A 129,821-nucleotide genomic window follows, 5' to 3' on the forward strand; every position below is an offset into this window, starting at 1 on the left:
AGCTCCAAAAGAATTCATCCGACGGGGACTTGTCTTATTACAGTACAATAGAAGGTCTGTGGGCGCTATCAACAATTAACACTTGTGTTTAGTAGAAGTAGCTTTAGTCTTCTTTTTTTATGATTGAAATATTAACTTTTGCAAAATTTTAACTTTTGCAAAGTTTACTCAACGAGAAAAAAACTTGCTTTAAATAAAATTTCATTTCATTAAAAATAAAACATTTGCGCAAAAAAAAAACAAGTATTTTTTTTATTTTTTTTTTATTTATTGCTTAGATGGTTGGACGAGCCCACAGCCCACCTGGTGTTGAGTGGTTACTGGAGCCCATAGACATCTACAACGTAAATGCGCCACCCACCTTGAGATATAAGTTGTAAGGTCTCAGTATAGTTACAACGGCTGCCCCACCCTTCAAACCGAAACGCATTACTGCTTCACGGCAGAAATAGGCAGGGCGGTGGTACCTACCCGCGCGGACTCACAACAGGTCCTACCACCAGTACCAGTAAGTAATCTTACTGACTCTCTTGTAACTTTATAGTATCGCTTTTTAATTTTTCATTCATCATTATCAACATTCATTTGGATTTAATCATGTTTCAAATTACAGTAGTGGTATATATATATAATGTATACTCGTAGTATCTATAGAGATAACTTAAGTTGTTGAGTTCAATAAAAAATACCTAAAGCGTTTATGTTTTATTTATTATCACTCTTTTCTTAGCTCACACCATGTACGCTTGGGTGAAACGGAATCTTTGAACGTCATTTTTACCAATATCAATTCGTCCGATTTACTTGAAATTTTCAGGTGCTTCAATAATCGACTACAGTACAATGATTTTATAATTTCGCTCTAATAATGCTGATCAGTATCAACAGAATCAAAAAGAAAAGAAAATTAATAGCTAGCTCCGTATGCTACGAGTATTTAAGCGTTTTATTTTAGTTTTTAAACTATATATTTATTAATTTTTATTTTTTTATTGCCTAGTGGGGTGGAAGAGCTCACAGCCCACCTGGTGTCAAGTGGTTACTGGAATCCATACACATCTACAACGTAAATGCACCAACCAACTTGAGATATAAGTTCTAAGGTCTCAATATAGTTATAATGTCTGCCCCACCCTTCACACCGAAACGCATTACTGCTTCACGGCAGAAATAGGCAGGGTGGTGGTACCTACCCGTGCGGACTCACAAAAGGTCCCACCACCAGTAAATACTATAACATTCTAATCATACTTTATTGTTCTCGCTGTTTAGACGCACTAAGGGTTCAACAAGTTTTTATTTATTTTTTTATTGCTTAGCTGTGTGGACGAGCTCACAGCCCACCTGATGTTAAGTGGTTACTGGAGCCCATAGACATCTACAACGTAAGTGCGCCACACACCTTGAGATATAGTTCTAAGGTCTCAGTATAGTCACAACGGCTGCCCCACCCTTCAAACCGAAACGCATTACTGCGTCACGGCAGAAATAGGCGGGGCGGTGGTACCTACCCGTGCGGACTCACAAGAGGTCCTACCACCAGTAATTACGCAAATTATTATTTTGCGGGTTTCATTTTTATTACACGATGTTATTCCTTCACCGTGGAAGTCAATCGTGAACATTTGTTGAGTACGTATTTCATTAGAAAAATTGGTACCCGCCTGCGGGATTCGAACACCGGTGCATCGCTTCAACACGAATGCACCGGACGTCTTATCCGTTAGGCCACGACGAAAGTCCACAAGTGATAAATTGATGTTGAATTTCATGGACATCACAGTGTAAATGCCAATACAAATTGTCACACAATGTCAAAGCCCCAAAACTATATTCTAGGCCCTTTCATAAATGAACACATGATTGCTGTGCGGTAGAAATAGGCAGGATTTTCGGTGGGAACTCACAACATACCATCGGTAATAATTGAAAGGATTTTGATTAAATAGCAGAATCTTAGTTGGGCGTACCAGTCATTTCAATAAATGGCTGCGCTCATTACAAAACCCAATAAAAATGACAATTTCATTTTTCGAATTTACTCATATTTGAAGCAAATCATAACTTTACCGTTAACAGAACTCACTGCAGAGGAAAGGTAGAGGAAGAGGTAGAACTAAGAAGAAATGGATGGATTGCCTGAAAGACGATATGTGTAAGAGGGGAGTGAGCGCAGAAATAGTATAATTGGTTGGGGAATAAGTTTCTTCGCATTTTTTAAGAAAATTCATAACATTACCATGATAGAGGAGTATGGAAGGAGAAAACATGTTGCGCCGACCCCAGGTGACTGGGAGAAGGGCAGGAGAATGATGATGAGGACTCACTGCACACCCACAGGATACATACTAACAACTTACCTATTTCTGCCGCGAAGCAATGGTCTATTTTATTAGCACAGGGCAGCCATTACCTGATTTATTTCTTATAACTCGAGCTAAGCGTTTCGATTAAATCTAAGAGCATGAATTGTCCAGATCGTGTGTATTGAACTTTATTCCAATATATCAATCAAATCCCAATGACAATGTGACCCGGCCGCGATACAGATACGGGGCGGTATGAATGAACTTATGTGGCTATTACAATGACATTTCAATCAATACATTTTATATCCGGTATATGTTAAAAGACAGTAATAAAGATAAAAAGGGGATATCTAAAGAAAAGTAATAATATAACGTAAGCCACGGGTTTTAAGAGTCATTTTCTGTGTACCCTGAACATTATCATACAAAGATTGGCTAATGTAAAAAAACGTTTTGTAACTGTACTAAAAAACAAAACTGGGTTGATACAATAAAAGATAACAATTTTATTTAAAAAAATTCTTGATACGATAATGGTTCGGTCCCAAAAATCGGAATCAATAGGATCGATACTTGATTACAGTGTATTACGACGTATTGTGATCCAGAATATCGATAAAAAGCACTTAGATCGAAAAATCCCTATTTTCGCTTATTTTTCCGAAACTGCTAAATTGGGATTAATTTGGAACAGAAGCTATGTTATCGTCATTTAAATATTTAAACGTCAATTGTTAGAAGTTAAATGATAAAAAAAAGATTGCTTATTTATTACGGCTACCTTTCATCTCACTGCTGAGCATGAGTCTACGCCCACGCGATCATGTGGGTGTAGGCGGAAACTCAGTTAACGGAATCATATTTTTAACTACTTCACGGCAGAAATAAGCAGCGTGGTAGTATCTACCCATGCGGACTCCAAGACGTCCAGACGTACCAGTCGATAATTACGCAAATTATAATTTTGCAAGTTTGATTTTTCTTACACGACGTTATTTCTTCACCGTGACATTTGTCAAGTATGTTTTTCATTAGAAAAATTGGTACTTGTCTTAGGGATTCGAACACTGGCGCATCGCAAAATACGAATGCATAGGAAGCCTTATCCGTTAGGCCATTGAAGCATTACTGGTGGCCCGGAGGCCTTTCCAGTTTCACCAGGACGGGTGGGCGAGCAAAGGCTCAGCCAGGAGAGGTGAGATTTGCTAACAGCTGCCCGAGCGCCTTCGAAGGAGACCTAACAACTCAGGAGCAACTGCTTCGAGAATAAATCTACTACCGGATCGGAATGGCGACCCACTGAGAAGATCTGGTGAGAAACTCAGCGGGCTGATGCATGGGTTAGGTTGCACGTCGAGCTCTTTACCGAGTTCGACGAGTACGGCTACCGGGGCCCTGGCCCTAAGCCTGCTCCTAGTGTTAGAGCTGAAGGCATCTAATGCAAGAGTTATTGGATCTGATGGATTCGCAAGGACGTATCTAGGGCAACTACGGTGACTGGCTCCTACGTGATCAGGATCCGAGGAGTAGTTAGCGGCGACAACGACAAGGCGACTATCATGATACATAGCCTTATCGAAGTAACGTTCCGACGCTGACTTCATGTGTTTGCGGATCGATTCGAGGCCCAGGTCGTCGTGCAGATCGACGTCCCTTACGAACCACGGAGCCCCGACGGCTAACCTACAAAAGCGGGACTGTAGGGATTGGAGGGTGTCCATGTGTGTGCGGGCCGCGTAAGCGAACATCACACTCGCGTAAATCATGACGGGTCTTATGCACACCTTGTTCCGAAGGGACATTTTACTCCGCTTACATATCATGGGGTAAAGAGAATAAACGCGGCACGCTCGCGAATTGATTTTACATGCGGGCGGAATGTCATCGATGCATCCAGGGTAACGCCCAGGTACTTGACCTTCCTGGCCCAGGGTATGGATTGACTAAAGAGAGTAATCGGGGGTGTGAGATTCCTCCTCCTAATACGGGAGGAAATCCGTGTGGAGCTTCCCCTCTGAAATAGCACCGCAGTACTTTTCGCTGGGTTGATGTCTATGCGCCATTTTCGGAACCACTGTCCTAGGGCTACGGCTGCGCTCTGAAGCTTCTTTGCGATTAGGGACTTGTTTCTACTCGAATAGTAAACAGTCGTGTCGTCGGCGAATAAAGCTAACTGGGTCGGCGGCGACCGGGGAATATCGTTGACGAATAAGCTAAATAGGAGGGGCGAGAGGACAGAGCCTTGCGGGACTCCAGCCGTGAGAGGTCGCGGGGAGGAGCGGGTTCCCTCGACTCGATATCGAAAAGAGTGGTTCGACAAGAAGTCCCGTATGATGAGCACGAGACTATCCGGCACGCCCATGTTGAATAGTTTGAAAATCAAACCGTTGTGCCAGACTTTGTCGAACGCTTTTGCGACGTCGAAGAATAGAGCTCCCGTGTATAACGGTTTTGGTTGATTAAGCCCCACAAGAATGTGCTCCGTGAGGCGGTGCACCTGTTAAACGCATGAGTGATTTGTACGGAATCCGAATTGTTCATCGATGAGAATGCCCTTGGATGAGACGAAGTCTCTGAGGCGTTTGTAGAGCAGACGCTCATACAGTGATGGTGATCGGGGGTGTGAGATTTCTCCTCCTAACGCGGGAGGTAAATTCGTGGTATTCCCCTTTGAAATAGCACCGCTGTGCTTTTCACTGGGTTAATGTCTAACGATGTCCTAATGTTGCTCGAAGCGAACACCTCAATCCCACATCCTCGCAAAGAAAAGAATTGATATTATCGACTTTACGTAACACTTGTGACCAAATTTTCTGCTGTAAAAAAGTATTTGTTTTTTGTATGCTTGCGTCATCGCTTTGCAACTACGACGCTGATAAAACGTTACTTTTTATCTAACGCACGCTTAACACATGAATGATATTAGAATAACAAATTTGAAACCACTTTGTAGAAGTGATTTGAGCGTGACAGTATTAACACGGCAGTGATAGAGAAGTAGGCTATCTGTGAACTATTTTATTTGGACTATTTTTTAAATTCGTTTTTAAGTTTGCTACGTTTTGTAGAATACGTTTATTGAGTAATTGTTAAACTTACATTTATAACTGTAGCAAAAATGCTTACGGCACAGCTTAATGTGTATTAGTGTTTACATCATCATCATAAATAATGTATTGATGCAATAAGAGAATTATATCTTAAAATTGGTTAAATAGATTACGATGTATAAGAACTAATTGTATTTTAAATTACTCGATTCGATTTGTCTAAATTATAAATATCCCCTGTGCTTTCATGCCGACTATGTAAGGTAATGTTTCTTAGAAAACTTTCAGGAAATGGCGTTTATTCCGTACATACATTCTACGTACAACGTCAATGGGTTTGCTGATGATCTGTCCTCGCGAATCGTCGCTCAGACCGGTATCCCGACTGATCGATATCACCTCGGCAAATTGATATTGCAGGGCTTAAAAGATGACCCGGATTTCGTTTTGCAGGCAAGTAATTTCATGTTTATATTTCACGGGTAGCATTGACAATTGACGAGATGTCTTTACTGTGGTACAGTAGGCTGAAATGAGCGACCGTCCTGCCCGTTTCTGTTGCGGGTAAGTTGTACGTTCCAGTTAGACCAGCGGTTGGGGAACCGGGGTAAATTACCCTAAGTGGGGTAAAATGCAATTTTGGGGGGTAAAAATGAAACTTTTGTGAGTAAAAAGCATATATTGAAGTGAAACTTCTTTAGAATCGCTAAATTTTTTGTTATTGTTTTCTTTTCAAAATTATCATGGGGGCTATAATACGAAAGATGCTAAAAAGAAGCGATTTCGTTTTTTTTTTGTTCTTCGCCATGGGGTAATATCAACTTACACAAAAATATTTTGGGGTAATAATTAAAAATGTTCCCCGACCGCTGACTTAGACTGTTACATAAATTCATTCGCGAAGCCGCTGCCTTTGAGTTGTTAGGACTCCTTTGGAGTCGATCGGGCAGCTGTTAACAAATCCCATCCCTCCTGGCTGAACTTTTGCTCGCCCATCTGCCCTGGTGAAATTAGAAAGGCCTTCGGGCTACCAGTAAGTGCTTCTACCCTAAAAAAAAAAGAATGTTACGACTGTACATAATGTAATGCAATCGAGGTCTCAAACTGAAGTCGGCGTGCAGCATTTCTGTCCATTAACAACCAGTGTGCTTAGTTCGAGTTTTTTAACGTTCTCGATAGCGTAAAAGTTAGCTCATATTTGTATGGAATGAAATAGTTTGCCTACGTTTGCCGCTAGAGGCGCTGTTCCAACTGCATACAAAACTGTGTTAACTTTTACGCTATCGAGAACGTTAAAAAACTTGCACTGAGCACATTAAGAGAGCTCATTAAAAAATCTTTAAGCTCTTACGCTATTCAATATGAAAGGATGGAGTGATATGCAAACCCATGATTTGTGATGATTGGGCGACCGTCGGTCTAACGATCCGAGACACGGCGTTATATCAATAGGAGGAAATCTAAGCATTTAAAAGATAAAAAAAGTATGTACGCAATAGTTAGTTATACCTTATACTTATTTAGGGGACAATTATTAGGAAACATCTTGCTTCTTGCATCTTGAAGGCGTATTATCGTTTATAGTGGCGTTATCATTCGAAATTTTGTTTGTTTGTTTCGTATATTATAGTAGTTTGTTTATCTTAAATAGCCGTGTCCATTCTTGACAAAAGTTCTTGACGTAAAAATGTATTATTACACATTGAGCCGAAAGTACAACATCGAATTATTAAACTACACATTTTTGTTTAATTATTACTGGTGGTAGGACCTCTTGTGAGTCCGCACGGGTAGGTACCACCACCCTGCTTTATATCTCAAGGTGGGTGGCGCATTTACGTTGTAGATGTCTATGGGTTACATTAATAACTTAACACCAGGTGGGCTGTGAGCTCGTCCATCCTACTAAGCAATAAAAAAAAATTCTATCGTATTATTTTTCTTAGGAATAGTTTGAATGATGAGCAATATACCTAGTCTTGCCATAAATACTGAGACAAAGGAAAAAAATCATTCTATTGCAAATAACATTTATTACTTTTACAGTGTGTTTGTTAGTTTAATACATAAATATAAAACAATTTAAAGTATAAAAAGCTTATTCGAAGTGGTCTCCATTGTCTGCAATACAGTCCTTTAAACGTTGAGGCCAGTTATCAATAGAAGCACGCACTCTTTCCATGGGAAAATTTTTCACTGCCAATCGTACGAATTGTTTTAGGGACTCCAAATTATCAAGGCGTTTAGAGCAAGCCGTACTCTCTAAAACTGACCATAAATCATAATGCAGCGGATTAAGATCGGGACTAGACGACGGCCAGTCTTCAGCTCTGATGAGGTCCGAAACGTTTCCAACCAAGACTGCGTAGACCGAGCTTTATGACCTGGCGCCGAGTCTTGCTGGAAGGACCATTCTTGGTTATTGAACATGGTGTTGTTAAGGGGCTTCACTACCTTCTCAAGAATGGTATCTTGATACACTTGCGTCGATGTTTTGATACCTTTTTCACAAAAGTATGGCTCAGTCACTCCTTCATAGCTAATACCCCACCAAACCATCATTGAAGTCGGATAGTGCCCAACGTTGCACTCTGTCGACTAATTGGGAAGCTTCCTTAGAGCTTTGAGCATAAATACGGTAATTTTGTTTGTTAAAATGTTGCTCAATTGTAAAAATGTTCTCATCCGTAAACAAAAATTTTCTATGACCTCCCTTTGCGTACCGCTTCAGTAGTTGTTTCGATTTTACCACCCTATTCTCTTTTAAATTATCAGTTAAGAAATGACCAGTACGTCTCTTATAGGCTGCAAGTCCTAAGTCATCTTTTAAAATACACGACATGGTTCTAGGTGCTATCTTCATCTCCCGAGATAAAATCTTTTGCTTTCGGACAGGATTTCTTCGAATTTTTTCTCTTACTGCTTCGACCACCTTTTTCCTACGAACACTACGTGGACTGCCAGATCTTTTTCTGTCACAAATAGAGGAGGTCTCATTGCACCTATTAATAGCCCGGTACACAAACACTTTACTAATACCAAGCGTATGGAGAGTTTTAAAAATTGCATTTGGCTCCATACCTACTTTGTTGTAATGATATCACAGCGATTCGGTTCTCTTTATCACCCCACTCCATTATAATATCGCAAAATATTGTAAAATGTATTGGCGCCAAAATGAGAAAACTCAATGAGAAATCATACAAAAATGACAGATTCCTAATTCAAATGTAATATTTTGTTTATTTTTAATTGTAACAGTAGGTTTTATGGCCAGACTAAGTAGACCAGAAAACGACTAGACTGATTTGTTTTTAGGTTGTATTCGTAAATCTTGCTCGATTGGTCTTTAGACCTTGTAGCATTTAGGTTTTGTTATTTGAAATCTTTTAAGGTTCCCTTGGAAAGTCCACAGGAAAATAATCTACTCATATCGAATGACGCGACTGCGACAACATAACATTGTGTAATAAACCCGAAAATATTATTATTTGTATAAATACCGGGCATCTTGTGAACTCGTCCGGGTGGTTATTATCGCCCAGCCTATTTCTGCCGCGTAGCAGTATTGCGTTCCGGTTTGGAGGATGGGGCGGCAGTTGTATTATAGAACTGAGACTTAGAACTCACGCCTCAAGGTGGCATTTACGTTGTTGATGTTTATCTAACAACCTTGCACTCATCTAAGCAATAAAAAAGGCCGAATTAAAAAGTATTTTCTTATCCTGGCGACCCTGTTTCGGGTACTTATCGTTCAGTCAATAGGGGCTTGACCTCGGAAAATTGACATACCCAGTATAATAAATACCACATAATAACTTGTACTGTGGCATCCTAAAACTATTCTCAAAATTCACAATAATTGGAATTTCACAAGTTTTAAAGTCAGGAGTCAAAAGTCACAAAATCGATCTTTTTTTTTGCAAATATCTCGTTTTCTATGAGTTTTACGCTATTTGTATTTATTGTCAATAGTGTAGAGAATTAAATTCTCTACAACTCTTATATTTAATATCCTCTCTACCTTGAACTGTTTTCGAGATAGAGGGCGGAGAGCGCGCGGTCAGAGAATTATCTGAGGTCAACTGGTAATCCCTATCAAAAACTCGTAATATGAAGTTTATTTATTGCTAAATATACAATTGTCGTTTTTTATTAACTTTTAATTTAAATTCAATCTTTCTGCAGCATTTGAAGGAGAAAACTGTCCGGTTCAGAGTTTATTTGAGAGTGGAATTCACCTAATTTAGCCTAAAATGACTGACTGGACTATAAGCCAAATTTATAATATGATTGTTTTGTCATACGAGTGGCAAATACTCAAGTTAATCGGACGTCTTGAAGTTGGTTAGAAATGAAGTTAAACCCGTTCCGTAACAAAGACATACACAAGCCAGGTTAACAAAAGCGTGTTATAAGACTGTGATTTTGCTGTTTGATTCAAAAAAATGAATTCATTTTCAGATCGATGGCGCGACAGGTCAATCGGAAACAAAGAAGTCAGCGTTGGAAAGGTCAATACAGTGTGCCGTTTCCTTGACCGAGCTGGGACTAAAGAAAGGAGACGTCATCGTCCTTATGGGATACAATCATTTGGACTTGGCAATACCACTATACGCTGCCTTGTATTTAGGAATTATAGTTTTTAATGTCAGTATGGAGATGACAGACAGTAAGTACCTACTATAAACGTATTTTTCGTACACGTACATACATTTTGACTAAAGCACACGATTTTGTATGTACCGACTGCACGAAAAGTAATGATGCGTTATTTTTTAAATAGTCAGTTACATTTCGACTTAAGTCAAGCACCTGCTCGTTTGGGTTCCACGATCCTGCATTCCGCAGCCAAGCAAACAACTAGTTCCGGTTTGAAAAGGATCAATTGGATCAATTCGGTGCATCTATGACACACTGATAAACGTTTACTGCAGCAATCTCCGCCACACGCACATTTAAAAGGCATCGATCTTTTTGCCATCGCGGCTTTTCATGCATCATGTCTCCGCCTCGTAGAGGAATATGGGAAAGTCCAGTGCCCGCACCAAGCGCACTTTGCTTTTATAGCGAATGAACAATTTGAATGTAGGCAAGTTCAAATTATGTTTTTTTTTATCTCTAGATGCACTTGCACAAATTTTCGCTTCAAACCAACCAAAAGCTATATTTTGTCAGAACAGAAATCTTGCTAACGTAAAAAATGCACTGGAGTTTTATGAGCATGATATAAAATTACTTACCTTCGATGATAATGATCAAAAGGACGTTTTAACTTTTTCTGAATTGATGACTGGTTTTGGTAGTGATGCATCGATTGGAAGCTTCAAGTGAGTAGATTTTATGTTTCTATTCCTGGCCTTTTGCGACCATAAGGCTCGGGCCACTTCAATTTCAGTTATAGTAATGATAAAGGAGCCTTTACCGCTTTATTTGTTCTAATTATTTATTGTCCAAAAGTAACCGGGAGTCGAAAATAAACGCCACCTGCTACAAGGTAAAAACAGTTAAACCAATTTAAATAAACCTACTGATGTAAAGGTTATCTGTCTAACCACCCCTTCAAACTTGTAAGAATCAGAATACGTGCTTGCCTAACTCACAGAATTTTCCTAATTTGGCATCATTTTTAGGCCAACAGATTTTGATCCCGAAGAAACAATTGCTTTGATAACTGAAACAAGTGGAACTACTGGAGCGCCAAAGGGCGTTGCTCTTACGCACAAAAATTTAGTCATATCAATTACTTTTAATCGGTAAGTATGATTTGACCGGTCAAGTAATTAATAATTGTATCTAAAAGAGCAGAATTTTCAGAACAAGAAGTTATTTACATAGCAGTTTTCCGTTTTTTTATTCACTGTATAATTTTCGAAAAGCAGCTCATACTGGAGTAAGCAATTAGTACTCGTCACGTAGGTAATTAATTAAAAAGCGTTAGTTTAGTTTATATATGTCTCTTTCTATTGTTTGCCAAAGTGTGAGAGTGTGTTTGTCCTAACATAGAGATTCGAGCAGACCAGAATTATGTTCGGCCTATTGTCTAACTTCAATACATATTTTAGATTTACTTTATAATTTACTATTACTCGCATATTATATCTCATTTTTTTTAATTCCATATGATTACTAAAGCCGTAATTAAAAATAGTTGATAAACAATACCATTTTATTACATCGTTCTTTACGGGGTTCCGGACCGCTTTTTTTTTCTTGGTAAGGCAGAAGCGTTTACGCCTCACCTACTGTTAAGTATTTGTCGGAGCTCATAGATATCTATAAAATAAATGGTGAGACTTTATCGACTTTAATACATAAGGTCGAAATCACAATTGCTGTATAGGTAACGATTACCCCACCCTTAAAATCGGAAATCCCAATTAATTTTTAACTTAAACTGACTCATACTAGTAAAGGAATGCTGCGATTTCAATTCCAGATAAGTCCGCACTATCGTTCTGCCTATTTCTGTTACGGAACAAACCATGAGTTCCGATTCAAATTCTTTTAAAGCTGTTATGCAAATAGTTCTCTGCCGAGCTGATGAAGATTTTTCCCTTATAGAGAAGTCTCTCGTTTTTACGCTACAGGGAATCCAAATTAGGGGCCCCTGTGTGACTTACTAGTCTCCTGTTATTATTGTTCATTGAAATTGCGAATTCGTTTTTTAGCATTTATAACCGCAATTGCGTTTTAATGTCTACGGAGTTCATGCCGGGTGAAACTTGAGTTCGTCTTCGGACCAGAAAAAGAGCACAATAAGCTCCTAAATCATCCGGAAGTTTCATAGATAGCATTTTGTAAATTAACATACTATTCCAGGAGAAACTTTGGAAGGTTCTCCACGCCTATAAAGTCGTTGTTAATAGTAACACCGCTGAATTGGATTTCAACTACCTTATATGTTTTGTCTTCATCGATACTGAGATACAAAAGAATTCAATCATCAAAACCAACAACTATAGAACACATTTGTGACCTTATTAATAAATATAAGGTACTTAGTCTATAAATCACCTCTACTTTTGCTTTTTTTTATTATCAGTTTTGAACATATTTTAAATACAGTTAATTGCCAGACCTGATAACGGAATTTTATTATTTGTAGATCAACATTTACATTTGATTATTAATGAAATTAAGAAATAAAAATCGATAAAAAAAATTTTTTTTTATTGCTTAGTTGGGTAGACGAGCTCACAGCCCACCTGGTGTTAAGTGCTTACTGGAGCCCATGGACATCCACAACGTAAATGCGCCACCCATCTTGAGACATAAGTTCTAAGGTCTCAAGTATAGTTACAACGGCTGCCCTACCCTTCAAACCGAAATGCATTACTGCTTCACGGCAGAAATAGGCAGGGTGATGGTACCCACCCGCGCGGACTCACGAGAGGTCCTAACACCAGTGGTCACAGTTGTTCATGGACATCAGCGATACCAGAGGCACAGTTAAGCCGCTCCCTAAAATTAGGAGTTCGTTTGGTCGTTATTTATATTTTCACATTTACAGCCATCGTCTTTAACCACAACGCCGCCCTTCATGTTAACGCTTTTGGAAAATAAAGAGAGATGTGACTTCAACAGCTTTAAACATATCCGTCTCGGTGGTTGTGCTATAACAACAAACATTTTAGAGTATTTAATGGTAAGTAAAGTACATATTTTTGTTAAAACTTTAACATAAAATGACTCCTTAACGCCTGGTAGTAGATATTTCTAGATACGGTTTCTTGGTCCGTTTAACGTTTGAAAGTTACACGAGCACTTAAGTACGCTACAAAGATGACACCAACACCCGATCTTCCAAATCAATTCAAATCAAATCAAAATATTCCTTGAGGCAGGCGTTTTTAGAAAATCAAGTCTTCGACCGATTGGGATCTTCTGAAGGTTCGCTATTAACAAGAATCATCAAGAAACTATTTTCTACATGCTTGTACAACCCAGAAAATTTACAAAAAACTTTATTATATAAGAATTATATAATAAAATTATATTTAATTAATTTAATTAAATTATAAAATAAAGTTAATATAATAAAGTTATATAATATATTATATAACTTTATTATATTAACTTTATTCCCAACTTTTTCCACCTCTTGTGGAAAAAGTTGGAAAATATTAAACTACCCACGGAAATAAATAACATTCTAAAGTTTTGGTATGGGAACCAGATCAACAATGTGCGATGGGCTGGGGCTTTGTCTCATTCATATAGGTTGGAGTGCGGGGTGAGACAAGGCGGGTTGAGTTCGCCTACGCTCTTCAACCTGTATATGAACGAGCTGATCGGCGAGCTCAGTAGGACCAGGATTGGTTGTTTCATAGACGGGGTGTGCGTAAACAACATCAGCTACGCAGACGATATGGTGCTGCTGAGCGCGTCTATCTGTGGCCTAAGGCAACTTGTTTCTTTGTGTGAGGGATACGCCAAATCACACGGTTTGGTGTACAACTGTAAAAAGTCGGAGATCATGGTCTTTGAGACCAGGGGTGGGACGCATGATAAAATACCTCCCGTAGTACTCAACGGAACGCCATTGACAAGAGTTTATAAATTTAAATATCTCGGCCATGTGTTGACCCCTGATCTCAAAGATGATGAAGATATTGAACGAGAGCGGAGAGCGTTGTCGGTTAGAGCAAACATGATAGCTCACAGGTTTGCACGGTGTTCACTTAAAGTCAAGGTCACCCTCTTTAGGGCCTACTGTACTAACTTTTACACGTGCAGCTTGTGGGCTGGATATACTCAAAGATCGTACAATGCTCTCCGTGTTCAATACAATAACGCGTTTAGGGTGCTGGTGGTGCTGCCCCGCTTTTGTAGCGCATCAGGGATGTTTGCAGACGCGCACATAGATTGTTTTTACGCTACCATGCGTAAGAGGTGTGCATCTCTGGTAAACAGAGTGAGGGCCAGCTCCAACAGTATCCTGAGCATGATCGCAAGCAGGCTGGACTGTATATACATGGGTCGCTGTGGTGCCATCTCCCATGGGATGTTACCACAGTAATTCATTGTGATGTAAATATAACTACTAACATAGGTCTAAGTCTTATTAACAATTTATATGAGTCATGGATACTTGAAATAAAAACATTATTATTATTATTATTATTATTATAATAACAATTACGTTTAGATCTTCAAGAAAACTCTGTTTTTTTCCTCTATCTAATCATTGGGGAGCCTAAGGGGCTATTCCCTCACGAAGCGGTAGGTGAGATCACGGGCTCAACCTGAAAGAATTGCTAACACTGACCTTAGCGAGATCAGGGCTTTGCTGAACATACCACCGAATCAGTGAAGATCCTGAGAAAGATCCAGAAACTGAGAAGATCAGGCGAGAAACTCAATGGGTTGTGTCTAATGGACAAGTCTCCATTACCAGGCAATGGCAAACGATCTGCTCAGTACTGTGTTCATACGGACAACAGATCCAAACGAATCTCAATATAGTAGAATAAATATATCGGTCTAAAAACTGTCACAGGTGAATCTTTCGCTACAGAAATATATCGAACATTGGTGAAACTCGAGAAGACTGAGATTACCCTGAGAAATACCGTGTCGAAGATTTTCGCTTAGAGCGATCTACATAAAATTTTCACCTATTTATGTTTTATTTTTCACTCACAGAAATCCTTGCCACACGCAGAAATATCGATTGGTTACGGACTGAGTGAGGCTGGAGGAGGCCGTGTCTTTATGAATCGTTCGCATCCTCTTGGATCTATTGGACAACCCGTTGGAACATTTAACTATCGCGTAAGTTCCTAGCGTATAACTTTAAACTTTGTAATGAAATTTCAGCTTCATCAGAAACTTAGTGATGCGTTATCTATCTATCTATCTCTTAGGTTTATGGCGTTTCCTTTTAGATTTCGCCAATGTCAAGTGTATTTAATACTCTGCTAGTGATGCGTTATTATATTAAATGAAATCTATCAATGTCATAATAAAAATAATAAAAACGTTCGGAAAACCGGTGAATAAATGTCTAATGCTGGTAATAAAAGATTTAGGGTTTTATTAACACTGTAGACATAATAACTTTCCTTTAACTTTCCATAAACAAGTCCAAAACCAAAGTCATGGTGGTGGATAGGTCTAGAAAATTGGAACTCACTGGCGCATTAGACCTAGAAATAGTGGACAATTTTAACTACCTGGGTTCCAACATCAGTAACAATGGCTCGTGCGAGAAGGAAGTGCACCGGAGAATTGGTATGGCTAGGAGTGCCATGACTCAGCTCGGAAAAATCTGGAGAGATCGCAATATATCCGTAAAGACCAAAACCAAACTGGTACGGACTCTAGTCTTCTCGATTTTTTCGTATGGCGCTGAGACCTGGTCACTGAAATCTGCAGACCGCAGACGCATTGACGCCTTTGAGATGTGGTGCTGGAGAAAGATGCTGCGTATTCCGTGGACAGCATTTCGGACCAACGTATCAATCTTGCAAGAACTCAGAATCTCCTCGCGGCTTTCATCCGAGTGTCTTCGCAGAGTCCTTGAATACTTTGGTCACATTGCACGGAAGGATGGTAGCAATCTCGAGAGGCTCATCGTGACTGGTAAGGTAGATGGGATAAGACCTCGGGGGCCACCGCTCTTGATTCCACGTTTGACAACGCCCTCCACACCGCCAGAGACAAGAATGGATGGAGAAATATCGTGCGTGCAAAGGTGATACAAAAGGGTGGTCACGACCCTCAGTAATGGGAAATACGACGCAAGGAGAAATTGAGAACGTTAAAAAACTCACACTAAGCACACAGATCGAAGTCTTAATAATTATATAGTAAAACAACTGATACATGGAGAATAATGTCATACATGCTAATATCTATTTTGGTCATTGGTGGTTATTGAGGTGTTTAACATTTCCTAAATTATTCATATTTTAATACTGCCATTTTTGTATTTACCAGTTGATTGACATCGAAATGCAAAAAGACATATTAGAGCCCAACGTACAGGGTGAACTATGGTTGAAGGGACCCGCCATATTTAAGGTAATGTAAGAATGTCCAGCATCTTAAAAGATAAAAAACAAGCCTGGCAATAGTAGAATTAGTTTTCTCTAAGCAGACAGAAAAATCCGTGGAGTTTTTTTTTATTGCTTGGTTGGGTAACTGAGCTCGCAGCCCGTTGCTCTGTGGTCACCTGAGCCCAAAGTCATCAACAAGATAAGTGCCACCATCCAAGTTCGGATATGAGTTCTAAGTCTCAGTTTTACAGTACAGCGGTTGCCCCACCCTGCACAGCAATTCATTCAACAATTCATTCGCGGCAGAAATAGGCAGGGTAGTGGCGACTACCCATGCGGGCCCACAAGACCCCCTGGTGGTAGGGTAGTAACGTAATTACTCACTCAAATTGTAGCGATCTTACGTGAACGTGCCTTAAATACGTACTTCTTTACAATAATTATTAACTGGTTGCGAGATTTGAACACCGACAGACATACGAGTTTTTTTTCCCTACCTAATTGTGGGTAGCCTAAGGGCTATTCCAACTTCACCCGGACCAGTAAGTGAGCTCACGGGCTCAACCTGAGAGAATTGCTAACACTAGCCCTAGCAAGAGCAGTGCTACACTGAGTATAATACCGGATCGGAGTCGGGACCCACTGAGAAAATCCGGCGAGATACTTAGGTCTATGGGGTAATAACACCAGTACGCCGAACACAGAGGACAATAATTTTTATTTTAATACACAAAGATAGTGAGATTACTATGATTTGAGAAATAAGATATTGCGAACTTGCTTTTTATCCTGTTCCTTTAAAAAAATTACAGGAATATTACAACGACCCTGAGAGCACAAAGGAAGCATTTTCAGAAGATGGCTGGTTCAAAACTGGCGATATTATGTACCGGGATGAGCACTTTAATTTTTACTTTGTAGATCGACTAAAGCTGTTGATTCATTACAAGAATCATCAGGTAAGAAATTCAGTTATTGTTTTGCAGATTCTTCAGTACCTACTTCGAAAAAAGTAGTCGTGGGATTTTATAGAACACTAGCGGCTCGCTCCGGTTCCGCTCGGATCTTAAACAAAAATTTCAATGATATTTAACGTTGTTTTATTTATTTTTTAACAAAAGAACACTTATTGCGGCATAACTATAATAGTTAGACATATGCTGTCGCGACACTTTTTGTAAATAATAATGTGTTCTACAAAGTCCTAGTACATTATTTTATTCTCTCATCAATAGTTTTCGCAGGGCACGCGATGTAAATAATAGTTTAGGTAATTTTTTTACACCTAGGGTTACATTATTGGAGTTTTAGTAAAGATCCCTAAATTTTTTCAAAAAATATTATAGCCTATGTCATTCGGGAATAGTGTAGCTTCCAAACAGTGAAAGAATTTTTCAAATGGGTCAGTAGTTTCGGAGCCTATTCAATACAAACAAACAAACAAATCTTTCCTCTTTATAGGTAACTAGCGACCCGCCCTCGCTTCGCTTCGGAAACATTAAAACACACATGAAACCAAAAAATAAAAAATAAAATAAAAATTAAAAAAAGTAGCCTATGTTCATCAGGGACAATGTCGGCTTCTAATGGAAAAAGAATTTTTCAAATCGGTCCAGTAGTTTCGGAGCCTATTCGAAACAAACAAACAAACAAATCTTTCCTCTTTATAATATTAGTATACATATAGGTATTAGTATAGATAAGACAATGTGCTTGCCCACTTGTCCTGGTGAAACTGGAAAGGCCTGCGGGCCATCAGTAATTCTAAAAAATAATATATATATAACTGCACAGACACAAACCGATTTAAAAAATTGAGTTGTATTAATTGAATATTTAGTTTTTGTATTCTTACATTGTTATTACTACAGTAAACACATAGGGGTATCACTATCCCACCTATATTTGCTACAAAGCAATCGTGCCTTCCGGTAATCATAGATAGACTCGTGAATGATCATTCCGATTCAATCCATACTTAAAACATACAAACACTTCATGCACCATACAAACACTAGCTTTGCGGGAATGGATCATAGCTTTATATTCTCAACACAACTACGAAGCACTCGTATCTTAGAAATGTAGCCATTTTAATTATATATTTGTATGACATACACTTACAGCCAGCTTTAAGTTACCGGTGATTTTCGTTGTAATAAAAAAAACTTATCAACTACTTATTAGATATCACCGCTTGAAATAGAGAAGGTCATTCGCCAACATCCAGGTGTGTTGGACGTCATAGTCACCAGCGTCACGGACGTCCAGCGCGAGGAGCTGCCGTGCGCTTGTGTCGTGCTTAAGGATGGTTGTCGCGTCACCGAACAGGAAATCAAGGACTTGGTTAAAGGTATCATACGATTGCAGTATGACCGTAGTAATGTTCGTATACTCGTAGTGTGTGTAATATAATGATAAAACTGATAGTGGTGAATATAAATCGCACGAGGATTAGTTTAGTACCAACAGATTAGTAGTCGAAGTCGTCGTGGCCTAAAGGATAAGACGTCCGGTGCATTCGTATCGAGCGATGCAACAGTGTTCGAATCCCGCAGGCGGGAACCAATTTTTCTAATGAAATACGTACTTAATTGACGTTCAGTTCACGATTGACTTCCACGGTGAAGGAATAACATCGTATCATAAAAATCAAACTCGCAAAATTATAATTTGCGTAATCACTGGTGGTAGGACATCTTGTGAGTCCACACGGGTAGGTACCACCGCCCCGCCTATTTCTGCCGTGAAGCAGTAATGCGTTTCGGTTTGAAGGGTGGGGCAGCTGTTGTAGCTATACTGAGACCTTAGAACTTATATCTCAAGGTGGGTGGCGCAGTTACGTTGTAGATGTCTATGGGCTCCAGTAACCACTTAACACCGGGAGCAATGCTTATGCAATAAAAAAAAACAAAAATAGTTTAGTGCGACTGACCCACGAGCAAACAGAAAAAGATCAAATAGATTCAGAAGCGACTCACAACGTATTCCGGAGGTTTCGCAGATGACACTTTTTAGCCAATAATAATGTGATGTTAAATAAAATTGAAGGCGCGCTGTGAATTGCTTGACACAAATCATTACGGATCCTCCCGATCCTTTTAGGTAGCACAAGCACCGGTCACTGTTCTCGTGGAACCCGTCGCTTGCGACGAAGAGCACGACGAATGAATTAACTCATAGACACAGCCCACTGAGTTTCTCGCTGAATCTTCTCAGTGGGTCGCGTTTCCGATCCGGTGCTAGATTTTGCGAAGCACTGCTCTTGTTAAGGTCAGTGTTAACATCACTCCGGTTTGAGCCCCGTGAGCTCACCTACTAGTTAAGGTTACGCTGAAATAGCCTCTCAAGACTATCTATCAGCTTAGGAAGAAAAAAAAAAGAAATTGACACAAATTAAGTAGGTACCACCTACTCGTTTTAAGTTTGTCCCCTAGGCAGATTAACATAAATGTTTGATGCAAATTTCCATACTCATTCTTTTATTCTGTGAAAACGTTGCCGCTTTACCTAAAACACTTTTGTAGATTGTCATGTACAACGTGTGTCATTTTATAAATTTGCAGATTCGCTTTCGGATCCAAAACAATTGAGAGGCGGAGTTATTTTCCTAAAAGAAATGCCGACGACTCCTCAACTTAAAATTGACAGAAGGAAAATAAAGGAATTAGTGATTAACACTGTGAGGGAAGCATAAAAAAATTACATATTTTACCTTTATCATTTTTATTTTAAAGCCGGAGCGGATTACTAGTATTTTATTGATTTATTTTGTGTTACAATTTAAAAAATTTAAAAGAATCAACCTTTAGATGGAAATATCAATGATAAAACAAAAGATGAAAGGGTATAAATAAAGCATAGTGTATCAGTTATTACAGATGGATTTCGATCATTAGTAATTTTAAAATTTTATTATCCAATCCGGATGTTCTTGGATGTGTAACCAGGATTCAAAAGTGAAAAGACAAGAATAAACACAATCTTAGCGCCCTTTTAACTTTTGCAAAATTTACTTAATGAAAAAAGGATTGCTTTAAGCAAAATTTCATTTCATTAAAAATAAATCATTTGTGCAAAAAAAAAACAAGTATTCTTACTGATTCTCTAGTAACTTTACATAAACTTTTGAGTTTTCATTCAACATTCATTTGGGTTTAATCGTGTTTCAAATTACAGTAGTGGTATATATATATATAATGAATACTATCGATAACATTAAGTTGTTGAGTTTAATAAAAAATACCCAAAGCTTTGATGTTTTATTTATTATCACGCTTTTTTTACCTCGCCACGTACCCTTATGCCGGCCACTCATGTGAAGGGCCGTCAAACATTCATTCGCAAACTTAGCGGCTGTGCAAATGGGTTCGGTACTCAATTTGCGAACCCGTTTGCGCTTCCTCCTACACTTGTTTACGAATGTCTTGAGGTCTTGTCTATCTCAAGGTGGGTGGCGCATTTACGTTGTGGATGTCTATGGGCTCCAGTAACCACCTAACACCAGGTGGGTTGTGAGCTCGTCTACCCATCTAAGCACTAAAATAAATATATATATATGAGATCACACCGAAGTCGTTGAAGTATATTAAGAAATGTGATTCCGTTAACTGAGATTTATAAAGATGTTGTAATAAAAGATTTATCTTATTATACCTAATATAAATATTATTCTATACGTTAGTGAACTCCTCCTAACGGCTCGATCGATTTTGATGATCTTTTGTGTTATGTACCAGCAGGCTCTAGAATGCTTGAGATTCAAAATTTAATATTGTAAAAACTTTTTTTTTTTTGTTATTCATCAAAACAGTCCAGATTATTATTACAAACTCGACCAAGCTAAGTTTGCACCTCGCTGGAATATGGCGGACCGCCCGCTTCCCCAATCACTTTCCCGCGATCGCCCTGTCGCGTCGCGTCAGTACGGTTAGCATATTTGTCGCCAACACGCATCATACGAGTTTTCGTCTCCCTATACGTTAAATTTTAAATTTTTTAACTGTTCTTGTTAGGTTTTTTGTTGAAGTTTAGTTATATTATTGGGCTATTTTTGTTAAGTTTTTGTTGAACGCTTGACGTTAATTTTTTTTTACTTCGAGATGATTGTTGTGGGCAACAAAATGAAAGGAAAGGTGATACACAGTGAAGGGAGAAACACAATCCTGAAAAAGAAACATAAAGGAAAATGATTACTCAGCAATTGGGATACAAATTTAAAAAGTGCAAGAACGCCCGGGTGGGTGGTCCTAATACAAAAACCCGATATCGCTATATTGTAATGTACCTATACATAACACATGGTTAAAAAAATGCAAAGTAAAATCTAACAAACGTTTGTTTAAATTTTTAAAGTCATAGCGAATCCTTTTTCAGACCGTACACCTAAGCGGCAGTGTGACGTAATCGATGCGAGGTGCAAACTTAGCTTGGTCGAGCTGTACTATTTATAACTTATTCAAAAAAGTTTAAAAATCTGCAGATTTAATACGAGTGTAAAGAACAACGTCTGTCGGGTCTGTTAGTGTAGGTTTTTTCTACCACCAGATCGGAAACATGACCCACTGAGAAGATCCGGCGAGAAACTCAGTGGGCTGTGTCTGTGGGTTAGTATACTCGCCGAGCCCTTCGTCGTAAGCGACGAGTTCGACGACAGCAATAACCGATGCTTGGGGTACCTGAAAGCACAGTTAGTGGGTCGGGAGGATCCGAAATGACGTGTTTTTGGCGATGTCGACTATTTACCATTCTGTCCGCAGGATCGGGAATGTAGTCACCGGTGGCCACGATGAGAGAGTTCTCGTGGCGTGCCGCTTTCACGAAATGGCGCACTGATGTCGACTGCATATACTTACTGATGGACCCTAGGTCCAGGTCGTCGTGAAGGTCGATGTTCCTGACGAACCACGGGGCTCCGACGGCTATCCTGCAAAAACGGGATTGAATGATTTGATGGGGTTTCAAGTTAGTGCGGGCCCGCGTGAGCGAAAAGTGTACTTGCATAAGCCATGACGGGGCGTATGCAAGTTTAGTGGAGTGTCACCATAGTTCTAAGAGACAATTTACTTCGCTTGCAAATCATCGGATAGTTGTTATTTTATTCCCAGATTCGAACACTACAGTTTTTGGTCGTCATGGAAGTTTCCCGACAATCATTGTTACTCCTGAAAACCTAAAAAAAAATTTAATATTTGTGAATTAGAGCGATTATCCAACTGATATTTTTTTTTAATTTAAATAAAGAAACGAATCTACATAGGCGGCACTGAAAATTTCGGGAATTAACGAAGTGACACAACATTACTATTTAAAAATGTATTTATTGCTTTTCGAAGTATTCTCCGCGAAATTTGACACATTTTTCCATACGATGGAACCAATCATTGAAGCAACCATTCCATTCGGAAGTTGGGGTCTCCAAAATGGCCGTTTTATAGGCGTCCACAGCTTCTTCAGGTAATGAAAATCTCTGTCCACGCAATTTATTCTTTATTTTAGGGAAAGTATAGAAATCATTAGGGCTTAGGTCGGGGCTGTACGGCGGATGGTCTAATAATTCTATGTTTCCTTGCTATTAAAATTATTTTGTTCTGTGCGCGGTGTGAGAACTCGCATTGTCGTGATGGAGGATGATGCGGCGGTTGCAGTTCTCTTTACGGAGTTCAGAAACGATCTGTGGCAAACAAATGCTAGCATACCATTCTGCATTAACCGTTCTTTGTCCCTCAAGAAGAATAGTCGTAACATGGCCGGTTTTGGAGACAAACGTGGCCACCATTTTTTTGCAACACTCCGTGAACGAACAATTTTTGTTGGCTTTAACTCATTTTCGAACACCCAAACTCGAGACTGGTTTTTTGTTTCGGGTTCGTACGCGTATATCCAGGATTCGTCACCTGATACAATGTTGTATACAGCATTTGAGGATCCTGCGTGGAATCTTTCGAGAGTTCTGACGCACCAAGTAACGCGAGCCGCTTTTTGCTCTTCACAGAGCGAATGCGGTATCCATCGGGAAAACAACTTTTTTACACCTAATTGTTCATGCAAGATTATTTGTATTTGACTCATGCTAATGTCTAAAGTTGCCTGAATTTCGCGGTATGTCACATGTCGATCTTCCTCAATCACCTTACGCACAGCATCAACGTTTTCTTGGGTGACTGCAGTTTTTGGACGACCTTGACGGGGATCATCACTGAGCTTGACACGTCCACGTTGAAACTCAGCAAACCAGCGATAAATTGTGGTTTTGGATGGGGCTTCATCACCAAATGCAGAAATCATCCGGTCAACACACTGTTTTTGCGTTAAACCACTTCGAAAGTCATAATAAATCATCGCTCTTGAATTTTCTCGAGTCAATTCCATTTTCTCAACGACTAAACAAATTTGACAAAACCTCGTGACAAGACCGATAATATTTTTTTAAATAAATAAATGGTATTCGATTTTTAAAAACCAAGGAGTTTTCAATTAAAAAGATTTTAATATGACAGGAACAGTGGAAATATTCCATTCCCGATACTTTTAGTGCAACCCTCGTAAAGGCTTCGTCAAACAGAACGCGTACTTAGCGCTGCGTTTTAACGTCGCGCTCTTTTCATGTCACACAAATTGACTATAGTAGAATTATTTTGTCCGTGCAGTTTGGGTCATAAAAAATCGGAGCGGTGAAGCGAGTATTTCGCTCTCTCTTCCACTCACGAGCCTTATGACCGGGCATAGTGATGCGCATTATTGTCGATAAGCGTTATCGATAGTGTATTTAGTTTTGTCATTTTGTGGGTTAGTGATAAAAATGAAAGAAAAACTCACTAATCGAACACTTACACTACATATAGCCGCAGCAAGTTAACGAGAACGGCAGAAATTAACACTTTGTAATTTTTCGGGATCTATTCTTATTTCAGTGAAAACTTTTAACACATTGTTGATAACAACACGTGCAAATATTGTTTTGAATAAATTCTACCATTTTGGTACAAAACAAAGGAGTAGCCATTGTGTCACTAAAGAAATTCACAGAACGAATGCATAAAAACACATTTCTCTTCGACATAATGTACTATAATTTGCAGGTAAGTACAAATGACTCTTAATATAACAATGTCTCACCACCCTTCGTATACCACCCCGCCGCCGTGTACCTGCCTTCGATGACTCATTTGTTTTTCTCGGTAATGATTTTGCGCCCGCGCAACATGCTCACCGCCCTAGCCGGGCTATGTTTTATGACCCAAGCTGCACGGACAAAATAATTATACTATAAATGAGTCCAACGCTCCTTGATGCAACGCATTCGCCAAATCATAGTGCCTTTCGATAGCAGTGTGAAAATTTAAAAGTATCAAGATGTCGAGTGATTCAGATGTGGTATTGTATAAGCATAGGTATTTTCTAACTATTTCTATCAATTTTCGGGCATTATCCAGTAATTTAATACACATCCACTCGGACGCTAAAATAAATTTTGTAAAAAATTACAACGCCTGACGTCAAAAGACAGAGCGTTGCGTACTATAGCGCTGGCGCTCTGATTGACGGTATATTACCATAGTAGTACAACACATCTCGGCGTCATAGCGCGCCTTCAGCTTAGCGCTCTGACGCACGCTAATTACCCGTTCTGTTTGACGAAGCCTTAAAATGGCGGCGATGATCACGCACTCTCACTCTAAGCTATTGCTGTCTTTAGTCGCACAGGCGCGTACTGCACGCAAAAAAAATATCAGTTCTGAGTTGTTGTTGAGTTCGAGTTTTTTTTCATTTTCGAGCTGTGCGACTTAAATGACTGGCAGCAAAAGTGTCTACGCAAGTTGTATCCCAGATGAGACACCTCCCCCTCTGCTACGGCATAAAGTAAAGTAAAGTAAAGTAGGTACATTCTCATTTGTTTTTTTATTTTTCTATAATAAACAACTTTTTCTTTCTATATTTATTTTCATTTGTTGAACCTACCGTTTGTCAGTGCAGGTACATAGGGGCCATTTTCGATTCGTTTCTTTATTGGCGCGACTTATAGAAACATATTGTACCGAAAAGTTAAAAAGCCCAAAACTACGCTTAATACCATTGCTATTTTTTTTTTTTTATTGCTTAGGTGGGTGGACGAGCTCACAGCCCACCTGGTGTTAAGTGGTTACTGGAGCCCATAGACATCTACAACGTAAATGCGCCACCCATCTTTGAGATATAAGTTCTAAGGTCTCAGTATAGTTACAGCGGCTACCCCACCCTTCAAACCGAAACGCATTAACTGCTTCACCGCAGAAATAGGCAGGGCGGTGGTACCTACCCGTGCGGACTCACAAGAGGTCCTACCACCAGTGATTTTGAATTTTGCCACAACTATACTGAGAACTTAGAACTTATATCTCAAGGTGGGTGGCGCATTTACTTGAGGAGGTGTCTATGGGCTCCAGAAACCATTTAACAGCAGGTGGGCTGTGAGCTCGTCCAACCATCTAAGCAATACAAAAAAAAACAACATAACATCGTCATCAGTAACCCAGAGAAAGTATTCAGTATTCAGTAAGCGTCAGAACAATAATTTGAAAACAAAAAAACGCGGGAACAAAGATCTTTCATTGTGATGAAAATACTAAGAGATTAATTATATTATTACTAAGAGATTTAACGGTAGGTAGCGGCTTGGCTCTGCTCCTGGCATTGCTGAAGTCCATGGGCGACGGTAACCACTTACCATCAGGTGGGCCGTATGCTCGTTTGCCTACAAAGGCAATAAAAAAAAGGTCAAAATGGAATATAATAATGGGGTACAGTATAAATGTGACAATCTGGATTATCCTAGCGAAGAATTTACATTAACGACTTTACGTAACACTTTTCCCTTTCCCAAGACCAATTTTCATACTGTATACCTAATATATATTGGATGCGTCATCGCGTTGCAACTACGGCCCTGGTAAAACATTACTATTTATCGTACGCATGCCTAAACAAATGAATGATATTAGAATAACAAATTTGAAGCCACTTTGAAGAAGTGATTTGAGCGCGATAGTAATAAAACGATAGTGATAGAGAAGTAAGTTATCTGTGAACTATTTTATTTGGAATATATATTTTTTTTTAAATCATTTTTAAGTTTGATACCTTTTGTAGAACATGTTTATTGAGTAATTGTTACAAAGTCCGCCACGGACGTGAATTATATAGTAACACAGAGTGATAAAATTAGAAATCGGAATTTTCCATTATTTTTTTCTTCATATTAATTGTTGTTCATATTACGTTAATTTTTATTATAAAAACTAATTGTATTTTAATCTGCTTTTCGTGCCGACTGTTTATGCTTATATTTGTTATAAACTTTCAGAAAATGGGGCTTATTCCGTACATGCATTCTACGGACAACGTCAGTTGGTTCGTTAATGATCTGTGTTCGCGAATCATCGCTCAGACCGGTATCCCGACTGACCGATATCATTTCGGCAAATTGCTATTGCAGAGTTTAAAAGATGACCCGGATTTCGTTTTGCTGGTAAAACAATTTATGTTATATTTCACGGATAACACTGCCAGTTGACGAGATGTCTTTACTGGTACAGTAGGCTGAAATGAGCGACCATCCTCTCTGTTTCTCCTCGGCAAGTAACTTAACCCATAGACACAGCCCACTAAGTTTCTCAGTAAATCGCGTTTCCGATCTGATCGTAGATTCTGCGAAGCACTACTCTTGCTAAGGCCAGTATTAGTAACACTCTCGATTTGTGCCCGTGAGCTCACCTACACGCCAGGGTAAAGCTGATATAGCCTCTCAAGGCTATCAGCATAGGTAAGGGAAAAAAACGCTGTTTCTGTTGCGAGGAAGTTATACGCTCCGTTTGGAATGTTACGCAGATTCATTCGCGAAGCAGCGGCTCTCGAGTCGTTAGGTCTCCTTTGGAGTCGATCGGGCTGTTAACAAATCCCATCTCTCCTGGCTGAGCTTTTGCTCGCCCACCTATCCTGGTGAAACTGGAAAGGCCTTCGGGCCACTAGTAAGTGTTTCTACCCTTAAAAAAAAGAATGTACGACAGTACATAATATAATGCAATTGAGGCTTCAAACACAAGTCGGCGTGCAACATTTCTGTCCATTAACTACGACAACCAGAGCTCATTAAAAAATCTCTAAGCTCTTCATCATCATCATCATCATAATCGGTTGCTCTTGGCAGAGCAGTCGTGGTCATGTGGAATTCTTGCTCATTAAAGCCTTGACAGATTTTTTCCACAGTTTGAGAACCGAAGCCCGGCGCACACACTCGTTAAGTGGGGTTTCAGTAAGGTCTTTCACCTGATCAGTCCAACGCATGGGGAAGCTCTTACACTATTCAATATGAAAGGACAGAGTGATATGCAAGCCCATGATTTGTCGATGATTGGGCGACCGTCGGTCTAACGATGCAAGACATTATATCAATAGGAGGCAATCTAAGTATTTCAAAGATATAAAAAGTATGTGCGCAATAGTTAATTATACCTTACACTTATTTAGGGGACAATTATTAGGAAATATCTTGCTCTTGCGTAACCCGTATTGTTGTTTATAGTGGCGTTATCATTCAAAATGTTGTCTGTTTGTTTCGTTATTATGGCAGTTTGCTTATCTTAATTAGTTTGAGATTGTCGTGTCCATTCTTAACAAAAGTGTATTATTAAGCATTGAGCCGAAAGTACAACGTCTAATTAAGCTACACATTTTTATTTCATTATATTATTACTGATGGTAGGACCTCTTGTGAGCCCGTACGTGTAGGCACCACCACCCTGCTTATATCTCAAGGTGGGTGGCGCATTTACTTGAGGAGGTGTCTATGGGCTCCAAAAAAAATTACAATCGTATTATTTTTCTTATGAATAGTTTGAATGATAAGCAATATAGAAACGAAAGCAGCTAGACTGATTTGTTTTTGGGTTGTATTCGTAAATCTTGCTCGATTGGTCTTTAGACCTTGTAGCATTTAGGTGTTGTGATTTGAAATCTTTTAAGCTTTCTTTGGAAAGTCTACGGGAAAATAATCTACTCATATCGAATGATGCGACAACATAACATTGTGTAATAAACCCGAAAATAATATTATCATTTGTATAAATGCCGGGCATCTTGTGAACTCGCCCGGGTGGTTATTACCGCCAAGCCTATTTCTGCCGCGTAGCAGTAATGCGTTCCGGTTTGAAGGATGGGGCGGCAGTAGTATTAAAGAACTGAGACTTAGAACTCATGTCTCAAGATGGCATTTACGTTGTTGATGTCTATCTAACAACCTAACGCTCATCTAAGCAATAAAAAAGGCCGAATTAAAAAGTATTTTCTTAGCCTGGCGACCCTGTTTCGGTTACTAATAGTTCAGTAATTATAGGGGGTTGACCTCGGAAAATTGACCACCACTTAATAACTTGTATTTTGGCATCCTAAAACTATTCTCAAAATTCACATACAATTGGATGGTCGCAAGTTTTAAACTGTCTTGGCTGAGCCTTTGCTCGCCCACCTGTCCTGGTGAAACTGGAAAGGCCTTCGGGCCACCAGTAAACTTTCAATCATAAAAAAAAAAAAAAAAAAAAAGTTTTAAACTCAGGGCTCAAAAATCACAAAATCGTTTTTTTTTTTTATAATTTTTTTGCAAATATCTCCTTTTCTATGGATTTTACGCTATTTGCATTTATTATAAATAAAGAATTTAATTATCTACACTAGCTTTTCTATTTAACATTCTCTATAACTTGAACTGTTTTCGAGATAGTGGGCGTAGAGCGCGCGGTCGGAGAATTACATATTTGAAGTCAACTGGTATTCCCGATCAAAACCTCGTAATATTAAGTTTATTTATTGCTAAATATATAATTAGGTTTTTGAAAAATGATTTTTTTTTTTGTGATAAATGGAAAGATCATAAGTATTAGTTTTATAACAAAACTATATTTTTTTTTCGCAATAATTCAAAAGTTATTTCAAAATAAAAAGTAATTTTTGAATCTAGTACCGAAGACACGCCGACAGCTCCCGTACAAACCCGAGCGCGTGTGACGTCATCATTTAGAGCCCATAGACATCTACGACGTAAATGCGTCACCCACCTCGTTCTTGTTTTGTACCATTATGCATGAATACTACAAAAACATTTTTTTTATTTTTATTGCTTAGACGGGTGGACGAGATCACAGCCCACCTGGTGTTATGTGGTTACTGGAGCCCATAGACATCTACAACGTAAATGCGCCACCCACCTTGAGATATAAGTTCTAAGATCTCAGTACAGTTACAACGGCTGCCCTACCCTTCAAACCAAAACGCATTACTGCTTCACGGCAGAAATAGGCAGGGTGGTGGTACCTACCCGTGCGGACTCAAAAGAGGTCCTACCACCAGTAAAAATTTATATTGAAAATGTCGAACCTCAAAAGTTATCGTATTTTTTTTATTTTTTTTATTGCTTAGACGAGTGGATGAGCTCCCAGCCCACCCGGTGGTAAGTGGTTACTAGAGCCCATAGACATCTACGACGTAAGTGAGCCGCCCACCTCGTATTGTTTTGTACCATTATGCATGAATACTACAAAAACAATTCCTGAAAAAATGTTTTTAAATGTTTCCCAACATGACAATAGTCGACATAAATGATTTCAAGCTGTGCACCGTGATAATCCCAAAACAAAATCGATTTTTTTTTTGTTGTGAAGATAATTTCTACGTAAGTATTTCTTAACCGCTATTAATTATTATTTATCTAAGTATACAAATCAAATAATTATTATGTACTCAGATAGAGGTTCAGGGAATATTTTTTTTAACTGGACTCCAAATCATTACCTATAAAACTATAAATAAAAAATAAAAATTATTGCTTATGTAATAAATTCATGTATCTTTATCTAATGATTGGAATTCAATTTGATATATTCATAATTTTATAACGTTCGAGGTTATGTATTTGACTAGATTTTTTTTTTTAAACTTTATGTCATAGTGGCTGTTCTGTTGTTATAATAACATGGAAAATTATATTTATTACTAGCTGACCCGGCAGACTTCGTAGTGCCTCAATCGATAAATAAAAGACCTAAGCTTTTGTATAAAATAAACTTAAAACAAACAAAAGGAATCCGTCCGACGGGGAACACATCAAAGGATAAAACAAAATTGTTATTTTTATTTAATTCCGTATCTACCTTTTAAACCTTCTCTGGACTTCCACAAATAATTCAAGTCCAAAATTAGCCAAATCGCTCCAGCCGTTCTCGACCCGCTTGGGACGTGCAGCGCCGTGTCCTGGTCGCAAAGATAGGACCTGACTTGTCGCTGCCTGGCGTCGTGGCATCGATGCTTGGCGGCGATGAGTCCTGGAAAAAGCTATGCTCGACTTCTGCGAGTGCACCATCTCGCAGAAGGAGGCGGCGGGGCGACTGAGGCAAAGCTCTCCTCACTACGCAGAAACCCGCCGCCGCCGAGCAGGGGGTCGGGACCGGGGTCGTATCCGTGACCTGGCCCCCTAAGAGCTAGGGGTCCCACCCGTTTTGTGCGGGGAGAGACCCAGACGTGGGGTGGCGTGCTTTGCACGCTCACCCGCAGTAGGAAGCCGGGTGATGGTAGACCGCGTTCCCCCGACCGCTCTGGGGGAAGGTGTAACGCGGTGCCATCAAAGCGGGCTCTCGGCCCGCTGAATGAGGCAACCGGTGGTCGTGTCGCTGGCGGCCGCCGGTCCGGCGTCCGTGGGACGGTGGGATGGATGTAATGTGCTCTGCGTCAACCCTGTCCCGCCATCTCAATAGCCCCGACTGGGCTCCGGCCCGGTCCGAGGTAGGGCGCCGGTTGTGAGCGGCAGGAGTTTTTAGTGAGGTTCAACTCCCACATACTCCACCTGCCGCGCGGGTGGAGATCCGGCGATTTTCTACTGTGGAAAAAAAAAAAAAAATGCCGTTCTCGAGTTTTAGCGAGACTAACGAACAGCAATTCATTTTTATATATACCTAGATAGAAGATACAAAGATGGGAGGTAAAGCGGAGATTAAAATGATGTGGTACCACACAAGTTTGACTGTCAATCTAATCGTAAAAGACAATGCACTACAACGGTCCTTAGATCAGCTGCAGAAAAACGACGGAGACAACAAATCAAAATTCAAATTTTTTTATGTGAATCGTCAGAAAATATGGAAATTGATATTCCTCAAGAACTAAACATTGATGCCGTATCAGCCAATACTGTTGAAAATATTGGTGTTGATTTTGATTAATATTATCAGACTTTGTCTTAAAAAAATTTTTTAATTTTTTTTTTTAAACATTTATTTTAGAAAAAATCCATAAAATAATAATAATACAATAGTAAGCACACAAACAGTTCAACAATACAAATAGAAAATAAACAATATACTAATTCAATTAATTAAATATACAAAGGAAATGAATTAGAAACACATAATTATATCAATACAGTAGTAACCACTCTATGTCAATATTAGCTATCATTATGTCAATCAGTCAATTAATTTGGAGAAAAAAATAAAATAAAAAATTTATAAATCCTTTATCACACATAGCTAATCGTAACCAACTAACAACTCGTTTCTTAGCAATAAATTTTGAATATTATTGTCTAGTCACGTGTATTAGCCGTAAACGCTGTACTGTTATTAAGTTTAAGTAGCTATAACATTATGACGTCACAACTATGGTGACCAAACATGGCGCGTTTATAGGTCACGTGATTTCTTTAAATTCTATCAATTTTTAATTCTTGATAATTAATGGGAATTTTTATTTTTATCTTTTGCATTAAATATCCATATTATTTATAATAAAGTTTTAAAATACAATTAAAAATCGATAATTTTATTTTTCAAAATCCCAATTATCATTTTTTTACTGCAGCATTTGAAGAAGAAAACTGTCCGGTTCAGAGATTATTTAATTTTGAGAGTGGAATTCACCTAATCAGGAGATGTATGGAAATGGTAGTGCAAGGTAGAGGGGGAAGAGGTCGACCGAAGAAGACATGGATGGAGTGTGTGAATGACGATATGAGAGAGACAGGAGTGACTGTTGAGATGACCGCTGATAGAAGAGAATGGAAGAGAAAAATTTGCTGTGCCGACCCCACCTAGTGGGATAAGGTGGAGAAAAAAAAAGAAGAAGTGGAATTCACATAATTTGGCCTAAAATGACTGGACTATAAGCCAAATTCATAATATGATTGTTTTGTCATTGAAGTTGGTTAGAAATTAGAAATGACATTAAGCCCGTTCTGTTACTTAGACAGACACAAGCCAGATTAACAAAAGCGTGTTATAAGACTGTGATTTTGCTGCTTGATTCATAAAAGTGAATTCATTTTCAGATCGACGGAGCGACAGGTCAATCCGAAACAAACAAATCAGTGTCGGAAAGGTCAATACAGTGTGCCGTTTCCTTGACCGAGCTTGGACTAAAGAAAGGTGACGTCATCGTCATTATGGGATACAATCATTTGGACTTGACAATACCACTATACGCTGCCTTGTATTTAGGAATTATAATTTTTAATGTCAGTACGGAGATGACAGACAGTAAGTACCTACTATGAACGTATTTTTCGTACACGTACATAAATTGTGACTAAAGCACACGATTTTGTGTGTACCGACTGCCCGAAAAGTAATGAGGCGTTATTTTTTATTATTATTATTACATTTTGACTTACGTCAAGTACCTGCGCGTTTGGGTTCCACGATCCTGCATTCCGCAGCCAAGCAAGCAACGAATTCCGGTTTGAAAAGGATCAATTGGATCAATTCTGTGCATCTATGAGACACTGATATACGTTTACTGTTGGAAGGGTGATGAACTATTCTGACCATTACAAATATTAAGAAAGAACACATCCTTCCTTCTGTTCTGCTTCGGTATATCCTTCCTAGAACGACTAAATGGGTCGCAGTAACGAAAAATAAATAAATTAGGAGAATATTTCATAAGTATTCGGAAGATCTGTTTTGAATATACATAAGCATGTGTGTAGTTTAAAAACCATTTGCAACAAAAAGCAACTTATTCACATAACAATATCCCAATGTCATTACAACGCTCAAAGATTGCCAAACGTGAACACAAGTGACCGACTTAAAAAATAGTGATCTTTGTGCTTCAAAACTACAGAAGCAGCTTGAGTTGAAGCTAAAGTTGAATGTTAGATCTGAGCATCTGGCTGGTGTTCTGACCACGGTGCGCTCGCCTCTATGCGACCCGCAATTATGAGCTTCTCTAATTCATATCTGGGAGACCGCATGGTGCGTCCGCAGAAGCTGATAACACGTTCCCGGCAGACGGAAGAAAGCCTTTTTCGGTTGTTTAGCTCCCTAAGAATGGACTCGTTAGTTCTCATGGCAGTCCACGGTATTCGTAGCAATCTCCGCCACACCCACATTTCAAAGGCGTCGATCTTTTTGCTATCGCGGCTTTTCATGCACCATGTCTCCGCCCCGTAGAGGAATATGGGAAAGTCCAGTGCCCGCACCAAGCGCACTTTGGTTTTAAAGCGAATGAATAATTTGAATGTAGGCAAGTTCAAATTATGTTTTTTTTTAATCTCCAGATGCCCTTGCACAAATTTTCGCTTCGAAGCAACCAAAGGCTATATTTTGTCAGAACAGGAATCTTGTTAACGTAAAAAATGCACTGGAGTTTTATGAGTATGATATAAAATTACTTACCTTCGATGATAGTGATCATAAGGACGTTTTGACTTTTTCTGAATTGATGACCGGTTTTGGTAGCGATACATCGATCGGAAGCTTCAAGTGAGTAGATTTTATGTTTCTATTCTTGGCCTTTTGCGACCATAAGGCTCGGGCGACTCCAATTTCAGTCATAGTAATGATACTTACACCACACACTCAAACTTGTAAGAATCAGAATATGTGCTCGCCAAACTCACAGAGTTTTCTTAATTTGGCATCATTTTTAGGCCAACAGATTTTGATCCCGAAGAAACAGTTGCTTTGATAACTGAAACAAGTGGAACTACTGGAGCGCCAAAGGGCGCTGCTCTTACGCACAAAAATTTAGTCATATCAATTACTTCTGATTGGTAAGTATAATTTGACCGTTCAAGTTATTAAAAATTGTATCTAAAAGAGCAGAACTTTCAAAACAAGAAGTTATTTACATAGCAGTTTTCTGTTTTTTTATTCACTGTATAATTTTTGAAAAGCAGCTCTGGCTGGAGTTGGCAATTATAGTAATCGTGACGTAATTAAAAAGTGTTAGTTTGTGAAGGTCAAGGGGCGACCTGAGGGGGTGGAGGCCGCGCGGCGCGCTTCCAGCAGTTAGCGCGCTGCCGTGGAGTAAATAGAGCGACCGGTCGACGGTGTATCGCGTCCCGACCCGGCAGGCTGGTTCTGGTCCAGCGGGGTATTCCGGGACACCAGCAGCACCGTCTGGGCGGCCCGACGGGCTGCCGTACCGAGACGGCCGACATTTCAGAGCCTTCGATTCGCCTCGAAGGCTCCGTCGGCTGGGCGTCCTTGGGGTAAGCCACGCCATCTGGTTGTAGTGTTGATCGCGGTAACTCCCCTACCACACCCGGGTTCTGACCTCGGTGGGGATCGGACGTCGGGTGTAAGAGTGCAGGGGAGTCGTTTAGTGGGTGGTCCCTAAAATCCTTGGGCCCGCGGTCTGCTCACAACACCATGCAAATCGTAGTCTCACATACCTCGAAGGAGGTTCGGAACACTACCAAAAAAAAAAAAAATGTTTATATCTGACTCTTTCTATTGTTTATCAAAGCGTGTGAGTGTGTGTGTCCTAACATTGAGATTCGAAAACAAATTAGGGGCCCCTGTGTCTCCTGTTATTATTATTGATTGAAATTTCGACTTCGTTTTTTAGCATTTATGACTGCAATTACGTTTTAATGTCTACGAAGTTCATGCCGGGGGAATCTTGAGTTCGTCTACGGATCAGAAATTTCATAGATTGCATTTTGTAAATTAACTTAATATACTATTCCAGGAGAAACTTTGAAAGCTTCCCCACACCTATAAAGTCGTTGTTAATAGTAACACCGCTGAATTGGATTTCAACTACCTTATATGTTTTGTCTTCGTCGATACTGAGATACAAAAGAATTCAATCATCAAAACCAACAACTAAAGAACACATTTGCGACCTTATTAATACATATAAGGTACTTAGTCTATAACTCACCTCTACTTTTGTTTTTCTTCTTATTATTAATTTTTGAAAATATTTTAAATACAGTTAATTAACAGACCTGATAACGGAACTCTTATTGTTTGTAGATAAACATTTGCATTTCATTAATAATGAAATAAAAATAAAAATCGATAAAAAATAAATTGAAAAGTTCTTATTTTTGATGTCTTTGAAGTTCCATAATGTGCCTATTATTATATTATTTTGTATGACCGTTGTAGGCTATCAAGAATACGACAATGTTGTTGAGTGGTCACAGTCGTTCATGGACATCAGCAAAACCAGAGGCACAGTTAAGCCGCTTCCTAAAATTGGGAATTCGTTTGGTCGATATTTATATTTTCATATTTACAGCCATCGTTCTTAAGCACAACGCCGCCCTTCATGTTAAAGCTTTTGGGAAACAAAGACAGATGCGACTTCAACAGCTTTGAAAATATCCGTCTCGGTGGTTGTGCTATAACAACAAACATTTTAGAGTACATAACGGTAAGTAAATTACATATTTTTGTTAAAACTTTAACATAAAATGACTCCTTATGCCTGGTAGTAGATATTTCTAGATACGGTTTCTTGGTTCGTTTGACGTTTGAAAGTTATATGAGCACTTAAGTCCCCTACAAAGATGACACCAACCTACGATCTTCCAAATCAATTCAAATCAAATCAAAATATTTATTCATGTAGGCGTTTTCAGAGAATCAAGTCTTCGACCGTTTGGGAGCTTTCGAAGGTTCGCTATTAACAAGAATCATCAAGAAACTATTTTCCATACGCTTGTGAAAAATAAAACAATTACAAAAAACTTTAAATAACAATTACGTTTAGATCTAATAATTGAAGAGCTTAAGGGGCTATTCCAACTACTCACCGACCGGTAGGTGAGCTCACGGGCTCAACCCGAAAGAATTGCTAACACTGACCTTAGCAAGATCAGGGCTTTGCTGAATCTACCACTGAATCGGTGAAGATCCTGAGAAAGATCCAGAAACTGAGAAGATCCGGCGAGAAACTCAGTGGGTTGTGTCTATGGACAAGTTTCCATTACTGAGCAATGGCCAGCGATCTGCTCAGTACTGTGGTCGTATGGACAACAGCTCTAAGTTAATCTCAGTTATAGTAGAATAAATATAACGGTCTAAAAACTGGCACAGCTGAATGTTTCGCTGCAGAAATATATCGAACGATGGTGTAACTCGAGAAGACTGAGAATGCCCTGAGAATACTTCTTACTGGTGGTAGGACCTCTTGTGAGTCCGCGCGGGTACTACCGCCCTGCCTCTTTCGTCGGCCGTGAAGCAGTAATGCGTTTCGGTTTGAAGGGTGGGGCAGCCGTTGTAACTATACTGAGATCTTTGAACTTATATCTCAAGGTGGGTGGCGCATTTACGTTGTAGATGTCGATGGGCTCCAGTAACCACTTCACATCAGGTGGGCTGTGAGCTCGTCCACCCATATAAGCAATAAAAAAAAAAGTCGATATTTCAACTATTCATGTTTTATTTTTTACTCACAGAAATCATTGCCACACGCAGAAATATCGCTTGGGTATGGACTCACTGAGGCTGGAGGGGGCCGTGTCTTTATGAATCGCTCGCATCCTCTTGGATCTATTGGACAACCCACTGGAACATTTAACTATCGCGTAAGTTGCTAGCTTAAAACTTTATACTTTATAACGAAATTTTACCTCATTCATTAACACTGTAGACATGATAAGTTGTATCTCTGTAGAAGGTAGGTTTTCTTGATTTATTTAAAGTAGACACCGATTCACTAGTAGGTACAAATGTAAAGACGAAAAACTACTAAGCATTTATTGTTACTTGGAGGACAGATCGGTCACCTGTACCGGACACGGTGGGATCGTGCACCGGTTCCCGGTCGTGCGCGGTGTTCCGCAGGGGTCGGTGCTCGGCCCCCTTTTGTGGAATATCGGGTATGACTGGGTACTGAGGGGTGCCCTCCTCCCGGGCCTAAGCGTAATCTGTTACGCAGACGACACGTTGGTCGTGGCCCGGGGGGGAGTTTTGCTGAGTCTGCCCGTCTTGCTACCGCTGGGGTGGCGCATGCCGTCGGCAAAATCAGGAGATTGGGCCTCGACGTGGCGCTCAGTAAATCCGAGGCCATGTGGTTCCACAGGCCCCGGAGAGTGCCACCTGTCGATGCCCATATCGTGGTTGGAGGCGTCCGGATTGGGGTCGGGGTGCAGTTGAAGTACCTCGGCCTCATTCTGGACAGTCGTTGGACCTTCCGTGCTCACTTTCAGCACCTGGTCCCTCGTTTGTTGGGGGTGGCCGGTGCGTTAAGCCGGCTTCTGCCCAACGTCGGGGGGCCTGACCGGGTGACGCGCCGTCTCTATACGGGGGTGGTGCGATCAATGGCCCTATACGGGGCGCCTGTGTGGGGCCAGTCCCTGGCCGCGGGGGTGGCGAAGCTGCTGCAACGGCCGCAACGCACCATCGCGGTCAGGGTCATCCGTGGTTATCGCACCATCTCCTTTGAGGCGGCGTGTGTACTGGCTGGGACGCCGCCTTGGGCTCTGGAAGCGGAGGCGCTCGCCGCTGACTATCAGTGGCGGACTGACCTTCGCGCCCGGGGCGTGGCGCGTCCCAGCCACAGTGTGGTCAGAGCGCGGAGGGCCCAATCTCGGCGGTCCGTGCTGGAGTCATGGTCCAGACGGCTGGCTGATCCTTCGACCGGTCGTAGGACCGTCGAGGCGATTCGCCCGGTCCTTGTGGATTGGGTGAATCGTGACAGAGGACGCCTCACTTTCCGGCTCACGCAGGTGCTCACTGGGCATGGTTGCTTCGGTGAGTTCCTGCACCGGATCAGAGCCGAGCCGACGGCAGAGTGCCACCATTGTGATTGCGACTTGGACACGGCAGAGCATACGCTCGTCGCCTGCCCCGCATGGGAGGGGTGGCGCCGTGTCCTCGTCGCAAAAGTAGGAAACGACTTGTCGTTGCCGAGTGTTGTGGCATCGATGCTCGGCGACGACGAGTCGTGGAAGACGATGCTCGACTTCTGCGAGTGCACCATCTCGCAGAAGGAGGCGGCGGGGCGCGTGAGAGACGCACAATCCCGCCGCCGTCGAGCGGGGGCCAGGGAGGCGGATCTCGGCCAAACCCTGGCCCTCTAAGTGTTTCGGGTCCCCCCTCACATGTCGGTCTGGGGACCGGCGAGGGGGGCCTAAGAAGACGACGTGCAAGCTGCTCTGCACGCGTTTTACGCAAGAGCATCCGGGTGATGGAAGGCCGGCTATCCTCGACCCACGCTGGTTCTGACCCAGCGGGGTATTCCGTAGGATAGCTCACTCTAACCGGCGCCATCTAGGCGGGCTCCGGATAGCCTGCCGACCGAGAGGGCTGGTGGTCGTGGCGCCGACGACCGCCAGTCCGGCGTCCCGAGGGGGAGGGTGATGGGAGAGATGTGCTCCGCACTAAACGCTTCACTTTCCCCCCTTTGCCTCTTCATGAGTTCTGTCTCATGCGAGGTTTGGACGTTGGGCGATTTCCTCCTGACAAAAAAAAAAAAAAAAATTATTGTGGTTATCCATTTGTTACAATCCCGGCCAGCTATTTTTTTTTTCTGGAATCCACTAGACATCGTGAATTCTCCCATTCACCCAGAGACATCAGTGTGCTCAGTGCAAGCATTTAACGTTCTCGATAGCGTAAAAGTTAACTCAAATTTGTATGGAGTTGGAACGTTTGACGCTAGGGGCGCTGTTCCAAATGCATACAAATTTGAGTTAACTTTTACGATATTGAGAATGATAAAAAACTCGCATTAAGCACACAGATCGAAGTCTTAATAATTATATAGTACAACGACTGAAACATGGAGAATAATGTCATACATCCTTATATCTATTTTGGAAATTAGTTGTTATTGAGGTGTTTAACATTTCCCAAATAATTCAAATTTTAATACTGCCATTTTTGTATTTGCCAGTTGATTGACGTCGAAACGCAAAAAGACATATTAGAGCCCAATGTACAGGGTGAATTATGGTTGAAGGGACCCTCCATATTTAAGGTAATGTAAGATGCTGAAGGTAAAAAATAAAAGTGAAGCCTGGCAATAGTAGAATTAGTTTTCTCTGAGCAGACAGAAAAATCCATGGAGTTTCATTTTTTTATTGCTTAGTTGGGTAGCCGAGCTCACAGCCTGTTGTTCTGTGGTCACCTGAGCCCAAAATCATCAACAAGATAAGTGCCACTACCCACGTTGGCATATTAGTTATAAGTCCCAGTTTTACAGTACAGCGGCTGCCCCACCCTGCACAGCAATTCATTCAACAATTCATTCGCGGCAGAAATAGGCAGGGTAGTGACGACTACCCATGCGGGCCCACAAAACCCCCTGGTGGTAGGGTAGTAACGTAATTACTCAAATCGCGGCGAACGTGCATTAAAAACTTAGTTCCTTACAATAATTAATAACTGGCTGCGAGATTTGAACACCGACAGTCGCATCACTTGATACGAGTACTTTTTCCCTACCTAATTGTGGGTAGCCTAAGGGCTATTCCAACTTCACCCGGACCAGTAGGTGAGCTCACGGGCTCAACTTGAGAGAATTGCTAACACTAGCCCTAGCAAGAGCAGTGCTACACTGAGTATACTACCGGATCGGAATCGCGACCCACTGAGAAAATCCGGCGAGAAACTCAGTGGGTTCTGTCTATGGGGTAATAACACGAGTACGCCGAACAGAGAAGACATTAATTTTGAAGTGAAAACTTCTTTAGAATCGTTGTGATTTCAAACCGGATGCAACGGAAAAAACGACAGGTAAGAGACACAAATACAAAAATGTGTAGGATGAAGACAGCAAAGAATGAGACAGAAATATACATACTATTTAATACAGCGCCATCTGTGAGATTTTTTAATACTAACGTGTGTATGAAAGCTCTTGTAGTGAATTTTAATTTAGGATTATACGTGAAATTAAAATATCAATTCACAGAGGGCGCTACCTTACAATTATTTACTAATGACAAAATTTTACATATACTTATGACGTTTAGGATAATTGTATTTTAATTTTGGAAGGTTTCACTTCTACCACGTGTGAATTGCACACATGTATTTTTTATTTTATTTTAATAGATAAAGATAGTCATATTACTATAATTTGAGAAATAAGATATTGCAAACTTGCATTTTATACTGTTCCTTTAAAAAAAATTACAGGAATATTACAACGACCCTAAGAGCACAAAGGAAGCATTTTCAGAAGATGGCTGGTTAAAAACTGGCGATATTATGTACTGGGATGAGCACTTTTATTTTTACTTTGTAGAGCGACTAAAGCTGTTGATTCATTACAAGAATCATCAGGTAAGAAATTCAGTTATTGTTTTGCAGATTCTTCAGTACTTCGAAAAAAGTAGTCGTGGGATTTTATAGAAGATAAGACAATGTGCTTGCCCACCTGTCCTGGTGAAACTGGAAAGGCTTGCGGACCATAAGTAATACTACAAAAAAAAATTTTGTTTTCCCCTACCTATGCTGATAGTCTTGAGAGGCTATTTCAGCTTCAGCCTAACATGTAGGTGAGCTCACGGGGCTCAAACCGGAGTGTTGCTAACACTGGCCCTACCAAGAGCAGTGTTTCGCTGAATCTACCTCCGGATCGGAAACGCGACCCACTGAGAAGATCCGGCGAGAAACTCAGTGAGCTGTGTCTACGGGCTAATTCGCTCGTCAAGCCCTTCGTCGCAAGCGACGGGTTCGACAAGGACGGTGACCGGTTATATATATACTTACACAGACACAAACCGATTTCAAAAAAGCAGTTGTATTAATTCAATATTTACAGTTTTTGCACTTTTTCATTGTTATTACTACTAAACACACAGGGGTACGTACCACTATCCCACCTATATTTGCTACAAAGCAATAGTGCCTCCCGGTAATCATAGCTAATAGACTCCTGAATCATCATTCCGATTTAATCCATACTTAAAACTTACAAACACTTCATGCACCATACAAACATTAGCTTTGCGAGAATGGATCATAGCTTTATATTCTCAAAACAGCTACGAAGCACTCGTATCTCAAAAATGTAGCCATTTTAACAATTATACTAGTTGTCCCGCACTAGCCGAAATTCGACTATAACTAATTGAAATTACAAGTTTGAACATTATTATGATTTATTGTTAAATTCTATAATCACAGAAAAATGTTAATAACGACAAACAATATTTAATCAATTCTCAATTTGACCAGACTATAAACAATAGGAAAAGTTTGACAGTAAACAAACATGCATGCGTGTGTGTCAAATACACGGTAGTATGTGTAATGTTTTTATTTATTGAGTTATTTTATTTTTTATGCATAATTAAAAAAAAATGAGCATTCTGCGCTTCTTCTCTATATTCTTTATAAGTGTGAGAAATTTCATACTGCTCCGTCCGCACAATTTTCGTAAAAAGGGTCCAAAGTTTTTGCTTCACATATTAATATATAGATACATATTTATATGACATTCATTTACAGCCAGCTTTAACCGAGCATTTTTTTTGTAATAAAAAATAACTTATCAACTACCCTATTAGATATCACCGCTTGAAATAGAGAAGGTCATTCGCCAGCATCCGGGTGTGTTGGACGTTATAGTCACCAGCATCACGGACGTCCAGCGCGAGGAGCTGCCGTGCGCTTGTGTCGTGCTTAAAGATGGACGTCGCGTCACCGAACAGGAAATCAAGGACTTGGTTCGAGGTAAGCATTGTAAAATTAATAAATCGATAGAGCACTTAGAGGTGTTTCACGAGCGTTAATTCGCTGGGATTGCTGGGGTTTGTGGATTTGTGGGCAACCATGCAAAAGAATTACCTTTTCTCCAAGGAATGACACTATACCCAATCCCAATAGATATCTCAATGCCCTACTTCGTCATTGGATCTCTTTCGTTCGCCACATAGTGACAGAATGATTTTTTTCTCCTACCGACGCCGAAGTTCGGTTTTCGTCCTGCTGTACATAGAAGAAAGTCTAACTTTTCCTCCCTGGGTACTGACAAGTGCGCATGCCCATTAGTGTCTACGTTTGCTCTCACGCACCTAAAATTCTCCGCCATTGTTGTGCTCGGGTAATTTGTATGTAATGTAATATTGTGTTTAGTGTAAAAGTGAAATAAACAAAATGCAATAAAATTTAATAGTGAAGTATTGAACAAAGATGAATGAGTTCATCAGACAGTTCTTATTCAATTAGTAGTAGTTTAAAGTTAGTTTAAAGTAGGTGGCAATTTTACACGTGGGAGGAAACGTCCAACATTTCTCCCTTGGTGCACAATGTACTATATTTCCGACGAAAAAAAACCTTATTACTGAGCATTTTATTTTGTGTGTGTTTATAGATTCGCTAACGGATCCAAAACAATTGAGAGGTGGCGTTTTTTTCTTAAAGGAAATGCCCATGAACCCACAACTGAAAATCGACAGAAGAAAAATAAAAGAATTCGTTATTAATTCATTAGGCACAAAAAAATAAGAAAAAATGTTACATATATAATACATACATGTCCCCTATATAAATGTATAAAAATATTAAATATGGTTTTTATTTTTTTATATCTATTTTGCTATCTATTTTGGAATAATCCATATATATTTTTCTTTTTTTTTATTTCTTACATGGGTGGACGAGATCACGCTCCACCTGAGGTTAAGTGGTCACGGGAGCTCAGAAACATCAACAAAGTAAATGCCGCCGCCACCTTGAGATACGTGTTCTAAGTCTCAGTTTTTCAGTACAACGGCTGCCCCATCCTTCAAGCCGAAACGCATTACTGCAGACTACTGCTTCACCACAGAAACTAGCGGGGTGGGGTAACTACTCGTGCGAACTCACCGTCCTACCACCAGTAATTACTTAAATTATAATCTTTACAGATTTAATTTTTATTACACGATGTTATTCCTTCAGCGTGGAAGTCAATCGTGAACATTTGGTATTTATTTAGAAAAATTGGTACCCGCCCGCGGGATTCGAACATCGGCACAGTCGTATCGCTCGATACGAATTGACCAGGCGTCTTATCCAGTAGGCCCCGACGACTTCGAACTGATGCCAGCGTAATTACTGGTATGAGTATTGTTACTCGCTGGGGTTCGGGATAAATAAAAAAATCTATCGAAGTACAAGTTAACACTGTATTTATCACTTATAACACTTTAAAATTCTTAATTCACTTCTTCTGCTTCGCTCTAGGCGATCCGTTCACTGTTTCGCTTTGAGTAGTTCCGATTACTAACTGACTGCGTGCCATCTCTGCAACGCGTTTATAGCCGATAGGACATCCCTAGAATTATCGAGAATATTCCACACATTTCTAGTATTGTTTCCGCTATCTGACAATAGGTGGCGTTGTACTTCTCGAGCGTTCTAGGTGCTACTAGATCCTTCGATATTCGTTCGACTATTCGGCGATAGATGGCGTATAGCAGTATAAAACGATAGTTATTCTACTGCATTTGCTAATGTTGTTTGTTCTAATTGACTTCCGTTTATATTGAGTTTGCATCGTTGGTAAGTTAAACAGTAATAATAACAATTAAAAACAAATGCTATCAAAACACAAATATATTTCATTAACAAAAACAAGAGGCAAACACACCTCGTCAATACATGGGGATCCAACATTGATCCTAAACAAATACAATAAAACAACAAACACATTACCTACAATTCAATATTCAAAATCTACTTTGGTATGTCAAATCTTTATAACAGTATTGTAGTTCGATGTGTTTACATAACCGCGCAGAGTTCTTTTCTGGAGATTCTGAAAAAAAATATAACAATAAACATGTGAACAAACTTTTTCAAAAAAAAAACACCGATACCTTGGTATGATTGCTGTGCGGCGGTACCTATCATAGAACACAAGGTATTTTATAGATGCCTGAATCTCGTTTACGACATTTTCAAGATAAGCTTGCATATATCATCATCATCATCATCATCATCAACAACCCACTTCGGTAAAGCGACACTACACGAGAACCCTCTCATCGTGGCCGCCGGTAACTACATTCCCGATCCTGGGGACAGAATGGAAACCAGTCGACGTCGCTCCAAACGTCATTTCCGATCCTCCCGATCCACTAACGGTGCTTTTAGGTACGTCAAGCACCAGTCATCGTTCTCGTCGAACCCGTCGCTTGCGACGAAGGGCTCGATGAGTAAATTAACCCACAGACACAGCCCACTGAGTTTCTCGCCGGATCTTCTAAGTGGGTCGCGTTTCCTATCCGTTGGTAGAATCTGCGAAGCACGGCTCTTGCTATGGTTGGTGTTAGCAACGTCGTCAGGTTTGAGCCCCGTGAGCTCACCTACTAGTTAAGGTTACGCTGATATAGCCTGTCAAGGCTCTCAGTTTAGGTAGGAAAAAAAAATCAACAACAGCCCACAGTCGTCCACTGCTGGACATAGGTTTCTCCTAATCCACACCACTGAGCCCGGTCTACGGCTCTCCTCATCCCCTTCTTGCCGGCCACCGCTTGGAGGTTATCGCACCACCTAGCTAGGGGGCGTCCCACGTTACGTCTTCCGCTGCGCGGTCTCCACTCGAGAACTCGTCTGCTCCAGCGATCGCCAGTTCTACGGCATATATGGCCAGCCTACCGCCACTTCGGCTTGCTGACTCTTTGAGCATCGAAAGCATGGCGGACAGCTCCTCCGGTACAAAGATGTCAGTGTCCTCAAAGGGAGCGCTTGGCAGCACAGCGACCAGAATGGTGCAGGATGGTGAACAGCAAAGGACGGGAGTTCGAGGATCAGCGTAATGCTGACCTTGATTACAAACGCGACCAGTTGAAGGCCCGCCCTCCTGCTGCCATCTATATTTATTATATAAATCTACAGTGGTTTTTACGGATGTCCCGTTATAACTACTGAACCATGCATCCGATGGACTTGAAACTTGGTATCCATGTAGAAAATACATGTAATTAATGGATAAGCTAATATTTATATGAGTGTTGAACTCCCTACACCAGTTGCGGGGGCGTTAATGATGAGAATCTTTGTTGGGGTGAGAAATAATAATGTTAATTTTAAATGACCAGCGAAGCGGACGGGTACAGCTAGTAACCTATAATTATATGAACGGCGTGCTTACGTGTCCTGGATGTGCAATTTTAACAACTACAAACATCAATCATGACAAATTCAAGCTACAAAAATTATACCTTTTTAAATATATCAGCCATCAATAGATTCGTCTTTTTTATATTTTCTTTCTTCAATTTTTCCTTTTTTTCGACGACTTCGGCTAGAGACTTGTAAATTTTCTCAGAGTGCTTTTTCATTTCTTTTTCGCCTATGAATTTTGGGCCATCTGTAATTTTTTTTTTATTGCTTAGTTGGGTGGATGAGCTCACAGACCACCTGGTGTTAAGTGGTTACTGGAGCCCATAGACATCCACAACGTAAATGCGCCACCCACATTGAGATATAAGTTCTAAGGTCTCAAGTATAGTTACAACGGCTGCCCCACCCTTCAAACCGAAACGCATTACTGCTTCACGGCAGAAATAGGCAGGGTGGTGGTACCCACCCGTGCGGACTCACAAGAGGTCCATGTTCCACATACACACCCATATCAAGACTTGAGGTCCAAGTTTCAATCGCAAAGAGGCTGATCCACCATCCAAATCGGAACGCACAACGGTTTCTCATTAAAATATCCTGGCACCTGCCTACCATCTGCCGCCCTTTCTCCGATGAATCATCTCTTATTCTTCTTAGTCCCTACCAAATTCTGGGAAAGAGATGGGCGTTGTATACCATTGCAGTCTCACACCACAGCCAATTTTAAGTTTTTGAAGTGAAACTTCTAATGCGACTTCCAACAAGGTCGCGTTATACGTTTAACGCAACCATGGAATAGAAAGAGACAGCGAGAGTGAACAGGAATCCTCTGTATGGAGTCAAATGGAAGAAGCGTGTATTTGGGAGCCCCGGCCCAGAGATGGGAGCAGTACTCAACGCGAGGCCGGACTTGTGCTTTATAAAGCACATTTTTTATTATTATTTTTTCATTCGCGTGCACAGAGTTGCACGCGCACCGTTTTTTTTTTAGCATGACACGCTTTAAGCTCTTCTTTTTTTTATCCTACCTAAGCTGATAGCCTTGAGAGGCTATATCAGCGTCGCATTAACTAGTAGGTGAGCTCACGGGGCTCAAACCTGATGACGTTGCCAACGCGAACCCTAGCAAGAGCCGTGCTTCGCAGAATCTACCACCGGATCGGAAACGCGACCCACTGAGAAGATCCGGCGAGAAACTCAGTGGGCTGTATCTGAGGGTTAGAAACTCTTCAATATATTATTTCGTTCTTATTATTTTTAATACATATTTTTCTTTTTGTATACTTTATTTAATAAGCAAAATATAATATGAACTCGCCAGAGCACTTACGTTTTCTATTATTTGTGTCGACACCGATCTGTCTCGCAAGATGTCTTAGCTTGTTCATATCGAGGTTCGTCAGTGGCAATTGTTCCACGTGCATTGACAGCAGGTCTCGGTGGGCTGCTCGCTTATTTGCTCTGAAAATCGAAATGGTGTTTTGTTACAGACAACCCACAAATAGACATTTTTTACTGGTGGTAGGATCACTTGTGAGTCCGCGCGGGTAGGTACCACCACCCTGCCTATTTCTGCAGTGAAGCAGTAGTGCGTTTCGGTCTGAAGGGTGGGGCAGCCGTTGTAACTATACTGAGACCTTAGAACTTATATCTTAAGGTGGGTGGCGCATTTACGGTTTTATATGTCTATGGGCTCCAGTAACCACTTAACACCAGGTGGGCTGTGAGCGCGTCCAACCAACTAAGCAATAAAAAAAAACATAACAACGTAAGTATCACCACCGATCTTGTGATACATGAGTTTGAAATCTCAATTTTCTTGTAAAACGGCTGACTCAAAGTGGTCTAATTAGTGACATAAATTAGCGATGCCCATTCATGCAGCCTGTAAAATTAAGGGAAAATTATAAACCGATATGCAGCAGAAATAATGTATGGAGGAGATAAACGCTTATTCTATGCCGGAATGATCTGGAAATCGTCTGAGTTCCTCTTTCCTAAGCATTATTATTATTATAGACCTATAATTAAATACGTTTAACTTTAAAAACTTTTTGCGAATTAACTCACCAATTCTTGTTACTTCACTTTCAATGGTATTCGTGTTCATACAATGATCGGCAAATTGCATTTGATTACATGGCATTGGAACGGCTATAAAATTTAAGTAATTTGACTTAAGAGGAAAATTTAAAAAGAGCTTTTATAAATTTGTACTTCGGTTCGACACTTTGGCCTTTATACATTTTTATGTGTCACCATGAATAGAGCACGAAAGGACAATTGGCTTGGATTTAAAAAAAACCTTAAAAAAACCCGATTTTTTCTTCTAAAAGTGTACCGAATTTAATTTATAAATAAAGCTGAAATTTAATACAATTATGTCCTCAAAAATCAATTACAGTCCATTTTTTTTATAATTGCAAAATAATTTCTTACTGCCAAAGTCTTGGGATAATGAAGGACATAATGTTAATTTAAAAAATAAATATATGTATATTAAAATTTGATTAATAATAAGGAATATAAAATGTTTAAAATTTGTCGCTTTATTTACTTCTTTTTTCTATAAAAATTTGGCATTAAAACATTGTAGGCCTTACACAGGCATAAGCAATGAAATTCCAACCACATTGGAAATAAGATCTTTGCCATCGCTGTCTCGCAATACAAATTTTAATATTATTTTGATACGTTCTTAGAACTGAGAAATGAATAAAATGTGGCCACATTTTTACCAATAAAACTTCATTACACTACAAGAGAATTTAAAAATATCTAAATTTTATAACTATGCATCTACGAATGGATCTAAAAAGTCAAGACTAGGTATTTTATAAATGCCAGAGCTATTATGTTTATTTTGGAAATACCTCCACAATACATATTGCAATTCGGTACAGTTCCGATGCATGTTGGATTGTGTACGACAACCATTTTCAAATTGGGAGGTACACCGCACGGATCTCGATTACTGAAGTAGACAAAAATGGTGAGTATCGCGATTATTATGAATTCAATTAGTAACAACAATAGATTATTAGATCATTACCTGGTTTCTCGTATCACTTTCAAGCAGTTCTGACGTTGCGAGGATTTCTCGACGAAGTCAGGTCGATTCAACTCCAAATATTCACGTACGGTACAAATCTGAGAGCGTCTCATCTGATCGTCCAAACTAGATATCTCGCTCTCATTCGGCAGGCTTCTAGATCTTTGCGTTTTAATATTACATCGGGGACTGCAGTCTGGGAGTCTCCTTTCAATTTTGGCCTCCATTTCTTTGAACGGTACATTACAGTTCCGACGCGACGGAACTTTGACCACGATGTTCTTGAGGGGACGACGTGTCCCATCGCACACTTCCTCGCTGACCATACTTTCGGATGTTTGTATAATAAGATTATAGGCAACGGATTTCTTATCGGCCTTATCCGGTTTCGTTTTAGAGCGATGCCCTTTACATTTCACCCGACAGGAGCAATGGTGAGTGCGTCTGCATTGATCACAATTCGCCGAAGTGGTGCTGGAAACTTCACATTTTTTTACGGCACTGTGCGATTTGCAACGTTTCTGATGGAATTTTTCACATTCTTTTTTTATTTTGTTTAAGATTTTACAAGTGGCAGAATCAGATGAAGTTGCAGGTAAATCTGTCGAAGTGGGTAGTTCAGAAGATTCAGTACTGAATATCCTTTTCTTCGATTTTTTCGAAGACAGTTGGATACCTCTGTCGACCACTTCTTTAGTCTGGCAATACTCCGAGACAGTTTCCGGTTTATTGCAACAAGGCTCCGATTTTGCTTCAGTAGTACAACTGTCGCTCGGTTTAACTTTTTCCCAATCGGTGGAATCATCTGTGTCTAACAAATAATTAAGAACAGTCATGATTTCTTTGAAGCATTTCTTGCGTTTGTTCTTCTCCATGTCGTCTTTTGAATAGCGCCTCGTGATGCTTCGGATCCTATCTAAAATTGGATCACTTCCATTTTGCCTATCGCTGGAGCTGCTTGATTTTCGTGATTCGGATTTACCTTCACAGGACACTTCAACACTTTTTTTAGTACCACTAGAGTTGGAATCGAACTCTCTAGAAGATGTTTCTGGTATATACTGCGCTGATTTTTGCGCTTGATCTCTTTCAGTCATTTTTGGTTTATCGACGTTTCCGCATAAAGTACTGCATGTAGGTTTTGGTGCGTCCACATATTGTATTTCCTTCCCTTCAGAATTATCTTGAAAAATATTTTTGTTTGTTTCCTTAGCTTCCTTATTATTTCGGTTTGGCGATCCACAGCATTGATCAGTAGATGTTTTGGCGAAGCTAATTATGTCAATCTCAGACTTTTCACCACTTAATTTTCTCTCAGTACTAGGCATACCCAATGGGACGCCGTGTTGAGTCGTTTTATCAGTTTTCATGATTTCTTCAGTTTGAATTTTTAGTGTTCCTGTGTCAGTGTTAGCTCGAAGGAATCTTCTTTGTCCAACTGGACTGCGTTTAGGGATAGTGTTGTAGTCACTTTTTCTCACCTCAATACAAGTGTTTGTATAGCATGACTTTTTCCAGCCCAAATCACTTGTCTCATCAGTTACAGTGTTATTATCGGGGTGGGTTTCTTGACGTAAGTCATTTTTCTCTGAAATAAAAGCCTTGCTGTCGTACTGAATCCCTTTGCTGCATTCCTCGGTTAGTGATGTACATCTATCAGCAACATTGTTTCTCTCCGTAATAACGCTCTTGTGTACTTCAGGCATTTTGGTATTAAGAGAATTTGCATCATTAGCTCCAATGCTAACCATTAACGTCATATTTGTGCCTTGTATTGGTATCGTGAAGTTTTCTGAAGTTTTACCACTGTTCAGGACTTCGTCTTCAAGAGTGCCTTGCTTCAGTGTTCCCACGTTTTGCATCACTACATTTTCGGGTTCTTCAATTAAATTATTCGAACTATCTTCTGATGACACGTCATTACTATTCTTAAGAATATTTTCTGCTACATTGTCTTTTTTACTACGACCCATTTCAGTTTCAGAACTACGGCTAGAAACTTCTTTAATCTGTTCACCGATAAACTTCACACAATCTACATCGTTCACGATGTTTATGTCAGAGAGTGATGGGTCAGATATTTGGGGATTTATACTGATTTCCGTTTGAATACATCTTGTAGCTTCTTTAATTGCAATCTTGCGCCTATTTTCTGGAATTTGCATCACAATATTGTTTTCATTGGGATTTAGCTGGAGCGAGTTTACAGTGGCTCCGCTAGATTTTCGGCGAAGCATTTTTAGCAATAAGTTAGTCTGTGATGACTTTGAACTTTTTTTTAAATGCACATTTTCTGAACTACTGCTATCTGTAATCTCTTTGTGTTTATCTTCATTATAATAAAATATTTGTTTTGAAGATACTGGTTCATATTGAGTGTAATTGTCATTAGGGTAAAAGTCATTTTTGGACTTTGTTATATCAACTTGTGTCCTAGGCAACAAATCCCCTAATTGAACACCTTTATTGGCCAGACGTGAGCATTTATACACTAAAAAGTTATCTCTCATATCTCGAGATATACTTGGTTCATCACACAAACACACATACTTAATTTCCCCAGTCATATTATCTGGGATAATTCTTGCAAGATTCTGAGGAGATTCTTTTTTACATTTACATGACTCAGATGGAGATGTTTGTTTCTTCATTTTTTCAAGTTCAATATCTTTTAAATTAACTTGAACTGAACTATCAGTGACGCCAACTTTTAAGCCAGTCGAGTGGTGAGGACAACGGCAATAATGCTCATCTTTAGATAATTCCTTAATATCATTTTGGAGTTTTTTCTTTAAATTTGATTTTTTATTTTGACCTTCAGAAGTACCTGATGACAATGTGAATACAGAATGACTATGCTGACTCCGCACTGGAGCAGGTGCATCGAAACTAGCATTGGAGTTAGGACTTCCTTCCAATTTACTGGCATCACCTGAACCATCATCATAATTGTTTCGAGTCAAATCTTTCATCAAGTCTTTTAACCTGTTGTTTACTTTTAAATTCGTTTTGACAGATGCTTTGACTACAGATTCTGCACTGGTAAGTTTTTGTTTCAAAAATAGCTCTTTGTCTTTCAAATGCTTCTTATAAGCTTGTTCTCGTTTAAGAGCCTCCAAGTATTTTAGATAAAGTTCTTCAGACGATGTTTTCGCAAAAGCGTCAGATGATGTTTTCTCACGACTAGATACATCAGAATCAGTATTTGAAGATGTTAACGTTCGAACCAGATTTGAGTTAATTTTGTCACTGGTTATTGCTGCAGGTAAATTGGGCGCACTTTGAGAAGTTGAAGCCAAAGCATTAGCATTAAATGAATCAATTCGTAATATGGAGTTCCTGGGTCGAGCCGCCTTCATTTGGTTCGAAGTTTTATTACTATCAGAATTACTAGATGTTGTATTGTTCTGTTCTCTAATATGAGCCTTTTTCCTATTCAAACTTAGACCAGACAAGAAATCGGTAGTACTCTCATCATCTCTGTATTGTATGGTTAAGAGTCTTTTGATAATTTCTTTTATCAACTTTTTTTTTAAATCTTTATCCTCACAGTGTTGTTTGCATGTTGCTTTTAAAAGTTCAATACTTTTCTCTAGGTCCTTAGTGAATGATAGTTTTGATATTTTACTCGAGTCTGTTGTTATACCACTTGATTCTAAGCTGGATTTGTTCTCAGTGTTTGTTGGTTTATTATGTTGAGCCTTCATCTGATTTTGATTGTAAATATGACCTGGCATGTATTCAAAACTTTCAGCTTCAGATAATTGCTCCCCACTTCTTTCTTGAGGTGGAGTCATTTCTTTTAAAGAATGTGCCCTTTTTTTAGTTTTTGATTTCTTTCTTACTAATTTTACTCTCCTACGGCGGTTGCGTCTTCTCAAAGAATTCAATCGAATTAAAACTGGTATTCGATGGTTTTGATGTAAGCTATGATTCTCGCTTTGACTTCCTTTTGTTTTATATAAAGATGTCTGAATTTCTTTGTCCAGTCTAGACTGAGGAGTTACTTTAGTTCCTACTGATACTCTTTCAGGAGATGTTTTATTATCATTTTTATAATCCTCAATATTGATAGCTCCATTAGTTGCGACACTAAATGAAATGTGTTTAGTCAAATTTACATTAATGCCTTGAGAAGTATTGGATACATGCGGAACATTAACCTCCACATAGTCAGTGTTCTTTTTTGTAAATTTAGTCTTTTTTCCTACCCCCTTTTTCAATTTTGCATTACTGTTTTCATCTATCGGCGTAGATTGTGCAGTGGGAGCGCCCATTTCATTTTTTGTATCATTATTTGAATATTGTTGTTTCAAAGCTAGCCTTTCCAATGTACTAAGACTTGATGCTGATGTTTTTCGGTCACTTTCATTGGCATATCCAACATCGGCAAGAGAATCCCATTCAAGTTTACGTTGTGATGTAACACTGCTTGTAGGTGAAAATGGTTTGTTCATTGATGTATCCAATAATACATCTAATGCTGTAACAAATTCAGTTCATATTGAATATGAAATATAGTAAAATACGAAAATCAAGTTATTTACATATACAGTTTTGTCATGGTAGTTTAAGTAATTATTTTAAGATGTAATTTAAAATATAATCATTTGTTGGGTAGGTGAAATCATGTCTTACATTTCTGTGACTGGTTATCATCAGATTTTTCCGATTCATCCTCCATGCTTCCAGAATGCTGCCTCGACATATTGTCCGACAGTTCTTCAATAATTATAGGAGGTGATACTGATTCTTTAGTTTTCGTGTTTTCATCCTAAAAACAAACAATTTTATGGGATTCGAAGAATTCATGATTAATTGATAAAAAGAATATAATAATAATAATAATATAATATATATTAAAATTTAAATAATAATATATATTAAAATATTCTTTTTATTTGATAATCTGACATTATCTTCATCATGTAATTCGTGTAGGTAACACTATTAAATTTATGAACCAGGGTAAGCATTAACATAAATATAAAGTTGACAATTTATTCTTTATATTTCAGGTTCTTATTATTATTATTAACACCCAGATATACAAAATGTAATAGAGGAAAAATAGATATTTTGTGGCTTACAATTTTGCTTTCAAATAGCTAGTTGTTGTCTCTCAATGCATTTTTCATGTTATGCAACAAATTTTAGTTGTAACTCTAAATAAATGCATCAATGAAGTAAGATTACAATGAATTGTTTTTGAAATTATAGTTAGTACCAGTCATATTTTTTTCTTACACAAAGGTACCTCTATAATTATTATTTTAAGATGCTATTGACACCGATTACATAACAATGTTATCTAAAAATAATAGTTGATTGTTATGTTAAAACTTTGCATCTTTACAATAAAAAGGACAGTTTCTTCACGAGGTTTATTGTAGTGCCAATTTTACAAGGTATCTATAATCAGTGAATACAAAATGTACTCTTAGTTCAGACAATGAAAAGAACAGACTTTTTATTAGATAAAATTGTAACATCATTCAAAAAAACTCTTATAAAATGCAAATACGTTTTTTGTTTTAATGCCACTTACTTGGGAACTAGAAGGCTCCGGGATCGAACATTGTATCGATATTCGACATACTTCTTGTGAGGATTCACTTCTTTTCCCGCCAGAATCCGAAGAGTCACTATGTGATTTAATCTGTTTCCAAAAGATCCCCGTTGGATCTCTAGCATCCCCTTGAGCTGTAGATAGAGAAAAATATTGCTCTAAGTCCCGCTTCTTGCCAAACTTTTTGTAATAGTTCAAAATTGTTGGATTTAACGCTGATAGATTAACACCTGAGCCATCATCATCGTCCATATTGATATATGTATTTAAATAGAAATGTAATTATGACACAAGAACCATAATTTTATTGTGCACATATTAAAAACAAAACAAAATCCAAACTTTTTCAAAACGTTTGACGTATCAAATATTGACGTTTACAAAAACGGAAAAAACCGTTACATTATGAATTTGTAATCAATGGTTTGTAGATAATCCTAAACATACATAATTACTTAATTAAATAATAATAAAAATGTTAAAATTTGTAAAAATGTTTGGATGTTTGTTACTCAATCACGCGTAACTACAGCTCCTTAGCTGCTCCATACTTAGTAAAACAATCGAATGGGGCTCAAAAATATGTGATGAGTAACCGACCAAACTAAAAACAATGTTTTTTAAACTTGATTGAAGCTAACAATGCTTGATTCTGCGTAGCAGTTTGCTGAAAGTGAAGTAATTTTTTGACGTCACGTCAAGTGGCCACGGGAGTCCATAGACATCATTAACGTAAATGCTACCAGTTACCACTCACCTATATATATGAATATCTGTGACCTTGCTCGTTCACGAAGCCCGCTATAGAAAGCAGAGTATTAAATACACTTGACATTGGCGAAATCTAAAAGGAAACGCCATTAACCTAAGAGATAGATAGATACCACTCACCTCGAAACATGAGTTCTAAGGTCTTATTTTTTACAGTACAACAGTTGCCCTTTCTAACCGAAACGCAATACTGCTTCACAGCAGAACTAAGCGAGTTGGTGTTATCTACTTGTGTGAACTCACAAGATGTCCTACCTCCATTAAATAAACTAATTAAATAACAATTAATTAGTAAGCTGGCCATAATGTCATCGCAAGTAGCCTTATCGCATGTCTTAATTTATTTCCCTAATCAAATTAATTTCATTCAATATTTCACTTTTCCTACAATCATTTCGCCTTTTTTTATAAAAAATGCAAATGGTCTACTTTCCCATTGCTTCTCTTACGAACGAACATAACGGGATTGTCAAAATGACATTCCTGATAACATGTAGGTACCTACGTCATTAAACAAAATATCGTAAATATAAGATTGAGTAAAGTTAGATTTGGGGGCGTAGGTTATGAGTAAGTTCTTTGAGAACTTTACGAAACTGTAAAGAAAGTTATACAAATTCTTCAACACATTTCTACAAAATGTCTCGGCAAACTTCTAGATTGGACGCCAAGAAAGTTGTACGTATATAAAACCTATGTGCTTGTATATTTAAAATATATTTTTAGAAGTCATCGTGGCCTAATGGTCCGGTGTATCTGTTCTTGCTAGGGCTACTCACCCATTTAAGCAATAAACTTAATCAACGGTTGCGGTTTATACAGCTTTAAAATTTTTTGTTTAGAATTCCGAGCTCCTAACTCTTACATATGGGGCTTTAGTGTCTCAAATGCTGAAAGAAACAGAAAACACTGAAGATGTAAACAAACATCTTGAGAGAATCGGATACAACATGGGCGTTAGACTGATAGAGGACTTCCTGGCCCGGACTACGTCTACTCGCTGCTTAGAAATGAGAGAGACTGCTGATAAAATACAGCAGGCCTTCAAGTAAGTGTTTTCAAAGAAATTGATGATTTTCATTTCAGAAAAGTTAAGAAGAATATACAATGGAATACAGTTGGAAATTACATTGAAAAAAAAAACCTAACTTTTAATTAACATACAGATTGGTACTATTTACATGAGGATAGAAACAAGACTGATGGATATTGTGGTAGGGGCATGTTATGCCAAAAAACTATGACCAAGTGGCCAAAACACCCAGGGTACGAAAGTAAATGGTAATGGGAAGAGGTAGTGTGTTATAACGGGAGAAAAGGGGTGGTTAGTTCTACAAAAACAAGATTAGATGTTATGAATCATGTCAAAGTAACCAGATTTTAATAAATAATAGAAACAAATGTTTAATAATATGCCATTTGTGTTGTAAGAACAATGTAGAGAATTCAAAATATCCTACACTTAATTTTTGAAAATGTTAGATGAATCAGTTAAACTGTTTCAACCATGTTCATGATTCTCAAAATTGAAATTCCAAAACCTTATTCAGCCTTCATAAATTTTGTCAATTATTTATAGGACATATAAATAGCTAAATAAGTGTACCACACACCTTTTTAAGGAAGTATCAAATAAATGAGGAAATCCTGGGGAGATATTTTCAGTTTAGCCTTCGAAAAATTAAGCAAATCTCATTTCAGTATTGTTAATATGCAAGCAATGATATTCCCTTCAAAGCATAGCTTTAATCTATAAAATACTAATTTGTATGTAGAAAAATCAAATTTATTTTAATGGCTGTTAGGCAGACAATCATATGTTCCTTGCTGATGATAAGTAGTTACCACCGATCATGGACATCAGCAATTACAGGGAAACAGCCAAGTGGCTGGCCACTGCTTGAACTATGGAATACTTCTTTGTCTATATATGACTGACTCAGTGGTGCATTAGTTAGCGGCCCTGAAAGCTGAGGGTCATGGGTTAAATTCCCACATTGGGCAAACATTGATGTGATGAGTAGGTTTGTTTGATCTTTGTCTGGGGGTTTATTATTACATGTGTATATTTATAAAGATACTCTTGTATAAGTATGTTTATCAGTTTCCGGTATCCATAACACAGGGAATCCTAAATTGGACTGGGATGACCGTGCATGATATTTTCGCAGCTATTATTATTATATTTACAAGACAAATAATTTCAGACTATACCTTAGCATGCAGCCGACAGTAACAAGTTGGAGTAGTGCCGGAGATGAGTTTTCGCTTGTTTGGGACCATTGTCCACTCAGTGAATGGGTGGAGATGCCAAGTAATAACGGCCTGAAATATTGCGCTTTGATTCCCGGTGCAATCAGAGGTGCTCTACAGATGGTACAACTAGATGTACAATGCTGGTTTGTGCAGGTAGACTAAAAATGTTTTATTATCATCTATCAGAAAACTCTTTAAACTTGTGTTAAAGGGTCCAAAAGATAAAATATCTTGTTATTAGTCTGCTGACTCAAAATATTTAGAAATGAGCAACAAAATAGCTTTTGAAATTATTCACCATCATATTCTTTTTTTTTGTTACAAAAACAGACAAACAAATCCACAGAACACCTGTTGGTAAGCAGTTACCAGAATCCACTGTTATAATTTTGTAAAATAAAGAACCCAGCCTTAGAAAAGAGTTCGACTTAGACACCAAGTCCAAGTTTTTTGTGGCTCTCGATGAAGTCATGTTTCAAGACTAGATTTTATTTGAGACTAATCATAATTCCAAAATCTTGAAATTAAATTGTGAGTAACTCGATGATTTTTAAATCCTGAAACAATTTAGCTGTGAGAAGACGGCTAAGGAGCCAGTGAATGGCATCTCCATATGGTTTGTTTCAAAATTAGGAAATAGGAGGAGTCAATAAATTTAGGAAGGAAAATAATATGAATCTCCTGAGTAGCTACCTCAATCAGATTTTCTAACTACCCCTAAAGCTATTAACTATTACATACTGTCTTAAAAATTTCAGGATCAGTTGAAAGGTGATCCCGTGACAGAATTAAGAGTGAAATACTTGAAGAGATTAGAAGATGCCGTACCAGCCGGTGAAGATTAGTCTTCATAAATAAATAAACTAGATATTTACATTTGATTTCATATTTTGCTAAAGGCTGCTAGGAAAACATAAAAAGAGCCACTGATTATAGGAATCGGTCATATTAGAAAATGGAAGTTTGTAGGTAGTCAATATTGTTGATTGAATTCAGTATTTGTATAAAAATACAAAAGTACCCTGCAATATATCCTCAGCCTTTTTCTTTAAGTATTGTCGTATGAATTTTTTATGTGGAATCACATATTTTCATCTCAACAATACTGTTTATATTATGGAGCGTAAATGACGCGTTATTGTACCTCCTCCTCCTTGCGTCGGTTTCCTCATTACTGAGGGTCGTGGTCATGGCCTTGAAACAGTTTAAATGTTTTTCTGTTTGCCGTGAAGAACTAAATTCCTTCGAAATACTGATGTGGAAGGACGTGGGAACCCACCACAATTACATCCCAAGAGAGTAATGGACAGAGAAACAGTTATTGGACCTAGTGCAGGTATAAAGTGCTGCTATGAACTTAAATTGAATATGCAATTTCGAAAAGGGCACATGTCGCATATTTTGTCAAATACGTTTTTTCATATACATGTAGTTTTGAGGCTTACCTACACCCATTTTATAATAATTCCAGTAATTTTCAATTGCTAATTAACACTAAAATATATCTCAAAAGTTAATATTTTAAATTTTACACTGCTTTAGAAAATAATCAGCTTTTTTCATTTCCTGAACATTTTACATTTTCAGAGATGTCGCCTTTTTGAAATTGCATATTCAATTGATTTTTGTAATAATCCAAGCGTATGTATATCTCGTTTTGACAAGGAAGCTGGCAAATTGTTCCCGAGCTCCCTCACTACCTTAAATTCCGCGCGTCGACTGTTTTGAGTTTGCTATACATTACCTGCTAGACATAACGCATTCGTAAATTTTAATTAATTTTTTTTCCATCATCAGTTCAATACCTGTTTCTTTTTTATGGAACGACTCACAAACCGAATGCATCCATTTTCATGTTTTTAAATAATAAAAATGAGACTGGTAAAAATGATGCGTAAATAGTGATTCTAGAGTTCTATTTAATTTTTTTATTGCTTAGTTGGGTAGACGAGCTCACAGCCCACCTAGTGTTAAGTGGTTACTGGAGCGCATAGACATGTACAATGTAAATGCGCCACCCATCTTGAGATATGAGTTCTAATGTCTCAGTATGGTTATAACGGCTGCCCCACCCTTCAAACCGAAACGAAAAAAAATTACTTCTTCACGGCAGAAATAGGCGGGGTAGTGGTACCCATCGTGCGGACTTACGAGAGGTTCTACCAATGTAAGTCCGCATGGGTAAGCATTGTTATCCTATTTCTGGCACGATGCAGTGATACATTCGAATTTAAATGGTGTGCAGCCGTTATAAGTGAGGCTATACTTTTATATATCAATGCGAGTATTGGTATTTAGTTGCGATTCCTATGGGCTATGTTAACCATTTCAGTCATACAACACACTGGAGTGATCGGTTTGCAATGAATGTTTATATCAAAATCACTTGAGGCTGACGGGGAGGTGCGAGGTTGTGTGAATTGTTTTATTTTGTTCATTTAGTGTTTCTTCAGGTTTAAACGTGTAATAACGGTGGTTTAATAGGTGGTTTAGCGTCGGTGTAAGTGCAGATATGAGTGAAAATGAAACAAAGTCGCTGGACGTGGCTTCTTGAGTACCTACTCCCATAAAGTCCACTGGAGTCGGTAAATGACCACAATTTTGTTCCATTTCATTTCATTCCAATTGACAAGTGTCAAATAAATCAATGTCATCTCATTTCATCCCAGTTTTTGTTCCTTAATATTTCTTATTAATAGAATGCATGAAAGATTAGGTTGCATTAGATTAGATACCTTTGCCTTTCGTGTTAGCAGACCTTATATTATTTATAGGTACATACTGATTTGGTTTCCGGATAATGCGGAATGTTTAACTTTGCACTATTTTTATGTTGTTTAAAAAAATAATGTAGTTTTAAATAGTCTACTGATTTTAAAACGTATTATAAATTATTTTATATTATGCAAAATAAAGTCTTCGGTGAGATTATTAAAGTTGTTTTTCTGATAAAATCATTGTGGAAAAGCAGATACTATGAAAATATGTTTTATTTAATGTAAATGCGCCAATTTTTTTTTAATTTCTTTATTAAAATTTACGAAGAACCGTTAATGTGTTTTTTTATTTTTCTATAATTATAGGGTCTGTTTTAATTTACTTGTACACTATTATTGGCGCGCAGCAGACGTGTTTCCGTTTTCCGGACCATGGAGACAAAACAACGAAGGGTGAAAGACTATTTGGTTTAAGCGACATTGTTGGAATTTTACACGAGAGCCATTGCCTTGAGATGTTAGGTGGAAATTTTCATTGCAAAGTAAGGCTGTCCAAACCTTCAAACCAAGCTGTAGTCTTTTTATTCGTAACACTTACAATGCTAAACGATCTCACGGCCCACCTGATGTGAAGACATCGACAACGTGTAGGTATACCGCCACCCACTGGTGGTAGAACCTTTTGGGAGTCCGCACGGGTAGGTACCACCACCCCGCCTATTTCCGCCGTGAAGCAGTAATGCGTTTCGGTTCGAAGGGTGGGGTAGCCGTTGTAACTATACTGAGATCTTAGAACTTATATCTCGAGGTGGGTGGCACATTTACGTTGTAGATGTCTATGGGCTCCAGTAACCACTTAACATCAGGTGGGCTGTGAGCTCGTCCATCCATTTAAGCAATAAAAAAAAACCCACCTTGAGTTGACTCCAACATCTCAGCGTGCTTAGTTCGAGTTTTTTAACGTTCTCGATAGCGTTAACTGAAATTTGTATGCAGTTGGTACAGCGCCTCTAGCGGCAAACGTAGGCGAACGTTCCAAGTCCATACAAATTTGAGTTAACTTTTACGCTACCGAGAGCGTTAAAAATCTCGCACTAAACACAGTGTTCTATAGTACAACGGGTGCCACGCTGAAATAGGCCGGCGTGCGGGCTCAAAAATCACCTTGCCGCCAGTAATTACGCAAACTTTTGTCGGATTCGATATTTATTACACGATGTTATTCCTTCATCCGGCGTCTCGTGCTTTAGGCTACGATTCCTCCAAAAACACGAACTGTGTAACCGTTTTGGAGTAGAACTATAGTAGATATTTTGTCGCTGCAGTTTGGGTCATAAAACATAGCCCGGCTAGGGCGGTGAGCATGTTGTGCGGGCGCAACGCCATTATCGATAAAAACAAATAAGTCATCGAAGGCAGGTACATGGCGGCGGGGTGGTATACGAAGGGTGGTGAGACATTGTTATGTTATAGTCATTTGTAGGTACCTGCAAGTTATAGTACATTATGTCGAAGAGAAATGTGTTTTTATGCATTTGTTCTGTGAATTTCTTTAGTGACACAATGGCTACTCTTTTGTTTTGTATCAAAACGGCAGAATTTATTCAAAATAATATTTGCACGTGTTGTTATCAACAATGTGTTTAAAATTTTCACTGAAATAAGAATAAATCCCGAAAAGTTACAGTGTTAATTTCTGCCGTTCTCGTTAACTTGCTGCGGCGATATGTGGTATAAATGTTCGATTAGTGATTTTTCTTTAATTTTTATCACTAACCCACAAAATGACAAAACTAAATACACTATCGATAACGCTTATCGACAACAATAACGCGCTTCACTATGCCCGTCCATAAGGCTCGCTAGTGGAAGAGAGAGGAAAATACTCGCTTCACCGCTCCGATTTTTTATGACCCAAACTGCAGCGACAAAATAATTCTACTATAGACGATATGAAGATCTGACGAAGATCTAGGAGTGCGTAGCAGCATTCTAACCCAGAGATACAGCCCGCTGAGTTTCTCGCCGGATCTTCTTACTGGGTCGCGATTCCGATCCAGTGGTAGATTCTGCAAAGCACTGCTCTTGCTAGGGCTTGCGTTGGTAATTTTTCTCAGGTTGAGCCCGTGAGCTCACCTATCCATCCGGACGTAGCCGGATTAGCCTCTTAGGCTACCAGTGAATAGTATAAATGCGCCACCCACCTTGAGATATAAGTTCTAAGGTCTCAGTATAGTTACAACGGCTGCCCCTTCAAACCGAAACGCATTACTGCTTCACGGCAGAACTAGGCGGGGTGGTGGTACCTACCCGTGCGGACTCACAAGAGGTTCTATCATCAGTAATTACGCAAATTATAATTTTGCGTGTTTAATGTTTATTACACGATGTTATTCCTTCACCGTGGAAGTCAATCGTGAACATTTGTTGAATACATAGATATTTCATTAGAAAAATTGGTACCCGGCTGAGATTTGACTGGTGCACCGCTCAACACGAATGCACAGGATGTCTTATCCATTAGGCCACGACGACTAAATAACCACTGATACCTTGGGGGCATCAATTAATTACGTGAGGTAATTACGTCGAGGGGATGAGGGGATCAAGCTAAATCTCACTTAGCGTTTTTACCAAATATCACGCAGTTTTTTTTCTAGTTGAAAATGAAGAACTGTGTAAAATTACGTGAAAAAATATTTTTAGAATAAAATACGGCCAAATCTGACACAATAGTGTTTGTCGACTGTCGTATTCGTTTGAACCCCGCAGAGAAGCAAAGTAGCGCTCGATTGTTTAAGCGCTATCGACCAGCTGTATCGACACGTGCGACTCGACGAACGTCGCAACGTAAACGTTGTTACTAGCCTTTGCTAGGGTTCAATAAAAGTAATAGAACAAATTGTATTTTTTTCTTTCAATAATCCAACACTTTTGCAGCCATTTTGAAGAATCTCGCGTGAGATTAGGGGGGAAAATCTTGCGAAATCTCATCAAGGGGGGTTGGGGGGATTGAAAAATTCTCAAAAATGCTGCACGTATTTAATGGACCTTTAAGATTTAGAAGATATTTCATTTTCTGTATTGTTTTGTCATTCTTAATTTTCCTTGGAAACTAATAATCCTAAAGCTTCATATACCTAAAGTAAATCGGTTGACATTGAAATAAAGGAGAAAAGATACCTAATTGTTTTATCTTGACTTATTTATTTATGGATGTGGATAATATGAGTGGCAGATATTAATAAAATTATACTTCGGAAATCATTTCTGCCAGCTATCATGGTTCTGACCCAGACCTCATCTCCTCGCTGTTTCTTGAACACTATAACAAGACATGTCCTTCAAATGAAGTTTTCGACGAGTTTTCAATGGCTTGGCTCTGGCTATGCTTAAGTTTGCCACTGTCACCAAATACCAAATGACAAGCCGTTTCCTGTCTATAAAAAAAAGATTTTAAGTCGTCGTGGCCCAAGAGATAAGACGTCCGGTGCATTCGTGTTGAGCGATGCACCTGTGTTCGAATCCCAGGCGGGTACCAATTTTTCTAATGAATTACGTACTCAACAAATGTTCACGATTGACTTCCACGGTGAAGGAATAATAACATCGTGTAATAAAAGTGAAACCCGCAAAATTATAATTTGCGTAATTACTGGTGGTAGGACCTCTTGTGAGTCCGCGCGGATAGGTACCACCGCCCTGCCTATTTCTGCCGTGAAGCAGTAATGCGTTTCGGTTTGAAGGGTGGGGCAGCCGTTGTAACTATACTGAGATCTTTAGAACTTATATCTCAAGGTGGGTGGCGCATTTACGTTGTAGATGTTCATAGGCTCCAGTAACCACTTAACACCAGGTGGGCTGTGAGATCGTCCACACATCTCAGCAATAAAAAAAATAAAAATGATAATGTCGAGTCATATGCATCTCCTCATATAATGCAACGCACAAGCTCATACACTAGAGGTCAGCAAGGGCACTTCATCTTAACGCATTAATAAATTTACAAGTAAAACAAAAAGAGTAAAACCAAAATTATTAATGAAGGTATAGCAAACAAAACAACGTGTCTCGGAACACGCGGCCTTGAAACGACCGGCGCAGGTTGCCACGATGTTTGCAATGTAAATTATTGTCATAATTTAGCCCACGAACACGAATAAAACATTTAACTATATATATAAATGGGTTCGGAAAGATGAAAAATATGAACGCAATTTGCGTAAAAAATATGTTTCGCCATAGATTTTATTTTGTCTTTAATACAAATTTGTTATTGTTCGTTGGGCAAACCTGACCGTTTTCCCGAAAAGCAAACGCGTTGTAGGTATAATCGTCTTAACGTTGCCGCCGCTGACTACTCCCCGAATCCTGATCACGCAGGAGCCAGTCATCGTCGCGCCCTAGACATGTCCTTATGGATCCCTCAGATCCAATAACTTTTGCTTTAGACGCCTTCAGCTCTAACACTAGGAGCAGGCTTAGGGACCCCGGTAACCGTACTCGTCGAACTCGACATAGAGTTCGACGTGCAATCTTACCCATGGATCAGCCCGCTGAGTTTCTCGCCGGATCTTCTCAGCGGGTCGCGATTCCGATCTGGTAGTAGATTCATTCGCGAAGCAGCTGCTCTTGAGTTGTTAGGTCTCCTTCGGAGGCAGCTGTTAGCAAATCCGACCCCTCTTGGCTGAACCTTTGCTAGCTTACCTGTCCTGGTGAAACTGGAAAGGCCTCCGGGCCACCAGTATTCCTTCAATCTGAAAAAAAAAGAAGAATTGAGACTTCAATAATACACATGGATTTTAATGCTGTTATTATAATAAAATTCAAACTTCCACCAAAGCAGTAGCATTCATGTTGTGATACCTATAAATTCGCAATAATCCCCTAATATCAGTTGTGTTACGATGCCTTCTTACAATTTAAAAATATGAGAATATGTATTACACGAAATTAGGCCAGACTGCGTGAACGAACTAGTCAAAATTAAAAATTAAAATGTTATGTTAAATTAGTTCAATATTTGCTCTCTGCCGTAACTTCGTGTAGTGTGGTGCCATGTGCGAAGTACGACTGTCCTTATAAAATATATTTAAAATTAGAGGTAAGTGCTAAGAACTTCGAAGGCTAAGAATATCATTTTTATATATTATTTTTTTCTTGGTTTCGACTAGATGACGTAATTTCTGCACCTGGATTATACCAATTTCAAGGGGCCAATAGCGACATGATCCATCTTAAATGCACTTCCGTAGCCTTGCTTCGCTGGAGAAAGGAATAGAATGTGACTAGTAATATTATAAATGTATTTTATATCTTGCTAATGGTAGGGCGTTTTATATTTTTATAATAATTCACATTTGGTACAATCGTTCGTTCCTGCCGTAGTCTTATTCTAGGGAAACATGAGTTGTAACGTTATCAAAATGTAAGTTTAAAGAGTGAGATAACCTTTTTTTCTTTTAAAAACTTATTCCGGGGAAACATGACTCTTATAGTAACCGTAAACTTTTACTTTATTTATTAATTTATGGATTAATTAATTAAATTTATTTAAAAGAAAGCTTCCGTGCAAATGATCGCAATTTTAAATTTTAGAATGAAAATCTCAAGTTGATAAAAATTACTGATTTCCTGATTTTGTCTTGGCCGGAATGATATAGTACGCTAAGCCTACCAGTGGGCCGCATGGCGTTCAACGTGTTAATAATAAATATGTAATTAAAAAAAAACACGTTTAAATAAAAAATGGCACTCGCAATGAATTTCACTGGTTTTTTTTAGCCTGCTGATATTAGTCAAGGTATTAGAGAGAATTTATAAAATTATTGTAATTATTTTCATTCGTCCTGGATGCGTTTGTAAGTTTTCACGCCAATAATAGAATATCTTGAAGTCCATGAAAATAAAGATTTTCCCTATCGAATCTTTATTAGTCTATGAGTGTACTTCAACTACGCGTGAGCCGGTTGATGAGCTCACGGTCTCAGTAAGAAAGAATCGCTAATACTGGCCTTAACAAGAGCTGTGCTTCGCTGAATCTACCACCCGATCAGATTCATGATCTGACAAGATCCGGCGAGAAACTCAGTGGGCGGAGTCCATGGGCGAACATCGAGTTTGATGAGGAGAGTGACCGGTTCTTGAAGAGCCTAAAAGCAACGAGAGTGGATCCGGAGGATCCAGCAAGACATGTTTTGGGCATGCGGAACGGGCGGGCGAATAGCGGTTTTTATCGCCCTGGTGTTGGATATGTAATAAGCGGTGGCAATAATAAGAGGGTTATCGTGTCGCACCGCTTTTTCAAAGTAGCATTCTGACGCTTTCTTAAGAAACTTATGTATCAATTCTAGATTTAGGTCGTTGTGAAGATCAACCACATGTTCCCCACATGCCACGGTATTCCAACGTATATCCTGCACGAAATTGGATGACTTAGAGAGAGTTAATATGTATACGGGCCGCATAAGCGAACACTACTCTTGCATAGGTCAAGACGGAATGTGAATAAAACGCTCAAAGAATCCGATACACACATACTAAGCGAATAAAAGAGTGTTAAAATAAAAATAAAAAATCCAATCACTGAATACCTTGGGAATAGTAACGATGCAAAGACAATCTTCTAAGTCAATAATTTACTAATAAACCAAATCAGCTCTCAAAAGGTACTTCGCCACCATGATAGACCTCTAATGCACAAAGGTATTGATGTGATGTCTATGGATTTTGTTAACTATTTAAAATAAGGTGAGCAATTTTTTCACCGTGAACATTTTTATTGTGAACAAAATTCATTTTGGTGTATACAATGCAAATAATGATAAATATGGTAAATACAGGAGACCGTTCTATGATTATTCATCATAAATAATACTCCAAGTGTACATATTTTGTCGTGTTATGATAATAAAAATTAATTACTGATAACAATGATATTAGCTCATTGTACAGTCGGATTGGCGATGCGAATTTTTGCGAAGCAAATACAAGATATTGAAGGATAAATAAAACGTATAAAATATATAATACGTGTTGTCGTTGGTGTTTAGCTTGATGTTAAGGTATAAATTGGCTTTATTCGTTAATTGTAATGTATATATATATATATATATATATATATATATACGTCCTTAAATAGGATACATATATAGGTGAACCACAATTTTTCATCAAAATATTCATTGAATGAGCTATTAAATAAGTAGCGAAGAGATGCGACTATGGCATTAAAATCCCGGGCGCAGGTACCTATTTTTTAAAAGGAAATACGTACGCAATACGTGTTCACGAACGGACAACGACGCGTTGAAGGAATAATATCGTGTCAAAAAAACCAAACCCGTAAAATTGATAAATCTGCGTAATAACTGTCGGTAAGGTGTATCTTCTTCTTGTGGGATAAGGCCACATTATGCGGAGGTCGGTGCGGGATATTTTCTTATCATGCTGCACGGGGATTTGGATTCAGAATTACCCTGTGTTTCTCTACTGTTGGATGTCAACCTCTCCCATAGTCTGCCACGATGAAGGTCCTCCGTCTATGTGGTGATACACAATAATTTTATTACTTTGGCCAAATATTATTCAGCTGGCCTCCGTCAATCAATACAATTTAGATTTCTACCTTATTTATGGAGGTGGCTGGCGGCATTCAGGTTGTAATATATACTTAAATGTTAGCAAAATAATGTTGCATCATTCATGAATGAATGATTTATTTTATTTCAGACAACAAGTCCATATGTGTACATAGTATCATCGAAACATACATAAAATTACCAAAACGTCTAATAATGTAGTATGTAATGATAATATCGCGTCACAGTTGCGAACAGACTACAGTACAAGCACTAAAAGCAGATGCTACAATGAGTTCGTTAGTTGCAAGGGCCCTTCTTTGAAGGGTGTCACTCCACGGTTTGTTGTACAATCCTTGAAATTACATGGTACCTTTCACGGGAACATGCAAACGTGCTTCTATCACCACGTTCTTGAGTCTATATTGCATTGAAAGCGTAAAATACTCGTTTTCCATTCGGTCTTATCCACGAGCGGAGTGCATCTCTAAATGAGACGTATAATCTATTTTTTAACTGTGCCTTACTGTTTTGTTATGATGTATTTAAACTACTGTGCTACTCTTTTGTGGTACTCACAATAATTGGAAACTTGCACGGTTGGGTACCATAGCCATGCCTATTTCTCTGGCAAAAGAATTATTTGTTTGAGCTAGAACGGAGCTCTTCGCAATAACATTGTAAACTAAATTAATATATCTGTGATTAATATTCAATCTTCGGTCTGATGTCTCAAAATAAAAGAAAAAGGTGTTTAATACTTTTTTGGAATCGAGTTCCTTTTGCTATATTCTTTTTGTGTTTGTATTAAGTATTGATTGAATAAAAAATAAAGAGTGGGTATAAAATAAATTACATTCACTACAAAAAAAGTCGTTTTTGGTGTCGTTTTTCATAGTTACACTTGTTTCGGTCTCTTTCTTTTGTCAGCTCGCAAACGAAACGTGCAGTGTGCTTATTGCGAGTTTTTAACATTCTCGATAGCGTAAAAGTTAACTCAAATCTGTATGGACTTGGAACCTTTGCCTACGTTTGCCGCTAGGGGCGCTGTTCCAACTGCATACAAATTTGAGTTAACTTTCACGCTATCGAGAACCTTAAAAAACTCGCACTAAGCACACAGATGTCTACTGTCACAGTCGTTAAATGTCTCCCGCAGAGGTGCGCTAAATATTTTCAACTACAATTTGACTTGGTACAAAGTAACGTACTTATTGAATAATGGCAATAGACCGCCTTCCACCGTTTTTTACAACTTCGTGGGTGGTGTTCTTAAGTGTAGCTTCTGTTACGTTTAACAACAAGATAAGCTATCATAGCCATATTAGAGCGCATGAGAGTAGCGGACATTACATTTAAGTTATTAAGCTTAAGTTATAAAAAAAATTTGGTCGCGGTTGCCCGAAACCGGCTTGGAACCATGATGATGGGTATTGAATAATAATATGATTAAAAAATTCAACCATTATTTTATTTTTTACTAGCTGACACGGCAGACTTCGTAGTGCCTCAATCGATAAATAAAAGACCGACGGGGGACACCGGGGCAAAAACAAAATTGTTACTTTTATTTAATTCCGAGCATTTTTATATTCATCTACCTTTTAAACCTTCTCTGGACTTCCACAAATAATTCAAAACCAAAATTAGCCAAATCGGTCCAGCCGTAGTCGAGTTTTAGCGAGACTAACGGACAGCAATTCATTTTTATATATAGAGAAGATATTGTCGTTGCTCTTGTCAACTGTAGTGTTCATAAAACGATTGCCTACGTACTTCAAATTCAATGTATATTTTGTTTTTTTTAATTATTGTATTTCATGTTTATGATCAAACGAGGTTACGACCCACCTGGTGGTTACAAGAAACCGTAGACACTATAACGTGAAATCCCCGGTCCACCTTGAGACGTGCGATTTAAGTGTCAGTCGTATTGTTAAGGATATTTGGAGGTCAGGAGATAGATGTATTTGTCCTTGTCTCGTGTGCTTTCGGTACTCTATAACAAAAAAAAAAACGATTAGGTAGTTCTGAAAGAAAAAAATACACTATATAGGAAAGGAGTCATCGTCTTTTTTTTTTTTTTTATGATTGAAGGATTACTAGTGGCCCGGAGGCCTTTCCAGTTTCACCAGGACAGGTGGGCGAGCAAAGGCTCAGCCAGGAGGGGTGGGATTTGCTAACAGCTACCCGAGCGCCTCCGAAGGAGACCTAACAACTCAAGAGTAGCTGCTTCGCGAATGAATTTACTACCGGATCGGAATCGCGACCCGCTGAGAAGATCCGGCGAGAAACTCAGCGAGCTGATTCATGGGTTAGGTTGCACGGCGAACTCTTTGTCGAGTTCGACGAGTACGGTTACCGAGGTCCCTAAGCCTGCTCCTAGAGCTGAAGGCGTCTAGTGCGAAGGTTATTGGATCTGATGGATCTGTAAGGACGTGTCTAGGGCGTCGACGGTGACTGGCTCCTGCATGATCAGGATTCGGGGAGTAGTCAGCGGCGGCTACGATAAGGCGATTATCATGACGCATAGCCTTATCGAAGTACCGTTCCGACGCTGACTTCATGTATTTCTGTATAGATTCGAGGCCCAGGTCGTCGTGTAGGTCAACGTTCCTAACGAACCACGGAGCTCCGACGGCTAACCTGCAAAAGCGGGATTGTAGAGATTGAAGGGTGTCTATGTGTGTGCGGGCCGCGTGAGCGAACACCACACTCGCGTAAGTCATGACGGGCCTTATGCAAGTTTTGTAAAGTGTCACCTTGTTCCGAAGGGACATTTTACTCCGCTTACAAATCATGGGGTAGAGTCTACCGAGAATAAACGCGGCACGGTCACGGACTGATTTTATATGCGGGCGGAATGTCATCGATGCATCCAGGGTAACGCCCAGGTACTTGACCTTCCTGGCCCAGGGTATGGATTGACTAAAGAGAGTAATCGGGGGTGTGAGATTCCTCCTCCTAATACGGGAGGAAATCCGTGTGGAGCTTCCCCTCTGAAAGAGCACCGCAGTACTTTTCGCTGGGTTGATGTCTATGCGCCATTTTCGGAACCACTGTCCTAGGGCTAGGGCTGCGCTCTGAAGCTTCTTCGCGATTAGGGACTTGTTTCTACTGGAATAGTAAACAGTCGTGTCGTCGGCGAATAAAGCTAAATGGGTCGGCGGCGACCGGGGAATATCGTTAACGAATAAGCTAAATAGGAGGGGTGAGAGGACAGAGCCTTGCGGGACTCCAGCTGTGAGAGGTCGTGGGGAGGAGCGGGTTCCCTCGACTCGATATCGAAAAGAGCGGTTCGACAAGAAGTCCCGTATGATGAGCACGAGACTATCCGGCACACCCATGTTGAATAGTTTGAAAATCAAACCGTTGTGCCAGACTTTGTCGAACGCTTTTGCGACGTCGAAGAAGAGAGCTCCCGTGTATAACGGTTTTGGTCGATTAAGCCCCACAAGAATGTGCTCCGTGAGGCGGTGCACCTGTTGAACGCATGAGTGATTTGTATGGAATCCGAATTGTTCATCGATGAGAATGCCCTTGGATGAGACGAAGTCTCTGAGGCGTTTGTAGAGCAGACGCTCATACAGTTTGCCTAGAGACATGAGGAGGCTGATCGGGCGGTAGCTCGTCGGATGATTTTTTGGTTTACCGGGTTTATGTATGCCGATAACGTCCGCTTCTTTCCACACCGCGGGAAAGATACAGTTCGCCATAGCGGCATTGAAAATAGATGCCAGCATCACGATGAGTTGGACGGGTAGAAGTTTAATAACGCGGTTGGATATACCGTCGGAACCGGGAGCCTTGCGAGGACGTAGGTCTTTGATCAAGTCTTTAACTTCCATCGGGGTGACGGGTGGTAACGGATCAGAGGGTGGCAAGGAGGCTCTGCGTTCTACCTCACTGTCTACTAATTCTACATGAACAGGGTCCACGGATTGAGTGCTGGGCGTACACTGGGTTTGCAATGTATCGGCCAGCAGCTCTGCTTTTTCGTCATCATCGAACGCCGTGAGTCGGCCTGAGGGGCCTACGAGGGGGGGCATAGTTACTACCGTATCCGATTTGAGAGTACGAGCTAAGCGGTAGTAAGACCTTTGGGAGGGCGCGAGTCCTTCTAAGAAATCAGACCATCTGGCATCTCGGACTTCGGCGATGCGAGACTTTACGTCGCGTTGTAGGGCACGCATTCGAATACGATTTTCCGCGGTAGGATACCTGTCGTAGGCGCGTATCGAGGCGTTCTTAGCTCTAAGGAGTTCCCTAATATCGTCGGACAATTTGAAGCGGTGAAGGAAGTCCTCCGCTACAACTTGTTTCGATGACCTATCTAATGTCGAGGTGATGTGTGACGTTAAGATGTCTATGGCTTCAGCGGTATCCTGAGGAGACGGGGTAGAGTCCGGGCTAAACGGTAGCGATGGTGGATCAGATTCAGCCAGGCTGATGCTCAGCGTGTGCCAATCCACCACAGTCCTCGTGACGGGAACGGAATCGGGAGCGCGACCGAGCTTCATAACGACGGGACGGTGGTCTGAATCTAACTCTGAAACTACTTCGATCGAGTGTAAGCACAGAGTTACGTTTTTTAATAACGCTATGTCGAGTATATCCGGGCGATGCGCGATATTTAGCGGGTAGTGAGTCGGGATTAGCGGAGCGACGATATCGAAGGCGAGATTATCGACTAACGCGTCAAGCCGTCTGCCATTCGGGGTTGTGGTGTGTGAGTTCCACCTGATGTGTTTACAATTTAGGTCGCCCGCCAGAATGACAGAGCTCCCCATGCCGAGCAGCGCCTCGATATCACTTCTTAGAACGATCTTATCCGGTGGAAGATAAACGGACGCGATAACGATCGGCGCGTGTCCCGTCAGTGAGATTCGGCACACTGATGCTTCGATATTAGCGAGCGCGGGAGGATCGAGTGGGACGCAATGCAGGGCTCTTCTATAGTAAATGACGGTACCACCACCACGAGCAGAGAGCCTGTCGTTCCTGACCATGTTATAGTTCGCGATTTTAGGGTCACGGCGCGCGGGCTTAAGTAGGGTCTCCTGCACTAAAAAGATATCAATTTGATGGTCACGCAAAAAGTCAGAAACCTGATCACGCTGATTTGCGAGACCGTAAGCGTTAAAAAATCCTATCGTTACGGATAGGGGCTTTATTCTACTTATATACGCCATTGATTACCGGCGGAGTGAGGGGAGGACGTACGTATTTAATGACGCGTATACGTCGGCGTATTCTTGCACAACGGCGATAAAGTGTTGTGCAGTGGAGGCAGAGCGAATGGCGTCGCCCAAAGCGTTAACGCGCTCAAAGTTGATCGACTGAAAGAAGTCGATCGCTAAAGCGAGATTGTCGGACGCGGTCGGAGGGCAAGTCGCGGGAGAGGGACGAGTCGCGGGGGCGGGACGAATCGCGGAGGAGGAAGTTGTAGCCGTGTTCATGTACGGCAGCGGTTTCGCCCAGGCCGAGACACTGGGCACCGGCGCCGGAACGAACGCTGGCTTAGCCTGCGACACAGAGGGTGCCGAGGCTTTGATGTCTGGGCTGGAAGCTCGGAGGCGGTTTTGGCGGGCGACGCGGCGATTTATTTTCGGGGCTCGGGGGCATCCGCGGTAATTTGCGGGGTGACCCTGTGTTCGACACAGGACGCAGCTAGGCGGTTCCGTCGCGGTTTTTTGATCGCGAGTGCATAGGGCCGTGGCGTGATCGCCTAAGCACTTGACGCATCGGGGGCGCGCGTGACAGTTACGGGAAGAATGCCCGTATAATTGGCAGTTATGGCACTGGCTAGGTGTGCCTTTCTTGTGTGGGGTTTCGACTGCGATTCCGGAAAGGCTACAGACCGTTCGGATGTTGAATATTTGCTTACCCTCGGGGGTAGGCTGGAGGGCGACGAGAACCATATTATATGGCTCCCTTCCGCGGCCTGTGTGCATGCGGTGTACGGAGTTAACCGGTAGGCCTTGTTCGAGAAGGTCGGCCTTGACGAGCTCGGCATCCAACTCTTTAGGGATGCCACGTATAACGGCACGGAGTTCGCGCTCCTCCTGGAGCGTATATGTGTGGAAACTTATACGCTCCTTACGGAGGTAAGAAGAGAGGGCTCTATGGTCGTCGGATGTTCGAACCTTAATTTGAATGCCGTTCGCGAGGTTACGGGCATTCGTGAAATTGATATTTTTGGCCTTAAGGGCCAGGGAAACTCGTTCCCAAGCTGCCTTCTCTTGAAGGATTACCGGGGGAGGGGTCTGGGCTTTATTTTGTGCCACCGGACGCGGCGACGGAGTGGCACGGGCTGGAGGCGCAACGGGAGTCTGAGGGCGGGGGCGCGACGCGTTCGCGGCTTTGCTAATTTTAGCGGCCGCGGGAGCTCGAGACTCCGCGGCACGCTTCTTACCCTTTTGCACCAGGGTGAATCCATCCGTCGATGAGGCGGGAGCGAGGTCGACCTCCATCTCCGAGTCAGAGTCGGAGGACGAGGAGGCGGGCGCAGGTGACCTACGAGTAGGTGTTTTGGACGGCGCGACGGAGGCCGCGGATGATCGCGCTGCTGGAACAGTGACCACGGCGGACGACGCAGCAGTTTTACTCGCCAGTATAGGCGACGCGGGAACGGCAGGCACGACGGAGGCTGCGGTGCTCGATGCAGAAGCTTTGCACGCAGGTACAGGCGACGCAGGAGCAGCGAGCTCGGTGGAGTCCACGAGAGGGCTCGCAGTGTGATCGGCCTTGAAGGCCTGAAACTCGGAAGTGAGCTTTGGGTAGCGAAGCCGGAGAAATTCCGCAAATACAGCATCCATGATGTCTACGTGCCCAGGTGGGGCTACCCTGGGTCTTAGAAAACACTCGCCTTGCGAGGCCCCAACTTCTCGGACCTGAGCGGTTCTATTGAACACAGGTGGCGATGCGGCACGATTACTGCAGGACAAAGAAAAATCACAACAAAACGGAAATAACAAAAAGAAACAAAACAATTAAACACTTCCAGGAAGACAGTTTGTCGGCAGATGTACACGAATACAGAAATAACAAAAGGAAACCAAACAAATAAAAACTTCCAGGAAAAACACTTGGTCGGCAGATGTACCACGAACACAGGCCGCGCGAACAATGGCCGGGCTAACAAAAGCCGGGCGAACAAAGGCCGGGCGATCGAGTGGTCGATGAGCACGTCCGCGCGTGACGGGTGCCTCTATCGGAATGTGAGTCATCGTCTCTTAATACACGCAACATAACAACTTGTAATCGATTGAATTTATTTAAAGATTATCTAAGCTTTCTATCTTTTATGTGATCAAAATGAAGTCATTAGGGTTGCATCATGCACATTAAATTGATTTAATATACAGGAACTTTTATGAATGACTTTCAGTTTGCATATTCTGTAACTTATTGAGTATACTTTGGTATAATGATGATATTAATTGATTTTTTGTTAAAATTTCCAAGAACAAAAGTTAAGTAAAATAAATATTTATAAAAATAAATAATGAAGAGTTCGACGACCTCTGAATGAAGTAAGTTTAAAATAAAATGAGTAACATTAATTTGTTTTTCGCTACTTTATCTTTAGATATATTTTAAAAATAAATACCGCTCTACACTTTAAAAACCATTTTACATGTATTAAAAATGTTCCCAAATTCTACTGTCATTTGAATTTTGTTAATTATTCGATAACGAATTTAGAAGCTCACAACATATAAAACTCCAAACATAAAGTACTTATAAAAACTTTATTTATTATAAAAATTATTTATATTCGAATAGTCGAATGCATACAACCTACAGGTGAATATGTAATTACTAAGAAGTAACATAAAGATTTATTACAGAGGACACTTAAAATTATTGATGAAACTATCCCAATTTCTCTTGAATCTCCTTAGCGCTTCTGTCTTCTGGCGATCTTCGAATGAACTGTAAATAAACGAATTTAATGCTAATTGTTTCAGTAGTCTTAAGTCGGCGAGTCGGCTGGCCGCTCCAACAAAAGCAACATAGAAATCGTCCGTCAAGGGTTCCGCCTCCCATGCTCCTGGATCGTCGCTTGATATAACCACAGGTAATCCTTTAGACAGAAACGTACTCAAAGGATGATTCCTGACATCGCGTACTAATGACAGCACCGCATTCGATATTATATTGATTTCCAAACCAATATCATTCTTGATCACTTCCTCTAGCAGCAGAGGATGTTTGGCCAAAGCGTAGGCGTGTCCAATCCTTTTCGCACCCAATAAAATAGCGTCCATCAAATTCTCGTCCGTTAACGTTCCCAGCCAATCAGTTTCACCGGCGTGGAAGAAGTAGTCCAAGCTCTCGCTGGCTTCCAGTAACTGGGGTGCGAATTCGATTAAAGGCTCTCCCAGATCCTCCTGTCCGACTAGATCGAATCCAGCAAAAATATCGGGCATGTCCTTCTTGACGTCTTTGGCTATTTGGAGATACGTTGACAAAACGCTTCGGTTCACTCTCCTCGATGGCGCATATATTAGTTTGGCTCCTATGAAATCAGGATAATCTTTGACGAATTTTCGTATAACCTTCCTGTATGCTTTTGCGGTTACAACAGGGTCGAACGCAGTTCCGTCGAGTTCATACAGGCTCGGTAAGACGCTCCTAAATTCAACATACAAAACGTTATCCTCTCTAAACTTCATCAAGGCGTCATAGAAATATTTCTCCCACACCGGCCGGTACGTTAGCAACGGATCAACAGTAAGAAAGTAGTCCATGAACTTAGTCCATGTATCCGTAATACATCCGTATACTGTATCTGGATCGTCGACCACCAGCGTGAAATGTTTCCGCAATTCTTCATCGAACTTCGTAACGTTTTCTACCGAGGATCGCACTTTAGAAATATCTTGCCATTTCCCTTTGCAAGGCGTGTTGGGTGTTTTGCTCGAGAAACGAAATCCGACTATTTCTTTGTATAGGCACACGTAAAGATCTTGCATGTACGTGATGTTCATGAGATAATCGGGTCCGAGCAAAGACATATCGTGCACGTGTAACAACGCTCCCTTTGGCATAACCTTCAAAATCTGGTACAGTCTCCTCTTTCTCATTGTGTCTTTGTATTTGAAGTAGTGTTGCGAAAAATTGTAATAGCGCGGGTGATCGAACGCGTAATCAATTTCTTGGAATTTAAGTTGCATAATGCAATTGTTTACTTCGCTTTCTTTGTCGCTAAGCGTCATATTACCGCCAACGGTCAATCTTAGCTCATTTCTTGAGAGAGTATTCCTTCTTCTATGGTATTCGTTGATGTCAGGCGGATCGGCTACGATGCAGACGACGAAGGAAGCGAATAATATTATTTCAAACATACTCTATGCAGCAATACTGAGACAGTGAGACGTACGATCTGTAACGTGTTTAAGTGAATACTGACGCTTAGTGGACCGGAGCGTTGCCCGCATTGATCATGATCATCGGTTTATTAATAAAGTAATAAATGCTATTTACGGATCGAGGAGTCATACGCGCGAGTACGTAGCGAAATTATCGTATTCAAAATGAAGTTTTAATAATCCCTCATAGTACATAAATAAGTACATTTTCGATTTTAACCAATGGAACAAAAAAAACATTTTTTTTTTCACTTTTAATAATATTCGTCTTCTAAATATTTTGACGTTTTGTTCAAATTTAAATTAAAAAATTCTTTCTAGTTTAAAATTGACAGTTCTCGAAAACTTGACAAAGTCATTTTTGGATTTTCGGAAAAAGAACAGCAAAAAGTACATATTTGAAAAATAAATTCCTATAAATGCAACGATTTAAATTAATAAAACGAAATGGTGTAATTTACAGCCAGTGACGTCTATGAAAAGGGGTTTAGCTTTCAAAGCATTGCCCGGGACTCGGGAGAAACTAAAAAAAAAAGTAAAAAGAAATATAAAGGCTACGTCATCCGCCATGCTGATTTTATGCAAAGGGTTGGGGAAGCATTAAGTGGTGCTCTAAAGTACCGCCCCGCGGTATGCATTCGTAAAAAGAAAAAAAAAATGGCGGCGACATACAACTCACGTATGATATTTAGATGTGGAATTTGCGAGACAGACAAAGCGCACTTTTAGCACCTTCCCTTTAATCTCCTGATTGCAAGTCCCCTAAATCATAATCGAAATGGCCTTTATGTACTCGGCGGCTAAGTAATAGTGCAACACCGACTTTAGAAGTAACGATTTTTGCATTTCCTTGTTTAAAAAGCAAAAATTTCCTTGGCAGTTGTTTTAAATGTAAATAATTCTAATAATTAAGTAGATTATTATCGGTGAATCATGCGTAGCGGCCGCTATTGCAGAACGGAAGAAATTTTGGCAAATATCTGATCCACTCTAAGAATGTTTCTAAGATAAATATATCGATCGAGAAATATATCGTCGGTATAACAAAAAAAAACCATACGATGCGAAAACTTACCTTCGTGGATGTAACTATGTACTACTATGTGGTATTATACTCGTAATTAAATGATGTTATCAAGAAATTATTGTTGTTGTAAATTATTGTTTCAAAATTGAATTTTGAATTTCTCGTTGCTTTTTTTTTCAGAATTTCGAGGTAATAAAGAAGATGCCAACAAAATTGACTGTGTTCTTATGGCTGAGCATCATAATGCAAGCGTTTTGCAACACAACCCACGAAACAGTAAAGAAGAAAAGAAATGAACTATTTGAAAAAGAATTGGAAATGATGCTCGGACGCGACATTGTATTGAATGAAAACGAAACTAAAGTCAACGAGATATTTATGAAACTTAAAACGAAAGAACTAGACCAAGGATTCCGGCACAGACGTCCTTTTGTTTTATCCAAACACTTCTTTGAATACAAAGATGATGTCAAGAAAACTGAACTGTACAAGCTGATTAAAAAAATGCCAAAAGGTGCGGTGCTTCATGCCCACGATACTTCACTCTTAGGTCCAGATTACGTATTAGAATTAACATACTGGAAATATTTATATGTTTGTTTTATTGACGACGAAGTATTATTTAGATTTGCGAAGACTTTACCGACCACACCGTGTGCAACAAAATGGCAGCTTGTTAAAGAAGCAAGATACTCATCGGGTAATGTTGATGAATTCGATGATCATCTCCGAAAAGAGTTCACGTTAGTCGTAGATGATTATGTAAAGAAGTACCCAGATAATAATGCCATTTGGAAGAGCTTCAAGAAGTATTTCAAAACAATTTTATCGATCGTCTCTTACAAACCGGCATGGGAGCAATACTTTTACGACGCGCTAAAGGAGTATCGTCATGACAATGTATTCTTTCTTGAAGTGAGAAGTATTTTACCAACGCTTTACGATTTAGATGGAAACGTTTATGACCCAGTAGCAACCGCTGAATCATATCAGAAAGTAACTGAACAATTCATGCATGATTATCCAGATTTTATGGGTGCGAAACTTATTTACGCGCCATCTAGAGGGACAGAGCAATTTACTTTCGATGAATATTTGAGATTCGCAAAAGAAATCAAACGTAAGCTACCGGATTTCTTTGCTGGTTTCGATCTAGTCAATCACGAGGATGCGGGACCGCCAAACAAACACTTTCTACCACAATTGGTCAATGAAAAAGATAACTTGAACTACTATTTCCATGCCGCCGAAACTAATTGGAACGGAATGGATTCAGACGAAAACCTGTATGACGCTTTGGCTCTGGATACTAAACGTATCGGTCACGGATTCGCTCTGATAAAGCATCCACTTTTAATAGATGAAGTAAGAAAGAGAGATATCGCCATAGAAGTGAATGTCATTTCCAATAATGTTCTTTGTTTAGTCAGTGATATTAGGAATCACCCGCTTTCGTCTTATTTAGCGCAAGGCTTGCCTGTCGTGGTGTCGAGTGATGATCGCGGTGCATGGGAAGCGGACCCTTTGTCCCATGACTTCTATGCCGCATTCGTTGGAGTAGCCAGCCGCCATGCAGACCTGAGGCTTCTGAAAAAGCTCGCTCTGAATTCGATACGCTACAGTACGTATTCGGACAAAAGTAAAATGTTTGCTGAATTCGAAAGCCGATGGTCACAATTCATTAATGCTGTGAAAGATAAACATGTTTAGAAAAATCACAGAAGCACAAATCACACAATAATTTTCTAGATTAAATATAAATAGAAATAAAATAGGATATATGTAGCACATTACATAATAATTATTTTCTAATGTTTTTGATTGTCATTCGTATATTATTTCCGACACTTGGAATGCGTTACAGTATCTGTTATATGTATATAATAAAACCCCTACATAGTACTATTTATGTCTACAACCCGAGAACACCGTCGAAAATACTATAATAAATAGGTTCTATATGTACATATTATATATTTGTTGACAATTTAAAAACAACTGTTAGTGATCGCGGATCTTTTGAGCGAGCATGTATAGGATTTATTTATTTATTGCTTAGATGTGTGGACGAGCTCACAGCCCACCTGGTGTTAAGTAGTTACTAGAACCCATAGACATCTACGTACTATCCGCTTTGCCGATTTGTACACTCATGTGTTTCGCTTTGAAGAGTGTAACTACCGTTACACGACATAAATGAGACTTCGACCTCAAGCCTCAAATTGAGCGGTGGCATTCACGTTGCGGTAATATCTATGGACTCCGATAACCGATAACCACACCAAGACGATCACGTTCTCGTTTTTAAACTATAAAAATATGTGTGGTGTCGTGGGACACCGGATAGGAACGAAGTTCCTTATTATAAAAATATTAATTTTAAGTTCTGTTCGAGGTATAAAGAAAATAATTATTCAGGTATACATTTTTCATTATGTTTTTTTTATTGATTAAAAAGAAAACTACTTTACAAAGTTATCAACTTTATTTTATTCACAATGACTTATAAAAAATATATAATAATAATATACAAAGAAACAGCTATTTACATGAATAATAATAATAACCGTCATCACGTAGACTATACCTACTTAGTCTGGCCATAAATACTGTAACAATTAAAAAAAAGAAAGAAAGAGAAAGGTATTATACACTACGCGCCTGCGCACGTCTCATTTAACGGTTTTATTCCACGGACTTTTTCTTACGGTTTTACTATCAAACACATTTTTTTCAGTTCGGTCGCGCAGCAAAATCCCTATCTCCTCCAAGCCTGCCGTAAGGAACTTCGTTCCAATAAATAAGGATTTTATAGTGTATGGTATTAGCTATAGTATTCCCATCTTTCGAACCGAAGCGCATTGGAATGAACTTACAATATGCACTGTGCGTTTCGGTTTGAAGGGTGGGGCAGCCGTTGTAACTATCTTGAGACCTTAGAACTTATATCTCAAGGTGGGTGGCGCATTTACTTTGTTGATGTCTATGAGCTCCAGTAACCCCTTAACACCAGGTGGGCTGTGAGCTGGTCCAACCATTTAAGCAATAAAAAAAGAATGTCGCTTATTCCAAATATATCCAGTCGACATAATATTTTTTCTGCTTTAAACCGACATCGGCTTAAAATATTTCGTCCTAATCTTAACAATTGATATAACCAATGGTCCCTATTTTCTACGTAAGATGAGTGTTTTTTTTTTTTTTATTGCTTGGATGGGTGGACGAGCTCACAGCCCACCTGATCTTAAGTGGTTACTGAAGCCCATAGACATCTACAACGTAAATGCGCCACCCACCTTGAGATATAAGTTCTAAGGTCTCAGGTATAGTTACAACGGCTGCCCCACCCTTCAAACCGAAACGCATTACTGCTTCACGGCAGAAATAGGCGGGGTGGTGGTACCTATCCGTGCGGACTCACAAGACGTCCTACCACCAGTAATAACGCAAATTATAATTTTTGCGGGAGTGTTCTCTTCAAACATAATTAACTGCTTGTTCGATGCAATTTTGACTTTGTAGCGTGCATGTAGATACTCGCAATAATAAGCAACCGCTTAAATGCTTATAGCGTTACTGCCGCGAAAAAGCATTGCATCGTTATTGCTTTAAAAATTAGCATATAACACGGTGTGCATGCATATTTAAGCGGTAGGCAGCGGCTTGGCTCTGCCCCTGGCATTGCTGAAGTTCATGGGCGTCGGTAACCACTCACCATCAGGTGGGTCGTATGTTTGTCTGCCTACAAGGGCAATAAAAAAAAGCATGGTTCTATATAATTATTTTTTTTACTATGTACCCATATTTGTCAATAATAATAATAGTCACAACACATAACATAATATTGTTTCCATTAAAAATTACATGAAACTCCTATTGAATTTATCAGAGTAAATTAAACCAACAAAATATTGCTCTTTCAAATCTGACAGGCACAAAATGTAATTTCAATAAATATTAAACGATTGTAACGTCTATTTGTTTTGATTAAAATATTCTAACATTCGATCTGAACATGAGTTAATTAGTTCTAATTGTTGGTGATATGACTAATACTGGTGTCGATGGCGAGGGCTACTCAAATTGGCTCCCTTGTCCCGAGCCATACGAATTGTTTTTGGAACGAAGTTCCTTATGGAACGATGCGGAGGGGTACCCTTACCGGAAAAAAAACGTCCGTAACGTAAGATTTTTATTATTTATGTATAGTCTTAGTATGATTGCTATACAGTGTCTAATGTATAGTCTACGTGATGATGGTTATTTTTTCATGCCACTTTTTAGCTCACGGATGTCTACTGCTGGACAAAAGCCTTCCCTAAGGTTTACCACAATAACCGGTCCTGCGTAGCCTGCATCCAGCGGACTCCCGCGACTTTTAGCAGGTCGCATTATTAATGTTATTTCATGGGGCCTTTCGATGTTCGACATTTTTAATTGTACCCCTGAAATTTTTGGAACCACTGGATAGAGAATGTTGGTATACTTTTTTAACATGAGCACGTTCATGTATGAAGTAGTGTAGATAGAGCTCTAAGCGCGCACGGGCAAGTAGGTACAACCATTCTGGCGATTTTTATCTTGAAACTGTATTGTGTTCAAATTTTAGACTTTAGAAGTCATGCCTCAAAGTGGATATCGGCATTTCCGTTGTGATATTTATGAGCTCCTAAAAGTACTTAGAAACAGGTGGCCCGCGAGATAGTCCAAACATCTAAGCAAAGAATTGATCAGTGGCGACACGTATGCGAGCCGGACCTATTTGTATGACGGCTGGAAATCATCCTTCTGCTGTAAATTATCCTTCTCTAAATACTGGTAGCCGGATGTGCTACCCGTACCTAAATGTGGCTACCACCATTCTGCCTATTTTCCAGCAAGAGGCGGATGAGCGTCTTGAGACGTTGATTACAAGCCGCTCGCCCTAAACAGGTTATTTCGGATCCTCCCGATCCACTATTGCCCGTTGCTTTTAAGGCATTCCAAACACTTACTTAGCCCACAGACCCAATCTACTGAGATACTCGGCGGATCTTCTCGATGGGTCCCGATTCCGATCCGCTGTTAGATTCGGCGAAGCACTGCCCTTGCTAGGGTTAGTGTGAGCAATTTCTCTCAGACTGAATTCGGTGAAGCTAGAACATAACCTGTTGACGCAAAAAAAACAAAAACGAGCCGCTATTTAAATTCTGTTAATTTAGCAGTGTAGAAATATGACCTTGGAATTATTCAAGACAGAGAGATCTTGGAATTATTCGCCGCATACGCTCGCCGCGCTTCACACTAACTTTATCCCTCACTAATCAGTTCTTTTGTCACTGTTGCTGTGCGGAGATCGCGTAGATTATCCCTGATATCTTGTCGTTCAGGGCTTCCCGTTACAATTGTTTTCTTACAAGTTACGTAAGCTATGCGTTCTGATTTAAAAAAAAATCAGAGTTTTAATATCTATACTAATATTATAAAGAGGAAAGATTTGTTTGTTTGTTTGTTTCGAATAGGCTCCGAAACTACTGGACCGATTTGAAAAATTCTTTTTCCATTAGAAGCCGACGTTGTCCCTGATGAACATAGGCTACTTTTTTTTTATTTATTTTTTTTGGTTTCATGTGTGTTTTAGTGTTTCCGAAGCGAAGCGAGGGCGGGTCGCTAGTCTTTAAATATTTTAAGCATCGTGTGCGCTTTGTTCATGGTACGGTTAATAAAAGAAAATCGACTTTTAGAAAACAAAATGAGTCCATCGTCAATGTGGTTGAAGTCTATTAAATAGAATTATCAGAGATAAGATCTTGATCAAATTGAAATGGCACAACCTGCGAAACACTAGTTTTCCAATAAAGAATAAATAAAGTTGTGAGGTGAGGACACACACACACACATTAAAAAAAATACATTGGTCGATTGTCAGTCGAATTGAGAAACTCCCTTTTTTGAAATCGATTAAAACTGAAATACAAACATAACAGAATTTCATACCGTGTTTTTATCTATCTAATTATCTATATATCGCTGATTGCGAGATTTTCGCCTCCCACTATCAAAGTACGCCTGTGCGCACTATACATTTAAAACGTTTTCTGCTTGGTCTGTATTCAATTACAAACGTTTACAATGTCGATAGTGATTTGTCTTTTCTATTTTATTGTTGCAACCGCCGCAAAGAATGCGATCGAAGACAGAAATAAACTGCTCGAACGTGAACTCAAAATGATGCTCGGTAGTGATATAAGTTTGAGTGACAGTGAAATGAAAGCGAATGATATAATAATGGATCTGAAAATAAAGGAACTCGACTATGCGTTTCATCATCCGCAAACGTTCAATTTATCTAAGCACTTTTTTGATTATAAAGACGAAGTAGAGGATACGGAGTTGTTCAAACTACTGCAGCAGATGCCGAAAGGCGCCGTACTCCACGCTCATGACACGGGCCTTTTGAGTCCAGATTATGTCCTCGAATTAACTTACATGAAAGATCTGTACGTTTGCTTCCAGAAAGGTCAAGTTCAGTTTTTGTTTTCCGAGAATATTCCGAAAACTCCTTGTGCAGTAAAATGGCAATTACTGAGCGATGCCAGACTATCGTCGAGTAATGTTGAAAAATTCGATGCGGATCTAAGAAAGCACTTTACTTTAGTTGTGAGCAATCCAAAAGAGGTTTACTCCGATGTGAATGCGGCTTGGAGGAAGTTCCAACAGTACTTCATCACGACTGGACCGCTTTTATCTTACAAACCAGTATGGGAACAATATTTCTACGACACATTGAAAGCCTTTCGGGAAGACAATGTAATGTACATTGAAATTAGAAGTGTTTTACCCGAACTGTACGATTTAGACGGAAACGTGTATGATTCTGTTGAAACCGCATTAATTTATAAAGAAGTCTTAGATCGCTTTATGGAGGATTATCCAGATTTTTATGGAGCTAAATTAATATATGCACCTTTCCGAATGGTGGATACGAAAACTGTTAAAAAATACATTGATATTGCCAAAGAAATAAAAAGATTGGCTCCAGATTTTTTAGCAGGTTTTGATTTAGTTGGTCAAGAAGATATTGGAGCACCAACTAAAGACTTTTTATCAGAGCTAGAGGAAGCAAAAAGTGAATTGGACTTCTTCTTTCACGCCGGAGAGACGAACTGGTACGGTACAAGCTCAGATGAAAACTTATTAGATGTAATAGCGCTTGACACTAAACGAATAGGCCATGCCTTTGCTCTCATTAAGCACCCTGTGCTTTTAGAGGAGGTAAAGAAGCGGGGCATAGCTTTAGAAGTTAATGTGGTGTCAAACGTTGTTTTGAAATTAGTTGATGACGTTAGGAATCATCCTTTAGCTGCATTTTTAGCTCAAGATCTGCCTGTAGTTTTGTCTAGTGATGATCCCGGTGTTTGGGAAGCAACGCCTCTGACCCATGATTTTTATGTCACTTTCCTTGGAGTAGCTAGCAGACACGCGGACCTGAAAATGTTGAAGAAACTAGCATTAAATTCGTTGTATTACAGCACATATCCGAATAAAGACAAAATAGTCCATGAATTCGAAATACGGTGGACGAAATTTATAGACAATATTGTGAAAGATAAATGGTGACATCGAATCTCAATTTACAGGGATTATATTATGAATTCCTAGGTGTTTCGAAATCTTTCAAAATTCCCTCTTAATAGGACCCGTATTTAATGTAATTTGTCAACAACATTTTCTTGTTTTAAAATGTGTCGGTAATAAAGGTACTAATAATATTTAGAAAATGGTTTTTCTTAAATAAATGGCAATTATATGTTTTATAATAATTCTTTCGAACATGATACTTTCACATTTCACGACTGTAAGTATAATATTATATTAATACCTATCAATATACCTAATTATTTTATTTCAACCTTTTGTCTCAATATATCATTTAAAGATAATATTTACTAGCTTATATTAAATGGCAAAGTTAGAACTTTCCAGAAACAGACAGAGACAACTTTTAAACTACTCATATCATTTGCATTACAAACTTTGCTTATACCGATAATTTATTTTTACTTCATTTTGAGGCCTTTGTCTGAGATCTACAAATCTAATACTAGTTTAATCTTCATAAAACTATAACCGAAATTGCTTCGTTTTCGATTTTTACAAATATCTTGTTAATGTACTAAGTCGTCAGTCCACCTGGTTGGAGGACGCCCCACGCTCCTTGTATCCATCCGTGGCCTCCATTCGAGGACTTTCCTCCCCCCACCAACTCCCACGGCGGGAAGTCGTTGGATGCGGAAGGCGGAGGACCGCATTATGTGGAAGGCATTGGGAAAGGCCTATGTCCAGCAGTGGGCAGATAAAGGCTGATGATGATGATGACGATGTGTTAATGTACCTTGGAATGTACTTTTAACACAATAATCTTATACCAATAATAGATACTAGCTTTTGCCCGCGACTCCGTCCGCGTTTAATAGTTACTTTGGCATAACGCTAAATATTACCCCCCACTTCATTTACGTAAAAAGTGAAAATATTTTTGAATTATAATGTAGAATGTTAAGGAGCTATTTAAACTCCTATTTTGAAAAATTCTTTATTGGTGCTCCACTTGTATTGGTATTATCGTGATGTTATAATATAACCTGTAGCCTTCCTTAATAAATGGGCAATCTAAAACTGAAAGAATTTTTCAAATCAGACCAGTAGTTCCTGAGATTAGCGCGTTCAAAGAAACAAACTCTTCAGCTTTATAATATTAGTATAGATACTTACTTAGTTTGAATGAGCAAAGAAAATTGCCTCTAGAAATCACATCGAAGGTCGATTTCATAATATTTGTGACTGTTAGAGAACGGTCACGATCTCATTAATTTTGTTATACCAACCTATGATTGAATGCTGAAAACGTAACATAAATATTATTATGTGAAAATCAATAGTGACATAACATTTATGTAGCTACCCGATGAATAAAGATAGATTGCGGCAATAAACGCAAGGTCTACATTTTCACGTCATAATATTAGCCATAGTAAAAACTGCAAGAGACTTTGAGTTAGGCTACAGCGCACATCTAGCTTAGGCTGGCTTAGTTACTGGTGGTAGGACCTCTTGAGAGTCCGGACGGGTAGGTACCACCACCCTGTCTATTTCTGCCGTGAAGCAGTAATGCGTTTCGGTTTGAAGGGCGGTGAAGCCGTTGTAACTATACTTGAGACCTTAGAACTTATATCTCAAGGTGGGTGGCGCATTTACGTTGTGGACGTCTATGGGCTCCAGTAACCACTTAACACCAGGTGGGCTGTGAGCTCGTCCACCCATCTATGCAATAAAAAATAATAATAAAAATGTCCCAATTTTAAACACGACTACCACTAAAAATCACTTCTATATTAATTCGTTTGTCCATTTTTCTTGCTGTCTCGAATATGTACGCATTGAATAATCATATAAATAGTTATATTCATCATGAGTAATCATACCGATAACTTTATATCGCACGTACATATGTATGTACATATATACGAGTATCATACGTTATAATATCAATTATAATTACGAAAACCTAGTTTTACGAAATTCCCTGGCTACTTTATCTAATCAATGCTTAATGAAGTTTTTATTTTACATGATTAGCTCCGATCGATTTTGTAAATCTATACTTAATATTATAAAAAGGAAAGATTTGTTTGTTTGTTTGTATTGAATAGGCTCCGAAACTACTGAACCGATTTGAAAAATTATTTTACTGTTTGGAAGCTACACTATTTCCGAGTGACATAGGCTATAATTTGAAAAAAATTTGGGATCGATACTAAAACTCCAATAATGTGTAAAAGGTGTAAAAAAATTACCTAAAATATTCTTTACATCGCGTGCCCTGCGAAAACTATTGATGATAGAATAAAATAATGTCATACGACTTTGTAGAACACATTTTTATTTAGAAAAAGTGTCGCGACAGCATATGTCTAACTATTATAGTTATGCGGCAATAAGTGTTCTTTCATTTCAAAAAATAAAATAACGTCAAATATCGTTAAATTTTTTGTTAAAGACCCAAGCGGAGCCGGAGCGGGCCGCTAGTTAATTAAATAATGACAGTTGACTGCGAAAATTTAGGGTTATCTTGTTGTTAGGTATTTATGATGCGTCGCGTTTCATTGCTGTGTATGAAAAGGAGTTATTGTTGCTACGTATCCTGTAGCCTATTCGTAATTCCATATTTCGTAAATCTGAAATACAAGAGGAGGCTGACTGGCCGCCGCCACTGGCGTTCCTCCATGCTCTAGGATAGGCGCGGCTAGGTACCACCGACTTACCTATTCCTGCCGTGAAGCAGTTGAGTCGACTATTATCAAAGCTGGCAATGTGACTTTTGGACAATTATTGGTAAATCAGAAAAACGAATTATTGACTTTGTATTCCATTGGCAGTCACAAAACTCTTCTGAACGACATCTTAGATAAATAACAGATTAAGTTAATACTTTATTAAAATTTAATGCAGGTTTTGAACCGTATTCTTTAAAGGAGACGATTATATTCAAATGAATCTGTATTGCCCTATCAATAGCACTTTTTTGTCCAAATGCACAGATTGCCACCTTTGATAATAGACGACTCAGTTATGTGTTTCGGTCTGAAGGGTAGGGCAGCCGTTGTAACTATACTGAGATCTTAGAACTTATATCTCAAGGTGGGTGGCGCATTTACGCTGTAGATGTCTATGGGCTCCAGTAACCACTTAACACCAGGTGGGCTGTGAGCTCATCCAACCATCTAAGCAATAAAAAAAATCTTCCTAAATTTTTTTTCTCTTACCTATGCTTTGCCTATAGCCTTGAGAGACTACTTCAGCTTCACCCTAACGTGTAGGTGAGCTCACGGGGCTCAAACCGCAAGTGTTGCTAACACTGGCCCTAGCAAGAGCAGTGCTCCGTAGAAACTCAGCGGGCTGTGTCTATGGGTTAATTTATTCGTCGAGCCCTTCGTCACAAGCGACGGGTTCGGTGAGGACGGTGACCGGTGCTTGAGGTACCTAAAAGCACCGTTAATGGATCGGGAGGATCCGTAATGACGTGTTTAGGGCTACATGGATCGTTTACGCCACATACATTAAATCGTTAATGCCGCCACCTGTCTTGAAACATGATATCGGCTGACCCATCAAGTCAGAAGCCGTTTTCTTTGCGACAGAAATAGGCAGGATCGCTATACTCTCTGATTCGTCTGTAACGAGATGCATGTAAAGAGATGGAGTGCTCTTCTAAGCCGACACCACAATCGAAGCGATGTTAGCACGGTGAATCTGCTGTGAAATTTGAGAGGTAAGCGTCTAATATCTGTAGCATTCTCTACTATCTACATTGGTGTATTCAACTTTTAAATGATCAATGAATTACAGCCTATTATTAAGCCTTTGACTACCGTGTAGGTCACCGGTGCCCTACGCGGCGCACTAAAGTAATTATGTCGATTTATCTTACTAAGCGCCAGGATTGCCGAACATTGCCTTCTTTAGTTTGTTAATGAATGTTTTAGTTTTTTTGGGTCTCTTAGAAATAGATTCATTCCAGTTTCTTCTGATTCATTTCCCAGAGTCTACTGGATAGTCTGGCGTCACAGACATCGTCATAATTACCTTAGTGCATTACGTAGGGCACCGGTGACCTACACGGCAGTCAAAGGGTTAAAAAAGAAACACCACGGTCGGATTCATTCGAGATGTCGAAAGTTTTAATTGGCTATGCAGCTTTGAAATCGGAACACAGAATTTTTTGCGGCAGAAATTGCCTCTGGGTGTCGCGGCGGTGCTAAGTTGTCTGTCAAGCTAACTATAGTCTCGGCAAACATCGTATTTTCGTTAGCATTCAGCTATAATATACTAACATTTATTAAAATAGTAACAAAAAATCTTATGTTAATATACATATTAAAGTTTTCTGGGTTTTCTAAAAATAGAAAGTCATTTGTTACGGATGACGTCGTCCAAAACGTTTCAGTTGAGCGCCAAAACAGCTATATTCACGGTTCCGTCTGATTTAAAGCCATCCCGTGGGTGACAACGTCAAGTTTCAAGTCGTGTAAGTACGAAATTTAATAAAAAATATATTTCGTTGTGGCTTATACATTGATAAGTGTCTAATATCAATTTTGGGCTGACACGTCGATAACCTATTAATTATCAATGAACCGAACTAAACCACTAGCTAATAGAGCACAGATATAACAATAATGATATTACGCGTCGTGATCGGTGCTTAGAACAACAACAAGAATAGATAAAAATATGACTTGCGAATGATCGTTTGATTTTAATTAAAATTCACAACAACTTTTTATTTTATTGCTTATATGGATGGACGAGCTCACAGCCCACCTGGTGTTAAGTGGTTACTGGAGCCCATAGACATCTACAACGTAAATGCGCCACCCACCTTGAGATACAAGTTCTAAGATCTCAGTATAGTTACAACGGCTGCCCCACCCTTCAAAGCGAAACGCATTACTGCTTCACGGCAGAAATAGGCAGGGTGGTGGTACCTACCCGCGCGGACTCTCAATGGGTCCTACCACCAGTAAACTATTTCTTACATTGATTTATTATTTCACTACTTATACATACTTTACTAGTCAAAGCCGGCTCGCATTGGTGACCGATATAGATCGGGATAGCCATCAGATCATAAACAAATCCTATGATTTGTTTATGATCTGATGGCTATCAAGCTTCACAGGGTCACAAGTTAAGGCAATTGGATGATTTCCTGAAATTTTCAACGAATTTGTTCAATTTTGAAACCGTTTCAGGGTTTATTAGGGATCCTTAAGGGAATGGATATAAAATTCGACTCGACGGCCCACCTGATGGTAAGTGGTCACCGTCGCTCATGGACGTCAGCAATGCCAGGGGCAGAGCCAAGCCGCTGCCTACCATTAAGTACTCTCCGCAAGCCTCGTTTGAAGAAGGACATGTCATAGCGCTCGGAAAACACCGTGGAGGGGAGTTCATCCCAAAATATCGAATTGTATTCATAAGTATATTGGTACACAAAAAACAACAAAATTACTGGTGGTAGGACCTCTTGTGAGTCCGCACGGGTAGGTACCACCACCCTGCCTATTTCTGCCGTGAAGCAGTAATGCGTTTCGGTTTGAAGGGTGGGGCAGCCGTTGTAACTATAATTGAGACCTTAGAACTTATATCTCAAGGTGGGTGGCGCATTTACGTTGTAGATGTCTATGGGCTCCAGTAACCACTTAACACCAGGTGGGCTGTGAGCTCGTCCACTCATCTAAGCAATAAAAAATACTTAACAAATAGTTGTAAAGCACATTTTTAGGACATAATATCATAACGTCAGTAAGTTCTATGGAAAATAATTTATTCCAGAGCCAAGTGGTTCGTGGTAAAAATAATCTCTGGATACGCTTTGTATATATTATTATGCTGTATCGTGTGATTATTATGCTGTACGATGCCTATTTGCGAAGTAGCCTTGAATATAACGCACTCGTGTGGGATCCTCGCGAAGCAGTTCAAAAGCTAATGCTGGAAAAACTACATAAAAAATTTTGCAGGTTCCTATTCAAGAAAATGTATGGATACTATCCGTTCTTGTATCCATCACTTTATGTGACTGGTATGGTCGGATTAGATACTCTTGAGCTCAGACGGAAGATGACTCTTATGGTGCATTATTATCAGCTATTGCATAACAAAATTGATAACTCCACTGCACTGGAATCAGTGTTGTTATATGTGCCTGATGGCTACATGCGCGGATGTATGTGTGGAGGGGTGCGTCGCCAGCGGCAGCTTCTTAGTACTACGCACGCGCGTACGCAGCACACCGCTAACTCCCCGACGCATCGTGCTGTCTCGCTACTCAATGGCTTGCTAGCCTATGCTCCGGAAATGGATATATTCCATGATGGTTTGCAGCGATTTATTGTTGTTGTTAGAAATTACTTAAGCTAATTATTAATACCTTACAAATGTTTTGGTTTATACTGTTAATTTGTAAGTAGACTAATTAAATAAATAAATAAATAAATAAATATAAATATTGCGGTTACAAATGAGGTCTAATGTGGTGATGACGGTGTCTTCTGGAAAGTTCTCTAGAGCACTCCTCATGAAACACACGGAGTAAAACACAGAAACAACCTTAGTATTAGAAATGTTAATACAAGAATCCTCCTATTTTGAAATAATTTTACGTATTTCGTAAAAAATAACAAGACTAGTTCAATATTCTAAAAGACAATTTAAAACAGTTTTTTTTTTGGTTTATTATTTCAAGTACACGAACCCTACGTATTAATGTTCTATTTAAGTGGGTATATTCAAAAATTTTAGAATTCTTGATCTTAGAGTTATACAGTTTTGTGCGAACACTGAGTTTCTTTAATTAGGGCGTGTTCAAACACGAAGCGATGCATGTTCTTCGTTCATTAGGTGTTTAAACTAATTGATGTCAACCGGTGTCACCAGCTAAAGATTTATTTAATGACAGCGTTGTATGTATCCTGAATGAAAAAAATAAATAAATTGGTAATTTTTATTTTATTCGCGTAGCTGGGAAATTAACTAATTGTCATCGTTGGCCAGACCTCGAGTTAAATTTAAAGTACGCAAGAGAGAGAGAGAGAGAGAGAGAAAAAAAATACTTTATTGCACACCAAAACACAATTAACATCAGAAAACAGTCAACAAGCAGATACGTTTGTACAATAGGCGATCTTATCGCTAAAAGCCTTCTCTTCTTCCAGACAACCGTTTAATTACCCGAAATTCTGGACAGATAAAGATACAGCAGGTGTGTTGCGGTGTACTATTAATAATACATTATTAAAGAAGATACATGCATACAGTAAATAGATATATATAGTTAAATTACCGCAAGGAAATTCGTAATGTGAGTACCTAATTCAAAGCAATAAGTAAGTAAATTATTTCCTTCTGCACTACCTTTGTTTAACCGGTGGAGAATGTCTTAGGCATTAAATCCGCCAATTTAAATTTTACATGAAGTGTAATTCAAAAATAAATAAATAAATTGTTTTTTTCTATAGACAAAACCTACTGGGTTTCTCGCCGAATATATTTTTATTTATTGCCCTTGTAGGTAGACGAGCATACGGCCCACCTGATGGTGAGTAGTCCGTCGTCCATGGACTTCAGCAATGCCAGGGGTAGAGCCAAGCCGCTGCCTACCGATCTGCTCAGAGAGCTGTCGCGATTTCGATCCGGTGAGAGATTCAGCTAAGCACGGCCCTTGCTAGGGTAAAGCCTCTCAGGCTGAGCTTCGTAAGCTCGCTTACCCTTCTACCCGTTATCGGAATAGCCCCTTAGGCTACCAAATATCAGGAAGGAAAAAAAAGATATTTTTTAATGTTTGAAACATGTACTGTTGAGCAGATTATCTTATAGCTATCCTAATGTTGTGTTATTACAAAAATCCGTGGACAAAAAACATCATAATTTAACTGGAATAGACACTTAGAAGAAAAAAAATGTCGTTTGACAAGAGACCCGGTAGAAGTCTCCTTAAAAAAATAATTCAAACTTATAATATGTACTAGAGGTCCCGCAGTAGTCGAAATTCGACTATAATTAATTGGAATTGTAGGTTTGTACACTATTATGATTGTATTTTCAACGCCAAGACTACACTATAGAAAATCATTAATAAAGACAAACAACATTTAATCTATTCTCAATTTGACCACAGACATCAAGAACAAAAGTTTGACAATAAATAAATAGTATGCATGTGTGTGTGTGCGTGTGAAATGCACGGTAGTGTGTGTAATGTTTTCTTTATTGATTTAATGTATCTTTTATGCATTATTAAAAAAAAATTAGCATTGTGCACTTCTTCTCTATATTCTCTATAAGTGTGGAAAATGTCATACTCCTTCGTCCGCGCAATTTTCATAAAAAGGGATACAAAGTGTTTGGTTCACGTATTAATACATAGAATTTTGATTATAATATCCAAATTTATGCTACTGTCATAACAGACAGATCTCAAAAGACATTTAAGACGTTTGAATTTAAAAATAATTAATTTCATACATAGCTCTTACGAATTTTAAATAACATAGAACTCATCATAATTAATAAACACGTTAGTGTTGAGTTTTTTTTTAAAAGACTAACTAACCGTCAAATTATACTTTTATACCTAATAGTTTATTTATACTTCTTGGTTCAGGTAATCTAGTAACAGCTAATCACATAAACCTGGTATTAAATGACAATGGAGCGAATTATTATATTGGGCTAAAAGCATCAAAGTTTTATAAATACTAGAGGTCCCACAGTAGTCGAAATTCGACTATAACTAATTGGAATTGTAAGTTTGTACACTATTATGATTGTATTTTATATTTCTATAATTACAAATTTCGCCAAGATTACACTATAAAAAATATTAACAAAGACAAACAATATTTAATCTATTCTCAATTTGACAACGGACGTCAAGAACAAAAGTTTGACAATAAATAGTATGCATACATGCGTGTGTGCGTCAAATAAATGGTATGTAGTGTGGGTAATGTTTTCTTTATTGATTTAAAGTATCTTTTATGCATTATTTAAAAAAAATATTAGCATTGTGCACTTCTTCTCTCTATTCTCTATAAGTGTGGAAAATTTCATACTCCTCCGTCCGCGCAATTTTCGTAAAAAGGGATAAAAAGTTTTTGCTTCACGTATTAATATATAGATACACAAATGTTTCTGCTTGAGAATTAATTAAAAAATTTATATTAAAGTCGAAAATACGTTCTAGAATCTCATCTTACTGTGGTTCGTGTACTTTTGAGTGGAAAAACATGTGAGTGTTAAAAATATTTAGATATTATATGTATTTTGTGTAACAGTACTTAGTTTTACCACCTTCATTATTAACAGCCCTTCACTATGACCTATCCTTCTTCGAATAAGGCTTGCGGAGAGTACTCAGAGGTAGGTAGCGACTTGGCTGTGCTGTAGGTGTTACTGACGTATATGAGTGACGATAACCACTCGCCATCAGGAAAGCCGTATGCTTGTCCGCCTACAAAGGAAATATTTTTATTTTTATTTTTTATTGCTTAGATGTATGGACGAGCTCACAGCCCATCTGGTGTTAAGTGACTACTGGAGCTCATAGACATCTACTACGTAAATGCGCCACCCACCTTGAGATATAAGTTTTCAGTATAGTTACAACGGCTGCCCCGCCCTTCAAACCGAAACGCATTACTGCTTCACGGCAGAAATAGGCAGGGTGGTGGTACCTACCCACCAGTTAAAAATAAAACAATAAATAAATAAAACCATTAACTTTTGTATTGAGAAATTCATGTCTTTAATTGTTCGCAGCACAGCGTGGATGTTTATTCCTAAGAGGTTTTAATAAACATCGCGTTTACTAAAACATAGAAACATACTTTTCGTCCTACGCACTATTAAATTCACCGCGTGCATTCAATTGAATAATCTCTTGGATAAAATCAGACCATCTTGAATTGAATATCCGAAACAAATTGGTTTTGCCCTTGTCGTCTAACGCGCTATACTTTATAGAGTTAATGGCCAGCTGTTTTAAGAGTCTTAAATCCGAGCGCTTACTGGCGACACCGACAAATGTCACGTAGAAGTCGTGCGACAACGGATCAGCCCCCCAGACGCCAGGATCGTCGCTTGACAACACCACGGGAAGACCGAGAGCTAAATATGTTGCCAATGGATGATTCCTCACATCGTTCACCAACGATAGAACATTATTCGATATCACATTCACTTCTATAGCTATGTCTTTTTGTTGAATGATACTCAAAAGATTCGGATGTTTTAAAAGGGCATAACCATGGCCGATCCTCCGTGTGCCCAAAAGTATGGCGTCAATCAAATTTTCATCCGACGAAGTTCCGTACCGAGCAGTTTCTCCGGCGTGAAAATAGTAGTTTATCTCATTTTTCATTTCAGCCAGCTCGGGAAGACGATCTAGCAGTGTTTTCCCGGAATCTTCTCGACCGACTAAGTCGAAACCAGCGTACATTTCTGGCATTTCCTTTTTAATCTGCCTAGTTAGATTTAAGTTCTGCCTTACTAAGACAGTGTCCAAGTCTCTATGCGAAGTCAGTATAAATTTGATACCAAAAAAGTCGGGATGATCCTTTTTAAAATTTTCGGTTATCTCTTGGTACAGATTCAGTAAATACATCCCGCTGTGATAAGTACTGTTGAATTCGAAAATACCAAAAGCTGTACTTCTAATTTCCATATACATCACGTTGTCCTCATAAAAGTTTTTAAGGCCCGCGTAAAAGTACTTTTTTCTCGCCGGTATGTAGCTGTTAAGTGATTTTGTGATTCTATAAACCCTGTTGAATTCTTTCCACGAATCGTTAGCACCGCTCGTATTGTAGTCGCCCTTGCCATACATTATGAAGTGCTTTCTCAATTCGTTATCAAAGGCTATGACGTCATCGGAAGCGTTTCTAAGGTCACTCACCAGGCTCCATTTATCAGTACAAGGTCGTTCGGGAATGGCTTCGGAGAATTGTAGTTTTAAATCGTCGCCTTCGTAACAACAGTACAAGTGGTCTTCGTACGTCAGCTTTACTAGGCCATCCGCGTCTAACATTAACGAACTGTGAATATGTAGAGCGCCTCCTTTGGGCATTCGCCTGATTATCTTATACACATTAGACATATTGATATAATCTCTGTACGTGAAATAGCTCTTGGACAAGTTGAATCGATCAGGGTTCCGAAAACATTCATCTAATTCTTTATTCTTCCAGTACATTAGAATATCATTTACCGTTTTCTCATCTTCGCTCAGAACCAAATTACCTCCTAGTGATCGTTCGAATTCTTTTTGCAGGAGTTCTTCCCTTTGCTTTTTGTAGTCGGTATCGACGAATTTTGCTTCTGTTAAAATCGCGGTTAAACAAAACGAACATAATATACAGATAACGCCCCACATTTTTTTTAGATTTAACTGAACGCGACTACGTATAGTGTCGCTGTGTATTAATACATGTCTCGTACACAACTCCGACAACTGACTAGCTCGTAAATGACTAGATTGTTCCTATATATACAATGACTGTTACAATGGACAACTAACTGCGTCTTGATATTGATATCTTTCATAGCTTTTTACAATATTGGTCCTCCTGTAATCAAATCAATTACTAAAGACTTTGGCGGAATAGAAAATCGAAAGGAAATCGATGTATTTCTTGCTGGAAGCAATCATGACATGTTATGTATTGTTCGCGTCAATGGTTAGATTGAATTACCTAATGATAATTAGTTGAACTGGAGTTCATGGGCCGCACGAGGGGATAACAGATCAAAGTAATTGAATATTGGCTATCTAATACTGGTTTACCTGCATTTATCGTGACATGCTAGAAGTAATCAAAGTAAATTGTGCGAAAATTTAAATCTAAAATGGATTTTTCAAATTAAATGTAGATAAATAATAATTTGTTACGGTCGATTCACAGCGACCTCGTTTTGTGACATTCAAATCTTAATTTTAACTCGTTATAATTTTATCAAATGGACAATGTACAATGGACAAAAACTAAGATATTGTTTGTATAAAAACATCTAGAGATAAACGCCTAAGTTGGTATCTTAAAAATAGGGTGGGAGGATCTCATTAACGAAAAAAATTCGATACAGATAATATGAGTTTGTGACGTGTTGCTTAAAGTTCGAGATGAATAGGCAGATAAATAGATACTCTTAATGTGCGAGATTGTAGGTAACGACTTGGCTCTGTTCTTGGCATTGCTGACGTTCATGAGTGACGGTAACCACTCATCATCAGGTGGGCTGTATGATCGTCTGCCTACAAGAGGAATAAAGAAATTACCAGACGCATCCGATATAAACATTAACGCAGTTGTATAAATAAGATCTTGGCTTCACACCTGAATTACAGATACGGCAGATTCACATCATGATATCGCAATTGACTTTAATAACTGATTATGAATAAAAAACAATTGAAGAAGAAATTTACAGGAAATTACTGGTGGTAGGATCTCTTGTGAGTCCGCACGGGTAGGTACCACAACCTCGCCTATTTCTGCTGCGAAGCAGTAATGCGTTACGGTTTAAAACTCGGGGCAGCCATTGTAACTATACTGAGACCTTAGAACTCATATGTCAAGGTGGGTGGCGCATTTACGTTGTAGATGTATATGGGCTCCAGTAACCACTTAACACCAGGTGGGCCGTGAACTGGTCCACCCATCAATGCAATAAAAATAAAAAGTTTTTTGTACTACTTTCAACTTTATCCTTCTACTCACTTCTAAGAAAAACAGTCAAGTCTGGATGTATGAAAAAACGATACAACAAGTGACCAAGAGAGGGCAGAGTTCAAACATTTTTTTCTTATCTTACTGTTTGCGTGCTTCTACATGTCATTGTGTTTACTACATTGTGATGATTATGCCAGAGGTTAATGACAAGAGAATCATTTGTGTACTATGTTCATTTAAAATCTTCTTTTTATGGGTTCTTGCTTTTTAGAAAGAAATGCTTTCCTTATAACATCAGTGAAGTCACGCTCGGCTCTGACTAAAAGTAATTATCTGTACACATTGATTCTTGAAATTATTCATACGTCACCTCTTTCTCTCGTCGCTTCTGAATAGCAAGTAAGCATAAAAAAATAAGAATAGGAAGAAATTTTTATAGGTATCTTACTAGCTTTTTTGTTGTTGTATTGAGTATTGTATTCCAAGCACAGAGGTCATACATAATTTTGGAAGTTGAGATTGGTGTCTGAATTTTATAATATTTGTAACGATTGTCCCAGGATGGTAGCAGCTGGCAGTGCGATCGTAATTTCGAACAAGTTTCCTTTTTACCTTACGCTATTGTTCTTTTATCATGTAAGTTGTTCCTAAACATGTTTTTTTTTTATTGCATATATGGGTGAACGAGCTCACAGACCACCTGGTGTTAAGTGGTTACTGGAGCCCATATACATCTACGACGTAAATGCGCCACCCACCTTGAGATATAAGTTCTAAGATCTCAGTATAGTTACAACGGCTGCCCCACCCTTCAAACCGAAACGCATTACTGCTTCACGGCAGAAATAGGCAGGGTGGTGATACCTACCCGTGCGGACTCACAAGAGGTCCTACCACCAGTAATAAATAGACCAGTAATAAATGTTTGATATAAAGAAACATAGAAAACGAAACAGAAGTTTTGAACTCTGGCATAATTATGTCTACATAGCCGCATCAGTCCATTCGCGTACAATGGGCTAGAGCTATTTCAAATTACATGACAGAAAGCTGAGGAAATTTGATTTCAATAATGGAACGCGTTTCTATTTGTCCATCTTACAAGAGCTGCTTGCGATGAAGGGCTCGACGAGCGAATTAACCCACAGACACAGCCCACTTAGTTTCTCGCCGGATCTTCTCAGTGGGTTGCGTTTCCGATCCGGTGGTAGATTCTGCGAAGCACTGCTCTTCCTAGGGCCAGTGCTCGCCAACTCTCCGGTTTGAGCCCCGTGAGCCCATCTACACGTTAGGGTGAAGCTGAAATAACCTCTCAAGGCTATTAGCATAGGTAAGAAAAAAAAGCTCTCTGAATATTTCTCCCTGGAATATCCACTCCGGATATCCACTCTGGATACTTTGGTCATATTAACAAGAAGCAGAGTGTTTGTGAAATTTGGCGCAGGTCAGTTCAAGGGCAACAGGTACTTTTTTTTTTTTTTTTATGATTGAACGATTACTGGTGGCCCGGAGGCCTTTCCAGTTTCACCAGGACAGGTGGGCGAGCAAAGGCTCAGCCAGGAGGGGTGGGATTTGCTAACAGCTACCCGAGCGCCTCCGAAGGAGACCTAACAGCTCAAGAGCAGCTGCTTCGCGAATGAATCTACTACCGGATCGGAATCGCGACCCGCTGAGAAGATCCGGCGAGAAACTCAGCGAGCTGATTCATGGGTTAGGTTGCACGGCGAACTCTTTGTCGACTTCGACGAGTACGGTTACCGAGGTCCCTAAGCCTGCTCCTAGAGCTGAAGGCGTCTAGTGCGAAGGTTATTGGATCTGATGGATCCGTAAGGACGTGTCTAGGGCGTCGACGGTGACTGGCTCCTGCATGATCAGGATTCGGGGAGTAGTCAGCGGCGGCTACGATAAGGCGATTATCATGACGCATAGCCTTATCGAAGTACCGTTCCGACGCTGACTTCATGTATTTCTGTATAGATTCGAGGCCCAGGTCGTCGTGTAGGTCAACGTTCCTCACGAACCACGGAGCTCCGACGGCTAACCTGCAAAAGCGGGATTGTAGGGATTGAAGGGTGTCTATGTGCGTGCGGGCCGCGTGAGCGAACACCACACTCGCGTAAGTCATGACGGGCCTTATGCAAGTTTTGTAAAGTGTCACCTTGTTCCGAAGGGACATTTTACTCCGCTTACAAATCATGGGGTAGAGTCTACCGAGAATAAACGCGGCACGGTCACGGACTGATTTTATATGCGGGCGGAATGTCATCGATGCATCCAGGGTAACGCCCAGGTACTTGACCTTCCTGGCCCAGGGTATGGATTGACTAAAGAGAGTAATCGGGGGTGTGAGATTCCTCCTCCTAATACGGGAGGAAATCCGTGCGGAGCTTCCCCTCTGAAAGAGCACCGCAGTACTTTTCGCTGGGTTGATGTCTATGCGCCATTTTCGGAACCACTGTCCTAGGGCTAGGGCTGCGCTCTGAAGCTTCTTCGCGATTAGGGACTTGTTTCTACTGGAATAGTAAACAGTCGTGTCGTCGGCGAATAAAGCTAAATGGGTCGGCGGCGACCGGGGAATATCGTTAACGAATAAGCTAAATAGGAGGGGTGAGAGGACAGAGCCTTGCGGGACTCCAGCTGTGAGAGGTCGTGGGGAGGAGCGGGTTCCCTCGACTCGATATCGAAAAGAGCGGTTCGACAAGAAGTCCCGTATGATGAGCACGAGACTATCCGGCACACCCATGTTGAATAGTTTGAAAATCAAACCGTTGTGCCAGACTTTGTCGAACGCTTTTGCGACGTCGAAGAAGAGAGCTCCCGTGTATAACGGTTTTGGTCGATTAAGCCCCACAAGAATGTGCTCCGTGAGGCGGTGCACCTGTTGAACGCATGAGTGATTTGTACGGAATCCGAATTGTTCATCGATGAGAATGCCCTTGGATGAGACGAAGTCTCTGAGGCGTTTGTAGAGCAGACGCTCATACAGTTTGCCTAGAGACATGAGGAGGCTAATCGGGCGGTAGCTCGTCGGATGATTTTTTGGTTTACCGGGTTTATGTATGCCGATAACGTCCGCTTCTTTCCACACCGCGGGAAAGATACAGTTCGCCATAGCGGCATTGAAAATAGATGCCAACATCACGATGAGTTGGACGGGTAGAAGTTTAATAACGCGGTTGGATATACCGTCAGAACCGGGAGCCTTGCGAGGACGTAGGTCTTTGATCAAGTCTTTAACTTCCATCGGGGTGACGGGTGGTAACACATCAGAGGGTGGCAAGGAGGCTCTGCGTTCTACCTCACTGTCTACTAATTCTACATGCACAGGGTCCACGGATTGAGTGCTGGGCGTGCACTGGGTTTGCAATGTATCGGCCAGCAGCTCTGCTTTTTCGTCATCATCGAACGCGTGAGTCGGCCTGAGGGGCCTACGAGGGGGGGCATAGTTACTACCGTATCCGATTTGAGAGTACGAGCTAAGCGGTAGTAAGACCTTTGGGAGGGCGCGAGTCCTTCTAAGAAATCAGACCATCTGGCATCTCGGACTTCGGCGATGCGAGACTTTACGTCGCGTTGTAGGGCACGCATTCGAATACGATTTTCCGCGGTAGGATACCTGTCGTAGGCGCGTATCGAGGCGTTCTTAGCTCTAAGGAGTTCCCTAATATCGTCGGACAATTTGAAGCGGTGAAGGAAGTCCTCCGCTACAACTTGTTTCGATGACCTATCTAATGTCGAGGTGATGTGTGACGTTAAGATGTCTATGGCTTCAGCGGTATCCTGAGGAGACGGGGTAGAGTCCGGGCTAAACGGTAGCGATGGTGGATCAGATTCAGCCAGGTTGATGCCCAGCGTGTGCCAATCCACCACAGTCCTCGTGACGGGAACGGAATCGGAAGCGCGACCGAGCTTCATAACGACGGGACGGTGGTCTGAATCTAACTCTGAAACTACTTCGATCGAGTGTAAGCGCAGAGTTACGTTTTTTAATAACGCTATGTCGAGTATATCCGGGCGATGCGCGATATTTAGCGGGTAGTGAGTCGGGATTAGCGGAGCGACGATATCGAAAGCGAGATTATCGACTAACGCGTCAAGCCGCCTGCCATTCGGGGTTGTGGTGTGTGAGTTCCACCTAATGTGTTTACAATTTAGGTCGCCCGCCAGAATGACAGAGCTCCCCATGCCGAGCAGCGCCTCGATATCACTGCTTAGAACGATCTTATCCGGTGGAAGATAAACGGACGCGATAACGATCGGCGCGTGTCCCGTCAGTGAGATTCGGCACACTGATGCTTCGATATTAGCGAGCGCGGGAGGATCGAGTGGGACGCAATGCAGGGCTCTTCTATAGTAAATGACGGTACCACCACCACGAGCAGAGAGCCTGTCGTTCCTGACCATGTTATAGTTCGCGATTTTAGGGTCACGGCGCGCGGGCTTAAGTAGGGTCTCCTGCACTAAAAAGATATCAATTTGATGGTCACGCAAAAAGTCAGAAACCTGATCACGCTGATTTGCGAGACCGTAAGCGTTAAAAAATCCTATCGTTACGGATAGGGGCTTTATTCTACTTATATACGCCATTGATTACCGGCGGAGTGAGGGGAGGACGTACGTATTTAATGACGCGTATACGTCGGCGTATTCTTGCACAACGGCGATAAAGTGTTGTGCAGTGGAGGCAGAGCGAATGGCGTCGCCCAAAGCGTTAACGCGCTCAAAGTTGATCGACTGAAAGAAGTCGATCGCTAAAGCGAGATTGTCGGACGCGGTCGGAGGGCAAGTCGCGGGAGAGGGACGAGTCGCGGGGGCGGGACGAATCGCGGAGGAGGGAGTTGTAGCCGTGTTCATGTACGGCAGCGGTTTCGCCCAGGCCGAGACACTGGGCACCGGCGCCGGAACGAACGCTGGCTTAGCTTGCGACACAGAGGGTGCCGAGGCTTTGATGTCTGGGCCGGAAGCTCGGAGGCGGTTTTGGCGGGCGACGCGGCGATTTATTTTCGGGGCTCGGGGGCATCCGCGGTAATTTGCGGGGTGACCCTGTGTTCGACACAGGACGCAGCTAGGCGGTTCTGTCGCGGTTTTTTGATCGCGAGTGCATAGGGCCGTGGCGTGATCGCCTAAGCACTTGACGCATCGGGGGCGCGCGTGACAGTTACGGGAAGAATGCCCGTATAATTGGCAGTTATGGCACTGGCTAGGTGTGCCTTTCTTGTGTGGGGTTTCGACTGCGATTCCGGAAAGGCTACAGACCGTTCGGATGTTGAATATTTGCTTACCCTCGGGGGTAGGCTGGAGGGCGACGAGAACCATATTATAAGGCTCCCTTCCGCGGCCTGTGTGCATGCGGTGTACGGAGTTAACCGGTAGGCCTTGTTCGAGAAGGTCGGCCTTGACGAGCTCGGCATCCAACTCTTTAGGGATGCCACGTATAACGGCACGGAGTTCGCGCTCCTCCTGGAGCGTATATGTGTGGAAACTTATACGCTCCTTACGGAGGTAAGAAGAGAGGGCCCTATGGTCGTCGGATGTTCGAACCTTAATTTGAATGCCGTTCGCGAGGTTACGGGCATTCGTAAAATTGATATTTTTGGCCTTAAGGGCCAGGGAAACTCGTTCCCAAGCTGCCTTCTCTTGAAGGATTACCGGGGGAGGGGTCTGGGCTTTATTTTGTGCCACCGGACGCGGCGACGGAGTGGCACGGGCTGGAGGCGCAACGGGAGTCTGAGGGCGGGGGCGCGACGCGTTCGCGGCTTTGCTAATTTTAGCGGCCGCGGGAGCTCGAGACTCCGCGGCACGCTTCTTACCCTTTTGCACCAGGGTGAATCCATCCGTCGATGAGGCGGGAGCGAGGTCGACCTCCATCTCCGAGTCAGAGTCGGAGGACGAGGAGGCGGGCGCAGGTGACCTACGAGTAGGTGTTTTGGACGGCGCGACGGAGGCCGCGGATGATCGCGCTGCTGGAACGGTGACCACGGCGGACGACGCAGCAGTTTTACTCGCCAGTATAGGCGACGCGGGAACGGCAGGCACGACGGAGGCTGCGGTGCTCGATGCAGAAGCTTTGCACGCAGGTACAGGCGACGCAGGAGCAGCGAGCTCGGTGGAGTCCACGAGAGGGCTCGCAGTGTGATCGGCCTTGAAGGCCTGAAACTCGGAAGTGAGCTTTGGGTAGCGAAGCCGGAGAAATTCCGCAAATACAGCGTCCATGATGTCTACGTGCCCAGGTGGGGCTACCCTGGGTCTTAGAAAACACTCGCCTTGCGGCGAGGCCCCAACTTCTCGGACCTGAGCGGTTCTATTGAACACAGGTGGCGATGCGGCACGATTACTGCAGGACAAAGAAAAATCACAACAAAACGGAAATAACAAAAAGAAACAAAACAATTAAACACTTCCAGGAAGACAGTTTGTCGGCAGATGTACCACGAACACTGAAATAACAAAAGGAAACAAAACAAATAAAAACTTCCAGGAAGAGCACTTAGTCGGCAGATGTACCACGAACACAGGCCGCGCGAACAATGGCCGGGCTAACAAAAGCCGGGTGAACAAAGGCCGGGCGATCGAGTGGTCGATGAGCACGTCCGCGCGTGACGGGTGCCTCTATCGGAATGGCAACAGGTACTGTGGAAGTGCCCTATGCATTGGACTGCAACGCTTTAGGCGACCGTCTCTGGTGCAAACCACGCAGCTGCGAAGCACAATAAAAAAGGATCCACTGTAAGGTTTGGGGTAAAAAAGAAAGATAAAAAAGAAATTCAGAATTTATACGTCTATCCATCATATTGGTAACCCAAAACTGCCACTTGAAATTCAGAATATGTGATATTCAAAACAGATTTTCGCAAACAAAACAGACAAACAAAACTGACACCATTACTTTCCCAAGCTAACGGGCACATTAGGCATAACAGCCGGAACACAGGGCGCATTATTCAATTGATATTTTCGGGGGTCCAGCCACTTAAATCGAATTGTTTGGCTCGGGTCCGGCAAATATTTTCAAAATAGGGGCCCTAGTGGCCATTGTCAAATTGACCGGATGATTGTGAAGGGGCTGAATGAATGAGACTCGACTATTACCTATTGCGTAATATACCCTGGGACTATTCAGTACAATGGAATTATTGTACGTATTTTTGTTTTCATGTTTTAATGGTGCTCTTCGCAATAAGTTTAATATCTATTTAAAACGAAAACATTTTTTTTTTAGATAGATCCCGATGCATCTTGACATTATAGAATTTTCTTTTCTTCGCGATTCTTCGCGAAAAATTAAAATTACTTTTACAGTTTAATCTTTTGTTTTTATTGTCATTATATTTATAATTTCAGACGTTTCGAATAGGTACTTTACAGTTTTCGTGGTCACGGAACATTGCGCGATCATGGCAACGGTAAAAATAGTTTTAATTGTATCTTGGCATAAAGCTGATAATGGCATACGAAAAAAGGAAGGACCTTTTGTGAGTCCGTACGGGTAGGTACCACCACCCCGCCTATTTCTGCCGTGAAGCAGTAATGCGTTTCGGTTTAAACGGTGAGGCAGCCGTTGTAACTATACTGAGACCTTAAGAACTTATATCTCAAGGTGGGTGGCGCATTTACGTTGTAGATGTCTACGGACTCCAGTAACCACTTAACACCAGATGGGCTGTGAGCTCGTCCACCCATCCAAGCAATAAAATATATAAAAAATAAATGCAATGAGCAGATTGATAATGATTTTTGGAGCTGTACTACTACTACTCTGCAATGAATGTACGAATTAAGCGCATATTATTGTGGTATCTAGATAGGTGAATCCAGAATTGAATCTTTAATAAAAAACCTTAGTAATTATAAAAAACAAGAACACTTCAGTACCGATCCGAGTGACAAACAGACCCGCCGCAGTACAGCACAAAAGGAAAAGCCCTACAAACAGACAGACGGATGCGTTCACTTCATTCATTAGTAGTTTTTGTCGTTATCTCCGATGGGACTATACGTTTGGGGTAATAAATCAACCTCAGTGGCACAGGTGCGGTGTCACGGAAGGATCAAAGAAGGCGGTTTCCTTTGACTCTTCCCCCCCAGTCTGTCAATATTTGCATACTAAAAGGGTAAATAAAGCTAAAAGGGCTTAAATTGTGTTGATCAAGTTGTTGGACGGTGTTTTTACCGGTTTTGCTGTGGTAGATGATTCGCTAAAATAATTGTAGATTGTTCTTTATTGAATGTAGATAGTTATGTTTGATTTGCTTGCTGTATTATCGTTTGTTGGTCAACTATTTTGTATTCAACGGATAAGTTAATTAGTTAGTATTTAATGAATATTTTATAGATTAATAGTTTGATGCATTTCATTGCTTTGCTCATTTTGAACTATCTTACTTTTATTGAACCAACGAATTTGGCATAGCTTCTGCAATTCTAAAATAGAGTAATGATTGTTTAAGCGCTTTGAGAAGATTTAGCATGTATTCGTAGCCAATGACTTGACTCTGCCCCTGGAATTGCTGACGTCCATAAGCGACGGTAACCACTCACCATCAGGTCGGCCGTGTGCTCGTCTGCAAGGGCAATACAAAAAAAAACTTAGAATATATTGTATTCCATTTTACTTTACCACAAGCCTTATGAGAATTGAATAAAAAATCTGTAATAATACAAAAAAAAGTATGTAGCACGCGATCCAGAAGTGTAACAAAAACTCTTTTGTGGGGTATTTTTTAACCTGACAATAATGGCTGGTAATTAGTAATTGGCACTTTGAGTGCGGTCGCGCGCGAGCATGCTCGGCTTCAAATTGCGGTTTTTCGGGCACTATTAGTGGTTACCATATGCCGTCTAACGGCTTCCTTCGTTATTATTCATCTTAGCATCCCTATGCCTTTTGAAACATGAAGAGTTTTTAGCAATTTTTAATATAGCAGTTGGAGAACGGTTAAGGCTTCCGCCAAAGGAACTAATAATTTTGACTAAGAAGTAGTGTGCAGTTTAAGAATAAACTAAAGTAGGTACTTTTGAATGTACCAAATTACAGTTAATTTGGTTGATGCTTTTAGGCTCTTTAAGCACCGGTCATCGTCCACGCCGAACCCGTCGAATGCGACAATGATTTCGACTTACGAACTAGCCAACAGAACAACTCACTAAGGCTTTCGTCAGATTTTCTCGAGATCCCGATCCGATAGTAGGTTCTTCGAAGCACTGCTCTTGCTAGGGCCAGAGTTAGCAAATTCTCTTCGGTTGAGCCCGTGAGCTCACCTACCTGTCCATGAGAAGCTCGAATAGCGTGCTAGGCTACAAGCAATTTTAGAGATTAGCGAGTAAGATTAAATATATATTTTTTTTTGAACCAACATATTATCACCACGTAGATTCTTATAAGATACTTTCGTCCGATCAGAACCAATTCTTTTTTTTTCCTACCTAAACTGATAGCCTTGAGAGGCTATTTCAGCGTAACCTTAACTAGTAGGTGAGCTTACGGAGCTCAACCGGAGTGATGGTAACACTGACCCTAGTAAGAGCAGTGCTTCACAGAATCTACCAACGGATCGGAAATGCGACCCACTGAGAAAATCCGGCGAGAAACTCAGTGGGCTGTATCTATATGTTAATTCGCTCGTCGAACCCTTCATCGCAAGCGACGGTGACCGGTGCTTGTGATACCTAAAAGCACCGAAAATAGAGTTTCTTTGTAAAAAAAAGCGTGGGGTGCTTTTCAGGATATTATCAAAATAACCCTTCTCTCATATCTGTTCATAAAATATTTATAACTACTGATACCATGCACCCCACGCTTTTTTTACAATAAAATCCTTTTTTCTTACACTACTTTTAATTCAAATTTATTAAAATTTATTTTCTATTTTTTAGTTGGATTTCAATAACTTTTTTGCTATTTTTTTTTAATATTGAATTGTCATTGGTCTGTAATAAATATACCAAAATTCGAGTTAATCCGACGTTTTGAAGGGGGTCAAAATCATGTTCAAATATTCCGTTACAAACATACATACCTACGTCTGAAGCTAATAAAAGCGTATTAAAAACGGTTCGCGATCTGCGTCTTTCATTAAAATGCAATTGTCTTCTTTATAACTGCCGAGGAATTGACATTAATTTTGTCCTTTAGAACATATTGCGATTTAGAACAGTTGCGAGAAGTAATTATTATCATTGTTGTAGAGTCCCGCTTTTTTTTTTTTTTCAATTTAATAGTGCGGCAAACTATTTCCAGACCATTGTTGTGAAGGGAGTGTAATTTAAGTAATTGTTGCGTCAAACACTGAGGACATATTATCTGTTTCTTATTGTCCTTTTGTGTCGTTTTCTGTTTTATAGCGATCCGAATTGTGTAATTCAACAGTTGACGTGTTTTTTATAGTCTGCCTCGTGACTAATTATTATCTGTAGTTTTTGCTGTTTGTAAAACCGTTGTGAAAAAAAAGCGATGATCGATTTAATAAAAAATTAATTCAAAATGAAATTACTTAACAGATACTTTTTTTATCGTTCTCTAACCAAATAGAAATATGTTTATATCGTATGAAAATAATCTTTTTTGTTTGAACAAAATTTTGCCCGCCTTTATTGAATAGGCGCTTGCTCTCTCGTAAGCCGTGTTACACAGGGATCCAATACGCTTCTTACCTGATATCGACAGGGCTGCCACAAAATTCTTTGAATTGTATTTAATTTTAAATATACATTGTACATACGTAAATACGGATCATTAAATTTTTATAGACGTAAAAATTAAGGTATTTTCGTGGACTTACTTTAGGGAGCTCTCTGTGGTCTGGACCTGCCGTAGAAGATGCACAACGTATTTATATATCTTTACCTTTTTAATCCGTATATTAATTGTATTATATTTATTACTGGTGGTAGGACGTCTTGCGAGTTCACCGGGGTAGGTACCACCACCCTGTCTATTTCTGCCGTGAAGCAGTAATGCGTTTCGGTTTTTAAGGTCGGCGCAGCCGTTGTTAAAAGTGAGACCTTAGAACTCATGTCTGAAGGTGGGTGGCGGCATTTACGTTATAGATGTCTATGGGCTCCGGTAACCACTTAACATTAGGTGGGCCATGAGCTCGTCCACCCAACTAAGCAATAAAAAAATATTGTGTTGTCGTCGTTGCTTGACGCGTGTACAAAATTTTCAACTTAATCGGAGTTCTTGAAGTCGGTAAAAATGACGTTCAGTGATTCAGTATCATACGAACTTCATACATACCAAGCTAATAAAGACGCGTCAAGAACGCGACGAAGAAGAAATGATTAGAAAAAATAGTCCTCTTATATGGTCGTCGTAAATATGGCTGCCAAAACGTTTATACAGTTTCATTATGCAGCAAAAGCTAACAATAAACTTATGACTGACATTTAAGTAACGGATATAACAAAGCGAATAATTAAGTAAAGTAGACGAGGAGAAATTACATTAACAGTAAAAGTATTTTCTGTCACTTCGCCCCATAGAATTCGGCGGCAGAATATAATACAAATTGTTATATTGGCCAACAACTATTCCGACTAAATAAAACTAGATAAATCACTTGATAAAGATGAAATAAGTCCTTTTACACATTCATCAATGTTAAAACATTCTTGGATGTGGCAGTTCATTTCGAATTTCAAATGCAATTTTGACTGTAGTTCCTGCGTATATTGTAATTAATAATTAAAAATAAAAAAGCAAAAATATTTTACGTAGCTACGAAAATTAAAAATTTAAATAGATATTGTTCGATAATAACTAATATCATAATTCAGATGTTAATCACTTTCGCTTTTTGAGATGTTTTAAGCTATTGCATAGCTTTTATCTCGGGCTTTGAGCGCGGCGACCGAATCAATAAATTCCGTAACGAAAATAAAACCTAACACACCCCACTTCGCCTACCATGTAGCTCGCGTTCAATACATTCACACGTTGCATTTGTGTAGTATTTGGGAATAAGCGCACGGCGTGACGTCGCATTGCATGCGCATCATGAAAGTTCTAGCCATCTCTCTCGCGCGGTCTAGCTAATGAGTGTGAAGGGGACAGTTAATGTTTTGCTTTTGTTAATGTTTATAAATATAGCGTGGTCGTATTTTATTATTGTTCTCATATTAAATTATTATTGTCTAATTATAATTTAATAAGTTGATAAAAAATGCTATGCAATAGCTTTACCGCGGCAGTCCCCGAGTGCCACACGTGTTTTTTTACTCCTACTCCATTTCGGTTCCTCATAGCGCACGTGCAAATAGCATTCGAATCAGTTAGAAAATTTATAAAATAATATGAAATTGAACTACTATTTCATATCTCCAGGTGAGATTTTCGTTGGCATAGTATACCTATAGATAGGAATAAAAATATTCAAAATGCCACATCCGCAGCCCAATGAATCCACGCGGCCGCCATAATAGCCGCCGCAAACAGTTCGGTAACAAACAAACATTGTATGAACATCAACAAACTCAATAAGGGTCGGGTCCTGATTGCAATCAGCCGTTCACCAGATCAACGGATACGTGATTGGAAAGAATCGGAATTACCCTCATTACCGCTTAATGAATCATTCCAAGGTTTTATGATTGCGGTAAGCTCGCGTTATATCTGTTATTGTGAGGTAGTTTGATATTCTCACACAGCGTTTCTCAAGAGTAATCCACCATCGAATAATTGATATGCAATTTGAGATGTCCATTGCTGGCTGATGAGCTCACGGCCCACCCGGTATTAAGTGATAACCGACATCGTGGGACATGAAGTTCAACTCTTAATTGTATAGTATAATAGTTGCCCAACACTTTAAGCCTGAATGCATGATTGATTCGCGATTAAATTAGACATTATATTGAAAGCATTATATTATTATATGTATATTATTGTTTGTGAACAGGTGGTTAGCACCCACCTGTTCAAAAACAATATTGCGAATACTATTTTAAAACTCTTTAAAATTGTGAAATAAGCCATGGTTTAAATTAATAATCAAACAATATAAAATAACTATTTGATATAATTATCAATTTATGACAACTGAATTTAAAATTAGAAAAAAAAAACTTTATGAACATTATTTTCGAAACCGCAATTTAAATTTTATCCTCAAAAATATTCCATAACCAATGTACACACCTTTCTGAATTAATAGTGTAGTTTTTTACTTCCTAAATTTTGGGAAGATAGCTGCCCCTAAGTTGGCAACCCAGGTTTTTAACTACCCCTGCAAGCGAAGTGTGTTTTCTTGACACCCACGAAAAAATTGAATAATTACATCCATCCAAAGGTCCACTCTCTCTTTATTCTTTATTGTACACACAGTTAATACAATACAATAATTGCGAAAATTTATAAAATGGCGAGCTTAACTCAACAATTGAGTATCTACCAGCTAACCGTTCTTAAAGAGGGAGAGCTTTACATAAGTGGGTAGAAGAGTACAATCTAATCAATTTACTTATTGATACAATACACAATAAAAATAATAATAATCATAATAATAATTTAAAAAAAACACTAATACATAAGTCAAGTCATAGGTCAAGTCTGTGTCTAGCTACCTATTCTTTTGAGTGCTTAATTCGTACTCATTTTTTATGATTGTGATGATAGTTTGTTATCGTATTCGCCTCAGAAACTGATTCTTGATACGTTATGTGCATTATTTTCTTCTGTCCGCATCTCTTAATACCGGTGAACTTAAATTCTGTTCGACCGACCATGGTAATAGTTCGTCTGGTTCAGACATTTGTGGCTGTAGAGCCCCCTTGTCGTCATAATCTTACCTTATCTTATATCTTAGCGGTAGGCAGCGGCTTGGCTCTGCCCCTGGCATTGCTGAAGTCCATGGGCGACGGTAACCACTCACCATCAGGTGGGCCGTGTGCTCCTCTGAATACAAGGGCAATAAAAGAAAAAAAAATCTTGTACCTTTAAACGAAAAATTCTTGTATATTAATATATAGGTATATAATCTGAATCTCGGAAACGGCTTCAACGATTTTCATAAAATTTAGTATACAGAGGATTTCGGGGGCGATAAATCGATCTAGCTACGATTCAATAATCAACTATTCCCGACATCTATTGGCGAATAATAATACTATTATTTCTTTATTGACGGCAACTAAACGCTTTACACAACAAGATGGCATTATCAAAAAAAGAAAAAAACCGGTCATCATCCAGTTTTCATTTAACACAGTTCTCACGAAATAGACTACGCAGTTACCAATATTGAACTGTTTTGGTCGAATCTCCATAAACGAGTACTTTATGGAAGGACTTGCAGTCCGAAGCTCTTATTTTCTTATCTAAAATCCCTGTTCTTCTCTCTCGGATTGATCTCTTGAGTACCGGTGTTCGGAATATCATAATTTTGAGAACATACGCGTTCGTATCGCTCGCTCCTGGCCTTTTCATTTTTCATTATTATTAGTATTATTATTTTGTAATTGTAGTTTTTGACTTATTTTTTCGTTTATGGCAAATATTTTTACTTATTTAAAAAAAAAAAGAAAATATTTGAGAAAAAAACAAAAAAAAAGCCCGCTGAGTTTGTTTCGCCGGTTCTTCTCAGGTGACTGTGGCTTTTTTTTGGAACCGGTGGTAGAGTTAGCATTGTTATTTATATTTTGACATTCAACAAGTGTGTTATACTGACATCTAAGTTGAAATAAATAATTTTGAATTTGAATTTTGAATTCGTACTACTACTAAAGTTAGTTAGAGTACAGGTTTTTTTTTTTATTGCTTATGTGAGTGGACGAGCTCACAGCCCACCTGATGTTAAGTGGTTACTGGAGCCCATAGACATCTACAACGTAAATGCGCCACCCACCTTGAGATATAAGTTGTAAGGTCTCAAGTATCGTTACAACGGTTGCCCCACCCTTCAAACCGAAACGCATTACTGCTTCACGGCAGAAATAGGCAGGGTGGTGGTACCTACCCGTGCGGACTCACAAGAGGCCCTACCACCAGTAATAACACCAGTGAACTTAAATTGTAAGTGTTGGTAGTTCGGGTACGAATAATAGCAACCGTTCCGCTGTTGTATACAATAAACTTCATAACTAGACGGGTTTATTGACGACGCGTGCTGTTAAACACGTCCTTACTGGGTTGCGAGCCTTTCAATATTTCCCTAAAATCATTGGTGAACTCAGAAGAGTCCGTTTTTGAACTTAAATGTTGTTTCGTGGAATGTACTTCGCAATACAGTTTGAGATCTAAAGACGGACACAGGTCGTTGTAGTTTCTAAACTTTGGTAATCAACATATTGGGCTTTAGTTGATTTAATTAGTCAAAAGTTCAAGAAAATCGCTGAATTATACAAATATAGTATTTTTTATGATAACATATTATTATGTATATGTATATATTTTTATTGCTTAGATGGGTAGACGAGCTCACAGCCCACCTGGTGTTAACTGGTTACTGAAGCCCATAGACATCTACAACGTAAATACGCCACCCACCTTGAGATATAAGTTCTAACGGCTTCAAAAATAGTTTTCTTTTAAATAGAATAGACTCGTCGGCAGTTCTGAAAATGAGTCATAAGATCTGGAGAGCCATTTCTAGTATGTCACAATGCATTGCTACAAATCGTTTTTCCACATACCATTCCGTTTTGGAATGAAATGCTCTGTATGATCTTTCCTGAGCGCTATGACAAGTCCTTCTTCAATCGAGGCTTAAAAACAGTTCTCGGTAGTGAGGAGCTGCTTTGACTACATGGAATTTCCGATATCGATCAGTTTCATTAGATTATAATACAGAACATTTAACCAGGATGGCGGTTACTACTATTCTTAATGCTAACAAATTTATAATGCGTTTATTAATTAAATCTCTCTCTCTCTCTTAATAATAAATTCACAATCCACGCCACGTTAACTGGTCCCGTGATATGTTCGCAAAGAACTTGTGTTACAGGTACCAGATAACGGAAATAAATGTAAGATTTTTATTATACACATACATATATTTAATATACATCCATAACCTTGGAAAAGACATTTATATTTATCATACAAATATCTTCCCTTGGCGGGATTCGAACCCGCAACCCCCTTATGTAGTGACCATGTCACTTACCACTACACCAGACGGCCGTTAAATTGATACTGACATGATAAAACGTCTAATTTTACGACACGATTAAATTACCGGCGAAATAAAATCAAAACATTGCAACACTGCGATGTTATTGCAGTCATATACGCTCCGGGAACATAAGTTGCGTTGAATCGCCTTGTTCTTTGGATATAGCGATATGGTCACGCGAACGTTGAGTTTATGTAGGTACATCTGGCTGGATGTGGTAAATAACGTAAGCTTATGACGAAAGGCAATAAACAGGAAATAAGAAGAAATTTGCAATCAACGTACTGTTTACTTAACTTACCTATTAATTCTTTACTAGATTATGACCTTTGCTCGTTTTTTTTTTTATAGGGCCAACTCGTTGTTTCTTTAAAGCAGTTAGTTGCTCTCAATTAAGAAAAATATTATTATTATTATTATTATTATTCGCCAATAGATCTCGGGAAGAGTCATAAAGTTAATTTTCGATAAAGTTGATTATTGTATTATCGTAGCTAGATCGATTTATCGCCCCCGAAATCCTCTGTATACTAAATTTTATGAATATCGTTGGAGCCGTTTCCGAGATTCAATACCTACAAGAATTGCTCGTTTAAAGTTATAAGATAAGATATTTATTTCATTGATTCGATCGCAGATTCTCACAAAATTACTAACACTTACCTATAAAAAAGAATACCAGAAAAAAAATTATATACCTTAGTCAGTATCAAACTCCAAAACGATTATATTGTTAGCAATTTTTTTTACACTTTTCCTCATTTAATGTCTTGTACACTACTTTAGGAAGTGCTTAATTATTTTCAGCAGAAAAACAAAACAATAAACTACATATTACATCTATTTATTTGCCAACTAATTGCTCTACTGTGGCATAATAACAATCGACGGTAGTTTTGAGAAATAAGCCACTAACGCCATCTAGTTTATTTTTTTGGAAAATTAGATTCAAGTGTTCACAGGATTATGAGCTCTAAGGTATTCTTGCCATTCTGCAGCAGATCGTACTTGCATTATAGCGTCTATACCCTAAGTGTTATTTTTCACTCATACACGCCATATAAACTCTCGTGGTTGCAAGAACTTGTAAACGATTTCTGTCGGAACTTAGGTGGGCGGATTTTTTTATGGAGGGCACTGTAAAATGTATCTTAACGTTAAACCATAAGACGTTATTTCACTTGAAATTTTAACAGTTTATCACTCGTTGTGCAGTGAAAATAACTGGTTTGTTACTGAAAGGATTACTTAAATAATGGACTTGGGCTTTACGACTTTTGTTTTTAGACCTGACGAACGATAGAGGCTTGTGCAATGAAAATTAAAGGGTACACATAAGAATTACTCGTAATTTTTGTAACCAAAGACATCATAAAATTGTATGCAACTATCTGTCTATCTATATATCTATCTATATATATATATATATAAAAATGAATTGCTGTTCGTTAGTCTCGCTAAAGCTCCAGAACGGCTGGACCGATTTGGCTAATTTTGGTCTTGAATTATTTGTGGGAGTCCAGAGAAGGTTTTTAAAGATAGATAAATATGAAAATGCACGGAATTAAATAAAAATAACAATTTTGTTTTTCCTTTAATGTGTCCCCCGTCGGACGGATTCCTTTTGTTTGTTTTAAGTTTATTTTGTACAAAAGTTTAGGTCTTTTATTTTTCGATTGAGGCACTACGAAGTCTGCCGGGTCAGCTAGTACTAATATAATTAAAGTGTTAATGTCGGCTTATACTTAAAACGGGGTTGTGGGAAAACGTGATCTTTCGTCTAAAAGCGATAATTTATGATCCGAAATTTGGCAAGCTTATTTAAAAACGACACCAGTTTTATTATTCTTCAACAAGATAAATTGGCAGCGTTGAAGCCGCCGAGACAGCCTATTTTTGCCGCAAAGTAATTGCGCAATTCGCTTTGAAGGGTCATAGGATCTGTTTAATATGGACCTACGGGTCATTAAAGTATCCATTGACTTTATCATCAAACGCAACGAGAACTCGTCTGTAGACCTGCGAGAATAATTTATTTCGTAAGCAATTATTTGGTAAGAATTGTGAGATCCCAAAAATTATTCAATCGAATTAATTTAATTGAAAAGTAAAAAAAAAAACAATTAAATGAAGCGTCATAGAACTTACGATTTTGTTTAATTTTTAATGATTGTATTTATGGAAAAACACGCAAAAAAAAATCGATATACAATCTTTTTAAGGTTTGAAATTTTCAAATGTAGGTATATTTACTATTACTAAAAGGAAACTGCTTCCCTTGACTGGGGCCCATGAATAATTCAGTCGTAGCACGAGGTGAAGTACCCAAGACGGCACTTGACACTTGAATGTACAATATTACTGTAACGGAGTAAGCTAGTTTCGCCATTTAAAACATTCTAAGGTCGCTCTGAAGCAAAGAGTAACTATACTTCTAACTAGTGGTCCCCCGGTAGCCGAAATTCGACTATAATTAATTGAAATTATAAGTTTTATGTTATGTACACTATTATGTTTCAAAGATTAGGATGATTGTCAAAGACTACTTACTATACTTCTATAATTTTCTCTATACTTCTATCATTTTTAAACACAGATTTCGCCAAGATTACACTTTAGACAGATATTAATAAAGATAAACAATATTTAATCACTGAAGTATACTTTAAAGGTACAGACTATAAGCAATAAGAAAAGTTTGTCAATAAACATATAGTATGCATGTGTGTGTGTGTGTCAAATACATGGTAGTGTGTGTAATGTTTTTTTTATGGATTTAATCTATTTTAAAGGCATAATTAAAAAAAAATTAACATTCTGCACTCCTTCTCTATATTCCCTATAAGTGTGGAAAATTTCATACTCCTCCGTCCGCGCGATTTTCGTAAAAAGGGATACAAAGTTTTTGCTTCACGTATTAATTTAAATATTCCAAATTCCAATTACGAAGTTCCTTTTAAAACTTCTTAGAACGTAACTCTTCACGTTTCGCATATTAGTAAAATAATAATCATTTTTTGTTCATGGTCGTAAAAATCATTTAAAAAATACTACACAATCAAACTAAATCAGTTTTGAAGTCGCCGTGGCCTAATGCCGAGTTTACATTACGAAATTAGTGTCATGCATGTTGAGCTCAGTTTCACGAAAGTAGTTTCGATTATGCGAAAGTAATTTCGTTAAAAAATTAGTGTCGCGAAATCAACAGTATCACAGTAAGCATGGCGCCTTCAGCATCAAAGCTATAATTTGCTATATTCAATATAGCTAAAGAAATGCTTATATACCTATAAACTTAAAAAAAGACTATCAAGAAAAAAAAAGTTGGTAGATTCGAGGATGGTCAACAAGAAGGCATTTAGGTGCAATGAAGTTGGTCTCTGAATTAGCAGATGAAGATCCTGAGAGTTATAAAAACTATTTTCGAATGAGTGAAGATAATTTTGATTTTTTACTGTAGGTGTTTCGGGTCCCAGGGACACCCTTGTCGCTGATATTCATTAATAAGATCTAATTTTTTCCTGTACTCCATTGTTGGTTTGCCATTTTCAAGGCTTGAAGCGCGTCGGAACTAACAATACACACGTCCGCACAGCGCAGGCCCTTTCGCGACATTAGTTTCACGTCGCCTTTACACTATGAAATTAGTTGCATGACACTAATTTCACCAAAAAATCGCGCAGGGCACGAAACTAATTTGCATGCATGAAATTAATGCATGCATTACGAAAGTATTAAATTACACGTGAAACTGTTGGTAAAACTAATGTCACGAAATTAATTTCACGCCACTAATTTCGTAATGTAAATTCGGCTTAAAGGATAAGACGTCCAGTGCATTCGTGTTGGGCGATGCACCGGTGTTCGAATCTCAGGCGGCTACCAATTTTTCTAATGAAATACGTACTTAATAGTTGTTCACGATTGAACTTCCGCGGTGAAGGAATAACATCGTGTAATAAAAATATACTTGAGACCTTAGAACTTATATTTCAAGGTGGGTGGCGCATTGACGTTGTAGATGTCTATGGGCTCCAGTAACCACTTAACACCAGGTGGGCTGTGAGCTCGTCCACCCATCTAAGCAATAAAGAAAAATCATTATCCAATAAATTCACACGTACACGTATAACATTATAACAACATCTGTATCATAGGACTTTGTAATTGAAATAGAGTATAGTTTAATCCGATGAGCAATCGTTCGAGACTATAAATCTTGTTATTAATGAACTTAATCTCTGTATTAAGAAAAAAATAGTGCAAAAAGGGAGATTTTTATATATGGGTACCTATTACAGGCTGTGGCGAGTAACCATCACAGAGCCCAAGTTATTTGACAGATGCCTGTATGTCGCTTATGACATTTTCAAGTAAGCTTGCATATCAAAGTTCCGAACCACAATATTTGGTGTATCTTTCCGATCCACTAACGGTGCTTTTAGGTATCTTAAGCACCAGTCATCGTTGTCGTCGAACCCGTCGCTTGCGACGAAGGGCTCAGCGAGTAAATCAACCCACAGACACAGCCCACTGAGTTTCTCGCCGGATCTTCAAAGTGGGTAGTCGCTTTTCCGACCCGGTAGTAAATTTTGCGAAGTAGTGAGCTCACTACTTGTTAGGTTACACTGACATAGCCTCTCAAGGCTATCGGCTTAGGTAGAAAAAAGAAAAAACAATATTTGGACCGTCGCGTCGGTCTACTGGGCAATATCACCGAAGGAAGATCTTCCCTTTGTCGCATACCTCCACAAAGGCTATTTAGGATCAATAATACAGACGCATTGCACAATCATGAGTATTCATGAAATGTTCAGAAAAACAATTTAACCCTTGCTCAATATTGATGACCAGAATTTACTTCTCAAAATGAAATATGTATGATATTGGCCTAAAAGCGTATCCACGATAGAGAGGAGAGTACGAGTAGAGTGCCTTGGGAGAAGCATTTGTCCAGCAGTGGACTAATATTAATGATGATCATGATGATGATCTGTTTCTGTCTCTCTCTATTATTAATTACCCGCCATGCAATTTTTAACATCGTCTCTTCTGTTTCTAGTCATAGTTTTTCACGAAACAACAGCGTGAAAAATGAAGCATTTTCTATTTGGATTCTCATTTTAAGTAGGTTGTTGTCTGGCACCCCACACTTATGAATAAGCAAAACTCATAAGCACTCATCTCGCCATCTTGAAATTTGAACATCACACTCCCCAGCTCGTCACGATTGATGTTTACTCTACATTACTTCAGAACCTTTGAAAGCACTTTTATTGAAAGAATGATAGAAAAAATAAAATAAAAAAAGAGTTAGATTAGTTGGAAACTAAAAATAGAAAGAAAAAAAAATTTGAAATTTCGATTGTCGACAAACAAAATGGCCGTCTTGTTGGCGCCAAATTAAACCGCGTAGTGTATGATATCGTTCTTTGATCTCTATCCCTGAGGAGTGTTTGTACAGCGCCGCGTCTGTCTGTTTGTCCTCAACGCGTTGAAAGGAAGCTCGTGAATGGCTGAGGACGTCTGTCTTTCAATAGAAGATTTATATCGGCGGAGTACCCCGTCAACTATAGCGTGGCAATTTGTGGATTGTAGATAGGTGCTAGTGATAAACGATGCGTCTCGAGAAATACCGCGAATGGGAGTTTTTGTTTGTACTTGAACGAATTTTTAAGAGACATTCTTGTATATATATTTGTTTTATCGTGTTTTGTGTTCATCAAGCTTTATCGTTTGGGCGAACTACTACTGAGAGAACGTTTTAAAATTCAGAGTCTTAAAGCCAAGTTCATGGTTTTATTTATCAATTATACTTATATAGAAATATAAGTACATAAAAAAATTGTGAAATTAATTTTAAATTCTGTGTAGGATATACAAGTCGTAGGTTTTGATAGTTCGATTTGAATCACGCAAGAGCTAAGGAACGGATCGGTTCTAAATTTTATGAGTCAGATACGTGCATTAGCTCGATTAAATTTTTACGTCACTCTGAGGATAGATAAATTAAAATGGTGGAATATGAATATCGATTGGACACCGTCCTAAATTGTAGTTGAATCTATTTTCGATAGTTATGTAAAGGATTCAAGAGGAATTAGTGCGAATTCGCATTTAAATATTGCAGAGAACCTTTGACCAGTTACATTGGTCGATAGGAAAATGTTTACTAAGGTATTGTAGTATATAAGTATTGTGTTGAAATTATAAATAAGCTTACAACTACATTACGTAGGATGCTTAGTCTGTAAATGAAACCAAACACGACGATCCTAAAGAGTAAATACTCTATGTGGTCTTCACGTCAGAACCAATGTCCCGCTTAATCCTTCCAAGAAACTATCTTAGGATTTACTATTATTATAGTATAAAGGATACTAGATGAAGACCGAGCTTTGCTCCGTTTTTTTTTGATAACGCCATCTTGTTTTTTCTTTAAAGCGGTTTATCATCATCATCATCATCATCAACAGCCCACAGTCGTCCACTGCTGGACATAGGCCTTTCCCAATCCACACCACTGAGCCCGGTCTGCGGCTCTCCTCATCCACTTCTTGCCGGCCACTGTGCGGTTAGTTGCCCTCAATTAAGAAAAATAGTATTATTATTCGCCAATAGATGACGGGAAGAGTTGATTATAGAAAACACGAATAAAACAACATTTTCTGAAAATAAATCGTAGCTAGATCGATTTATCGCCCCCAAAATCCCCTGTATACTAAATTTTATGAAAATCATAGGAGCCGTTTCCGAGATTCAGATTATATAAGTACCTATATATTAATATACAAGAATTGCTCGTTTAAAGGTATAAGATTATAGTCCCTATTTTATTATAAATGTGGTATCCACATGATTTTATCTTTCCAGCATTCACTTAACATCAAGTGGTGCGCAAACTTGGCTGGTCTACTAATCTAACAAAAATCAATGTCAAATTTATACTACATATTTACCAAATAATAATTTAGATACAATATTAGGACAATTTAAAAAAAAATATATTCAATAGAGGCCAAACAGTTAGGAGCTTTTAAAAGAGTTCCAATGAAGTCCAAGAGATTATTATTATCGAGTTTAAGATATTATCGAAGGCAATTTTTTATTCTCCATTGACTTTAAAGCTCCTAGTGCGCTTTAGCCGTTTATTTAATGTAGACAAATCAAATAACAATATTAACAGAATAATTATTCAATAAATCCACCAATTTATTCCGAACGCGATCATAAATAGGCAATTTGTCAGTAATCCGATAGACCAGCATGCGTCTAGGATTGATGAGGCGCTTTTCAACGTCAATCTTCATAATGACGAACTAATAACACTGACTTTAGTTTTGGGATTCGCCTAGAAAATTATTTTTTTAATGACAACTTTGGTAATATCGTTGTAGTTTGAAACAAACACCTATACAAAGACATTTTTTACTGGTGGTACGACCTCTTGTCAGTCCGTATGGGTAGGCACCACCACCCTGCCTATTTCTGCCGTGAAGCAGCTATGCGTTCCGTATGAAAGGTGGGGCAGCCGTTGTAACTATACTGAAACCTTAGAACTCATATCTCAAGGTGGGTGGCGACATTTACGTTATAAATGTCTACGGGCTCCGGTAACCACTTAACACCAGGTGGGCTGTGAGGTAGGTACCTCTCGCCTATACAACCAAGGTTCGACCTCATGTCTCAAGTTACTCCGATACCCACTGGACACTAGAAGGGACATTAATGCGATCATCCATATCTATATAATATATTTAAAAATGAATTGCTGTTCGTTAGTCTCGCTAAAACTCGAGAACGGCTGGACCGATTTGCCTAATTTTGGTCTTGAATTATTTGTGGAAGTCCAGAGAAGGTTTGAAAGGTAAATAAATATGAAAATACTCGGAATTAATTTATTTAAATAAAAAGAACAATTTTTTTCCTTTGGTGTGTCCCCCGTCGGACGGATTCCTTTTGTTGGTTTTAAGTTTATTTTATACAAAGTTTAGGTCTTTTATTTCTAGATTAGGCATAGAGGCACTACGAAGTCTGCCGGGTCAACTAGTAAATAATAAAAAAGGTATAAGGATTGAATAAAAACGAAAGCACACCAATCAACACATAATCAATCAAATTTGATATAAAATACACAATAGACAACATTCATTTATTTTCAAATAACAACTAGATATTAGGAGTAATATATTCCACACAAAAGCTTGCATGATGTGAGTGATAGTGTAATTGAGGTCAACAATTGTATAAGTAGACAGAATTCTCGTGTGTTTTAGCAACTTTTTTTATTGCTTAGATGAGCTCGCCCACAGCCCACTTGGCCCCATAGACATATACAACGTAAATGCGACTCCTACCTTGAGCTATGAGTTCTAATGTCTCATGTTTTACAATACAACAGCTGCCCCACCTTTCAAACCGAAACGCATAACTGCTTTACGGCAGAAATAGGCAGGGTGGTGGTACCTACCCGTGCGGACTCACAAGACTTCCTACCACTAGTAAATAACTTCTTCGTCAATACGTAAATAAAAGTTTATTTGGGATATAGTTTAAATAAAAACAGTCGTCCTATCTTAGGTATTGGGCCGAAAATGCATTGAATTTTTTGCTGATTACTTCAACTGCGGAGCATCACATGCTCTAGATTGACGTTTGAAAAGTCTTTATCTATATGTCGGCGCAAATATGACTATTTACCTACTGATCATCAACTAATTACTCTGTGATAAGAAATTGATGTTAAACAGTCCCTTTTATTGTAATTTCAATACTTTAAAATCTTGTAAACACGCTCACGTGTTTAATACTTGTAAACACGCTGACGTGTACGAAGTCCTATAAATACGGCCGTGCTGTCTAGCGTTTATTCTCCACCAAGCATACTGGCGACTAGCTAGGACTCTCAAATCCGAAACTACCGCTACTATGCCTCCCCTCGTACGCCCTTCAGGCCAACCACCGGCATTCGATGACGATGACAAGGCTGAGCTGCTGGCCGATGCACTGCAAGAGCAGTGCACCACCAGCACTCAACACGCGGACCCCGAACACACCGAGTTAGTCGACAGGGAGGTCGAGCGCAGAGCTTCCCTGCCGCCCTCTGACGCGTTACCCCCCATTACCACTGACGAAGTTAGAGACGCGATCCACAATCTCCAACCTAGGAAGGCATCCGGCTCCGACGGCATCCGCAACCGCGCGCTAAAACTCTTGCCAGTCCAACTGATAGCAATGTTGGCTACAATTTTAAATGCCGCTATGACGCACTGCATCTTTCCCGCGGTGTGGAAAGAAGCGGACGTTATCGGTATACATAAGCCGGGCAAACCGACAAACGAAACATCTAGTTACCGTCCGATTAGTCTCCTCCCGACGATAGGAAAAATTTACGAACGGCTCCTTAGGAAACGCCTCTGGGATTTTGTTACCGCGAACAAAATTCTCATAGACCAACAGTTCGGATTCCGCTCTAAACACTCGTGCGTACAACAAGTGCACCGCCTCACGGAGCACATCCTGATAGGACTAAATAGGCGTAAACAAATCCCGACCGGCGCCCTCTTCTTCGACATCGCGAAGGCGTTCGACAAAGTCTGGCACAACGGTTTAATTTACAAACTGTACAACATGGGAGTGCCAGACAGACTCGTGCTCATCATACGAGACTTCTTGTCGAACCGTTCGTTTCGATATCGAGTAGAGGGAACTCGTTCTCGTCCCCGTCAACTGACTGCCGGAGTCCCGCAAGGCTCCGCGCTCTCCCCGTTATTATTTAGTTTGTATATCAATGATATACCCCGGTCTCCGGAGACCCATCTAGCGCTCTTCGCCGATGACACGGCTATCTACTACTCGTGTAGGAAGATGTCGCTGCTTCATCGGCGACTCCAGATCGCAGTAGCCACCATGGGACAGTGGTTCCGGAAGTGGCGAATTGACATCAACCCCACGAAAAGCGCAGCGGTGCTCTTCAAAAGGGGTCGCCCTCCGAACATCACTTCGAGCATCCCACTCCGTAGTAGGCGCGCAAACACCTCCGCCGTTAGTCCCATCACTCTCTTTGGCCAGCCCATACCGTGGGTCTCGAAGGTCAAATATCTAGGCGTCACCCTCGACAGAGGGATGACATTCCGTCCCCATATAAAAACGGTACGCGACCGCGCCGCGTTTATTCTAGGACGACTCTATCCAAAGCTTTGTAGTCGAAGCAAACTGTCCCTCCGCAATAAGGTAACTCTCTACAAAACTTGTATACGCCCCGTCATGACGTATGCAAGCGTAGTGTTCGCTCACGCAGCCCGCACCCACTTGAAATCCCTTCAGGTTATTCAATCAAAATTCTGCAGGATAGCCGTCGGAGCGCCATGGTTCCTTAGGAATGTGGATCTCCACGATGACCTGGAGCTCGACTCATTTAGTAAGTATCTACAGTCGGCATCGCTGCGCCATTTTGAGAAGGCGGCACGACATGAGAACCCTCTCATCGTAGCCGCTGGAAATTACATACCCGACCCAGTAGACCGAATGGTAAACCGTCGACGTCGCCCAAAGCACGTCATTACGGATCCTCCTGATCCATTAACGGTGCTCTTAGGCACCACAAGCACCGGTCACCGTCCTCGTCGAACCCGTCGCTTGCGACGAAGGGCTCGACGAGCGAACTAACCCATAGACACAGCCCACTGAGTTTCTCGCCGGATCTTCTCAGTGGGTCGCGTTTCCGATCCGGTGGTAGATTCTGCGAAGCACTGCTCTTGCTAGGGTCAGTGTTAGCAACTCTCCGGTTGAGCCCCGCGAGCTCACCTACAAACGTTAGGGTGAAGCTGAAATAGCCTCTCAAGGCTATCAGCATAGGTAGGAAAAAAAAAAAAAAAAAAAAGCGTTTATTCATTCGTGTCCGAGCCGTTGTACGGTACGGATCTCTCTGTAAAGTTGTTACGCTTCTCGTGCAATATACGCAGTTCTCGTGAAGTTTTCTTTTAGTAACCCAAATATGAGTCACCATCAAGAAAGTAATAACCGTGACGTCACTAGTGCTGACGTCACACTTTTTAAAAACATTCCTTCAGCGTTTCTCCTCCGTCATATATATTAATACGTGAAGCAAAAACTTTGTATCCCTTTTTACGAAAATTGCGCCGACAGAGGAGTATGAAATTTTCCACACTTATAGAGAATATAGAGAAGAAGTGCACAATGCTAATATTTTTTTAAAATAATGCATAAAAGATACATTAAATCAATAAAGAAAACATTACACACACTACATACCATGAGTTTGACGCACACACGCATGCATACTATATTTTATCGTCAAACATTTGTTCTTGACGTCTGTGGTCAAATTGAGAATAGATTAAATATTGTTTGTCTTTATTAATATTTTTTTATAGTGTAGCCTTTGCGAAATTTATGATTATAGAAGTATAAAATACAATCATATTAGTGTACAAACTTACAATTCCAATTATAGTCGAATTTCGACTACTGTGGGACCTCTAGTACAATAAAAAAGGACATTGATATCAATTTTCAAAATAGGTACTAAAGGTTGTGTGCCACTGCTAATAAGTTGTTCTGTTTGTTTGATCTTGGCAGGTTGATTTACATCATAAGAATAAAAAAATATTAGTTATTGAAACTAGTAATGAAAAGGAATTAAATCAGAAAATGATTTTTCAAATTACACACCCATTAGATTCCTTGGAACATTCATACAAATAAAACTCAAATTACCCCAAACAACTTTGACAAGCATTGCAAATTCAAACTGGACATTATAAATCGGTAAATTTAACGTATAGTGTTTTCTAAAACAGCATAGTCACGGTGACGAAACGGAAGTGACGGTGGAGATGCGCGTGCGTCGTGCTTCCGGCCGCGTGCACACCAAAATGGCGGCTGTGCGCTTCCGGTTAGGAGAGGAAGTCACCTAGGGTGGCTCGGCGTATAAATTATAGCAAGGGATGCATTGTCGCTCCAAGCTGCTAAACTATTGTCGCGAATGAATGTGTGAGCTATTTATCTAATAAAATATGTTACTTTGCCTGGTTTTGAAAAAAAATATGTAATTGTCCAAAGAAAACATAATTACAAGGTTCTTATCACGAGAACTTTTATTAGACGCTATGTATGTGCATATTTCGAAATCATAGAGAGAGAGAGAGAGAGAGAGAGAGAGAGAGAGAGAGAGAGAGAGAGAGAGAGAGAGAATATACTTTATTGCACACCAAAACACCAAAACAGTCAACAAGCAGATACGTTTGTGCAATAAGCGGTCTTATCGCTAAAAGCGATCTCTTCCAGACAACCGTTTAATTACCCGAAATTCTGGATAGATAAAGATATAGCAGGTATGTTGCGGTGTACTATTAACAACACATTATCACATCATAGTTCTCGTATATATTTTTTTCAAATATTTTTTTCAGTATTACGCTTTTTAGCTCTGTAGATCTCCCTCAGTGTATATTTTTTAGTGTTGAGTGAACGTATTGTGAGCCCGCTAAGGTAGAAAAGTCTATTAAACATGTTATTGGCGCGAGGAACTCATGCGTCTCTGCTAGAACAGTTCTTTCAAGTTCCAATTCAATTAAGGCGTCGTGTCTTGAAGAAGGCGGCAGACTCCACATAGCTATATCTTTGGGCTACGGAAACCGCTTAACAACAGCCGGGCAGTAAGCTCTGAATTTATTATATGACTAGCGACCCGCCCTCGCTTCGCTTCGGAAACATTAAAACACACATGAAACCAAAAAATTTTTAAAAAAAAGGAGCCTATGTTCATCAGGAACAATGTCGGCTTCTAATGGAAAAAGAATTTTTCAAATCGGTCCAGTAGTTTCGGAGCCTATTCGAAACAAACAAACAAACAAATCTTTCCTCTTTATAATATTAGTATAGATTTTCATCAACAGCTTATAGAGACATCCACTGTTGGACAAATACCTTACCAACATTGGCCACAGCAATCGGTCGCTACGTTGCCGTATCTAGCGGATTAGATAAAAATTGCTGGTACGATGTGGGGCAGGCTGGTCTTCGCGAGCATAAAGCCTTTTAGTAAGTAGCAAGAAAGGGAGCAGGATCGGTAAAATGAAGGGATCTCCTTTCAGATGTAGGAATACAGTTAGGGTCACCGAACCACAAGAGGAGACTATATTATTAAATTTCAATTTTCGAAAAAAAAAAATTGTCGTATGTTATTTTATTAATAAACGTTTATAATATTGTCGTTGCATACTAAATGTGTAGCAAGACTGTTTATTTATGTAATTGTATTTAAAATAACGGTCATTTAACGCCGAAAACGTACCTATTATCAAATTGTTTTATGTGATTAAAAAATAATTTCATTGTTACTGTCGTTTTTATATGTAGAAAATACGGTCATTAAGTCGTTGCAAGTGGCGAAGCGTGCATATTCTTCTACTCGATACAAATATGTTGTTCTCATGAATTTGATGATCGAATGTGTTGACTGACTCACAGCGAATTTGAGAGTTCGCTCGCGAACCTAATGCTTCAATTCGGCAAAATACTAACATTAAAACTTCTGCTACCAAATACATGGTAAGAAAAAGAACCATTGTAGATATTCCTTGTCGTTGACGTTCTAACGATATTTTAATTGTAGATAAAATTCTCTATTAAAATTTATCCAACGGTAACGTATGCCAATTTTTAATTAGTTCTAATTAATCCTGAACAATTTGAATTATTAATACTAAGAACTTGTTAAAATTTGACCTTGGGTGAGTCCTATGTCCAGCAGTGGAATTCTGTCGCGTGATAATGACAATTTGACAGTTTTCGCTGCGACTAGGACTAAATATACTTAAACACTGGTTATTTGAAACAACTGTATATTTGAATTAACCGAAACGATTACTACTTATACAGTATTTACAATTCGATTCCACGATGAGAGTGCCAAAGAAGAAAACACGTTCATAATTAGTGATTAGTGAACTGATTGGGAGATTTAAGTTTTAAATTGTGCTCAACACTCTTTGCTTCAAATTTGGTCTAGTTTGGTTTCTTCGTACAGATTATATATATATATTTTGTAAACTATATGTGGCGTTTGGGTGATTTGTTTGTTTGTGGTGGTTGGGGCCAGAAAGTTCTTGAGTGGCGACCGCGTACCAGAAGACGTAGCGTGGGTAGGCCTCCCACAAGATGGACCAACGATCTATTGAGGTTCGCGGGGATCCACTGGATGCAGGCAGCGTAGGACCGGTCTTTGTGGCCAGACTTAGGAGAGGCCTATGTCCAGCAGTGGACGTCTGTGGGCTGATAATATGTGGGGGTGTGATGAACTGTGATGTATTTGGAAAAGAAGAAACCCTGAATCTCGCTCCGGATCTATTCAGTGATGAAACTGCATTCCGAATGTACCGTATAGTCATGAAATTTCGATTTGCCTGACAACTCACGTTTGAATGAAATGTTTTGATTGTTTTGTTAGTTTTGTTGATCTTTGAAAGGAGAATACGAGATCAAATCAACAAAACTAGTAAAAGCTACAAAAATATTTATGTCTTCAATCAGTCGTTATTGACATTAGAAACAATAACTCAGACACTCGCTATCATCGCTTACATACAAAGCAATATAAATTAGTTCCATACCACAGAACACAACGTACCGAGTAATACTACTAAAAAAAAAAAACTTCGAATAAAATTATCCATAATTGTGTTATAATAGAGCGTCTAACAGATAATGGTCATAAATTGAATGATAATTACGTTAACCAGCAAATAGTGGCAACACCTGCAATTATTGATACGGTTATTTTTTTAATATAACAAACGGCTTTATGTTTTTAAGTAACTTTTATAAAAATAATTCTGATCGTGACATGGTTACGATAATGTCAATGGTGGTTTTGATAATGATTTAGAATGATCAATTGGCATTATTAGATGATTTGTTATATTAATTAGTTTCCTTTTCTTATTTTTTAATGTTCTAGTTTTCGTTTCTATCATGACTATCCTTTTGTCGTTTACTAAAAAAAACTCATTAACAAGCATCTCCTTTGTACGTGCTATTTTAAAATGTTCCTACCTATGCTGATAGCCTTAAAAGGCTATTTCAGTTTCACCCTAACGTGTAAGTGAGCTCACGGAGCTCAAACCGGAGCGTTGCTAGCACTGTCCCTAGCAAGAGCAATGCTTCGCAGAATCTACCACCGGATCGGAGACGCGACCCACTGAGAAGATCCGGCGAGAAACTCAGTGGGCTGTGTCCATGGGTTAATTGGCTCATTGAGCCCTTCGTCACAAGCGACGGGTTTGACGAGGACGGTGACCGGTGCTTGTGATACCTAAAAGCACCGTTAATGGATCAGGATGATCAGTAATGACGTGTGTTGGGCGACGTTAACT

The 129,821-nt window shown here is 39.6% G+C and overlaps 9 protein-coding genes across 15 annotated transcripts; 5 read left to right on the forward strand and 4 right to left on the reverse strand.

The window, feature by feature from the left end:
* Positions 1 to 5,225: 5,225 nt before the first annotated feature.
* LOC105842159 (luciferin 4-monooxygenase) lies at positions 5,226 to 20,613 on the forward strand. 3 transcript variants are annotated; one of them, XM_038016334.2, is made up of 12 exons: positions 5,226 to 5,306; positions 5,637 to 5,812; positions 9,824 to 10,031; positions 10,485 to 10,689; positions 10,993 to 11,115; positions 12,182 to 12,356; positions 12,873 to 13,007; positions 15,008 to 15,136; positions 16,304 to 16,387; positions 17,175 to 17,321; positions 18,550 to 18,715; positions 19,929 to 20,613. In XM_038016334.2, the coding sequence occupies exons 2-12, from the start codon at positions 5,651 to 5,653 to the stop codon at positions 20,057 to 20,059; spliced, it is 1,665 nt and encodes a 554-aa protein (XP_037872262.1). In that variant the 5' UTR covers positions 5,226 to 5,306; positions 5,637 to 5,650; the 3' UTR covers positions 20,060 to 20,613. The 3 variants fall into 3 exon arrangements, with proteins under 3 accessions (XP_037872262.1, XP_037872261.1, XP_062529015.1); XM_038016333.2 differs by having other exon boundaries at positions 5,648 to 5,812; XM_062673031.1 differs by having other exon boundaries at positions 5,259 to 5,391.
* Positions 20,614 to 26,359: 5,746 nt separating this feature from the next.
* On the forward strand, positions 26,360 to 43,146 carry LOC101735928 (luciferin 4-monooxygenase). The gene is made up of 12 exons (XM_038016336.2): positions 26,360 to 26,413; positions 26,705 to 26,869; positions 32,711 to 32,918; positions 33,944 to 34,148; positions 34,316 to 34,438; positions 35,362 to 35,536; positions 35,920 to 36,054; positions 37,082 to 37,210; positions 39,523 to 39,606; positions 40,770 to 40,916; positions 42,146 to 42,311; positions 42,952 to 43,146. The coding sequence occupies exons 2-12, from the start codon at positions 26,708 to 26,710 to the stop codon at positions 43,083 to 43,085; spliced, it is 1,668 nt and encodes a 555-aa protein (XP_037872264.1). The 5' UTR covers positions 26,360 to 26,413; positions 26,705 to 26,707; the 3' UTR covers positions 43,086 to 43,146.
* Positions 43,147 to 44,162: 1,016 nt separating this feature from the next.
* Positions 44,163 to 54,698, reverse strand: LOC101743229 (uncharacterized). Of its 4 annotated transcripts, none has more exons than XM_038016337.2 (7): positions 54,541 to 54,698; positions 54,290 to 54,444; positions 53,380 to 53,515; positions 48,742 to 53,224; positions 47,020 to 47,150; positions 45,788 to 45,936; positions 44,163 to 44,379 (listed from the first exon to the last, which is right to left on the reverse strand). In XM_038016337.2, exons 1-7 carry the CDS (start codon positions 54,560 to 54,562, stop codon positions 44,311 to 44,313), a joined length of 5,145 nt encoding a protein of 1,714 aa, XP_037872265.1. In that variant the 5' UTR covers positions 54,563 to 54,698; the 3' UTR covers positions 44,163 to 44,310. The 4 variants fall into 4 exon arrangements, 2 of the variants coding, with proteins under 2 accessions (XP_037872265.1, XP_012548247.2); XR_005245609.2 differs by lacking the exon at positions 44,163 to 44,379 and adding exons at positions 47,760 to 47,843; positions 48,563 to 48,663 and having other exon boundaries at positions 45,845 to 45,936; positions 54,290 to 54,694; XM_012692793.4 differs by having other exon boundaries at positions 54,290 to 54,690.
* Positions 54,699 to 55,598: 900 nt separating this feature from the next.
* Positions 55,599 to 58,190, forward strand: LOC692860 (trafficking protein particle complex subunit 3). Its single transcript, NM_001046705.1, is given in 4 exon segments — positions 55,599 to 55,759; positions 55,924 to 56,129; positions 57,289 to 57,490; positions 58,096 to 58,190. Coding segments are annotated over 4 exon segments (534 nt in total). The 5' UTR covers positions 55,599 to 55,720; the 3' UTR covers positions 58,183 to 58,190.
* An 8,947-nt stretch (positions 58,191 to 67,137) lies between these two features.
* LOC134200335 (uncharacterized) lies at positions 67,138 to 74,852 on the reverse strand. Of its 2 annotated transcripts, XR_009975201.1 has the most exons (3): positions 74,050 to 74,852; positions 69,486 to 69,633; positions 67,138 to 67,595 (listed from the first exon to the last, which is right to left on the reverse strand). XR_009975201.1 is itself a non-coding variant. In XM_062673066.1 (2 exons), the coding sequence occupies exons 1-2, from the start codon at positions 74,450 to 74,452 to the stop codon at positions 69,512 to 69,514; spliced, it is 525 nt and encodes a 174-aa protein (XP_062529050.1). In that variant the 5' UTR covers positions 74,453 to 74,852; the 3' UTR covers positions 68,974 to 69,511. The 2 variants fall into 2 exon arrangements, 1 of the variants encoding a protein (XP_062529050.1); XM_062673066.1 differs by lacking the exon at positions 67,138 to 67,595 and having other exon boundaries at positions 68,974 to 69,633.
* Positions 74,853 to 75,371: 519 nt separating this feature from the next.
* On the reverse strand, positions 75,372 to 78,392 carry Adgf (adenosine deaminase related growth factor). Its single transcript, NM_001105228.1, is given in 2 exon segments — positions 75,372 to 77,233; positions 78,087 to 78,392. A coding segment is annotated over 1 exon segment (1,506 nt). The 5' UTR covers positions 76,988 to 77,233; positions 78,087 to 78,392; the 3' UTR covers positions 75,372 to 75,481.
* LOC101742985 (adenosine deaminase AGSA) lies at positions 78,240 to 79,940 on the forward strand. The gene has a single exon (XM_038016422.2). The coding sequence runs from the start codon at positions 78,240 to 78,242 to the stop codon at positions 79,746 to 79,748; it is 1,509 nt and encodes a 502-aa protein (XP_037872350.1). The 3' UTR covers positions 79,749 to 79,940.
* A 4,082-nt stretch (positions 79,941 to 84,022) lies between these two features.
* On the forward strand, positions 84,023 to 85,798 carry LOC101735656 (adenosine deaminase 2). Its single transcript, XM_038016550.2, has one exon. The coding sequence runs from the start codon at positions 84,150 to 84,152 to the stop codon at positions 85,635 to 85,637; it is 1,488 nt and encodes a 495-aa protein (XP_037872478.1). The 5' UTR covers positions 84,023 to 84,149; the 3' UTR covers positions 85,638 to 85,798.
* Positions 85,799 to 95,364: 9,566 nt separating this feature from the next.
* Positions 95,365 to 97,110, reverse strand: LOC101742842 (adenosine deaminase AGSA). The gene has a single exon (XM_004928789.4). It carries the CDS (start codon positions 97,012 to 97,014, stop codon positions 95,479 to 95,481), a length of 1,536 nt encoding a protein of 511 aa, XP_004928846.1. The 5' UTR covers positions 97,015 to 97,110; the 3' UTR covers positions 95,365 to 95,478.
* Between the last annotated feature and the right edge of the window lie 32,711 nt (positions 97,111 to 129,821).

Source organism: Bombyx mori, chromosome 16 (assembly GCF_030269925.1).
Source record: "Bombyx mori chromosome 16, ASM3026992v2".
Taxonomy (NCBI): Eukaryota; Metazoa; Arthropoda; class Insecta; order Lepidoptera; family Bombycidae; genus Bombyx; species Bombyx mori.

Excerpts from the sequence above, each read along its gene's own strand:
- LOC101743229 (XM_012692793.4), bottom strand. The coding sequence starts at position 54,562 with ATGGACGATGATGATGGCTCAGGTGTTAATCTATCAGCGTTAAATCCA. Across the intron at positions 53,225-53,379 it reads TGATAACCAGTCACAGAAAT|CATTAGATGTATTATTGGAT; the intron begins GTAAGACATGAT and ends AATTTGTTACAG. Across the intron at positions 45,937-47,019 it reads CGACACAAATAATAGAAAAC|ATGGCCCAAAATTCATAGGC; the intron begins GTAAGTGCTCTG and ends AAAAAATTACAG.
- LOC101735928 (XM_038016336.2), top strand. The coding sequence starts at position 26,708 with ATGGGGCTTATTCCGTACATGCATTCTACGGACAACGTCAGTTGGTTC. Across the intron at positions 34,439-35,361 it reads ATATCAATTACTTCTGATTG|GAGAAACTTTGAAAGCTTCC; the intron begins GTAAGTATAATT and ends ATACTATTCCAG. Across the intron at positions 36,055-37,081 it reads ACATTTTAGAGTACATAACG|AAATCATTGCCACACGCAGA; the intron begins GTAAGTAAATTA and ends TTTTACTCACAG.
- LOC105842159 (XM_038016334.2), top strand. The coding sequence starts at position 5,651 with ATGGCGTTTATTCCGTACATACATTCTACGTACAACGTCAATGGGTTT. Across the intron at positions 10,690-10,992 it reads GCATCGATTGGAAGCTTCAA|GCCAACAGATTTTGATCCCG; the intron begins GTGAGTAGATTT and ends CATCATTTTTAG. Across the intron at positions 13,008-15,007 it reads ACATTTTAGAGTATTTAATG|AAATCCTTGCCACACGCAGA; the intron begins GTAAGTAAAGTA and ends TTTCACTCACAG.
- LOC101742985 (XM_038016422.2), top strand. The coding sequence starts at position 78,240 with ATGCCAACAAAATTGACTGTGTTCTTATGGCTGAGCATCATAATGCAA.
- LOC101742842 (XM_004928789.4), bottom strand. The coding sequence starts at position 97,014 with ATGTGGGGCGTTATCTGTATATTATGTTCGTTTTGTTTAACCGCGATT.
- LOC101735656 (XM_038016550.2), top strand. The coding sequence starts at position 84,150 with ATGTCGATAGTGATTTGTCTTTTCTATTTTATTGTTGCAACCGCCGCA.
- LOC134200335 (XM_062673066.1), bottom strand. The coding sequence starts at position 74,452 with ATGGATGCTGTATTTGCGGAATTTCTCCGGCTTCGCTACCCAAAGCTC. Across the intron at positions 69,634-74,049 it reads ATTCACCCTGGTGCAAAAGG|AGTACCGAAAGCACACGAGA; the intron begins GTAAGAAGCGTG and ends TTTTTGTTATAG.